General features: G+C 41.2%; 1 protein-coding gene across 1 annotated transcript; it reads left to right on the forward strand.

Annotated features, from left to right (window-relative positions):
• Nucleotides 1–1,458: 1,458 nt before the first annotated feature.
• QRFPR (pyroglutamylated RFamide peptide receptor) lies at nt 1,459–119,091 on the forward strand. The gene is made up of 6 exons (XM_063458250.1): nt 1,459–1,877; nt 62,011–62,169; nt 62,405–62,466; nt 114,434–114,669; nt 116,096–116,193; nt 118,654–119,091. The coding sequence occupies exons 1-6, from the start codon at nt 1,538–1,540 to the stop codon at nt 119,031–119,033; spliced, it is 1,275 nt and encodes a 424-aa protein (XP_063314320.1). The 5' UTR covers nt 1,459–1,537; the 3' UTR covers nt 119,034–119,091.
• The last annotated feature ends 25,088 nt before the right edge of the window (nt 119,092–144,179 follow it).

Below are 144,179 nucleotides of genomic sequence, written 5' to 3' on the forward strand. Positions count from 1 at the left end.
AAGTCAAGTAATAACATATAAAAGGCAAATGCAGCAGCATAGCTTTGGCTCAGTACCCAGACTATGTAATAATAATAAAAAATATTTATAAATAAATAAATATATCTATCAATCACACACTATTAACGCTAGCAAAAGGTAACGTTTTATAACATGGCAAAACTATTTTTCATTTTCTAAGAATTGTAGTTTGTTTAAATAACGTTTTGTTATAGATGGAATTGATATAGAGTAATTCCAGGTTAATACACACTACTACTGCTTTAAGCTTTGATATAATAATGAGAAGTAATACGTGTAGGTGATGAATAAGGGTCACGTAAAGTTGTCATTAATCATCTCAGTAGCTTGCATTGGTAAATCAGAAAGATTTAACGCATATTACTTCAACTGTTACTGGCTAAGGATTGCGGTGGTTGGGTTCCAACGTCAATTCCCATCTCCTTAATCGCCCTACTGATGCTGTTAGTTCAACTCTCATCATCCTAAGGAAGCCAAAGCGAATGGAATTTGGAGTCCAGTGATCTAATTAATTGCTACGTTAGAACTTGAGTTTTCGAAGTTTAATTATGCTGCTCCTATTTTTTTCATTAGTAGATACCGTGAGTATTTTATTGTCTCATACAAAGATTGACTATGAGAAGGAGGAGACGTGCTGATGATGCGGCAGGAAAGAATGGTCCAGCCAGCATACGGTATCCATGCAGTTAGTTTCACACCGAACGCTGCACAACGCCTGTGTTCTCAGAGGGATAGAGGCTGAATTCGTTCCTGCGTGGTGATTGGCTGATAGGATATACATCCAGGCAGTTGTCCTCTACATCAGCAGCATCCTCTGCTGACCGCCCTGTGCTGCATCAGACGCTTATTTAAGACTCCTCTGTTTACATCCACCAGCCAATTCACTTCTAACAAGATGGGACTCTGAACTAAAATGCTCCGCCTTGCTTTTAAACCGCACCAGAGTTAATATGTAACATTGAAGTTTTCTACAACTTACTTCTCCTATTTTTGTTACTTTTATTTATTTATTTATTTATTGTGTTTAGGTACTTTGCTGTAGTGGCAGTTATTGCATAGGAAATTACATCCCTATAGGAGATTAAGTAAAATACATTTTCTTTTCAATTGTGGATGGCGTGTGCTTACCCTGACAACTGACTTATTTTTGGCCACATTAAATAGCAATTCACACGTTTTGGGGGAAAAGGGAAACAGAAACTATGATTGTTCAGGATTTATTGACTTATTTGATGATATCCGCAATCATCTAATTCATCGGTTAATGCTTGGAAAGTTGGATAAGCATGATTTTGACACCCTTGGAGTGCATTAAAATGGCACCCAGATGGACTTGGCTGCTGCACCCCTTATGTTTGTGTCGGCATTATACGTGTGTCAATTAATGCCAGGTACCTTCTATTCCCTGATCAGTGGAATCCTCGGTTGAAGAGAAGCCATCACCAAGAGAGCTGTATTAAGTGGATCTGTTTGGTTCCTTTAACTTGTTTGGCCACCCATCCCGGACACAGAGCCAATGCATTCCCTTAACATCACCTCTGAGCAGTTTGCCAGGCTACTGCAGGAGAACAATGTAACCAGGGAGCAGTTTATTGAGCTTTACGAGCTGAAGCCTCTCATCTACATCCCAGAACTTCCTTTCCACACTAAAATCGCATTTGTGAGCATGAGTGTGCTGATCTTCGTGCTGGCTCTCTTTGGGAACTCTCTGGTCCTTTATGTCGTAACCAGGAGCAAAGCAATGAGAACAGTTACGAATATATTTATCTGCTCCTTGGCTCTGAGTGATCTGCTCATAGCTTTCTTCTGCATTCCCTTCACCATGCTGCAAAATATCTCATCTAACTGGCTGGGAGGTGAGTGTATGACATCAACGTGGAAAATGGGATTTGTATGTTGCCCTAGAAAGTGGACAGGTCGGGAAAGTCAAAACAGTTATAGTGTCAGTTCCAGCTGAGAAGGTTATGTTGGTTGGGGTACCTGGATTCTGTTTGATATTTTTTTTTTTTTTAACTGGTTAAAGGAGTGTTAAAGGGTTAAAGTGTGAGGTATTCAACTTCTTGAGAAAAAAAGTTACATTTAAAAACTAAACTGTAGCATCAAATTGATTTATATGTGAGTAGCAAATGCATTGGGTAGACTTATGTTCCAGTAGTTAAATGGTTTCATTTTGTTTCGTAAATTTAGTTAACATTTAAATAGCAGATAAGCTGTGACTAATAGTGATAACAGTTGCTATGAAAATCACATTTCCATCTGTATTTACTTAATGTGTCATTTTCCTGTATTCCTGATCAACTCTAAAAATAATTCTTCTTTTAACATGCTCTTTATAGCATAATAATTAGCATCTCCCAGTTTAACAGACTTAATATTTCACTGTATCAGTGTCTGTCAGAGCTATGATAGTGGTGGGTTCTTTTAACGTTTTCATTTCCTGAGCAAAATGCACATTTCTAGAGCTCTCAGACTGGCATGTTATTTTCTGGATCTATATGCTTTTATCCAGTGTCAAACTTGGAATCATGGATTTGTTGCTAAATTATTCTTGTAGAGGACACTAAAGGGTTTATTCATCAACACTTCAGCTGTTCTCAACTGTCAAGTGACTTCTGAAATGTTGGTCAAAATACCCAAACATGGGGAAAATCTTAAAAGCTGCAGATTCATATTCCATATCCAGTTGCCAAAACACTACAACCAACTAATTGGCAAATTAACTATTAAACTTGTTATTTGTGATTCATAACTTAATGTTTCATCAGTGTGTTTTCTGGTTGTGAAATTTGCATTTGTATCTATATATATATTAATTGCCATTCTGCCCTACAAGTGTTTTTATTCTTCAACTTTATTTACAATCTAAAATGTCTAATGGAAATTCATTTGGATAATTTCCACCTTCTACTTAGGCTTATAAACAAACTTCTTTTCCAGTTAATGCAGGTGGAAAGCAGCCTCTGCTGCCAGATTTTCTGCTCAGTAGGCTGCACATAAGACAACATTTCCATTACCATGCCTCCGGAGATAATAGGTTTGCAATGTTGCCTGTTTTATCTAATTGGTTGAAAGAATGCATTTGGCAGTACTTGTCCGCTATGATGAGGTGAAAGTTTTTGAATGATTTAACTGTAAGGCATTCATTAAAAGTAAATAATATATATTGACAGACAATACTAGCTTAATAACTTAATTTTGTCAAATATGTTGCATAATTCAGAGGATATGCAATGCACCCATTAACTCATTAGATTGTGTACACCACAATTCTCATTATTTTAAAACTTCTGCATGTGGTTATCTGTACCTAGATAACCCTCTGTTACTAAAGGTGTAACAAAGGTGTTTTCCTGGCACTATAGCTCCCTATATCCATCCCTGTCCCCCCCCCCCCCCGCCCCCGCCGCAGAAGGAGTTAAAAACCCATTCTGTCACTCACCTCACCTGATTCTAGTTCGGATGACCTTTCAGTATTGTTTCAGGCTCTGCCTCCTTTCCTCATTTGCCAATATCACCGGGGTGTGGGCCCTAACGTACATGCTTGGCTAGAGCTGTGGTCACATTAGGACTTCCCCTATAGGTTTGCCATGGCATTTTGAATGACACTGGATGCCCTCGTGCCTAGCATGAGGACGTCCAGTGTCAGTTAGGTGACCAAAAGTCACCTAACCACCCAAAAGTGGTACCTGGTAGACAGCCACTAGAGGTGAAGTTAACCTCTAGTTTTATCAAAAACTGCAATAATTACCATTGCAGAGTTAAAGGACCAGGGGCAGTGCACCTAGACAACTTCAATGCTATTCACAGCACAAATAGTCACATCATAACAATGCCAATAATGTGATATACATTTGCAAATGTATGACCAGCTTTCTGTTTCAGTGTCATTATGTGTGCACTCTTGCATAGCTAAAATTGAATATACCAACTGAACATTAATATAACCTCATAGGTCATAATTCAGTATCATCTATATCAGGCTGCCCAAAAGGTAGATCCCTAAATGTTGTAGAACTGCAGCTTCCATGATATTTTCTCATTCTAAAGGCATGCAAAGCATCATGGGGATCAACCTTTTGGGCACCCCTGTACCCTGCCTGGGAAATATGAATTGACCTGTCAGTTGCCAGACTCTTCCCACAGTCCTCAAATGTAAATTCTCAGTGAAAGTCAGCATATTCACATAGACTTAGCAATTACTAACATTTGCTTTACTTTTTAATTACATTACTCAACTATTTCCCTTGACTCTATTATTAATAGAGCCTTAAAGGAGCACTCTAATCACCATAACAGCAGTGGTTCTGTGTCCCTTTGGGCCCTGCTACTGTTAATGGTTAAAATGTTTTCAAATGGTTTCACACTTACATGTTTCCTTTGGGCACCAGCAGTTTGGCCCCTCTTCCCAGGTATAGGTAAAGCAGGAGTTCATCTTTCACATAAGTGATATAAGTTCCCTCCATCTTTGGACAAAGTTCATTGTGTGAGTGTCAGCTGGCACTCCTCAGCCAGTTAATTCTGTTCAAACTTACACAATTATTAAATTGTTCCAAAACAGTTTGACTCAATAGTATGACCTCAATGTACTATAGAAGTTACAGTGTATCCCTTTAACTATCGTAACTATCTTTAACTATCTTATTTCTCTAATGAATTGTACCTTACAAATACATTTTCATTTTCCTTGATGCCCTATACATGGGAACCTGCAGTAATGTTTCTGGAGAGGCATACTTGTAATGACATCCATTCGCATCCCCTTCCCCTTCACATTAGGCATACACCCATCATTAAGGCACTATAACTGAATTATAAAAATAAAAATGTAGAATCTGCATTTGGTGTTACATTTGACCACAGCAATAGGTGGCATGCACAGCACCAGATTGCACCCACTGTACTTTTCACTTCACAACACCAGATTGTACCCACAGTACCAGATTTTATTTGCCACAGCAACAGACAGCACACAAAGCTACTAACACAACACTAGGGAGCAGCCATAGCAGTTACCACAGTACTAGGAGACACTCAAAGCACCAGTTACAGCATCAGAAAATGCCCACAGCTCCTTATTGCATCCACAGTACCAGATTGCACCCACAACACTTCCCACACCTTTTAAATGCCATAAATAATAATAATAATAATAATAATAATAATAATAATAATAATAATAATAATAATAAAAAGGGCACTGGAGGGTGTCTCTGTAACAAAGGCAATCTCTGTTACAAAAAAATACATCTTCACCTGTGTGTCTGTTAACCCCCCTTTTGTGTTTCTTATCCCATCTTTTAAATGTCTTACTCCTCTTTGTGTATCTTAGTCCCCTTTCTTGTATTTTATCCCATATTTTCCCTTGTGTGTCATTGTCCCCAGCCCCAGTTCCTCTGTGTGTCATTATCCACTTATGCAGCCTTTCTATGTGTCATTGCCCAATTCTCAGCTCCTCAGTGTGTGTCATTGTCCCCTTCTCCAGCCCTTCTATGTGTCTCTGTCCCCATTCCCTTACCCCTTTCTGTGTAATGGTCCTCTTCTCCAGCCACTCTATATGTCCCTGTCCCCTTTCCAAGTAACTCTGTATATGACATTGTCCCTTTCCCCAGCTCCTCTGTGTGTTATTGTCCCCACCCCTAGCTCTTCTGTGTGTCTCTGTCCCCATCCCTAGCTCCTCTGTGTGTGATTGTCCCCTTCTCCAGACCCTCTGTGTGTCCCTGCCCCCTTCCAAGCCCATCAGTGCATTTCATTGCCCCCTTCCCCAGGCCCTCTGTGTCATTATCCCTGTCTCAGCCCCTCTCTGTGTTATTGTACTCTTCCTCATTCCCTCTGTATTTCTGCCCCCCATCCATTTGTGTTTCTCTTTTTCTCCTTCCCCAACCCTTCTGTGTGTCTCTTTCTTCACAACCCTCTATCTATCTATCTCATTCTCCCCTTCCTCATCCACTCTGTGGGTCTCTTTCTCTCCCCAGCCACTCTCTGTGTTTCTGCCCCTGTCCCTTGGTGTTTCTCTTTTTCCCCTTCCCCAGCCACTCTGTGTGTCTTTTTCCTTACAACTCCATGTGTGTCTCATTTGTATCTTTCTTAGCCCCTTTGTGTGTCTCTCTTCCCAAAAACCCTGTGTGTATCTTTCTCTCCCCAGCCCCTCTGTGTGCATCTTTCTCTCCTTATCCCCTCTGTGTCTGACATTGGCCCCTTCTCTCCTCAGCCGCTCTATGTGTATCTTTCACTCCCCAAGTCCCTTTTATGTCTCTTTCTCCTCCAGCCCATATATGTGTCTCTTTCCCCCAAGTACCTCTGTGCTTCTTCCCTCCAAAGCTATTCTGTTTGTTTCCCCCCCCCCCAAGTCCCTCCATGTGGCTTGTTCCACTCCTAGCCCCTGTGTGTGTCTCATTCCCTTTCCTGCATCTTTGTGTGTCTCATTCCCACCCATCCTGTCCATGTATTCTTTCCCCAAATCTTATGCTTTCTCCATATCTCCCCCACATAAAATCCTGCCCCTTTTCTTATATCCCCTCCACACACAACTTCAACTTTCTCCATATTCACGCTCAAACACCCTTTGTCTCCTTTCTCATAATCTACAAATATTCATCTTTTTCTATATTCTCCTCACTTTGTGTGCCCTTTATCATATCCCCCTACAACAGCATACAGCCAACATTTCCAATCGTATTACCAGACTTTTCACTAGACACACACCTTCCACTTTCTTTATAACCTCCCAACTTCTGCCCCTTTTCTCATATCCCCTCCACACACACCTTTAACTTTCTTTATATTCTCCTCCACTCCTTGTGTCCATTTTCTAACAACCTCCTACTCACATACCTTCAAATGTCTTCATATTCCCCCTCCCCCAATTCTGTTTCTCTCTCCATATATCCTCCCTGTCTGTCCATTCCCAATTATATTGTCATTCTTCCCCTACCTGCTCTGATGGTAGTGTGGCTGAGCAGCTTGGGGCTCGTGGTCCTTGCAGAGAGCTCTGCTTACTTTGGCCCCAACTGCTGCAAGTAGGGGAGAGCAGAGATAGAAATATATCCCTGCTCTCTATTGCAGCCCAGGCATGGGAGTGAAGACTAGGCTGCTTAATGTGGAGTGTGGCTGTGCACACACTATTTAGTACATTTAAAACAAGCCTGCACTTACTTGCACTTACAAACAAAGTGCCCACTTCAGGTTATCTTGCATTGGGGGGTGCAACTTGAAAAATCAAGGGGCCCCCCTTGACCACCCCCTGCGACTGCTTATGGTCCTACCTCTCCCATATAGACATCTGGGAGTCAATAATATAATCCCCAGCTTTTATTGAATTGCAGTTACAAAACTGAGCCACTCTTGATACAGATCTACAATGACTAACCTACTACTAAGTTTTGAGTTCTCTAAAAAGGAACATCACATCCATTTGTATCCATCTGAACAACCAAATCTTAGCTATGTTTCATTTCTCATTTCGGAGCAGCAGAATTGCAGTCATAGAAAATTGAATCAGGAAATTAATCAGATGATCCTAAAGGGTGTCAAAATGGGTCAGTCAGGGTACTGCAACATTATGTGAATATCTTGCAATACCCTGATAGAATCATTTTTCCACCATTTGTTTTACATATCAAGTGAGAAAAAGTAACCAACAGAGGAAAAAACAGGAAGGGCAGTAAAAAAAAAAAAAAAAGCACATTTATATATTATATATTTAGTCAATATATGAATAGAGACTTTTTACTGCTACTCCTTTTTTCCCATCAATTGTTCAATTCTTTTTTGATCTGTAAATTTGATTGTCCCACTGATATAATGAAGGTCCATTAGTCATCATCTTTTTTTACCATCAATCATACATTTATTTTAGGTGCCATACTTCAGAATTATAAATTAAAATGAGATGCTTGACCATTGTGCTTTTGGTTTGGTTTATGATTTTGCTTTAATTTGGCTCAGAGTTAGGGAATTTTAATGATCACCCAATCTGCCTAAATTTGGGTGAACTGCAAGTCATAATTAAACACATCTACGAGTCTAAGTGTGATGAAAGCCACGATTGTCAGCACAAATAATAAAACAAAATAAGAACAGTTATAGCCCAACACAGCATGTGTTTAAAAATACTGGACTTAAATGAGCTGCTTATGTTCAAAATGTAACTGAACAAGCCCGGAGTAGCAAGACATTAGATTGATTGCAATTCACATAGATGTTTAGTTATTCACGCAATGGTAGCCAAGAAGAAAAAAAAAAAAATAGACAGGGTACATGGTTCAATTTAATAATGAAAGAAATATTCATAAATAGAAAAAAAGCCTTTTTTTCTTTCTGAAAGCAATAGAAAAGCACGTGTCCCCTTATGTTAGCAGGTGACTGAGGACTTAGCGGTTCATCGACTTTTAAACTGATGCAGACAACAGCAGTGAAAGGTTACATGGGAAGCAGATCTATCTGTCAAGATTTACAGTGAAATTAACTATCTGAACAATTATCTGCAACACTGGATTGTTTGTCATTAATCCAAGAGTGCCTAGCTAAAGATTTGTTTGGAAATATATGACATCCTTGTCTGCATACATTTTATTTACTATATTATTTTTAGAAGCCTTGAGCTAAACAACAGTGGGTTTAATATCAATGTTTTATATAAAAATAAAAATGTAAAAATATGGAAAATCACGTATCAGTACACAAAGTATTCATAGAAAGTGAAATATGTATATCAATTTATCATTTACCCATATACTATACTTAGAGGGGTATCATATTTTCATAATAAGTTCAATAAACTTAGGGAGAGTTAATTTCAAACTTTCTCTCTGAAAATATTTGCAAAGATTATCATTTTTGACATGTTGGGAATTGTAAAAATGCTAATTGTTTGAATATATATTAATATTTAAATTACATAAATAAAACTAAGGCAGAGACTAGTTGTTGTTAACGCGTATGTTTTAATTTTCTGTCCCTATATACATCTTTTTTTCTTACTTCCCTATTTACTAATTACAGGATATGTCTTATTTGTCTATATTTCAAATAACAGAATAATCTAATTGTGTTGCTTTGCTTCGGCAAAGATGTTATTTGGTGTATTAAAAAATAGTTGTGGCACTCACAAAACAATGTGTCTTTATTGATACAGAAGAGCAAGGACATTGCTAGCTTACAGAAGTACCTGGAACTTGAGGCAGAACAAACCTCGAATGACCACTACTCAAGGAGTCATATCCCTGCCTCTCTATGTATACCTTGCCAACAATGCAAGCCAGAATATCAATAAAAACTAGAAAAGCTAAAATTTCTGGGGAAATTGTGTGAAGTGTTCTTGCCTCCACCAGTAGTCTACAACTGGAGTGGGCGGAGTAACTGCTATTATTTATATAGCACATTTAATTCCAACATTGTTGCCCAAAGTGCTTCACAGTTACATTAAAACATACATTTATAAAAACATTAGCAGGTGTACAAAAGGCCCTGTCTATGACATCACTTGCTGCTGCAGCCTGGCACAGGTCAGAGTATTTTGGCGGTTGCCATCTTCAAACGGTCGTATTTTAAAAACTATACATCCTACATCGAAGAGCTTTATATTGTGAGAATCACAAGACCCAGACCTACATTTGATGTATGTCTCTGAAGTATTAAAAATGAAGGCACAGTCGCAGTTTAGAAATTGCCCTTCAAATGTGAGCTTTGCAGAGTGTAGTTTCAATGAATGTCAATGGACAGCGTGAGTTGTAAACAAATGGTCATATTGTGAAAACAATCAGGACTATGGCTTAGCCGTGGACATTTCTAGTGGCAGCAGGGATAGCTGAACATTTTGATATAAGATTTGTGTAGGTGGGCTTGAAAATGAGGGAGTGGTGGCAGTTTAGAAATCATGTCCTGATTTTTCAGCTTTTGCCAGCTCCCACTCTAGCTTTGCCATTCATTCCTATGGGACCAATTTCGCCACAAGAACGACGATTATTCGAGAACCATTCGGCGAAACGTTCCACAAATTAATAGCACACCAATCGGGAACAATCCGCACGTTTTGGTATATTACTGTCTATGTAGTGTAAAAACTGAGGGAGGAGTTAGGGTGGTAGATTTGGCTATAATAAGAATAATAATATATATGTGAGATAACAGTAAGTGGTCTTGCTATGCAAGAACACTTAATTATAATAACTAGAAAAGCTACAATTTCTGGGGAAATTGTGTGAAGTATTCTTGCCTCCACCAGTAGTTTACAACTGGAGTGGGCGGGGTAACTGTTATTATTTATTTATATAGCACATTTAATTGCAACGTTGTTGCCCAAAGTGCTTCACAGTTACATTAAAACATACATTTATAAAAACATTAGCAGGTGTACAAAAGGCCCTGTCTATGACATCACTTGCTGCTCCAGCCTGACACAGGTCAGAGTATTTTGGTGGTTGCCATCTTCAAACGGTCGTATTTTAAAAACTATAAATCCTACAGCGAAGAGCTGTATATTGTGAGAATCACCAGACCTACATTTTGATGCATGGTATGTCTCTGAAATATTAACAATGAAGGCACAGTCGCAGTTTAGAAATTGCCCTTCAAATTTGAGCTGGCTAGAGTGGAGTTTCAATGAATGTCAATGGACGGCGTGAGTTGCAAACAAATGGTCATATTGTGAAAAGAATCAGGACTATGGCTTAGCCGTGGACATTTCTAGTGGCAGCAGGGATAGCTGAACATTTTGATATAAGATTTGTGTAGGTGGGCTTGAAAATGAGGTGGTGGCAGTTTAGAAATCATGTCCTGATTTTTCAGCTTTTGCCAGCTCCCACTCTAGCTTTGAACATTTTGCCATTCATTCCTATGGGACCAATTTTGCCTCGAGAACGACGATATTCCGTGAACCATTCGGCGAAACGTTCCACAAAGTAATAGTACACCAATCGGGAACAAGCCGCACGTTTTGGTAGATTACTGTCTATGTAGTGTAAAAACTGTGGGAGGAGTTAGGGTGGTAAATCTGGCTATAATAAGAATAATAATATATATGTGAGATAACATTAAGTGGTCTTGCTATGCAAGAACACTTAATAATAACTGGAAATAACAACATGCTACATTGCCAGATATTCAATCCAACCTCCCTCCTCCTTTGCCTTCCCCCACACAGAAAGATCAAACAAAAAAATGTAAAAAATTAAATATGTAGATGTAACCAATAGAATATATATAGTGATACGTTTCACCCCAGCTCTTCTGCTGACACTCTATAACACAGACATATATGTAAATAATATCTTATAATCAAGGCTGGTGCAAGGAATTCTGCCGCCCTAGGCAAAGATCAATTTTTTCCACCCCCTCATAAGATCGTTCCATCATGTCACAAGTTTATGCACTGAACTCCTTGAACAATTTAGTAGATGTACCCCAAAAGAAAATATGCTTTTTTTTCTGCAAGTCCTCCAATTAGAGGCTTCTGAATGATAAGCCTATGTTCTGGGGCCGCAGTTGTGCGTATGCACATTCAATCACAAATTTCCTCTGTTTCCTATTGAGCTCTAGTTCAGCTCATTGAGAAAGGGAGAAGTGTCCCATGCTCACTCTGCCCTTTGTTGGTGTCACATCGAGTCTCGGCGGCCATGAATCTAGAGCAGTGGACCCCAACCACCCCCTAACAGTCCAGGATTTAGGGACTACCCAGATGTGTTTAAGGTGTTTTTAAAAAAGAAAAAAACACACACTTGTCACAAAACCCTACCCTGTGCCTTAGAACATTTGCTATTACCGGCCCTTTAACAGCTAGCCGGGCACATACACAGGAACAGAGACCTAGGATTATAAAAAATATATTATGTATTCAGTAAAGGACATCAAGCTGGATATAAATTGAAGGTTCTTACCTGCTTTCGTGGGGATTCTTCTTTAAAGCAGTTTGGGACTTTTAAAGCATTCGCTTAATTGTGAGACCCAGACGGTATGGACCCAGCATTCATCATACGAATGCAAACTACCGAACACCGGACCACCCTGCTACCTAATTATGTGGTCAACAAATCCAGTCTTCATGGGAAACACACAAACACTTTGTTTAAGTCCCTGGGTGGCCGCCATTTCGGGACTTTTACACATGGCCGTGGCCATCTTAACTCCCGAACAGCGGTGTTTTGCCGTCGAGTGTCTGGAACTAAAATCGGACACTCGAGTAGGCGAACACCGCTAAGACCTGCATAGTACCGGAAATTCGTGTCAAAACTACCGAACGCCCTGCCGTTCAGTAGAAAGACTAAGTAGACTCAAGATACTCATGGATGGCAAGCCTTTCGGGACTTTTTAACGCACGAACAAGGACCGACCGCAAGGCCAAAACTTATGGAACTATTTTCGGATACTGTGCCTGTGCGGTCGGTCAAAACTTTAAAGCTCCATAACTCCAAACCCGTTACCCGAACGGGATGATTTTTAAATATGTTGCTCCCCCAGATTAGGGCTATCTGGGGATACTAGGGCTATCTGGGGATTTATGAATGTACCCCAGATATTTGGGGTACACCAAAAACTGGGGAAAAAATGTATCTTTGTTAATTATGTTAAAGGTTTATCTGAGGGGAGGAGATGTGTGGGTTGTACCTTATATTTTATTGGTTACTGTGTTAATTACGTAGATGTCTCCCTTGCATGGGCAGCATCACATAAAAGGATAGTGCATGCCATTCAAATTCTTCTTGACCCTTCAAAACGTAGCCTTGTCTCATTCTTGAAAGGGGATTTACAGCATAATCACCTGGCTCTTTTAATAGCTCTGCCTGACTCTTTACTTGGATCCAGTGAATGGGAATAAGCAACTCCACTACTACACAGGGACTTGCCGGGAAAAAGGATGTCTCCAACGGCTGATACCCTCTTACTAGCTGGGTAGCCGTTACAACACTTTAGACACAACAGGGTAATCCCTAAATCCTGGACTGGTAGGGGGTACTTGAGGAATGTGTTGGACACCACTGTGAGCAGTGGTTGAATGCTGCCGCTCTTCACACCTCCCTGTGAGCTGAAGCAAGGCCCAGTTACAGCATCCCGGTATGCCTGTCAGAGATACACTCCCTGCTTGGCACCAGCTTCCCTGATGCAGCCCTAAAAGAAAAAAGTTGGGTGATATAAATTCTACATCCCTTATACAAACTGCGTGCTTTATACATAATTGCAATATATTATGATTACATACATGTACTACATACATATACTGCTTAATACACACACACTGCCTGATACACACAGACACTGCCTATTAGATACACACACAGACACTGCCTAATACACACAGACACTTAATATTACATACATACACACTGTTTAATACATACAGACACTGCCTATTACAAACACACACACACACACACACACATACACTGCATATTACATACATACACACACACACACACACACACACACACACACACACACACACACATACACTGCCTGATACATACACACACACAGACACTGCCTATTACACACACAGTCTGATACAAACACACACATAGACACTGCCTAGCGCACACAGACAGATGCCAGATGGGGGCTGGGGGCACTGGAAGCAGCCCAGTCAGGCACTGTGGTACCTCCTCTGTTGTCATTCCAGTCTCTCCTCAGTCAGACACAGGGCATGGGGAGCAGCAAACTGCCCTCCTCTTCAAACCTTCTGGTCTTGAGAAGAGTGGGGAAGAGGCAGACTGGGGGCAGTAAGAATGTTTGGGGCAAGGAAAGGCGGAGTTCGTTGTGGGATGGGCGGGGTTAAGTGTTTGTGGGCGGGGAGAGGCGGAGTTACAATCGTAACTCCTATTATCAGCTGAAAGCATTTACTGTAATCTGAAATACAAGGAGGGCTGAAGCAGTGAGGGGAGGGCGCCTGCAGCTGTATCACAGGCGGTGGAGGGGTCTCTATGCTCTCAGTGAGTGAACATTGCCAGCATAGTCTCATGGGGGATTCAGACAGTATTACAGCCTCTGCGGGCACCCCCTCTCACACAGCGCCCTAGGTCACCGCCTAGTGTGCCTATAGGTATGCCAGCCCTGCTTATAATGTGGAGAGGCACCAGCTTCCAAGTGAAAAGTGCTCTCTTGCTTTCTTGCTTTTCTCTGTTTCCTAGAAGTATTGATGACTTTTAATGTTTGTAGATGCAGTAATATGCTGTGTAAATGAAGAACACAAGGGAGTCATCTTATTCTTAGTAAGACTAATGTGTGTTCATCACTTGATCAAATACTAAAGCTCACCTTGAAAGTATGTTACAGAGATGTGTTTGTGTTGTATGCAACCTATAGCAATAACATACAGTCAGGTCCATAAATATTGGGACATCAACACAATTCTAATATTTTTGGTTCTGTACACCACCACAATGGATTTGAAATGAAATGAACACGATGTGCTTTAACTGCATACTTTCAGCTTTAATGTAAGGGTATTTACATCCAAATCAGGTGAACGGTGTAGGAATTACAACAGTTTGTATATGTGCCTCCCACTTTTCAAGGGACCAAAAGTAATGGGACAATTGGATGATCAGCTGTTCCATGGCCAGGTGTGTGTTATTCCCTCATTATCCCATTTACAAGGAGCAGATAAAAGGTCCAGAGTTCATTTCAAGTGTGCTATTTGCATTTGGAATCTGTTGCTGTCAACTCTCAATATGAGATCCAAAGAGCTGTCACTATCAGTGAAGCAAGCCATCATTAGGCTGAAAAAACAAAACAAACCCATCAGAGAGATAGCAAAAACATTAGGTGTGGCCAAATCAACTGTTTGGAACATCCTTAAAAAGAAAGAACGCACCGGTGAGCTCAGCAACACCAAAAGACCCGGAAGACCACGGAAAACAACTGTGGTGGATGACCAAAGAATTCTTTCCCTGGTGAAGAAAATACCCTTCACAACAGTTGTCCAGATCAAGAACACTCTCCAGGAGGTAGGTGTATGTGTGGCAAAATCAACAATCAAGAGAAGACTTCACCAGAGTGAATACTGAGGGTTCACCACAAGATGTAAACCATTGGTGAGCTTCAAAAACAGGAAGGCCAGATTAGAGTTTGCCAAACAACATCTAAAAAAGCCTTCACAGTTCTGGAACAACATCCTATGGACAGATGAGACCAAGATCAACTTGTACCAGAGTGATGGGAAGAGAAAAGTATGGAGAAGGAAAGGAACTGCTCATGATTCAAAACATAACACCTCATCAGTGAAGCATGGTGCTGGTAGTGTCATGGCGTGGGCATGTATGGCTGCCAATGGAACTGGTTCTCTTGTATTTATTGATGATGTGACTGCTGACAAAATCAGCAGGATGAATTCTGAAGTGTTTCGGGCAATATTATCTGCTCATATTTAGCCAAATGCTTCAGAACTCATTGGACGGCGCTTCACAGTGCAGATGGACAATGACTCGAAGCATACTGCAAAAGCAACCAAAGAGTTTTTTAAGGGAAAGAAGTGGAATGTTATGCAATGGCCAAGTCAATCACCTGACCTGAATCCAATTGAGCATGCATTTCAATTGATGAAGTAAAACTGAAAATGCCCCAAGAACAAACAGGAACTGAAGACAGTTGCAGTAGAGGCCTGGCAGAGCATCACCCAGCATCTGGTTATGTCTATGCGTTCCAGACTTCAGGCTGTAATTGACTGCAAAGGATTTGCAACCATGTATTAAAAAGTGAAAGTTTGATTTATGACTGTTAATCTGTCCCATTACTTTTGGTCCCTTAAAAAGTGTGAGGCATACACACTGTTGTAATTCCTACACCGTACACCTGATTTGGATGTAAATACCCTCAAATTAAAGCTGAAAATCTGCAGTTTCAAACCCATTGTGGTGGTGTATGGAGCCAAAAAGATTAGAATTGTGTTGATGTCCCAATATTTATGTACCTGACTGTATTTGCAGTGTCTCTACTACCATAAATAGAAATAAAATTAAACACATCTGGTTATCTCTTCATGACAGACTATGTGCTAAGATTGCCATGACTAAAGCCTTCTAAAAATAACATAATCACATTCACCTAGCTCTTATCCTGAAGGTTTCTGGTATATTTTGGACAATTTGTCATGATATGACATTTAACCTTGATAGTAAGGAATTTAGACTTGTTCTGCAAGTCTAAAGCTTTCTCAAATGGTTATAGATGAAAACATGAAGAAATTAGATTAACTAATGTAAACTAACCTATCATCAACTATATAGTTCATTTTTTTTTTCTACTAAATGGTGACAGAGTTAGTTCTGAAACAGTGAATTGCCGTGAATTTATAAGAAAATTAACCATGACTAGTGATATACCGAACTGTCCGCCGGCGAACAGTTCCCGGCGAACTTAGCGTGTTCGCGTTCGCCGCGGCGGGCGGACACATGCGCAGGTAGATCCGCCCCCTATTCGTCATCATTGGGCAAACTTTGACCCTGTGCCTCTCGGTCAGCAGACACATTCCAGCCAATCAGCAGCACTCCCTCCCTTCCACACCCTCCAACCTCCCTCCCAGCATCCATTTTCGATTCATGCTGCATGCTTAGTGAGAGGAGGGAAAGTTTAGCTGCTGCTGATTAGATAGGGAAATTGATAGCTAGGCTAGGGTATTCAGTGTCCACTACAATCCTGAAGGACTCATCTGATCTCTGCATTAAAGACAGCACCCCAAAAAGCCCTTTTTAGGGCTATAACATCAGGCTGCTTTTTTTTTTTTTTCCTGTGTAATGTAATTGCAGGTGCCTGCCTGCCAGCTTCTGTGTGAGGTTCACATTGGATACTGTGCCTACTTGCCCAGTGCCACCACTCATATCTGTTTTAACAATTGGTTAAGCTTTAGATTTAAAATACATAATTTGTTTTCACTGTAATAGAAGAGCAGTTGCCTGCCTGCCAGCTTCTGTGTCAGGTTGGATGCCTTGCCCATTTGCACAGTCAGTGCCACCACTCATATCTGTTTTAACAATAGCTTAAGCTTTAGATTTTAAAGAAATAATTTTTTTTCACTGTAATAGAAGAGCAGTTGCCTGCCTGCCAGCTTCTGTGTCAGGTTGGATGCCTTGCCCATTTGCACAGTCAGTGAGGACAGTGATTTCTGCCCTTTATGGATTAAAAGCAGACTCTGCATCAACTGTGTAATTTTCCATGGGAGTTTTGCCATGGATCCCCCTCCGGCATGCCACAGTCCAGGTGGCAGTCCCCTTGAAACAACTTTTCCATCACTTTTGTGACCATAAAGAGTCCCTGTTGTTTTTAAAATTCGCCTGCCCATTGAAGTCAATGGCGGTTCGCGCGGTTCGCCGGTTCGCGAACATTTGAGGAAGTTCGCGTTCGCCGTTCGCGAACCGAAAATTTCGGGTTCGCGACAACACTAACCATGACACCAAAATAGCTGAACTAGAAACACAAATGCCTCAGAATTTTTCCAATTTTTCTTTAGCTCTTTATTTTTGGTTGAATAATTTAACATGTAAGTTACTTAAAGGGACACTTTAGGTATTAAAACAATGTTATCTAAATTAAGTTGTTTGGTACCAGGACACTTAACTCAAGGGGTTAAACCATTCTCAGATGGTTTAAAACTCCTAAGTTGCCTAAGGTCCTACGCTAACAACCTACAGTAATGTCTACTATTATGAGATTAATCCACCTTGTTGGGAAAAATCTTCCTTCTGGGGCTCTCTGCAGTACAAGGTTAAACAGGGCCCTGGAGTAAGACACCTGTGACAGGGAGGGTGCAAAACCAGGGAGTTGGCATAGACTTCCAAATATATCTATATAAAAAATCAGGGGGCTGCAATCACCTGAACATGCATCAAATGGTGCTGCTTGGGACAATTCATAGAATACACAAGATCCAGCACACTCACTTTTCCACTAAACAGGCCCTATTTAACCTTGTACAGCAGAAAGCTCCAAAAGGAAGTTTTTTTCTTAAGTAAGTGGATTAATCTCATAAGAGCAGACATTATACTGCTAGAGTAGAGCCTGCCAAAATGGGGTACATTGACTTTGTGGCAGGCTTGTGCAAGGGGTGCACTCAATATATCTTGTAGTACACATCATACTGTTTTATAAAAGTGCTTTTATTGCTATGATAATTATTAAGTACTGTATTTGTCAACATTGCATCAGGTGTATATATAAGATTTCTTAAGGGCACTCATTTCTGTATGGATATTTATTTGAAAATTGATTACTCTCCTACAATTCAGAGTTTCAAGAATAACTCTATAAATCAGAGTGATGAAAAACCAAAGGGTGCAGAAGCAGACACTCAAAATGCTATAAAACATACTCATACAGGTGCATAATAGAAAAAACAAACAAACAAAATTGCCAAAGTGGAAGATTATTATTATACATTATAGAATCTATCCTCCTCCACACTGTCAGTTTTGGTCAGCTCTGGTGACCATTCCTCCACCTCCACCTCCACCTCTTTGATTATTCCCATAGTTGGCTGGCACCTTGAGTATGTCTTTTGCAGAGATTGGCTCTTTGTGTGAGAAGAGGGCAGAAGTCAAGGTATATTCACAGGCAGAAGTAGATGCTTTACTATCTCGTTACTCTAGCAGTACTAATTTTTCTCAAAGTAACAGCACTGTTTTATACAAAAGATTTGAATACCTTCAGAGGAAGGAAATTAATTACCAGCTACATGTGGAGACCCTTGTAGAATACTTGAGAGTTAAACGGATCCCAAGGGGCATGAGATTGGGCTTTAAGCCCTCATTCTGTCAACATAAACCAAAATTTGAAGAAACCTGGCAAAAAATTCTGAATAAGTGCGGTCTTGATTTAATTGCACTTACCATTGAGGGTATAGAGGAAGATCTGATTGGATTAAAACATGAAATCAGTACTACTAAAAGCCGGATACTGAGTACCGATAATCAAGAATCCTTCACTAAACATTCAGAGGAAATTGATAGTATTCTATCAAAACATAAGACCGATACTCTTAATAGGAAATTATCGAAATTTAAACGTGATACCATTGATTATCTTGATAATAAAGTGTACAACTGGCAACCTTATCGCCAGAGACATAACGCACCTCAGGGCGCACGTAATTTTTCCAGTTTTTCACCCGTTAGTAGTGATAGTGAAAAATCGTCGGTTGGATCAGCCAACACCAGTACTTTTTTAGAATAATGCCCCAGAGGAGGAGGCATAAGACCAGGAGAGGCAAGAGACACCGCAGCAAACCATCCCCCTCAGAGGTATCCGGAGAGGGAGAGAAGAACATGGAGACATTAGTGGTGAATATTTATAGGAGGACTTTATCAGTAAGTGAGATCTCTGTACTGAATAAGGGTCTTGGCTTTGTCCCCTCTTTTGAGGGGGATAAATTGAATTTGGATATAGAATTGTACGAATTTTTTCGTTCTTTACGTTTAAAAGCTTTTTTCGCAGGGGACGATTCATCCATGGAGATTCAAATGGATGAAGTTGAACTTGAAGTTGGAATTGGGGTCAATGCTGTGGATTTATCCAAATGTAAAAATAAAAGTAAGTTTACTCCACCAGCTATCAATTCCACAGTAGAAACTTTCATCAAATTGTGTCAATTGGAGATTTCCAAAATAAATTGGTCGAGGTGATGCTCGTCCTATTTGACGTCAGACGAATGGAGGGCGGTTGGAGCCCTTGGCAGCGATGACTCCATCCTTGTCCGCGCGGCGGACAAGGGTGGGGCCATTGTTGTTATGGATACTGATAAGTACAATTCTGAGGCTATGACACAGTTATCCAACCTGATTCATTACAGGAGACTTGTGGGGGATCCAACGAAAGAGTTTCAGGACAGGATTGGGGTCATTACCCTTGAGGCTTTAAACCAGGGTGTCATTAATAAAAAGATCTTCGAGTTTTTAAACACACTTACCCCTTGGGTGCCTTATTTGTACCTGCTTCCCAAGATACACAAGGATCTTATGAATCCTCCGGGCAGACCGATTGTGTCTGGCTGTGGCTCTTTGCTACAGCCCTTGGCCCAATATGTTGATGCTTATCTCCAAGTGTTGGTGGTACAGATGAGATCCTATATACGGGATACCAGTGACTTTCTTAGCAAATTGGATAGTGTGGGATCCTCGTGCAGAGACACAATTCTGTGCACGATGGATGTATGCAGTTTGTATACATCCATTCCGCACAGTGGTGGTATGGATGCCACGGCTCAGGCTTTGGATAGATTGGGGTTGGATGCCCACTTGTATATATTCATATTGCAGCTACTTGATGTGGTACTGTCATGTAATTATTTTACCTTTGGAAATGATTTATTTCTACAGATACAGGGCACGGCGATGGGAGACAATATGGCTCCATCATACGCCAACCTGTACATGGCCAAATTTGAGGAGGATTTCGTTTATACACATCCTTTGTTTAAATTTGCTTCGGTGTGGTTTCGATACATCGATGATGTTTTCTTTCTTTGGAATGGCTCAGAAGCACAGCTTCTATCATTTAAAATGGATCTGGATCAATGTGTGCCAAGCATTAAATTCACTATGGAACACGACACCAACACTATACATTTTTTGGATGTTCGGGTGAGTAAAATCAATGATGGTTTATGCTTTGATTTATTTCGTAAGCCTACTGATAAAGTTGCATTTCTACAGGCAAACTCGTTTCATCCTACCAGTATGATCCGAAGCCTTCCTTTTAGTCAACTACGACGCGTGCGACGGATTGTTTCACAAGATGCTGATTTTGATACCCAGGCAAGGAGAATGTTGGAAGACTTTCGTTCACGTGGCTATGAGGAAACCTCCTTACAAGAAGCATTGGTCAAGGTGAAAGATAGGGAGAGGGCCTCGCTGTTGAGAACTCTGGGTAAGAACAAGAGAAAAAGGCCCAATCGCATTCCGTGTGTCACTACATATTCTACTAAGTCAAGACATGTTAAACATGTTATTAATAAACATTGGCATGTTTTACAGAGTGATCCAGCGGTTGCTGGCCTTTTTAGAGAGAGACCATTGATGGCCTATAAGAGATCTAGAAATATTAAAAACTTGCTTTCATCATCCAGAACCAAGATGGTTTCTAAACCATCTATGACTTGGTTGGCACCCATCAAGGGAATGCATTGATGTGGGCATTGTGCTAATTGCAACAATGTTACCACTGGCCCTGAGTTCACACACCCTAGAACAGGTAAAGGGTTTGCCATCAATGAGTTCTTCAATTGTCAAACTGACCGTGTAGTTTACTACATTAAATGCCCTTGTGGTCTAGGGTATGTGGGGCAAACCTCAAGACCCCTAACTGTGCGGATTGGTGAGCATAAAAGCACCATCCGCACCAAGAAACAACACATATCACTTGTGAAACATTTTATCGATTTGGACCACTCTGTAGCGCAATTATGGTTCCAGGCCATTGAACGTATTAAGACACCTTTGTCTGGCTATTCCCTTGCAGACTCACTTAAACGTGCAGAATTACATTGGATCTACCGCTTGAACACACTATTCCCCTACGGGCTAAACGAAGATTGTGATTTCAATCCATTTAGGTAAAACAGTTACTTGTTACTTTGGAATGGGTTATGTACCTTGGATTGCATTTGGTGCGATATTTCTCTTTGGAACACATTGGGATGATTGGTATTATTTTCTTTAGTCTATTGCTTCTGCCTGTGACTTGCCAGAGTTATGATTCATTACTAATGATTTTATTTTATTTCTGTCTCCAGCTCAATTTTGCGCTGGGTTTTTCATATCTGGGTGGCCCCTACTGATTGGATACCTCTTATGAAGATCTATGGACTTTGACTTCTTTGGTCTACTTCTCGCCTGAAGAATTCTTCCGACATTATTAGCATACATTTATATATATTTCCTATTGTGCCTGTTCCCAGGATCTGTATGTGTATTGAGTTTTGTCTGTAAATACATGTGGTGAATATGCTGTAATATCTTACATCTACTGCCTCTTATTCGATGTGATTACATAATCGTGAGTTCTCCATATTACTTGAGATGCATTGACTATATATGCATGCATCCCTGCTTCTTCAATAATTTTCAATAATTTTGGTCATCCACTATTATACGGATATTGACACTTATCATGCTTACTTGGGATCTCTGGATATATTATTAGATGACTTTATTAATATTATGACATTCAGATCGTTACCACATCAACCATTGACTAATAGCTTCTTTAAGTACTGACTTTCAGTATTTTGGGGTATATCTGGTTACTGTTGCTTTATTCTGTATGCATTATTTCAGGTATTTTTATTTATTCATTTATTCTTCGATTTATCATTATTTTTCTGCTTCATACAGCAGCCCTTATAGTCTCCTGAGACCTTTTTAGCTCTTTGTAGCTTTATTTGATTTTCCTAATTATTCGTATGTGATATAGCCTTTCCAGGGCTGTGATTTGCTCAACGCATGTGCTAGATAGCACGCGTTCCAGTTCACTCTACCTACTTCCGGGTTCGGCTTTTGGAATGCACGCTGCTGCTCGCGCCTCGGTTTCACTTTGGACGGACCAAGATTACACTCTGATCGGCTGGCAGTTGATCAGTGCGATGTCTCTTATGTGTATGTAGTACATGCCTTATTATTTCCCTATGCTAAGATCTCTTTGGTATGGCTAATGTCGCTGCTAGTTTTATGGGACTTATTCTTAACATTATTACTTACGATCTGATAAAGTTCTGTCATATACTGCATGTCTAAGATAGTAGTTCTTTATGCATACACATATTGATGTTTCTAAATTGATTTATATTATCATTTATAACCCATTTGGATGTCATTTATGTATGATTGCTGTGTATATATTACCTAAGCTTGTATCCTTGGCAACCATAAACAGGTGTTTGATGGTTGTGAGGATTTCAATCACTCAGGTGTTTTTAATCTTGGTATTTCTGGTGGGTATATAAGGGGAGAACTTAGTTTCTCAACATGCTCCCTTGACAAAGGCTCTGTAGCCGAAATGTTTTTTTTTTTTTTTATTGACTCTGTCCCTGCTTCTCACTTATCTTGGTATGGTTTTTTGCATTTTTTTACATGTTTGGGTTTTATTTATACTTTATACTATAGTGGTCTGTTTGTATGATATTTCTGTCATTTATATACCACACATTGCGTGTTCATATGTGTCTGTATACATATGTTGTTTTGGTAAATGCTTTATTATAGCATGACTTTGTATTTCTGTGGATACTATTTAAAGAGACAGACCCAGAGTATATACCCATGTAAATAAAGTTTATTCCTTTAATATATATAAAGATTTTTGGTGTGCTCCTTACTCTATTTACATTCCTCCACCTCCGACATCAGCTCCAGAGTGGAGCCGAATGCACATGCGTGGCCAGAGCCGCGCTCGCATTCAAGCCTTCCATAGGAAAGCATTACTCAATGCTTTCCTATGGACGTTCTGCGTGCTCAATGCGGATTTCACATTGAGCGTCGGGGAAGCACCTCTGGCGGCTGTCAGGAAGACAGCCACTAGAGGCTGGATTAACCCTGCAATTTAAACATAGTAGTTTCTTTGAAACTGCTATGTTTACAGCTGCAGCGTTAAAACCTGGTGGACCTGGCACCCAGACGACTTCATTGAGCTGAAGTGGTCTGGGTGACTATAGTGGTCCTTTAAAAAGTCCTGGACCTGATTATGACAAAACTCACTATTTTGCCTGTGTCTAAGATATTCCCCTGTTAAGTTCGGTCCGAACACCAACCACCCCCTGGCTCATTAAAAATCTAAGAAACCACAAACTCAAGTGCTCTCTCTGTGTGGTCGCCGTTTGTATAACCGAACAACACGTGCACTGGAAAGTGGCGGCCATCTCATTGCATGAATGCAGGCAACGAGACTTGGTCATCGAGTGTCTGGAACTATAAGTCAGACATTCAACCACGCGAACACCAGTCATTTCATACGAATGCCTGCTGCTTTTCCCGACAAGACAGGGAGTCTTTTCGATAGGATTGTTCCCACGAACTAGGCAAACAATTGCTACCTATGAGCCAGGGAACGGTTTGACGGTTTGTTCGTATAGAACTCCAGAAAGTGACCGACTGCTACCACAAATTCTATGGAACTAATTTGGACAGACGCCACGTGTACAGTCGGTCAAAACTTTACCCCAGCGGCGATTCAGCTGTGTTTGTGGGATCTGAGCGCTATTTGGATATGTTAGGCGCTCAGATCCAGGCTACTGGGGATACAATATTTGTGAGGTTTCCTATTTGTGTTATGTGTATTTTTAATATTTTTAATATTTTGTAACTAGTGCCTAGGAGATAATTAGTTTAAGCAAAGTACACTAAATTATCACCCAGACACAGAGACTCTGGGGCGTGTTGTGGAAGCGTTTGGGGCGTGTTTTGCTATATCCTTGCTGGAGACCCCATGCTGGGGGTCTGTGTATATAAGTGGGCCATCTGGCCATAATTAAAACAGCTCTTTTGTACCCTTCATCAAGTCTAGGCTGATGTTTGGGTATCTTGGAGTTATAATCACTATTTCAGTTGGGACTCGGGAGATCTACAACAGATATACTCAGTCAGAGTATTGGGGATCCATTACACTGATGATCTCACCATCAAATATTACAGAACCTATTGCAACATGCTGGACTTGCTCTTGCTCAGCATGTTTAACTCAGTAAAGGAGGGAGGACTCGTAGCACAAGTGGTAGGGTTGCTGAAGGTGGGTAAGGATCCAACCTCATGTCCCAGCTACAGGCCAATCTCTCAGTTAAACTATGATTTGAAACTTTTTGCAAAGATCCTAGCTCTCAACATCCACACTCTATTGCCGGAGTTGATAAACCCAGAACAGATGGGATTTGTTTGCGGCAGAGAAGCCTGTGTTTATATCACTAAGGTGTTTAACCTGATCCACGCAGCCTGCAAACAATCCTCTCCTTCAATCCTTCTCTAAAGATGCGGAGAAAGCATTTGACAGGCTAGATTGGTCCTTCTTTTTTGCGACTCTTAAACAGCGTGATTTTTGGCTGCACATTTTGGCTTCGATGGTTTCTTCAGTGTGTGTTAACAATGTTCTTTCAAAACCATTTGAAATCTGAAATGATGCTTGTGAAGGCTGCCCTTTATCTCCCTACTGTTTCTACTCAGCTAAACGCTATTCACAAACATCCTCAAATCACAGTCATGCATGGGGCCTAGGATGGAAGTAAGATCTTAGCTTATGAGGATTACCTCGTTTTCTCTGTGTACAATCCGCAAACCTCACTAGTCGCAATCAAGCATGCCTTTTCTCCAACTTAAGCAATTTCACAAAATCTAAATCTATTAGTGTCCGGTGCCTCCCTTAAAGACAAGTTTCCCTTTCAGTGGTGCAAAGAGGCAATACAATATCTTTGAGTCTTGCTCCCTGCAGATCTTACCACCTCAACTTCCCATCCCTTCTGGACCAGGTACAACAGGACTTACAAAGATGCTCGCTTCCCCATATCACGGGGCTTGGCAAAAAAAACTGTCCTCCTAATGAACGTGCTACTACACTTTTTGGATATACTACAGACTCACCCAGTCCATGTCCCCCAGACATTCTTCGTGCAGCTTTGTCCGACATTCACGGACTACATTTGGCATCACTGAAAAGCATGCCTAAAATGTGCTGTCTTGATGAAGCCTAAACAGGGTGGCCAATAGACAGCTATTCATTTATGAGTCAATAAGTGTGCAACCTAGGGGGCAGAGCCTGACCGTATAGTGGAGCAGATATGTGGTGCTTGAGTTCCTGCATGTTACGAATTGAGTGTTCTTACCCTGGCTTCTCAATGATTAATTTGCCTGAAAAGAGCACTAATTACATGCCAGCACCCCATCTGCCCACATCGAGACCTTGATTGAGTGGACCACGGCCTGGTGCTGACAGAGCTGGGGAGAGGCAGCCAATCTCCTCACCCTCGAGGCACTCTGGAATATTGTGGTACTCCTATCCCCCCCTTTGGACCAGTGGGGGGATATCCCTACCGCTTGACCCACTGCTACACCTACTACGCTGATCTTTACCCTCTAGCGCTACAAAGCTTGTGCTGACTGCTTAAGATGGTGGCTGCCTCATGGCCGGATGCACAAGGCCTGCGCTTACCTCACTGGCCTCAGCATAACACCGTGGAGCATATCTTGTTGGGGCTATATGCAATATTCCAGGATTTCTGGCTGAAACTACAACAACGCACACAAGCTACTACTATGATAAAGTGGAGGCCAAGATCTGAAAGAAGCAAGTTGCTGAAAGGGACTTGGCCCCCTCTGGGCAATCTTACTAAGATAGCACATGTATATCCTGCTACCTGCCTGCCTGGGCCTAGAGCTCCCCGAGGCACTGCCTCACTGCATCTGCCACACAAATGGAGGATCGCTCGCCGCAGGCGGCGTTCACTACCACGAGCCTCTTCTTACCCTGGAAGGGGGAAGGACTTGGTCCTCAGGAGCACCCAAAAAATATGTGTGCAACCGCTTTTGGCACAGGCCATATACTTATTTTATGATCTGTTGATTTTTAAACAGGAAGAACAGCAATTCTTTAACACTGTTAAATACTGGGAAAGACCTGGGACATCACTTAACATTTGATCAGTAGACCAATACTATCATACTTATGCACAAATTGTCTATTAGCACTAAATACCAGGAGTCCTGATACAAAATTATTTCATACTGGTACAAAACCCCAGAGAGATTAGCCATCGTGGGACCTGTCTGTGACCCAGAATGTTGGAGATGTGCAATAGAACTAAGAACACTTTTCAACATATGGTGGACATACCTCCTAATCCAATACTCCTGGAGGGAGGTGCACTGGATCCTTACAATGCTAACGGATGTCCCTATAGATTTCTCACAGATATTTACTTGCTGCACTCAACTTCTATATCTTTTGTGAAATACAAGAAATCGGTATTGCAACACCTGATTAACGCAGCATGCATCCTTATCCCATGCTTATGGAGTCATAAAGCGATCACAATCGTGAGCAACTGGGTGAGTAGGGTAGCAGAAATAAGAAAGATCGATTAATCGATTATCTCAGCAGTGGGCAGAGTCTAAGCATATCATGTGACATATTTCTACTTGCTTCAATGGCTCTCCACTGTAACCCGGACCCATGAATTGTAGGGGCAACACCAGCTAGAAATGGGTGGGCCTCCTTGGAAGGGGGGTGGGATGCATCAGCAATTCTAGAGAGCAGGACTGCAGTTCTTTTGGATGACTTGTGACTCCATGCCTAATGGAAGGAGATGGATACACCACATAAACTGTGGAGAACACACGCTTTGTGACTACTTGGAAGTCATCTTTAAAGCTGTACCAGGTCTTCTGGTGCTGAGGTGGCTTGCACAATGGTGGGAATTTGGCCAGAGGGGTGGGAGTGGAGGAGGGGGGGAGTGGGGGGGGAGCAAGACATGGCAGGTGGCCTTTCTGCTTGCTACTTTTCTTTCACTGATCACTTTTTTTCTTCTTCTCCTCCCTCCTCCTTCCTCTTTTACCTCTTCCTCTCATCCCCCTCTCTGGGGACCATATATAATTTGTCCTTCATATTGCACTCTATACTTTAGGTATTCTTACCTTCTGCTCACCTCAGCTTGCAAATTCCTTATTCATTCATGTAAAATTCCTGCACAAGAATGTTGTAGTATGCAGGCACCACAGAAATATCCAATATTATGTTTATTTATTTTTTTACATATATTTGGTTTTCCTTATGTTTCATATTATGTGTATGATACACAAGATAAGTTTGTTCTCCTGTATAATTACCTGCCTACATTGGCATTGCTTTATCATCCTGTACTGGGATTTTTCAATAAACTTTGAATTACAAAACAAACAAACAAACACAAACATACAGAAATGGGTGCACTGAATAAGTATTGTATTACATCTCATGCTGTGTTATAAAATTGAGTAACTCTATTGCAAAACTACTGCATTTTAACACTGCATGAGCTGTATATAAAATGCCTTTCTGTTTAGATTTTTTTAGTCGGAAATTGATTCCTCAAATTTTGACTAAGAATACCAGAGTTTGAGAGGTTTTTTGTTTTTTGTTTTCAAATCAGTTTTGATGGCCTAAATTTTGCATGTGTATTATCAAGTCACCAAAATGTTTTGTTAACTGAATACATTTAGCAACTCAATAATAGACAATGGAAAAAAATAAGGAAAAAAGTAATTGCAGTACCATAAGCATAAAACAATATTCTTTGCACCAATGTTATCATGTAAGAGCGTTGCTGTTCCTTTTCAACACTATGAACACATAGATTCTAGGATAATAAAACACCTGGTGAATGTGGTTTATATGGTTTAAAAGTGATATCTACATTTTATCTGCAGAGCCTGCATCAGCAATAAATATCTTGGATCAAAGATGAGGTTATAGCCTTAAGGGATACTATGAGTGCCAGGAATACAAAGCTTTTTTGTGTTAATTGTGCCATGGATGGGACACCAAATCACAAAGCAAGCAAACCTATGCATCAATTGTGCATTTTTTTCTTTATATGTCAATATGTCCATGCGTTGAAATTTTGACAACCTGCTGATCGGACAAAGTTGTAATGAATTGAAATTTGTTTGAAACTAAATGCACAAGTCTACAATATGTTTATGATAAAAATAAGCATTATCTACAGTGCTTCAAAGAGTGCTCTGATAGATTGAATTCCTTTCCTTTTTTGGGTTAAGAGAGCAATATTGTTAACAGAGCAATCCTCTTTTCAAGGAATTTTCTTTTATCTTTTTTCCTTTTTGTTTTTTTTTCTATACAGCATAGAATTCTTGCTTGCTACAGATAAGTCTCACTATTATTGTCTTCAAGACACAGTGTTTGCTGCTTCATTTGCTGATATGACAGGAAGGCAGTTTGACCACCAAATACTCTGATATCATGTTATCTTTTCGCTGAATGGAAGCCCTGAGAATGATTGATTGGAAAAACATGCCAATAATGTTATTAACATGGCAAATAGTAAATACTATAAATTGAATAATGATTTTTCTAAATTGCAAGTTACAAGGAGGATCATTCTATGCCTGACAGACTAATTAACCATAATTTTGGCAGTATTTAAGTAAATAATAATAACAAACTAGACAAATAAAATAAAAAACAATAAAACCGTGTCTTAAATTTTATTTTCAATCTGCAGTTAAGAAGAGTGTAATTAAAGATTTTTAAATAAAAGTAGATAAATAAATAACAACTACTAGTCACAATTACAATGACACATATTGTGATTCTATTATCCTAATGAAACAAAAGTAGTTATTCATTTAAAATGTAAAATTAGGTATTTTACGTCTATTACTGGATCTAAAAAGCCTCTATCAGGGTAGTAGGATTGGTATCGGGCTTGCCTCTCTGCAAATTATTTCCAGTCCTTCCTATCATTTCTATATTGGGTTATGCCCACAGTACCCTACAACTATTGCAAAAAGTTCTTCCTTTCTCTGACGTTGTACATTTCTACTATATTTTTAGGTTTCAATACCTAGATTGTTCACTATTTTGATCTCTATGGCATTAATCACAATGACCGTTTTTTGCCAGATAGCACCATATGGTGCAGGAATGACGAAAATGTGTATTCTAATGAACAACTCAACACTCTAGATACCCCTTCAGATATCAACCAGTCATTTAATATGCTAAACAAACTGTATAAACAACAAATTAGAGCTAGTTGGGAGATATCCTCCCTTGACAACTATTTGAAAAAAGATATGATACCTAGGGTCTCAGAGTACACAATATCCCCTGTTCTCATGATGAAAATTCTGATTTGGTGAAAGAATGGGAAACGGCGGCTGGTACATGTTCAAATACATTTATGCAGATAATCTGCAAATATGAAAAAATTAAACTTCAAGAAACTAACCAAAAATTAGAATCAGAGATAGATAAAACCAATCAGTTTCAGTCAGATCCTCTGTTTAACCAACTAGAATTTAATTAAAACAAAATTTGGACAAGTACCAACAACCAATAAAATTTAGGAAACACCACTAATTTATCTGTGATCTTAAAGATTATGAAACAGGGAATGTTTATGGCACATTCTTTTTGCAGAATTAGAACCAATTCTTATAATACTATGACATCAGACTCCTCTGACATGGAGAATGATAACAGACGGACAGGGGCACAATCTCAACCACCGACCCCCAACTCCAGTACATCAAGTCAGAATTCCCCTAAAGGAATCTTAAAGAAAGGGGTTAATTTTTTTAGAACTAGGTCACCAGGATGACCCACTACCCCGTCAAACAATGTACCACACCCGCAACAGAGGCAAGGGGGAAGAAGCACAAAGGGAAGGTGATTCTGAACAACACCACTCAAGTAGCCAATCTGTCAGACCGTAGTTAACTCACAATGAAATCAATGTCCTGAAAAAAAGGTTTATCTTTTGTGCCAGTTCCAGCCTTTAACAAATTTGTGTGGATCAGGATCTACATCTGTTTGTTAGAAAACTTTATAAAAAATATCACCAACTCCAGAATGAGAAGAAAGCAAGAGACCTGTGATTACCAAGACTATGACTGCCTAATGACTCTTGTATCCTTACTAGAGGAAAACAATACTTCCACCCACAGTAAGACAAATCTAAAACCTAAGAGCCACTTCTCACCAAATATAGGGAGCTTCAGAAATATCAAACTTTTTCTGGAGGCTGTAAAGTTTGAGATTGAGGACATTGGAAGTGTAGACCTCCACCTCTACCCTAACATGAATCTCACTAAGCAAGACAATAAAGCTCCCCTCTCCCTTAGGAAAGATATGGGAATCACCATCAAACCAGCAGATAAGGGGGGCAACATAGTCATTTTGAACTCCACCGACTATATAAAAATGGCCCTTAAGATTGTAGAGGATAAAGACACTTAACACAACTTAAAAGCGGATTTCACTAATGTATTCTTAAACAAATATAAACAAATCTTGGACATGGGCCGCAGTAGAGGTGTGCTGTCCAAGGATGAGTATGAATTCATTCTAACTAGAAACCTAAGGATGGCAACTTTCTACTGCTTGCCAAAGATCTACAAAGATCAACAAAAATCCCCCTGGATTCCCAATAAACTCTGTAATAGATAACCTCACACAAAATGGGAGCATTTATTTAGACAGAATCCTACGTCCACATGTGAAATCTCTACCATCCTTCATACAGGATACAAAGCAAACTCTAGCTTTGATGTAGAATTATTTAAAAATCTTTATTGCACCTGTATTGAATTATTGTACTAACTCCATTTTAATCTCACATAACCTCACATTATGACAGACCCTCCATTTTGTCTACATTACATGACAGAATTTCCTAACAGCATTTAGTATAATGAATAGAGACTGTATTTTCTATAAAAACATGACTAACCCCGGAATTGCTGAATCTCCTGTAATTTGTAACATAGTATAATCTGAAGGCCACGAGAACACTGTACTAATGAAATGTTCTATTCATAAAAAGAACCCTGAGCCTGATCACGAGTCTGACATCACTAACTACCCAAAATGGCTAGCCGCCAGATTCCCCCTCCCATCGAGTAAAGACGACATCCCATGATGGGAGGGTGCCCATTGACATAGCCACTTAACATTTAATCCAATTAATGATGTTTATTCGTTATTATCTGATATTCAATGATGATGTCATTCTGCTCTTATAAGGGCCTGCAAGCCTGTTTTTTGCCCAGATGCCATTACATTTTCTGAAGTTATTTTTAACCTGAACTGCATGTGTCAGTGTGAACTTACTTCTGCGTATACGCAATTTAATCATCTCAGATTTGGACAGGAACAGATAGACATTTAAACATATTTGTTTATTTCTAAATTAATCTACATCAATTTGGCGCTCAGAACGTGGGGCACCGGGCTATGGCCTCTGGCCGGTAAGCCGTCCTAAGGAAGATGCTGTTGGACGGGGGAATCCGGGGGGAAGGAAAGGAGATTGATCACCTCTGATTACACGGTAGAGACTTCTGCAGAGCCACCGGTATGTTCCAGCCCCTTTGATTGACCCGTCCACGTGTCTGTGACTGCTGCCGGGAGGACATCAAAGACAGGTAATATCTTGCCCGGTGTCTTGTTACTCACTTGTTTACCTGCATTTAGTCTATCTGTTGCCTGGGTGTGTTTGTATTGGCCTGTTTTAGTTTAAGTGCCCGGGTAGAGTGTTTATCTGTGTACCCCTTTTTGGGATAAAGGGGGGTGGACCTGTGGTAGTTTGCCTGGGGGTCCTATGTTTGTCTGTGTACCCCTTTTGGGATAAAGGGGGGTGGACCTGGGGGTGTTTGCCTGGGGTCCTCTGTTTGCCTGTTTACTCCTTTTAGGAACCACGTGGCTGTGGTTGTAAGGAAAAAGGGGGGTGGACCTGTGGAAGTTTTCCTGGGGGTCTTCTTTGCCTGTTTACCTCTTTTAGGTGCTGGGTAGCTGCAGCAGTAAGGAAAAAGAGGAGGGGGGAATCTGTGGAGGGGTGTAGACTCATTGCTTCCTGGGGATTCCCCATGGTGTCACTTTGATAGCCTAGCTAGCCTAATTGTGCACATAACTCTGCTTGCAGAGAGGTGGTACCCTCCAGCTTCAAGCGCTGAGGCTGGTGGAATTCCAATTTTATTTGTGGCAGGCGGATTCAAGCAGGTATTGCTTGTCTCCAGCACCACGTGGTAGTGAGACTTATGGGTGGGTCCGTAGGGGCGCTACGGGAGTGAGGATAGAGGTGGCCACACTTAGTGGACTGCTGTAACGAGGGAGGCTATACAGGATTCGGGTAGGAGATGGTTGCTGTTTCCTGTGGCCGCTGGTAGTGAAACTTACGAAAGTTGTTCTCCGAGCGGGGACACTACGAGTTTGAGGGAGGTGACTTTGGTCACACGAGTAAAGGAAAGGGATTACTGTTGATTTTATTTGAACTGTGATGCATGCACTGTATTTCAATTGAATTGTTGTTTTAATTAGGAGTCATTCAAACTCCTGTGTCTGTCTCTGCATTCACTTTACCTTTTTTTTTACCTTTTCTCTACTTCCTGTATTATTTACACTATCCACTCCTATTTCTCTAGTGAGAGAAGTGATTGGTCACACACTTCTCACCCCGCTCCAATCCATGGCTACCACCTCGGGTACACGGAATTAGTGACTAGTCTGCGTTTTGGGAAGACGCACTTGGGGGGACCCACCCTTCTGAGTGGCAGCCGACCATTGTAGACACTCTGTTTCATCTTCTTTCCCCTATATCTGGGACGCCTTTTATAGGGGGATATGAGACAGGGATTATAAAGCCCGGTAAGGGCTGACTAGCGTGTGATCTAGTTGAAGATTGCTAAAGTGTGTAAAATTGCTGTGCCTTCATGTGGTAGATTGCAGCCAGAAAGCTGGCGTAGATTGCTGACAGAGAAGAAAGCAAGCTTACAGATAATGCTGGTACAGAGTAGCAAGAGCTATTCAGCAGGAAGGTTGGGTTGAGGAAGAACTAGATCACAAAGGGTTAAGAATGTATGTATATTATAATAATTGTGTTACTGGGAAGCTCTCCCAGCCAGAGCCCTGTCATGGCGTCCAGGAGGTGACCACTCCCATCATCCCGTCAGTAATGACCGAAATGTAACTGACCACGGTCACCATCCCCATCCAATCTTAAATGCTGTGGGTTTTTTGTATTTTGTGTTAGCCATTACCCTGGTAGAGGGTGGGGGTTTTGTATTGAGTTTCACTGAGAGTATTATTAAATGTTGTGTTTTTGTGTCTCTTTGCTTGCAATAACTGTAACGTAACTGTCCTTCCAGTGACATGGTTAAATCTGGTGCCTGTCTCTCCTCTCTTGCTCTCCCCCCCCCTCCCTCCCTCCCTTTCCTGCTTCTGTTCTCTGTGTGCAGAGGTTCGGGAGGGGGGTTGCATGCTGGCAATTCAGATTTTTTTCTTCCGTAGAGTTATTCAGAAAATGCTGAGTTGGCAACGGAAGTTTTTGCTAGAAAATATTCTAATTGTGTATTTTGCTACTTACATAGGAGTGATGTGTCGTATAGGAGGTTTCTAGGGTTTGTGTGTTGTTGTTGTTGTTGCCATTTGTGTGACGCCAGCAGGTTCCGTGGCGTTGTATATGTATTTGGACGTGTTGGGTGATTAATGGCTGGTGAATGATGGGGGAGGTTAGTTGCATCCCGTGAGTTTATTTTTGCACCATGTTATTTCAAAGCTTCACGGGCTGTTAAATGTATAATGTTTTCATTTGTCTTATTTAATCCGTCAAGTCTGTCCACAGTTTGGTATTTCATTTTGCCGAACAGGATGTTGCTTCTCTGATTTATTTTATTAGGATATAACTATAACCGGGCTAAGTGTAAAGCTGAAATGCCCTAAAAGAAAATGGCCCCTAGAACAAAAGAAGGTTGTCCTTAAGTGCCCTCACTCTGCCCTTAGTGATGTCAATTCTGGCCATCCATGGCTGACGAGATCTACTCCTACCACGCTCATCCTATCCTAAGACATGCTGTCTTCCTTAATTCCCACATATTATGAACAAAAAAGTTACAATTACTAAAATAATCCTGCTATTAGTTTCCCTATATCAGGAAAGTGTCTGTGACAAGTGATGGTTAATATGTAGATAGAATATATATATGTATCAATTCACGTGTAAGTAACAAGTGTGTTTTAACTTTGTGTAAAAAAAAAATTGATAACATGCTGGAAGAGGGGTTATCTTAAAGAACATTTACTAAAAGAAGTTTCTAATAAACAAAGATTTCTTGAACAAATGGTGATACAATTAAGGATTGGTCTAAAAAATAAATAAAAATAAAATGTCTTGATCTAATTGAAAAGGAACCAGTTAACATTATAAGCATAACTATTAACAAATGGATAAGGTGGAAGTGTGTTCTAATCTGTCTTTATTGGATAGTATTTGCCTCCAAGTTTAAAGACTGACTAACATAATTTTTGTTGTAAGCCCAGATATTTTATTATTGCATATGCATAGGAATTGAGACTTTGGGCATTATAGTGTATTGATTCTAGATCTGTTACTAGCAGCAAGTGCTTAGCCTTATGCCTATCCCACGCATGCTTAAACACTTCTACTGAGTTAACCTCTACCACTACAGTTGGAAGGCTATTCCATGCATCCACTACCCTCTCAGTAATGTAATACTTCCTGATATTATTTTTAAACCTTTGTCCCTCTATTTTTGAGACTATGTCCTCTTGTTATGGTAGTTTTCCTTCTTTTAAATATAGTCTCCACTTTTACTGTGTTGTTTCCCTTTATGTATTTAAAATGCTTTTATCATATTTCCCCTGTCTCGCCTTTTCACCAAGCTATACCTGTTAAGATCCTTTAACCTTTCCTGGTGAATTTTATCCTGCAATCCATGAACCAGTTTAGTAGCCCTTCTTTGAACTCTCTCTAAGGTATCCATATCCTTCTGAAGATATGGTATCCAGTACTGTATCCAGTACTCTAAGTGAGGTCTCACCAGTGTTCTGTACAATGGCATGAGCATTTCCCTCTTCCTACTGCTAATACCTCTCCCTATGCAACCAAGCATTCTGCTAGCATTTCTTGCTGCTCTATCACATTGTACATTGTCATTAACAGCCAGAAACTGGAAAACAAGAAATATGAATTAATGTATAGCTATTTATAAGCTTAACACAATCTCCATTATCTTTTTCATTTATTTTGCAGAAGACAGTGTTATTTGTCTATTTTGTATGTTTTAAAAATACATTATCAGTGAAGAGTAGACTAAATTTTATCCCATTTGCGAGACATAAAATTGTGATAATGTATATTTGTGATATAGGTAAGAATTACATTTTGAGAAGTTAGATATAAATAAAATAAAGAACGAGAGTCAGGGATAGCGTCTGTCTCCACGGGCACAAGTCTGGTGTGGGAGAAGTGGTGGGCTAGCCACTGCGGGGCACCCACGGAGTGAAACGTTCGAGGCCTGTGCAGACAAGATGAGCATGTTAGCCTTTTATTATTTTTCTCTAGGGAAAGCATAGGGCCAGTTAATAGTTGTTGTACATGGGCTATTTGCAGCCTCCATTGCATTTCTACCTAGTCTTGATTTCTGATGTATCCTCCATTGCTACATCACCTGTCTGCTCCCTTACCTGCCCACCCCCGCTTACTCCTTCCACCGATCCCTCCCCTTCATCTACAGTCCCCCACTTTCTCCTCCTACTCCTCCCTCTACTCCACCTTCTCCTCTCTCCTCCTACTTCTCCTCTACTCCTCCTCCTACTCCTCCCTCTACTCCACCTTCTCCTCCTCCTACTCCTTCTTCCTGCTCTTACTCCTCCCTCCTCTTTCTACTCCTCCCTCTACTCCACTTTCTCCTCCTACTCCTCCCTCTACACCACCTTCTCCTCTCTCCTCCTACTACTCCTCTACTCCTCCTCCTACTCCACCTTCTCCTCCTCCTACTCCTTCTTCCTGCTCTTACTCCTCCCTCCTCTTTCTACTCCTCCCTCTACTCCACTTTCTCCTCCTACTCCTCCCTCTACTCCACCTTCTCCTCTCTCCTCCTACTTCTCCTCTTTTCTTCCTTCTCCTCCTCCCTCTACTCCACCTTCTCCTCCTCTTACTCCTTCTTCCTGCTCTTACTCCTCCCTCCTCTTTCTACTCCTCCCTCTACTCCACTTTCTCCTCCTACTCCTCCCTCTACTCCACCTTCTCCTCCTCTTACTCCTTCTTCCTGCTCTTACTTCTCCCTCCTCTTTCTACTCCTCCCTCTAATCCACTTTCTCCTCCTACTCCTCCCTCTACTCCACCTTCTCCTCCTACTCCTCCCTCTACTCCACCTTCTCCTCTCTCCTCCTACTTCTCCTCTATTCCTCCTTCTCCTCCTCCTACTCCTCCCTCTACTCCACCTTCTCCTCCTCCTACTCCACCTTCTCCTCTTCCTACTTCCCCTGTCCTTCCTACTCCACCTTCTTCCCCTCTCGCTCTATCCACTACTCATTCCTCCATCTCCCCACTACCATATCTATATCCTTTATATGCTTCCTCCCTTCTTATTCCTTACCAATTTCCTCCGCTCATAGACAACTCTGCCTCTACCTGACAATATTATATTTTGAAGAAAAGTTGCTCTGGCCACTCTTCCGCCACTTCCCAGGGGGGAATACCACACTAACGAAAAATTATTCAGACTGGTGGAGGTGCACTTCATCATGAAAGACCTGTTTTGGGGACTCTCAAGGAAATAGTGCGGTCCTGACCCAGATTCCCATGGAAGTAAGACACCTGTATCATCACTGGGAGGTGGCTGTCCTTCATGTTTTCTTCACTAAGTCCCCAGAAATCTCATGAAAGGAACCTGACTCATTAGAACAAAACATGAAACACTAACAATCAATTTACAACTCTCTACAGAGGGGGGTCAGCAAGAGAACTGTAAATAGAAAGATAAATACCCCCCAATCTGACACAGAAATAGGTGAGGAAACCTCTTCTACTGCTCCTCATGGTTGCTTTGAACAGATGAAAGAAGAAACAAGACACCTTTCAACAGAGCATGCAGTAACTTTACCAGATCCTGACTCCACTCTGTTTGCGGATAAAGAGGAAAGGTACCATACTGGATTTGCTGTTGCTACAGAAGATCAGGTACGTCAAGCATCTTCACTTTCCTCACCCACATCTGCTCAAGACGCTGAATTGACAGCCTTCTCAGTGGCATACAAAATGCCTGAAGGAAGACATGCCAATACCTACACTGACTCAAGATATGCCCTGGGTGCAGCACATTATTTTGGATCAATCTGGAAAGATAAGAAGCACCACTCAGCTGACCAAAAGCTGCCAACCAAGCCACAAGTGCACCAAGGGAAGTGGACAGAAGGGTGTCCGCTGAAGAAACTTCTATACTCACCATGTAGATCCTACCCACAGATCTCAAGCTTCTGAAAGAATGACAAGCAGCTGCTGACCCTGAAGAAATACAAAGTTGGAAAAACAGAAAGGGGCAACCCTTGAAGACGGGCTGTACTCCAACACTCTCAAGCTCTGTTTACCCAAAAACATGTACTGGGCAGTGGGCCCATGGAACTTTATACCTATCCAAGACCCTCATGAACTCTTTGATCTCTAAATACTCTAAAGCACCTAGAATTACTCCTCTAATCATCAGTTACTGCCGATCCTGTGTTATTTGTGCCAAGGACAGCTCAGGCAGAAGAGGAGAAGAATCCTAAGCACCTAGCTAACTCTCACTATTCCTTTCAAGAATCCAAGTGACTATATCCAGGTGCCAAAGAGCTGCCGGGTCAAATATGCACTAGTTATAATAGACATTTTGTCAGGATGGCCAGAAGCCTAGCCGGTCATCAATGTGACAACCAAAACCATATACCCAATAGTGCATTGTGAAAGTTGCAGATATCACTCAGTGGATTCACTGTTCCAGATTCAAGACTCTCTCTGCAACATGGGAAGTAACATTTGTTGATTTTGACAAACTTTTGACTTTAAAGGAAAAATGACTTGTTAGAAAACAAAAAGATATCAACAAGTAGGTGGTTGATGGCCATAATAATGCCTGACCACCTGCCATCGATGGAAAGCCGAGGACCCCAAAAGGAGACCTCGTGAAGCTAAAGAGATCCAAATGCCAAGCTTCCTCAGCATTATTTGCCCATCCTGAGTTTGTGGTGATATTAATATTGACTAAATGATCCGAGTCCACCTACACTGATGTAGTGTGGGACAGGTTTAATACTACGATGCATAAGCAAATGTGCCCTAGCCAAGGTTATTATGTCCATACACATAATACATGACAAGGTACTCTTGACACACCAAATTCATGCTTCAGAACATAAAGAGGAGCACCCCTCTAAAGGGAAAGTTTGACACATATATATATATATATATATATATATATATATATATATATTGATGCCATAGGTGTGCCAAGGGGGGGTACCAGATGATTTTGCAGTTATAGAAAAGTTTGAGTCCATTTTCCCAACCGTCACTGCTAATAATAATATTTTGATTTGCATTTATTATATCTATTGCAACCAACAACGTTTACCTGTCACCATGACTTGTTGTGCCTATACTCCAGATAACACAAGTCCATATGGTAATGTAAGCTTGTCTATTTTATGATGTCCCTCTGAAGAACTAAGAAGACTTTAAGAACCGTTACTTCATAGGGTTTTGTGCCTTTGGGCTAACCTGTCTTCTGGAACTAACCAATAAAGTTTATCTTTTTTTTAGAATCGAACATTTCATAGGGGGGACTGATGTAGAATTATTTAAAAATCTTTATTGCACCTGTATTGAATTATTGTACTAACTCCATTTTAATCTCACATAACCTCACATTATGACAGACCCTCCATTTTGTCTACATTACATGACAGAATTTCCTAACAGCATTTAGTATAATGAATAGAGACTGTATTTTCTATAAAGACATGACTAACCCCGGAATTGCTGAATCTCCTGTAATTTGTAACATAGTATAATCTGAAGGCCATGAGAACACTGTACTAATGAAATGTTCTATTCATAAAAAGAACCCTGAGCCTGATCACGAGTCTGACATCACTAACTACCCAAAATGGCTAGCCGCCAGATTCCCCCTCCCATCGAGTAAAGACGACATCCCATGATGGGAGGGTGCCCCACTAGTCACTCAAATCCCTGAGCCAATTAATAATATTGATGGGTGGACATTGACATAGCCACTTAACATTTAATCCAATTAATTATGTTTATTCGTTATTATCTGATATTCAATGATGATGTCATTCTGCTCTTATAAGGGCCTGCAAGCCTGTTTTTTGCCCAGATGCCATTAAATTTTCTGAAGTTATTTTTAACCTGAACTACATGTGTCAGTGTGAACTTACTTCTGCGTATACGCAATTTAATCATCTCAGATTTGGACAGGAACAGATAGACATTTAAACATATTTGTTTATTTCTAAATTAATCTACATCAGCTTTACTTTCCAATCTGATTTTGCCAGAACCAGCAGTGATCTGCAGTTTAGATGTGGAATCTCTGTATTCCTCTATACCCCACGAGGGAGGTATTAAACATGTCAAGCATTACCTTGAGAAAAGAGGAGAAAGCCACCAACCACATTCTGACTTCACCTTAGAACTGATTAAATTCATTCTCTCCCACGCAATGCGATGGGGACAGCTTGTGCCCCATCATATGCCAATGTACACCTGGGTTGGTGGGAGGAAGTCATAGTGAAGTTGGACAGTTTCACACCATATACCCCCATGATATATCTATGGGCTAGGTAAGTCAGGTCTATAAATATTGGGACATCGACACAATTCTAATCTTTTTGGCTCTTTACACCAACACAATGGATTTGAAATGAAACAAACAAGATGTGCTTTAACTGCAGACTTTCAGCTTTAATTTGATGGTATTTACATCCAAATCAGGTGAACGGTGTAGGAATTACAACAGTTTGTATATGTGCCTCCCACTTTTTAAGGGACCAAAAGAAATGGGACAGATTAACAGTCATAAATCAAACTTCCACTTTTTAATACATGGTTGCAAATCCTTTTCAGTCAATTACAGCCTGAAGTCTGGAACACATAGACATAACCAGACGCTGGGTTTCATGCCTGGTGATGCTCTTCCAGGCCTCTACTGCAACTGTCTTCAGTTCCTGCTTGTTCTTGGGGCATTTTCCCTTCAGATTTGTCTGCAGCAAGTGAAATGCATGCTCAATCGGATTCAGGTCAGGTGATTGACTTTGCCATTGCATAGCATTCCACTTCTTTCCCTTAAAAAACTCTTTGGTTGCTTTTGCAGTATGCTTCGGGTCATTGTCCATCTGCACTGTGAAGTGCCGTCCAATGAGTACTCAAGCATTTGGCTGAATATGAGCAGATAATATTGCCTGTAAAACTCTAGAATTCATCCTGCTGTTTTTGTCAGCAGTCACATCATCAATAAATACAAGAGAACCAGTTCCATTGGCAGCCATACATGCCCACACCATGACACTACCAGCACCATGCTTCACTGATGAGGTGGTATATTTTGAATCATGAGCAGTTCCTTTCCTTCTCCATACTTTTCTCTTCCCATCACTCTGGTACAAGTTGATCTTGGTCTCATCTGTCCATAGGATGTTGTTCCAGAACTGTGAAGGCTTTTTTAGATGTTGTTTGGCAAACTCTAATCTTGCCTTCCTGTTTTTGAGGCTCACCAATGGTCTACATCTTGTAGTGAACCCTCTGTATTCACTCTGGTGAAGTCTGCTCTTGATTGTTTACTTTGACACACATACACCTACCTCCTGGAGAGTGTTCTTGATCTGGCCAACTGTTGTGAAGGGTGTTTTCTTCACCAGGTAAAGAATTCTTCGGTCATCCACGACAGTTGTTTTCCGTGGTCTTCCGGGTCTTCTGGTGTTGCTGAGCTCACTGTTGCGTTCTATCTTTTTAAGGATGTTCCAAACAGTTAATTTGGCCACAGCTAATGTTTTTGCTTTCTCTCTGATGGGTTTGTTTTGTTTTTTCAGCCTAATGATGGCTTGCTTCACTGATAGTGACAGCTCTTTGGATCTCATATTGAGAGTTGACAGCAACAGATTCCAAATGCAAATAGCACACTTGAAATGAACTCTGGACCTTTTATCTGCTCCTTGTAAATGGGATAATGAGGGAATAACACACACCTGGCCATGGAACAGCTGAGCAGCCAATTGTCCCATTACTTTTGGTCCCTTGAAAAGTGGGAGGCACATATACAAACTGTTGTAATTCCTACACCGTTGACCTGATTTGGATATAAATACCCTCAAATTAAAGCTGAAAGTCTGCAGTTAAAGCACATCTTGTTCATTTCATTTCAAATCCATCGTGGTGGTGTATAGAGCCAAAAGATTAGAATTGTGTTGATGTCCCAATATTTATGGACCTGACTGTATATAGATGACATCCTGATTGTATGGAAAGGCATCTTTGAGGACTCCAACACATTTGTAACCCTTCTAAATGATAATTACCTGAACCTGAGATTTACTTCAGAATTTGGTAACAAAACCCTAAACTTTCTGGACCTAACAGTCTCAATTACCGACCAAAGAACTATCCAGACAACCCTTTTTTAAAAAAAAAAAAACCTACAGCCTCCAACAGCTTACTTTATTGGAATAGCTTTCACCCAAAGCCCCTGAGACAAGGTATACCTATTGGCCAATATCTTAGAGTCCGCAGAAACTGCAGTACCATTGAGGATTTTAAGATTAAAGCAAAAACACTAAGACAGCAGTTTAAAGTTAAAGGCTATCCCAACAAATGTTTAAAAAGAGCCTACAAGAGAGCTTTAGAGGCTGACAGAGACACCTTACTTGGCAATAATCCAACCAAAACATCTACCAACCCTCCATGTATGATTGCGACATACAATGCAGGGTGAGGCAGGCTGAGACAGAGTCAAAATGGGTATCCAAAAATTCTTGCCAATACTAACAGATGACATTTGAAAAAAGTACTTGGTCCAAAAGTAGAGATGACTGCACAGAGGGGAAGGAACCTGATGGACCTTTTAGTCTCTAGCCATTTTCAACCTCAGCGCCCTGACTTAACACTCACGTCATGGGTTCTTTTAAAGCGGCACTGTCATGCCGAATCCCGTTTTTTTTTTAACCCCCCTCCCGCCTCCACTACATCCAATCGACCCCCTAGTCACCCCCAAATGCCCCTAAGCCCCCCACATTACCTCTTTTTAATTCTTTATCTTCTGCCCCGATCTATATTCAGGGCGCCGCCATCTTTGTGTGGGTAGGTGAAGTCCCTGTGGGACACGTCATCTACCCACACTACACAGACTGTGAGATTCCCGCACATGCCCAGTGAAACACCTGGACATGCGAACGGGAATTTCATCTATTCATTCATTCATCAGACAGACGAATGAATGAATAGAAAAAAATCAGACGAACAAACTAACACTGTGTATCAGTGTTAGTTTGTTCGTTCAGTTTATTACAAGGAGGGAGCTACCGGCGTGCAGCTCCCTCCTTGTAATATGTAACTATAGAAGCGGCAGGGAGCAGTGCTCCTCGCCACTTCATAAGCCCCCCATGTCCCCCCTCACTCTATGGGGGTCAATATGACCCCCATAATAGGACAAGGGAGATTAAAATCTCCCCAATACCCCTACTCGCTATACCGCGAGTAGGGGCATGTCCACTAAACAGTGAGCAGCCTGTGGCTGCTCACTGTAAAAAAAAAAAAATGGTAATAAGGGGGGACCTACTGTCCCCCCCCCCGGCCCCCACCCCTGCGCGGTGGGTGGGGGCCCTAATAAAACAATAAGGGGGGGGGGACCTTCTGTCCTCCCCCCCGGCCCCCACCCATGAGCGGTGGGTGGGGGCCCTAATAAAAACAATAAGGGGGGGGACCTATTGTCCTCCCCCCCTGGCCCCCACCCATGCGCGGTGGGTGGGGGCCCTAATAAAACAATAAGGGGGGGGGACCTATTGTCCTCCCCCCCTGGCCCCCACCCCTGCGCGGTGGGTGGGGGCCCTAATAAAACAATAAGGGGGGGGACCTACTGTCCTCCCACCCGGCCCCCACCCCTGAGCGGTGGGTGGGGGCCCTAATAAAACAATAAGGGGGGGGACCTACTGTCCTCCCCCCCGGCCCCCACCCCTGAGCGGTGGGTGGGGGCCCTAATAAAACAATAAGGGGGGGGACCTACTGTCATCCCCCCCTGGCCCCCACCCCTGCGCGGTGGGTGGGGGCCCTAATAAAACAATAAGGGGGGGGGACCTACTGTCCTCCCCCCCTGGCCCCCACCCTTGCGCGGTGGGTGGGGGCCCTAAATGACCCCCCCCCCCATCAAGGTGACTAGGGGTCCCAAGCCCCTAGTCACCCCCCACCCAAAACATTCTATCCCCTACCTACCCCCCTCACCCTAAAAATAGTGAGGGGGGAATAAAATAACTAACCTGTAAAAAAAAAAAATTAAACTTACCATTTGACGTCTTCTTTTTTCTAAATTCTTCTTACTTCAGCCCCCCAAAAGGCCAAATAAAAATCCATAAACCCGTCGCACTTTAAAAAACAAACAAAAAAAAACCGAGCGCAAACAAAAATTAATCCATCTTCACCCATGGAGGGCACGCCGCGTACTGAGCTCCGCAGGGCGGGTCAAGGCTTATAAAGCCTTGCCCCGCCCTGCAATTAGGCTTAGAACACAATGATTGGTTGGTTTAAACCAATCAGAGTGCTCTGTGTCATTTTACACAGCGTGGGAAAATTCAAAAGAACTTTCCCACGCTGTGTAAAATGACAGATCACTGTGATTGGATGGTTTTCAAGCCATCCAATCACAGTGCTCTGTGTCATTTTACAAGCGTGGGAAAATTCCAAAGAACTTTCCCATCTTGTAAAATGACACAGAGCAGTGTGATTGGATGGATTTCAAGCCATCCAATCACAGTGCTCTGTGTCATTTTACACAGCGTGGGAAAATTGAACTTTCCCACGCTGTGTAAAATGACACAGAGCACTGTGATTGGATGGTTTGAAATCCATCCAATCACAGTGCTCTGTGTCATTTTACAAGCGTGGGAAAGTTCTTTGGAATTTTCCCACGCTTGTAAAATGACACAGAGCACTGTGATTGGATGGCTTGAAATCCATCCAATCACAGTGCTCTGTGTCATTTTACAAGCGTGGGAAAGTTCTTTGGAATTTTCCCACGCTTGTAAAATGACACAGAGCACTGTGATTGGATGGCTTGAAAACCAAGCCACAGGCTGCTCACTGCTTACTAGACATGCCCCTACTCGCGGTATAGCGAGTAGGGGCATATTATTTACTAATACTAAGTAATCTTTACTTAGTATTAGTACATTTGGCTGAAAGACCAATTCAGGTCTTTCAGCCTTTTAGTAGATAGCTCCCTGATACCGTGGGAATTAGGGAGTTATCTACTAAGTGGCTGCAAGATGCAGCCACAGCAATGAATAGGATCGGAGTTTCATTCATTAGAATGAAATTCCGATACAAACAAAGTACCGAATTGCATCCTAACACCAATGGAGAATTCTGTTAGGATGCAATTCGGCAGTTTTGCCGGCGTTCTGTCTAAGTGACAGGACTTTCGGCAATACTGACAGGAAGCATTGTGGGAACAGGGAGGAAAGCTAGGGATCATGGGAAAATTGCTCTGACCAGCGGAAATGAAGCACACTTTGCTCCTCCGCTGGTCAGAGCTGGTCAAGCGGAGGAATCCCATAAGACAAAGAGTCCCTACTTTGTCTTATGGTTTTAAAGAAAACTAAAGGAGACAGGAAGAAAAGAAGAACAGATCCTGAGAGAGGGGGAGAAGAGGAAGAGATTGAGGAAAGGTAAGTTCGGCATGACAGTGCCGCTTTAAATGCGGACGCTGTGTCGCTTGTAAATTCCTCTAAGAGACTCAAAAAAGTCCCTGACAGCGAAGGGAAACAGACCTTAAAAATCACCTAATTTTTCAACTGCAATACTGCTGGTCTGGTTTATCTCCTCACCGGCGAATGCAATTTAAAATATGTGGGCAAAACCTTTCAACCTTTTAAAGAAAGGATAAAAGAACATGTAAGGTCCCCCAAACTTACTATAGAGACCCCTATCGCCCGCCATTTGAAAGAATATCAATCAGGCGACCCAAAAACTCTCCGCTTCTGTGGGCTTGAACTATTTAGACATGACAAAAGTAGAGGGAACTATGATAGGTTTCTACGACAATGTGAGAGCTTTTGGATATACCGATTAAAGAGCCTTCAACTTAAGGGTCTAAACTAAGGCTTCTCTTTTTCACCATTCATTTAATTTATGATCTGATTTCATCCTCACATATAAAACTCAGGAAATATATGAAACAAACTGTCGGAATGTGACATGTGGACCTAGGATTTTGGTATTAACTGACAGATGGACACATGTATCATCTAACATATTGACTTATTATACTTAAAAAACTGGATCAATGTTGAACACAGTCTCATTAATTATTTAAAGTACTGGATACCAACTTTATTAACCCCACCCCCCACTTAGGGACTCATATTATTCCAGATACATCTGGGGTTTAAGCTTGAGACTCTAGATATTTTAACTAACACATATCTATTGGCTCCCCCGAAAACAAAAAATGTTTCTCCTAATTATATTCATAACACCCCATTTGGAAATCTAGTCCTACTATGTCCCATTTGGGACTTACAACCAAGATATTGCTTTATTTTATGGCTGCAATACCCGTTTCTCGCCTCTAGTGGCCTCCCTAGCCACTAATCAATCCTCAGTTGCTCTCACCTGCCGCATATGATTTTCCAAGTCTGCTATAAAAGGCCACACCTAACTCTTCACATGGCCTTTACATTGAAGTCAGTGTTCTGACATCGAAGTCAGTGTTCTGACATTGAACTTCTGATCCTGACTCCTGAAAACATCCTGTATCCTGACTCCTGAAAACATCCTGTAACCTGACTCCTGAAAACATCCTGTAACCTGACTCCTGAAAACATCATGTATCCTGGCTCCTGAAAACATCCTGATCCTCTATTGCGACTCCGTGTGTCCCGTCGCCGGAATCCTCCTGAAACTCTTATCTTCAACTACTGCAAACCTGCAAGATCCTGTAAGCAACCTGTATTTCATTATACTGGAATCTACTTACCTGTTTCAACTGCTGCAACACTGCATGATCCTGTAAGCGACCTGTATTACATTATACTGCAATCTACTTACCTGTCTCCACTGCTGCAAGTCTGCGTAATCCTGTAAGCAACCTGTACTATACTATACTGAAAGTACTTACCAGCTTTAACCATTTCAACCCTGTACCATCCTGAACCTGGCTGCAGACTTATTTGTCTTTTCTACTCATTATGCATCATTATTCCATTGATTCACTAAAAATTGTTAATAGATGCATTGCTGGTGAAATCTTTAATGCTCCCAAGGCATATGAAGATCCATACAGTTTACTATCATGGATTGCAGGCATCCAACTCAGCCAGCAGATCTATTAGCCTAGCCTAATTTCTTTACTTTTGCAAAGACATGTCTGCATCACCACTTTGGTGATTTACCAATTTTAGTGCTTTAGCAACTACTCATTAATTTGTACTTCCACACTTAGTAATGCTCGATCGGTTTCCTTGTTAGAGACACTTTCACTCTTGTTTTGAACATTTTTACTAGGCAGATCTCATTATTACAGAAATAAGGTATACAAATTATACCAAACAAGTGGAGCGCTCTAAACAGTAGAGGGGTTTACTCACCCCTTTGGTACAGTGACAGTCTTGAAAAACTTGAATGTACATATAAAAGGAAACAAGAGAAACAAAAATATAGTGCAGATGTTCCAAAATGGATAATTGGTAGTAAGTAATGACTGAAACCACTCACATGGACAGGAGCCTATATGGTATTGGCTCCGTAAAAGGATCCTTTATGCTTTTAGGGCAGCAACACACCCCTTTATCCCAGGTAGTGTCCCTCCAGGAGTATACAACGAGAAGAAAAGCAGAAAAACAACTGTGTAGAATTGCACATACTATAATGGTATTTTGAAATATAAATAGTTGTGCTCACCTTCTGCAGAGCCCTGAAATCCCGGCTCTGAGGTTGATAAACAATGTGCTACTTTAGAGGGGGAATAGCACTTTTTATTGGACTTTTATTGGATCTTTTTACTTTCTAAGTACCCATTTATTTGGTTTTTAATGTATTAACAATAAATGTTATTTACTATTTTATACTTTAGTCAAAAGTCCTTTATAGCCATCAGGAACTCCATTGGGGAGAGTGCTATTCCCCCTCTAAAGTAGCACATTGTTTATCAACCTCAGAGCCGGGATTTCAGGGCTCTGCAGAAGGTGAGCACAACTATTTATATTTCAAAATACCATTATAGTATGTGCAATTCTACACAGTTGTTTTTCTGCTTTTCTTCTCGTTGTATACTCCTGGAGGGACACTACCTGGGATAAAGGGGTGTGTTGCTGCCCTAAAAGCATAAAGGATCCTTTTACGGAGCCAATACCATATAGGCTCCTGTCCATGTGAGTGGTTTCAGTCATTACTTACTACCAATTATCCATTTTGGAACATCTGCACTATATTTTTGTTTCTCTTGTTTCCTTTTATATGTACATTCAAGTTTTTCAAGACTGTCACTGTACCAAAGGGGTGAGTAAACCCCTCTACTGTTTAGAGCGCTCCACTTGTTTGGTATAATTTGTATACCTTATTTATGTATATTTGTTTTTATTGTGGGTAAGGGGTATTCCACTTTTAGTGTTGAGCAGCTTTTACATTTTGGGCACTGTAAAGAAACACTTTCTATCTCTTTATTGAGGTAGTTTTCTCTATTTTGATTAAGATCTCATTATTAATATGCAACCGGTACACATTGTGCACAACCAAGTTCCTGCACCTTTGGTCTTGGTTATCCTTGTTTTGGGCTCCCTCCCTTCCCTTTCCCTCGGAACGGACATCATGCCCATGCCCAAATTGTCTTGATAGAAATTAACTATAGGCCTGAAACATTAAACGTGTTTCTGAGACACTGAATCTGGTTCCACAAAGGCAGTTTTATTCACTTAAAATTCATACTGTGAGTGCTCTCTTTATTTGTTTACTTATTTACAAATTTACAGATGTATTTATTTGCAGCACATAGGCAAGTACTTATTACCACGCGTTGTTGAGAAAATAGTTACAGGTTCCCTTTAAAGGAAAACTCCAGTGCCAGGAAAACAATCCGTTTTCCTGGCACTGCAGGTTCCCTCTCCCTCCCACCCCCCCAATCCCCAGTTGCTGAGGCAGCGGTGATGTCCCTCGTTGCTGCTTGCTCCTCTGCGCCGCTCCTCCTTCTGACTCCGTCGGCTGGTGGGCAAGACTGATCCTGCCAATCGGCAGGCGAGACCTAATGTGCATGCGCAGCAATGCCATGCGCATTAGCGCTCCACATAGAAAAGCATTAAAAAAGATTTTCAATGCTTTCCTATGGGGAATTGAGCGACGCTGGAGGTCCTCACACAGCGTGAGGACGTCCAGCGACGCTCTAGCAAAGAAAATCTTTGCTATGAGTCAGTAAGTTCCCTCTAGTGGCTGTCTAGTAGACAGCCACTAGAGGTGGAGTTAACCCTGCAAGGTAATTATTGCAGTTTATAAAAAAAACTGCAATAATTACACTTGCAGGGTTAAGAGTAGTGGGAGTTGGCACCCAGACCACTCCAATGGGCAGAAGTGGTCTGGGTGCCTGGGTGCCTGGAGTGTCCCTTTAATCTAGTAGCTAATTGGAATAACACATTTGGGCTCTTTATCCACACAGTTATATGCTATGTTGTTTTGCTCTTTGCTCTTTTAGCAGATATTCCACTACTTTTGTATATACTCCTTTAACCCCTTATGGACACATGACATGTGTGACATGTCATGATTCCCTTTTATTGCAGAAGTTTGGTCCTTAAGGGGTTAATCTCCATCAGGACTTTACTTTAGACGATTCCTGTGTAATACCTTTGCTTTGTGAACCCTTCTCCCATGAGTAAAACGGAAACAAGGAACTTAGTTACAATTGCATAGAAACGATCTAGGAAGTACCAACATTTTAAGAAAGGAATACCAACAACCCTAAGAATAAATTAGACTTTTAAACCTTAAAACTGTTTTTAATTGTATAGGAGAGGGGCCCCTTGGTTACTAAATCTATGATTCTGATATTTTTATTTTGATAATTCTCTGTTTCAATTACAGTATTCTAATAAATCTAGTTTTACTCTCAAACCATATTTAACGTTTAAAAGGTTAATCTAGTCTTTCATTATAGGATTATTAGTATTCCTGTCTTACATTTTTGGTACTTGCAGCTAAGTTTCTTTTACAGTGATTAAATAATTATCATCTAATAGACTTTTCCTATGTAATGCATGAAATAGTATAATTACATCCTTGATCATAAATCCCTTGCGTGGGAGTCTACAGTATTTTTTTCAATATTTGATCAGTGATATGAGAGATGTGTATATCCATTGAATTGTATAAATGTTTGATTAAGCAACATACACCTCACAAGTCCATTGTAGCGATTACAAGTGCATTAGTGTACACTGAAAAACAAAACAAGTTGCAGAACATGCACTGATGCTTTTTAAAGATTAGTCAACATAACATTGTGTGGCAAAACAAGTTACAAGGGTACAAGGGAACTGTACAATTTTAGAGTACAGAATGATAGTCAGGCTATGCAAGCACGTCTAACTGCAGAATGCATGGTGATAAACATTAATACTCAAGGTGACAAACATGTCTAAGCGATATACTCAAAGTAAGTGCATAAGTAGCAAGATAAATATAAAGACATGAGATTAGCATATGATGAATTGATGCGCTATAGTAAAACGAGATGTTGCACCTCAGAAAAATAAATGTATGCATATAGATAACAACTAAAAATAAACGTAGGTATCTGGGGGCTGAAACGAACATATAAGGATAAGAAAACTAGCATATATGGATTAGAAAACTAGCATATAAGAACTAGATGAGTTTAGAGAAATTGCAGTGGTGAAAACTAGTTGTGAGGAAGCCCCGTAATATGAGCAGTGAGACTGCCCAGGGTGGCAAGAGTATATTCAGCCTATTCCCATGTTCAGATAGTTTATGTGATATATGCTGTGGTTTGTTAAGGTAGCGATATGGTGGGCACGATGCAGGGCATCCGTTCAGCCCCAGGCCTGTGTATAGGCCAGCATTTGTGAGCCATGGGCACAAAAGCTCCCAAAGTCCAAGTCCTTCCCCAAAGGGGGTGAAACAGAAGGTCCTGATGGTTCTTTGCCTCTGGTAGGTGTTCATCCCCTGTCTGTGTGGACAATGCATTGGGGTGTTTTCCTATTGGCCCTTGGCCAGGCAGACAATTAGCAGAGGTGAATTGTGCTTGTGGAGGTTGAGTGCCCATGAAATGCTCATTCACTTCCCAAACCTCACACTCTAGATCTCTCTCCCGAGGCTGAACTGACAGAGCTGCCTGATGTTCCTCCAATGAGGCCCAAAAGCAGTCAAGTTGACTTATTCTTTGGGATACAAGGTTCCTTCACAGACTGCAGTGATAGAAGACCATAAGGTTGGAGCTCCATCGCCACCATGAGAGAATGACCTGTGGACTGAGTCTCAACAGGTACAGCAGTAGAAATCTATGTTGGTGCATGTTACAAGCCAGTGGAGCTGGGATAACCCCCACTGCTCCACTATGGGGGTAGGAGTGAGCTTGGTCCACGGCAAACTGGAGAGTGGGGAAATCGGCCACTTTTCCCCCACTCAGTAGCCTGGAGGCTGCAACAGTCTCCTAACAGCCAGGGAGCCTGAGTGAGGGAACTGCTGATTTCCCACAGCACCCCAGTAGAGGTAAGGTGTGAAAGCAGAGCATTAACCATGTGTATTCCCCGAAATTCAACAAGATGAGTGGAGCACACATCTGTTTAGGTAGAGGATCAGACTCTGCCCTCCAATATTATGAGTTTTTAATGAGCAATAATTTAAATAAAAGATTTATATTTTAATTGGTGATGGTTTAAAACTATTGCTCCCCCTTGTGAGATGTATTGTGTTTTTCTTTTGTATTGTATTGTGTGTAACTCATATACATACGCACAGACGTCAACTCCTATGCACATACATACAACTACAGCTCCTAGAAATACACACAATACAACCAAAATACACATACACTCACACACTGCAGCCCCAGATACAAGCGTACATACCCCACAGCTCCAAAGCACAAACGCCTAGATACACACGAACAATGCAACCCCGATACACATACCATCACACACCACATCCTATAGTTACAAAAGAACATACTCTACAGCTCCTATACACAAATACTACAGCCCCTGTCAACATGCACACAATCTCTACAACCCCTGCCAACATGCACACAAACTACAGCCCTAAGCTAACCGTAGTTCACCACAAACCGACCCTTTTACACACATACACAACACACACTACATGACAATCAGACTCTTACACACAAACACCAGGCCTGCTCCATTTTGTTTTTTGGTTTATCTTTGATGGGGAGACCAGAGACAAAACACCAGCAAACGCAATGCAAGTGTGCCATTGAATTAGCTTGCACAGCACAAAACAAACACAAGGAATTTTTCCCATCTGGGATTATTTTAGCAGGGCTCTGCATATGAAATGCCCTGAAGAAACATTAACCCCTTAAGGATCAAACATCTGGAATAAAAGGGAATCATGACATGTCACACGTCATGTGTCCTTAAGGGGTTAAACTAACATATTCATTTTGGGTGGCACGCTTTATCATTAGTGATGACATAAAATACCATTCCAACTATTTGTCCTTCACATAGTAGATTCGAGCAGTTCTAAAAATCTTTTGCATGGCAGCCAAGCTAGAATTAAGGGGTTTTATTGTTGATTTTAAGTATTTCCTACTTAAAACAACCCTGCATTCCTCTCAAATTGTATTGACCTCTTTCTTTAAGTTAGTATCCTCCACCTCCCCTGGAAAAATATAAAATCTACAAGGATATATCAGGCAACTTCAGCATGGAAAGCTGTTTCCTGATATTATTTCTGGTCATTAGTGATGTCCCGAACGGTTCGCTGGCGAATAGTTCCTGGCGAACATAGCGTGTTCGCGTTCGCCACGGACGGCGAACATATGCGATGTTCGGTCCGCCCCCTATTTTTTTTGTGGTCTTTCAGCCAAATTTACTAATACTAAGTAAAAATTACTTAGTATTAGTAAATTGTGCCCCTACTCGCAATACTGCGAGTAGGGGCATGTCTATTAAGGGGCGGGTGGGGGCCCTAAATACCAATGGGAGGACCTATTGTCCTCCCCCCGGCCCCCACACCTGAGCGGCGGGTGGGTGCCCTAAATACCAATAGGGGGGACCTATTGTCCTCCCCCCAGGCCCCCACCCCTGAGCGGTGGGTGGGGGCCCTAAAATGACAATAAGGGGGGGACCTACTGTCCCCCCCGGCTCCCACCCCTGAGTGGTGGGTGGGGGCCCTAAAAATAACAATAGGGGGGGACTTACTGTCCCCCTTCAGCCCCCTGAGCGGTGGGTGGGGGCCATAAATACAAAGGGGGGGAGATCCTAGTCACCCCCTCCCCCCCAAAACAAATAATTATCCCCCTACCCCCCTCACCCTAAAAAAAATGAAGGGGGGGACCGTTAACTAAAAACCTGTAAAAAAAAAATTTGATAAAAACAACTTACCATTCGATGTTTTCTTTCTTCAAAAATCTTCTTTTTTCAGCCCCAAAAAAGGCCAAATAAAGAACCATAATAACCTACGCAATAAAAAAAAAAAAAACAGCGCCAAAAAAAATTATCCATCTTCACCCATTGAGGGCTACGCGCAGACTGAGCTCTGCAGGGCGGGGGAAGGCTTATAAAGCCTTGCCACGCCCTGCAATTAGGCTAAGAACACTCTGATTGGCTAAGAACACTCTGATTGGCTGTGTCATTTTACACAGCGTGGGAAAATTCCAAAGAACTTTCCCACGCTGTGTAAAATGACACAGAGCACTGTGATTGGATGGCTTGAAATCCATCCAATCACAGTGCTCTGTGTAATTTTACACAGCGTGGGAAAGTTCTTTGGAATTTTCCCACGCTGTGTAAAATGACAAAGAGCACTGTGATTGGATGGATTTCAAGCCATCCAATCACAGTGCTCTGTGTCATTTTATACAGCGTGGGAAAGTTCTTTGGAATTTTCCCACGCTGTGTAAAATGACAAAGAGCACTCTAAATTGGCTTAAACCAGCCAATCAGAGTGTTCTTAGCCTAATTGCAGGGCGTGGCAAGGCTTTATAAGCCGTCCCCCGCCCCGCAGAGCTCAGTCTGCGCGGAGCACTCCATGGCTGAAGATTGATTATTTTTTTTATTTTTTTGCAGATTTTTTTTTTTTTTTTTAATTGCGTCGGTTATTATGGTTTTTTATTTGGCCTTTTTTGGGGCTGAAAAAATAAGATTTTAGAAGAAAGAAAACATTGAATGGTAAGTTGTTTTTATCTAATTTTTTTTACAGGTTTTTAGTTAAAGGTCCCCCTCTTATTATTTTTAGGGTGAGGGGGGTAGGTAGGGGGATTTTTTTTGGGGGGGAGGGGGTGACTAGGGTCCCCCCTTTGTATTTAGGGCCCCCACCCACAGCTCAGGGGTGGGGGCCAGGGGGCAGTAGGTCCCCCCTTATTGTTATTTTTAGGGGCCCCACCCACCGCTCAGGGGTGGGGGCCAGGGGGCAGTAGGTCCCCCCTTATTGTTATTTTTAGGGCCCCCACCCACCGCTCAGGGATGGGGGCCGGGGGGTGGACAATAGGTCCCCCTTATTGTTATTTTTAGGGCCCCCACCCACCGCTCAGGGGTGGGGGCTGGGGGGACAGTAGGTCCCCCCTTATTGTTATCTTTAGGGCCCCCACCCACCGCTCAGGGGTGGGGGCCGGGGTGGGACAATAGGTCCCCCCATATTGTTATTTTTAGGGCCCCCACCCACCGCTCAGTGAGGGGGGCCGGGGGGAACACAGTTGGTTCCCCCCTTATTGTTATTTTTAGGGCCCCCACCCACCGCTCAGGGGCGGGGGCCGGGGGGACAGTAGGTCCCCCTTATTGTATTTTTAGGGCCCCCACCCACCGCTCAGGGGTGGGGGCCGTGGGGGGGAGGACAGTAGGTCCCCCCCTCATTACCATTATGGCCCCCACCCACCGCCCAGGGGTGGGTGCCGGAGAGGAGGAGGACAGTAGGTCCCCCCTCATTATCTTTATGGCCCCCACCCGCTGCCCAGTGGTGGGGGCCGGGGGGGAGGACAGTAGGTCCCTCCCCCTCATTATCATTATGGCCCCCACCCGCCACCGAGGGGTCGGGGCCGGAGAGGGGGAGGACAGTAGGTCCCCCCTCATTATCTTTATGGCCCCCACCTGCCGCCCAGGGGTGGGGGCCGGGGGGGGGAAGGAGAGTAGGTCTCTCCCCCCCCCTTCAATCACTATTGTGGCCAGAAATAGTCCCTGTGGGTTTTAAAATTTGCCTGCCTAACGAAGTCTATGGTGGTTGGCCCAGTTCGAGAACATTTGCGGAAGTTCGTGTTCGCGGTTCGCGAACCGAAAATTTTATGTTCGCGACATCACTACTGGTCATATATTTCTCCAAATGTAGCTCATCTTTTCCTTATTTTGCTATCTACGTTATACCAAAAGTAACTTTTGTGTACCATAAAGTGTGTTCCAAACAGAATATAATAATTTAATATTTTTAAAAGGTTTTCTGTATAGTATCTCTTGATTCATACTGAAGATTCCTTCAAATATTGTAACTTTGATTACATTTTAAAGAACTCACAAATCATAATCACGAAAAGCTAAAGGTAACTCTGATTCTTAAACCTGTAGCAACTGAAGATTTGCAGGTCTGTGATATATGTTGCTCATGGTGATATATAGATATAGAAGGCAACAAAATCTATAATGATACCCACTTTAAATGTAAAAAAAAACAAAACATTATTTTTTAATTTGGAAAAAAGTAAATAAAGTAGTACTTTTCTATATTATTTTAGATAAAATAACAGCACAATGATCAAATACTAATTTCTCTTAGAAGCTATTTTTATAAGATGTAAGAGGACCTTTCATTATCTGAAAGTAAGCAAATGACTTTATAAATTTGATCTGTCAAGGCAAAGCCAGGACAAACATCACAAATGAGAAGAACTAATAGAGCAATTGCTTCATTTTTCCTCTTCTCTATATGTTTCTCTGCGTTGACAGCCAGCTGCAAAGGGCAGAGTTTCTAACAACGATTGATAGGGGGAAAATGTGGAGGAGACATTTTAAATGTTTACACCACACAAATTCATATTTCTTAAGTTAGAATAATAACAAATCTGGTTATAGTGATAGAACAACTTTAAACATCCTTTACTTGGATTTCTACTAAAATACATAACCAGTGCATTTTACAGAGAAGTTACTAGGAAACAGAAAATACACGAAAAACTGGCATTTCAAAGACAAATCTTACCAACAATCAGCAACATTGTAGAAAGTCTACAGAATATAAAAATGGATGTGGACTTTTTTTTAATTCACTCCCGCAACGAAACAAAAATAGTTTTTGGAATTTTTTCACTTCCATAAAAAGGAAAACATGCTTTTACTTCAACCTACTAGCTTCTGTATTGTAGCTCAACCAAGGGGGCCAAACTGAAGGCTTCTGACTTGGCCAAATCCTAATGCACAAGTCTATTGGAAAGTAGTTTGGAGGAAGAGAACTGAGCTTCTAATGCAAAGTTTGTGAGATTTATTTTTTCTGCTCATTCTGTACTCATCTGATTCAAAAGATTTTATTCCTTGCACAGTGTTTTTTTTTTTTTCCATTCTTTAGTTTTTCACAAGTGAAAAGATGTTCTAAAATGTATACAAAATACAGATTAAGGAACAGTGCACTTATAAAATACATTTCTAAATTATATAAGGTTACCTAAAAATTGCCTATCTCAGTAAACAAATATGGGGATTCAGTTCCACCATGTGGGCATATTGTGATAAGCCCACCACTACATCACAGTATACCAATGTCTGTGGCTCCTACATTCATTCCAACATGGGAGACAAATCAAATAGTGCTAGTGCTAAATAAGCTGAAGTGTATTTAAATAATCTGTTTGTAAGAGCAAAATGAATGTGATAAATGCAATAAAAAAAAAATATGTGTCAAAACTAAACAATTAACCCCTTAACCCCTTAAGGACCAAACTTCTGGAATAAAATGGAATCATGCCATGTCACACATGTCATGTGTCTTTAACGGGTTAAAGTGAGAGTGCTTTTATGTATATCCTCACAATGCAAATTACCGTATAAACTCGAGTATAAGCCGACCCGAATATAAGCCGAGGCCCCTAATTTTACCCCAAAAAACTGGGAAAACGTATTGACTCGAGTATAAGACTAGGGTGGGAAATGCAGCAGCTACTGGTAAATTTCTAAATAAAATCAGATCCTAAAAAAATTATATTAATTGAATATTTATTTACAGTGTGTGCATATAATTAATGCAGTGTGTGTATGAATGCAGAGTGTGTGTGTGTATGAGTGCAGTGTGTGTGTATGAGTGCAGTGTGTGTGTATGAGTGCAGTGTGTGTATATGAGTGCAGTGTGTGTATATGAGTGCAGTGTGTGTATGTATGAGTGCAGTGTGTGTGTGAATGCAGTGTGTGTGTGAGTGCAGTGTGTGTATGAGTGCAGTGTGTGTGTATGAGTGCAGTGTGTGTGTATGAATGCAGTCTGTGTATGAATGCAGTCTGTATATGACTGCAGTGTGTGTGTGTATGAATGCAGTGTGTGTATGAGTGCAGTGTGTGTATGAGTGCAGTGTGTGTGTATGAGTGCAGTGTGTGTGTATGAATGCAGTGTGTGTATGAGTGCAGTGTGTGTGTGTGTGTGTGTGTGTATGAATGCAGTGTGTGTATGAGTGCAGTGTGTGTATGAGTGCAGTGTGTGTGTATGAATGCAGTGTGAGTGTGTGTGTGATGCAGAGCCTTGGTGGGGGGTGGGCATTTTTATTATTTTTTTACAATTATTATTTTAATAATTTTTGTTATGTTATTATTTTTTATTTTATTATTTTAAAAATATTATTATTTTATTAATATATTTTTTTGTCCCCTCTCCCTGCTTGATACATGGCAGGGAGGGGGGCTCTCACTCCCTGGTGGTCCAGTGGCATTGGCAGTTCAGTAGAGGGGGGCTAGCAGCGAGCGTTTACTTACCTCTCCTGCAGCTCCTGTCAGCTCCCTTCTCCTCCGCGCCGGTCTGGTCAGCTCTCTCTGCAAGTCCCAGTGTAAGTCTCGCGAGAGCCGCACTATGACCCTGCGGCTCTCGCGAGACTTACACTGGGAGCTGACAGGGGAGCTGACCGGACCGGCGTGGAGGAGGAGGGAGCTGACAGGAGCTGCAGGAGAGGTAAGTAAGAGCTTCCTGCCAGCCCCCCTCCTACACAGCCCCCAGTCTGTATTATGGCAATGTAAATTGCCATAATACAGACATTGACTCGAGTATAAGTCGAGTTGGGGTTTTTCAGCACAAAAAATGTGCTGAAAAACTCGACTTATACTCGAGTATATGCGGTATATATCTGTTCAATTAAAATTATAATTGAAGTGACATTACTCTACAAAACCTCCTCAAATATATACCTGTGGTTGCCTCCATAAGGCCTCTAAAGCTGGGGTGGTTGGGCGGGGTGCTTAACCCCAAAAGGAATCTGTTCTGGATTCCAAACTTACTTTGTAAAAACAAAAGGGAATTAGGGGCACACTAGGAACATGCATCTTGCAGGAATTGTGATGCCCGCCATGTTGGTCCATGTAAAGCATATATCCACTGTATCTGAAATGACAGCTGGTATGTCAGATTATTTTCTTTAGTACCCTAAGGAAGCAAAATGGAAGTGGAAGGAATCAAATTATCATACTCGGCACATCTTGAACAATGTGCTCTATATTGGGTACATTTAAACATACTTTTCTTGAATAAACTTATTGAATGTTGATAGAAGTATTTCTTGATTATTTTTCATACTTTTATTAAATATTGATGCAAGTAATTCTTGGTTAGTTTGCATACTTGCTCACTTGTCATCAAGTAAGGTAGAAACTTTTATTGTATTTATTTTGTTTTCATTTTTGTGAAATCTATGTGTGTGCTGTGTGTTTGTGGACCATGTACTATGAGAATATATTGTTCTATGGATACCACAACAAATCATGTGATCAAAACATATGTATTATGAATGTCTCCAGGAAACCATATATTTTACACTTTTTGCTTCCTTGACAGTTATGTATTTTAATTTACATGATTTTATTGTGTAAAAGGAACAAACAGTCCACCGCCCAAATACAAAAAGAAATGATACATGCATGAATTCAATTATGTTAATATACTGACTTCCCAATGTAGTTCAATGACAAGTCTTTGCAGTCTTTGAATTTCAATTTTAAGGCCAGAGTAGCCAAAATGAAAACTCAGATAATTTAGAAACTTTTTCCAGTTTGGATATGTCTACCTTAAGTTGAAATTCACTTTGTTAAATTTAAATTCACCATGTCTACATGTTTCTGAACTGATTTGCTTCCTTATTATTGGTTGATCGGATATTTTCATTAACTGACAGTTGTACGTAATAAAGTTTATATTTTCCACTTTATATGCCAATCATACCTTTAAAGTCTGGTCCAATAATTATTTCTTATTCAGTCTGCTCCAGTAGTTAGTGATAAGTTAAATACATTTCTTATGGTATTTTGCATTTTTTTGCTTGAATGTGTGGAGACAGTCATTGTCTGTGTCAAAATTTGAATGTCAATTTTAAAGTGAGTTGCTTAAAATAGTCCTTAGCCTATGTGCAAATCATAATCATTTTGCTTTCATTGTAATAATGTGCAGAACAAGAGGTTGAAAGTGATAATCATCTATTTCAGTGTGCTTTGTGTATATGTATATGCAGTGTGTGTATATGAGTGCAGTGTGTGTATGAATGCAGAGTGTGTGTGTGAGTGCAGTGTGTGTGTCAGTGCAGTGTGTGTGTGAGTGCAGTGTGTGTATGAGTGCAGTGTGTGTATATGAGTGCAGTGTGTGTGTGTATGAATGCAGTGTGTGTGTATGAGTGCAGTGTGTGTGTATGAATGCAGTGTGTGTGTATGAGTGCAGTGTGTGTATGAATGCAGTCTGTGTATGAATGCAGTGTGTGTATGAGTGCAGCGTGTGTGTATGAGTGCAGTGTGTGTGTATGAATGCAGTGTGAGTGTGTGATGCAGAGCCTTGGTGGGGGGTGGGCATTTTTATTATTATTTTTTTTCAATTATTATTTTAATAATTTTTGTTATGTTATTATTTTTTATTTTATTATTATTTTAAAAATATTATTATTTTATTAATATATTTTTTTCGTCCCCTCTCCCTGCTTGATACATGGCAGGGAGGGGGGCTCTCACTCCCTGGTGGTCCAGTGGCTTTGGCAGTTCAGTGGAGGGGGGCTGGCAGCGAGCGTTTACTTACCTCTCCTGCAGCTCCTGTCAGCTCCCTTCTCCTCCGCGCCGGTCTGGTCAGCTCCCTCTGCAAGTCCCAGTGTAAGTCTCGCGAGAGCCGCACTATGACCCCGCGGCTCTCGCGAGACTTACACTGGGAGCTGACAGGTGAGCTGACCGGACCGGCGTGGAGGAGGAGTGAGCTGACAGGAGCTGCAGGAGAGGTAAGTAAGAGCTTCCTGCCAGCCCCCCTCCTACACAGCCCCCAGTCTGTATTATGGCAACGTAAATTGCCATAATACAGACATAAGTCGAGTTGGGGTTTTTCAGCACAAAAAATGTGCTGAAAAACTCGACTTATACTCGAGTATATACGGTATATATCTGTTCAATTAAAATTATAATTGAAGTGACATTACTCTACAAAACCTCCTCAAATATATACCTGTGGTCACCTACATAAGGCCTCTAAAGCTGGAGGGTTAGGGCGGGGTGCTTAACCCCAAAAGGAATCTGTTCTAGATTCCAAACTTACTTTGTAAAAACAAAAGGGAATTAGGGGCACACTAGGAACATGCATCTTGCAGGAATGGTGATGCCCGCCATGTTGGTCCATGTAAAGCATATATCCACTGTATCTGAAATGACAGCTGGTATGTCAGATTATTTTCTTTAGTACCCTAAGGAAGCAAAATGGAAGTGGAAGGAATCAAATTATCATACTCGGCACATCTTGAACAATGTGCTCTATATTGGGTACATTTAAACATAATTTTCTTGAATAAACTTATTGAATGTTGATAGAAGTGTTTCTTGATTATTTTTCATACTTTTATTAAATATTGATGCAAGTAATTCTTGGTTAGTTTGCATACTTGCTCACTTGTCATCAAGTAAGGTAGAAACTTTTATTGTATTTATTTTGTTTTCATTTTTGTGAAATCTATGTGTGTGCTGTGTGTTTGTGGACCATGTACTATGAGAATATATTGTTCTATGGATACCACAACAAACCATGTGATCAAAACATATGTATTATGAATGTCTCCAGGAAACCATATATTTTACACTTTTTGCTTCCTTGACAGTTATGTATTTTAATTTACATGATTTTATTGTGTAAAAGGAACAAACAATCCTCAGCCCAAATACAAAAAGAAATTATACATGCATGAATTCAATTATGTTAATATACTGACTTCCCAATGTAGGTCAATGACAAGTCTTTGCGGTCTTTGAATTTCAATTTTAAGGCCAGAGTAGCCAAAATGAAAACTCAGATAATTTAGAAACTTATTCCAGTTTGGATATGTCTACCTTAAGTTGAAATTCACTTTGTTAAATTGAAATTCACCATGTCTACATGTTTCTGAACTGATTTGCTTCCTTATTATTGGTTGATCGGATATTTTCATTAACTGACAGTTGTACGTAATAAAGTTTATATTTTCCACTTTATATGCCAATCATACCTTTAAAGTCTGGTCCAATAATTATTTCTTATTCAGTCTGCTCCAGTAGTTAGTGATAAGTTAAATACATTTCTTATGGTATTTTGCATTTTTTTGCTTGAATGTGTGGAGACAGTCATTGTCTGTGTCAAAATTTGAATGTCAATTTTGAAGTGAGTTGCTTAAAATAGTCCTTAGCCTATGTGCAAATCATAATCATTTTGTAATAATGTGCAGAACAAGAGGTTGGAAGTGATAATCATCTATTTCACTAGCATAATAAAAGTCTGTAGCTTACCATAAAGTGGCAAATAAGTGTCTCTTAATAAGCAATTCACTATTCAGAATGTTGTCTTTCAGAATCGTTTTTTTCATGTTGATCTTTTTGTGATAACTTTGCTCTTTCTTGAAATTCATGCAGGTGCTTTTGCATGCAAGATGGTTCCGTTCGTCCAATCTGCGGCCATTGTTACTGAAATCCTGACAATGACATGTATTGCTGTAGAAAGACACCAGGGAATTATACACCCATTAAGAATGAAATGGCAATACACAAATCAAAGAGCTTTTACTATGCTTGGTAAGGGGATTTATATTAAAAATTGCATTTATAAATGTTTCATATTGTGCTTTTTTTTTCCAGTCGTTGACTCACTTCATTCCTTCCCGTATGTTGTATTTTTCGAGTAAAATGAGACTTTGTGGAAACATGTTTTATGAGGAAGTTTATGTGCAAATAAACATTCTTCATTTATCAAATGTTGATATAGTGACTACCTGTAAAAGGAAAATAACGTTGTATATATTATATGCAGGTGTCGTGTGGCTAACAGCAGTCCTTGTTGGTATACCCATGTGGCATGTACAGAGACTGGAGGTAATTATTTATGCAATTATTTAAGCCATCTAGAGTGCTTCTGAACAAATGGCTACCCAAGCAGTCTTAGTTCCAAAGTAAATGTTTAAAATTGCAGACTTTAAGTAATTCTCAACAACTAGTTAAAACTAGTTTAAAACATTAACATAGAACATTTTCATACAACACAAAGTAAGTTTAAAAGGGAGGCTGGTAGTGTAAGAGTCAAAAAGTGAGTAGGTGTACTACCATCTCCTATCCAGTACTGAAGAAACTCAAGAAGGAGTTAAACATGTTTTGGCCGACTTTGGACTTTTAATTGCTACAAGTGTATTTGGTATTGATCCTATATGTTTTATTTGTTATATTACAATTAGTGCATATTTTAAGCAAATAATCTGGAGCCTCAGGATTTTTTTATTGTGGAGGTGCCTTCACCAGAAGTTTGGCACTATACCTGTTACTACCAGAGCCAGGATTTTAGGCTCTGGAAAAGGTGAGCTTGATTTCTACTCTACATTTTTAAGGTTTTAAGTTAATATATTACACATTGGATGGTTTTCTTTTTATATTCTTGGAGGAAATGCCAATAAGAAGTAGTGGTATGATGCTGTCCTATGAGCATAAAAGTTTATTAGGCTCCACTAAATGTGAGTGACCTGATTTTATATAAAACATTTGGTGTATATTTCAGTACCATATGCACTATATTTTGTCCTTTTTCTTTTATGTACTTGACGTTCACCTTTTGTATATCAAGAATACGTGGGGTAAGGTAAACCCCTTCACAAATTAAATGTATAATAGCGCTCCACTAAGATGTAAGCTTAACTTATACCATAAGTTTGTTTGTATACATTATCACACACATTACTACACACAAAAATACACACACTACCACACAGAAATACACACTAACACATACACACAGATCCACTCCACAATCCACACAGTTGCATACATGCACAGATCCACACAGTGACACACAAGCACAGATCCACAAATACACACACACACACACACACACACAGACTGACTTATATGCACAGATACACACATTAATCCTCAAACACTGACTCACAATCTCTCTCTGAGTTTAGCCCTCGCTTATGCGGTGTACATTTGTCTCCCTTGGGCCCTGGTGAGTCTGGCCCCAAACAAACCCTGCAAGCTGCAGCTCTGTATCCATATATTTTGTGTCGGGAACTACTGGTGGTATTAGCATGGGCGTTGGTGGCCCACTTAACTACTTGAACCCTTGTGCGTTTGCAGTGGCTGCACTGTTGGTAGTTCCACATACATTTTAGGACAAACAGACACAGGCCCATTTCCTCAGACAATTATATCATGTTTCAATTTTAAATAAGGATAAATCTATGTATTTAATAATTTTATTCTATTGTTATTTATTGTTAATCATTTATTTATGAAGGGTTTACTGAATAATTGATTTGATGAATTTCTATTTAATTATGCACTTACTTATTCAAATACTGAGATCTGATATAAAGCCAATATGGCTAAAAAAAGATTGCTGCTGATAACATAATCCCTGTGAAAATAGACTGACCTGCAGAGAAGTTAATGGAAAAGGAGGTCAGGCAAGATCAAAAGCTTATGTTTGCAATCATACGGTGACAAGTTCTATGACATTAATGTCAAATTATTTCACTAAATCACTAGTCTCTGTGCTGAGCAATACACTGGTTGTGCCAGCCAGAAGAAAATATATACAATTCCTGTTAAACTCAGAAACCTTCTCATTCTTAGGTCATTGTGATTCAGACACAAAGTTAACTGGGACTTATATATTTCAGACTGATAAACGCTCTTAAAAGGCAAAGCATATTAGTCAAACACGTCACTTACAGGAACAGTTTCGGCACCATAACAACTTAATTGAAATAAAGCCTTTGCAGTCTCACTGCTCAAGTCACTGATATTTAGGAATTAAATCCCTTCCAGTGTTATTCACTAAAGTGAGAATTGCAGAGAATTTAAAGTGAATGCAATGAATCAATTTCAAATTTAAAGGGATTCTATAGTGCCAGGAAGACAAAGCCATTTTCCTGGCACTATAGGTTCCTAAGATGCCTTCTTTGCACCCTCCTCCCATGGCACTGAAGGTGTTAAAACCCCTTCAGTCACTTACCTGAATCTAGCGCCAATGTCCCACGGCACTGGGTCAGGCTCCGCCCACGCTTCACCCGCGCCGATGTCAGCTGGCGGGGGAGACATAATGCACATTAGCATTTCCCCCTATGATGTTACTGCCAGGAGGAAATTGCATAAACCACCCCCTCTAAAGTATGAACATTATTATGCTTCATTCATGACATAAATCAGCTAGATAGTAAACTCGTGGGCTACATAGGAGATACCAGTATTGATTCTCTCAGGTAAAAAAACACCCAGTGGCATCTATTCGACACGCGTTTCGGCACTTAGACTGCTCCTTTGTCAAGAGCACTTGAAATCATAATTTTGGCGATAACCAAGTATTACAGTCTAATGTGATCTCGAACTCATTGAAAATTGCAGGTAGAAAATGTAAATAACCATTAAATTATACTTATACCCTGTGTTGGTGATACTTAAACCTATTTGAATTCGCAATATCGATATATCTAACTCTGAGACCTATTGATTCTCTTTTTTAAATCACTTTTTTGACACATCACATTTTTTTTATTTGAGGGGTGTCTATGTAGTGTTTTTTTTTCATTTGCGTGGCTTCCTCATATGTCATTAACCCCTTAAGGACACATGACATGTGTGACATGTCATGATTCCCTTTTATTCCAGAAGTTTGGTCCGTAAGGGGTTAAATAAAGACTTTTTATTTTTATTAACTTTGTTCTCTAATGTTAGTTGTGCAAGAATATATCATTTTTATACTGAGGTGGTAACATTTGGATTTTTGGTCTCTGTTTTTTCTGAGATTAATTTTCACTTTTTTCCTACCTGATTTTTAGAGTTATGCCCTGGTTACTCACTTGGCCCTGTCTTGACATTATTTATGTTTTATTTATTTTTGTATTCTTTTTTTTTATGTGCATCATAAAAACATGGATAATGTACACAGTTACAAGGTAAAGCCACATATAAGGGTATCCTGAAAATAGTACGAGATGACTGCACCTTATTTTTTTTTTACAGAAAAAATAAAAGTATTAACAAGCTAGGTAATCACATGAATGTTGACTGTGCCAGATGAAAGAAACCTAAGATTAGGCATATAAGAAACAGGCTAGTCTGTCAACATAGATACTACTGGTGCTGATCTGGAATTTAGGTTTACAGCTCCATATGGTCTGCATAAAATAATAAGAGTATTAAAAGGTTTGGTTGAGCAACTAAATAGAAAGGAACAATATAAAACATAAAAAATTGCCTTTGGGACTCCCACTGGATCACATGCACGGGTAGCAGGCCTGTGTTCTGTTGAGGTCGAGGTGTCAGCCTACTACCACTATCGGCAGACCTAGTGGGGAACACGGCAGTCCGTAGGGGGTTGCAGCTTGGCAATGTTGGATTAGGGTATACTCACTTCTCCAGACTTTGGCATAAGTTGATAGGTCTTCCTTGCGGGCTCGAGCACTGAAAGTCCAGGTCTGTAACTTCCACAGGTGCTTCTGCTGTTGCAGATGGCTTGCAGATCTCAGCTGGAACAGTAGCTGGAGTTCGACTCTCTGCCGCCGCCTATGTTGGAGCATGGTCTCCCGCCGACGTGGGTGATGAAGCGTGACTCTGTTCCATCAAAGCTGATGGAGTGCAACCCTCCTCCCTCTCGGCAGTTGGAAAGGGGTCAAGCCCCTGTCTGTCCATGACTTGGTTTGTGTGCTAGGAGAGAGATAGGATGCTGCTGGTGCCTGTCTCCCTGAGGTGGTCTGCTAGATAAAAGCTTTTGTCCTCGAACTTGATCTTAAACTTGAGACAGCAGCGAGTCAGTCACCAAGTGCCTTTCCAGTTGGGCCCAGAAGTCCGTGAATATTGCCTCCTGTCTCAGCAAGGCTCACACCGTGACACTGCTTACTTCAGCACAGGTTAGTGTCAGGCTTCGCGCCCTCAGGGAAGTCCTCCCCACCTTTTCGGTAAGCTTGGATATGTGCACTATAGTTGCAGAAGCTGTCCGTATTGGCATTAGAACTATGTGGATCAGCCCAGCAGGGATCGAGATAACCCCCGCCGGTCCAGAGGGGTGGCGTAAGAGCGAAGGTAGCCCACACGGAAAACTTGAGAGCGTGGAAGTCGGCTGTCCCTCCCCAGCCCAGTCACCTGTAGGCATCAGCAAGCTTCTGCTGTCTTCCCGAAACTGGCACCCCCAGTTTAGACTGTGTGGAATCACCCTGATTTAGTTTCATTTGTGGATGATTACCCCCAACAATCGGTGAGCCAAACGAGAGCTCACCCGATACACGTCTGATCAGCATGAGGCTTAGGCTCCAACCTGTTGCTTGACATTATATGTCTTGCATCTGCGTCTTCGCATTTTTATTTATTGCTACAATATTGCCTAGAATTTTTGCCATGCCATTTGTGAGTTGTCAAACTATATTTTGATATCAGCATAGAAAAAATAGTAAGTGAGAGAAGTAACTTGCCCAATAAAAAAAAAAACGAAAAAAAATAAAAAACAGCTTCTTCTCCAATGTGTTCCTTTGTTTAATTCTTTATTTCAGGACAGTTAAATCAGTAAGCATATAAGACAGCAGCACATCATTAAGAATGTAAGCGAGCAGCTCCCTGGACCTCCCTGAATATGAGGATGAGTAGAAAAGGATGGAGTTGATGGGGTTACATCCTTCCTGATCAGGGGAGGGCTGGCAGCCTTAGACCTGGGGGGCAAAACCAGTCAAGTGGCCCATTGCACCACCAAATCAGTTCACCATCCATGCCCACCTTTTCCTGGTTTTATAACGGATATTGATGTTATGCTAATCAGTAGCTCTTTGCCATACCCACTCCTTCACGGCTCTGACTTTCAATGTTGTCAGAGCACAGGCTGAGAATCTCTGAGCCTGTGCTCTGACTTATTAACTGAGCGTCAGAACCATGAGGGAGAGGATATGATCTGACTGCACCTACTACTGGTGCGCACCAGTGGACCACCAGCGAATCGTTTCAATTGAATATGCTGGTGTCCCCAACTTGTGAGCTGTGTTGGCTACCGGGCGCCTCTGTTGTCATGGCACCCTGCGTGACCGCACAGCTTGCCCACCCCAACGGCTGGCCCTGCTGACACACACTGACGTTACTACTTAGACATCCCTCAATATTAATACAGACATCAGAGTAAACACCAATAAACTGTGGAAACAGAGCTGATCCCTCCAAATTTATAAAGGTTTTTCTTAGAGGATTTATTGTAAGATTAAATCATGCCTCCTCCTCACTCTCTCCCATGCGCTGCTCTGTAGGCTGGGAGGAAGTGAAGAGTAATCACAGTCTCCCAGCACAACGTCACCTGTGGCTGTATGGGGAACAGCTGTTTAATGTAATGCTTGCAGGACGGCCAGCTGCCGCAGAACCTCTTTGTTCCCATCTCTGCAAAGGGCTCCAGGCACTGCTTGCTGTGAGTGTGAGCCACTGTAAATTAGGGGCAGAGGGCACTTGTACTGCGGTACAAACAGATCTGGGCAGGAGGAGAGTGCTATGCAATCAGTGCACTCCCCTCCTGTGGGTCACCAGTAGACTGATGCACCTGCCCAGGATTTTTGCCGCCCTAGGCAAAATAAAAATTTGCCGCCCCCCCATGTGACATCACAATGCCCCACCTATATGATCTGCCATATGAACTAATGCCAATGCTACACACAGTGTGTGTTTACATTAAAAAGCCTGCAGGGGCAGGCTATAGACACCAGAACCACTTCATTAAGCTGAAGTGGTTCTGGGGACTATAGTGTCCCTTTAATGTGAGGTAAATTATAGATTAGTGTCACTAATAATATCCTGGATTGCCTACTTACAATCAGATGAGGATGGTGATGGGCTTCAGTTTGGCTCCACTGGTCTGGTGTAGAACAGGATCTCTGGAGGCTGCTTGTAACTGTAGTCACAAAATTCAAAGTTCTAGTAGAATGGGAAGGAGCTCCATTTTTTTGGGGCCCCTTACACAGCTCAAGGTCTGGGCCCCAGGGCCTGACGGTGAGTATGCCCAGAAGGCCCACCTAAAAGTCCACCTACATGTCCCACCCATGAGTTCGCTCACAGGGAGTGGAGTGTGTAGGGGATGTGTTATGTGTTATTGTAGAGGATCTAATGTGTGTGCTTATGGTAGGTAGTGTATAGGGATACCAGTTTGTGTAGGTAATGCAGTGTATTTGTTTGTAGTGGAAGCAGTGTGTGTTTGTGTATAAGGGATGCATTGTGTGAATCTGTGTTTGTATGCATAAGGGATGCAAGGTGTGTGGGAACAGGTGTGCGCGGAACAGGAGTTTCTGTTTCCTGTAACCGGCCGGACTGACAGGAAGGTGCACACTGAGTGTGCACTTTCCTATGACTCCGGCCGGCCACCGCACCGGAGAGGAGCTCGGCCACGCTACAGGGGAGGGGAGAAGATGTGCTGCAGCCGCCTGAGCCTCTTAACAGAGCGCTCAGGCGGCTGCAGCATTTAAAGGGTCGCCCTGCAGCGGCCGGTCTTAAAATGGTTTGGGGCGGCCTGGGGGGCAATTGCCTCCCTGCCCCCCGGCCCAGCCCGCCCCTGTTCCTGATGGGCTGGAGTAAGTGGGGATCCGCCAGCTCTATGGTCCCCTGTCCATCGTGGTTGGTGCCGGGGCAGCTTCCGAAGTGAGATTTGTCCTGCTCAGGAAAATATAATATGGAAGAAATACTTATTTGTTTAACAATTTTCTTATCTAATTTACTTATTTTTATTATCTTTTCGCTCTCTTCTTCTCTTACTCGTCTTCCTGTGTCCTTCTACTTCCTGTCTTTTTTTCTGTTTCCAATTTTCCATGTCAGCCTACATTACTTATTTGGTATTGCAGAGTTCTTACCCCCAACAACTTAAATTAGAGTACAGCAAGAGGGGACTATTTGGTTCCAATAAGTAGCTTGTAGGAAAGTGGGTTGTGTTTATGGTATGGGGAACTATCACGGAGCTTGATATGCACTGTAGATTGCTTTTCTCTTTAGGAAATTAGTTATTTGTTTGATATTCACAATCTATTTCTTATCTTTCAATGCACAACGTATCATTGAAAACTTAAAAAAAGAAGATTAAAAAACCCATATGCAGATGATGCAGCAAAATTTATATATAAATACATATAGAAAAGAACATTAACAATTATGTTAGAAGTAGCAGTGATAATAATTACCAAACATTAAACGAAAAGAGAACAAATTAAATAAAAAAAACATTCAAATGCTCTGATGGGTACATTTTACCCTGTCACTTAGTAGCCGGCAGGGATAAACCAATTAAAATAAAATGAAATATCAATAAGAAAAAATAAAAGAATAAAAATAGAAAGCCCACTGTTAGAAAGAAAAAGGTGGAGAAAAAAATTCCCTAATTCCTCCCAGGGCTCCTTTTTTGTGCAAGTGTAGTTCTTACATTTATATGTGACCAACAAGGCTCAATCAGTCTTATTATATACACTTTCTAATGTATTCCCGGGTTTTGTTGTTGCTAAAATCATCTCAGTCCCAGCTCCAATTCCCTCTCAGCCTCTCTGCTCCATTTCACCCAGCTCCATCTCTTTCTCATCCTCCCAGCCCCATTTCCCTGTCTCCCACAGGTTCTTCACATTTAGTGAAGTCCAAAACACCCTATGGACATGAACTAATTTATAACCTGCTAGCATGTTACTGAAAGATAAACGTTACGATTCACAAATATAATGTTGAAATAACAAATAAAATGAAAGTTTAAAACTTAATTGGCTCAATTATTGTTTGCTAGTGTTGTCGCGAACCCGAAATTTTCGGTTCGCGAACGGCGAACGCGAACTTCCGCAAATGTTCGCGAACCGGCGAACCGCGCGAACCGCCATTGACTTCAATGGGCAGGCGAATTTTAAAAACAACAGGGACTCTTTCTGGCCACAATAGTGATGGAAAAGTTGTTTCAAGGGGACTAACACCTGGACTGTGGCATGCCAGAGGGGGATCCATGGCAAAACTCCCATGGAAAATTGTACAGTTGATGCAGAGTCTGCTTTTAATCCATAAAGGGCAGAAATCACCTAACATTGACACCTGTCCTCAAAGCCCAGCCCTGATACACACTGACACAGAGCAGAATAGAGACTGTTCCCCCTACATAGGGTCACTTGGCAGATATGGATTGACACCTGTCCTCAAAACCCCTGATACACACTGACACAGAGCAGAATAGGGACTGTTCCCCCTACATAGGGTCACTTGGCAGATATGGATTGACACCTATCCTAATGATCCCTGATACACACTGACACAGAGCAGAATAGAGACTGTTACATAGGGTCACTTGGCAGGTATGGATTGACACCTGTCCTCAAAACCCCTGATACACACTGACACAGAGCAGAATAGAGACTGTTCCCCCTACATAGGGTCACTTGGCAGATATGGATTGACACCTGTCCTCAAAACCCCTGATACACACTGACACAGAGCAGAATAGAGACTGTTCCCTGTCCACAGAGACCATGATACACACTGACACAGAGCAGAATAGAGACTGTTCACCGTCCACAGAGACCATGATACACACTGACACAGAGCAGAATAGGGACTGTTACCCCTACATAGGGTCACTTGGCAGATATGGATTGACACCTGTCCTCAAAACCCCTGATACACACTGACACAGAGCAGAATAGAGACTGTTCCCTGTCCACAGAGACCATGATACACACTGACACAGAGCAGAATAGAGACTGTTCACCGTCCACAGAGACCAAGATACACACTGACACAGAGCAGAATAGGGACTGTTCCCCCTACATAGGGTCACTTGGCAGATATGGATTGACACCTGTCCTCAAAACCCCTGATACACACTGACACAGAGCAGAATAGAGACTGTTCCCTGTCCACAGAGACCATGATACACACTGACACAGAGCAGAATAGAGACTGTTCACCGTCCACAGAGACCATGATACACACTGACACAGAGCAGAATAGGGACTGTTACCCCTACATAGGGTCACTTGGCAGATATGGATTGACAAATCCCTGACAAACAGCTACCACATGCAAGGAAGGCAGCAGGGGCGCAAATGACCCACTCCTGACGCGGGAAGGTAGTGACAACAAATAACAATACAGGACACTTTAGAGGCCCTGTAATTGTAATCAGTCCACTTGAAATCCTTTAACTTTGATCAATTGGAGGGAAGTCTGGTGCAGGGCCACTGACCCATGCGCAGGGCCAGCCTTAGGCCTTTGGGCGCCCTGTGCAAGAAATCTTCACCCTGTCACACCCATGTGCAAGAAATCTTCACCCTGTCATAGGGTCACTTGGCAGATATGGATTGACAAATCCTTGACAAACAGCTACCACATGCAAGGAAGGCAGCAGGGGCGCAAATGACCCACTCCCGACGCGGGAAGGTAGTGACGACAAATAACAATACAGGACTCTTTAGAGGCCCTGTAATTGTAATCAGTCCACTTGAAATCCTTTAACTTTGATCAATTGGAGGGAAGTCTGGTGCAGAGCCACTGACCCATGCGCAGGGCCAGCCTTAGGCCTTTGGGCGCCCTGTGCAAGAAATCTTCACCCTGTCACACCCATGTGCAAGAAATCTTCACCCTGTCACACACACACACACAGGCAGACAGCCATACACACGCACACACACAACTGCGACTGACTAGGTTTGTCACCTCCTCAAAAGGACGCATGAGCCTACAGGCATTGCGCATGAGCGTCCAGTAACGTGGCAAAAAAATTCCCAGCTCCCCAGAGGCTGTCCTAGCAGCCCGGTCATTCAAATATTCATTAACAGCTTTTTCTTGTTGGAGCAGGCGGTCGAACATTAGGAGTGTTGAATTCCAACCTGTAGGGCTGTCGCAAATCAAGGTCCTCACTGGCATGTTGTTTCGCCGCTGGATATCGGCAAAGTGAGCCATGGCCGTGTAGGAACGCCTGAAATGGCCACACACCTTCCTGGCCTGCTTCAGGACATCCTGTAAGCCTGTGTACTTATGCACAAAGCGTTGTACGATCAGATTACACACATGTGCCATGCACGGCACATGTGTCAACTTGCCCAACTTCAATGCCGCTATCAAATTTTTTCCGTTGTCACACACCACTTTGCCGATATCCAGTTGCTGCGGAGTCAGCCACTTTTCCACCTGTGCGTTCAGGGCGGACAGGAGTGCTTGTCCGGTGTGACTCTCTGCTTTCAAGCAAGTCAAACCCAAGACGGCGTGACACTGCCGTATCCGGGATGTGGAATAGTACCTGGGGAGCTGGGGGGGTGCCGTTGATGTGGAGCAAGAAGCAGCGGCACAAGAGGACTCAGCCGAGGAGGTTATGGAAGAGGATGGAGTAGGAGGAGTAGAGGAGGTGGCAGCAGGACTGCCTGCAATTTGTGGCGGTGTCACCAACTCCTCTGCAATGCCACGCATTCCTTGCTTGTCAGCCGTCAGCAGGTTTACCCAATGCGCAGTGTAGGTGATATACCTGCCCTGACCATGCTTTGCAGACCAGGTATCAGTGGTCAGATGGACCCTTGACCCAACACTGTGTGCCAGACATGCCATGACTTCCTTTTGCACAATCGAGTACAAGTTGGGGATTGCCTTTTGTGAAAAGAAATTCCGGCCGGGTACCTTCCACTGCGGTGTCCCAATAGCTACAAATTTTTTGAACGCCTCAGACTCAACCAGATTGTATGGTAAAAGCTGGCGGGCTAATAGTTCAGACAAGCCAGCTGTCAGACGCTGGGCAAGGGGGTGACTTGGTGACATTGGCTTCTTACGCTCAAACATGTCCTTGACAGAAACACATGACTGTGGGCAGATGAGCGGGAACTGCTCAAGGCGGGAGACAGAGTGGCGGATGGTTGAGAGGGGGCAAGAAGGACAGCAGTGGTTGACGTGGCTGAAGATGCTGGACCAGGAGGAGGATGGCGGCTTAGAGTAGGCGTGCTGCTTGTACTCATGTGTTGATCCCATAGGCGTTTGTGATGTGAGATCATGTGCCTACGCAAAGCAGTTGTACCTAGGTGGGTGTTGGACCTCCCACGACTCAGTTTCCTTTGGCACAGGTTGCAAATGGCATCGCTGTTGTCCGAGGCAGACACACAAAAAAAATGCCACACTGCTGAGCTCTGCAATGACGGCATTCTGGTGGTGGACACAGCATGCGTTGATTGGCGTGCTGTCGGGCTGACCCCGGGTGCCGATGCATGCTGTCTGACTGTGCCACTAGCTCCTTGCGACGACCCCCCCCTGCTTCCAACTCGTCTCCTCCTCCTCCTCTCTGTCTCCCCATCTGAACTTTCGCCCTGTTCTTCTTCTTGCCGAGCGGGCACCCACGTGACATCCATGGACGCATCGTCATCATCAACCGCTTCGCTTGTATCTGACAACTCAGAAAAGGAAGCAGCAGCGGGTACAACATCATCATCATCACACCGTACCTCCATGTGTTTAATGCTGCCTGCCTGAGACATATCCCTGTTATCTACATCCTCTAGCAATAATGGTTGCGCATCACTCATTTCTTCAAACGGGTGTGTGAATAACTCCTCTGACATACCAAGTAAAGCGGCTGTGGTGCTAGTTTTGGTGGTGGCGGCAGGCGGGTGAGTGCTATCTTGAGAGGTGCCTGAAGCTAAGCTGGAGGAGGATGGTGCGTCAAGGTTCCGAGCGGAGGCTGTACAAGATTGGGTGTCCTGTGTTAGCCAGTCAACTAAGTCCTCAGAACTTTTCAAGTTCAGGGTACGTGGCTTCTGAAAAATGGGCTTTATTCTAGGGCAAAAGGGCATCACAGCACCACGACCATGACGGCCCCTGCGGGGTGGCCTGCCTCTGCCTGTCATTTTTTGGGGGATTAGTGGTACTATGCGTGCAAGCTACTGTGAGACCAGATATGATTGGCAATGATTTGGTTTTAAAAGCATGCTATAGAGACACCAGATATGATTGGCAATGTGCACTGGAACAGTTCTGCAGAGCACACACTGTAGGCCTGAGACACCCGCTTGAAGACAAGTAACTGCTATTCAATCTATAACAGTGAAAAACTAATTTTGGTTTTAAAAGCACGCTATAGAGACACCAAATATGATTGGCAACTGTCAAAGCACGCTGGAACAGGTCTACAGAGCACACGCTGAAGTAGGCCTGACACCCAGACGCTTCTTGCAGACAACTAACTGATCTTCTATTACAGTGAAAAAAAAATGATTTCTTTAAAATCTAAAGCTTAAGCTATTGTTAAAACAGATATGAGTGGTGGCACTGACTGTGCAAATGGGCAAGGCATCCAACCTGACACAGAAGCTGGCAGGCAGGCAACTGCTCTTCTATTACAGTGAAAACAAATTATTTATTTTAAATGTAAAGCTTAACCAATTGTTAAAACAGATATGAGTGGTGGCACTGGGCTAGTGGGCACAGTATCCAATGTGATCTCACACAGAAGCTGGCAGGCAGGCAACTGCTCTTCTATTACAGTGGAAACTAAATTTTGGTTGTAAAAGCACGCTATAGAGAGACAAGATATGAGTGGCAACTGTCAAAGCACGCTGGCACAGGTCTGCAGAGCACACGCTGAAGTAGGCCTGAAACACAGACGCTTGCAGACAACTAACTGCTCTTCTATTACAGTGAAAAAAAAATATTTATTTTAAATCTAAAGCTTAACCAATTGTTAAAACAGATATGAGTGGTGGCACTGGGCTAGTGGGCACAGTATCCAATGTGATCTCACACAGAAGCTGGCAGGCAGGCAACTGCTCTTCTATTACAGTGGAAACAAAATTTTGGTTGTAAAAGCACGCTATAGAGACACAAGATATGAGTGGCAACTGTCAAAGCATGCTGGCAGGGTTGTGCAGGGCACAGGCTGAAGGAAGGCCTGACAGAGCCGCTTGAAGGACACTGACTGTCTGCTATTAGCTTACACTGGAAACCTTTTTTCTTTGTAAAAGCACGCTAAAGAGACACCAGATATGATTGGCAACTGTCAAAGCACGCTGGCACAGGTCTGCAGAGCACACGCTGAAGTAGGCCTGACACCCAGACGCTTGCAGACAACTAACTGATCTTCTATTACAGTGAAAAAAAATGATTTCTTTAAAATCTAAAGCTTAAGCTATTGTTAAAACAGATATGAGTGGTGGCACTGACTGTGCAAATGGGCAAGGCATCCAACCTGACACAGAAGCTGGCAGGCAGGCAACTGCTCTTCTATTACAGTGAAAAAAATACATTTCTTTTAAATCTAAAGCTTAACCAATTGTTAAAACAGATATGAGTGGTGGCACTGGGCTAGTGGGCACAGTATCCAATGTGAACCTCACACAGAAGCTGGCAGGCAGGCAACTGCTCTTCTATTACAGTGAAATAAATGATTTATTTAAAATCTAAAGCTTAACCAATTGTTAAAACAGATATGAGTGGTGGCACTGACTGTGCAAATGGGCAAGGCATCCAACCTGACACAGAAGCTGGCAGGCAGGCAACTGCTCTTCTATTACAGTGAAAAAAAAATATTTATTTTAAATCTAAAGCTTAACCAATTGTTAAAACAGATATGAGTGGTGGCACTGACTGTGCAAATGGGCAAGGCATCCAACCTCACACAGAAGCTGGCAGGCAACTGCTCTTCTATTACAGTGAAAAAAAAATATTTATTTTAAATCTAAAGCTTAACCAATTGTTAAAAAAGATATGAGTGGTGGCACTGACTGTGCAAATGGGAAAGGCATCCAACCTCACACAGAAGCTGGCAGGCAGGCAACTGCTCTTCTATTACAGTGAAAAAAAATTATTTATTTTAAATCTAAAGCTTAACCAATTGTTAAAACAGATATGAGTGGTGGCACTGACTGTGCAAATGGGCAAGGCATCCAACCTCCCACAGAAGCTGGCAGGCAGGCAACTGCTCTTCTATTACAGTGAAAAAAAAATATTTATTTTAAATGTAAAGCTTAACCTATTGTTAAAACAGATATGAGTGGTGGCACTGGGCAAATAGGCACAGTATCCAATGTGAACCTCACACAGAAGCTGGCAGGCAGGCACCTGCAATTACATTACACAGGAAAAAAAAAAAAAAAAGCAGCCTGATGTTATAGCCCTAAAAAGGGCTTTTTGGGGTGCTGTCCTTACAGCAGAGATCAGATGAGTCCTTCAGGATTGTAGTGGACACTGAATACCCTAGCCTAGCTATCAATTTCCCTATCTAATCAGCAGCAGCTAAACTTTCCCTCCTCTCACTAAGCATGCATCTTCCGAATGAATCGAAAATGGATGCTGGGAGGGAGGTTGGAGGGTGTGGAAGGGAGGGAGTGCTGCTGATTGGCTGGAATGTGTCTGCTGACCAAGAGGCACAGGGTCAAAGTTTGCCCAATGATGACGAATAGGGGGCGGATCGAACTGCGCACGTGTCCGCCCGCCGCGGCGAACGCGAACACGCTAATTTCGCCGGGAACTGTTCGCCGGCGGACAGTTCGGTACATCACTATTGTTTGCATTAAAATGGATATAATCCCCACAAAAATGTGGACACATTAGAAAAATGTAATCACTCAGTACGACTAGCTATTACAAAAACACAACCAAGACTAAAATACATACTATATATTAGGATTTAGTTTAGTTGTGCTTTATTCACTGCTTGTTGAAAATGGAATTGTGAAATGCAGGAAAAATTCTCCAACCTGGAAGTCAAACTACATTATGTTGCCATTCAGTTTTTAATTTACAAAATAAAAAAATAATAAAAAAATAAATAAATGAAAAAAATATTATTAAATAAAAATATGTTTTTAAGTTGTACACACTCTACTTAGCATATATTGCTCGGTCATGTAGTGGTTTGGACTGATTATTAGTTAGATATGTCCATAAAACCAAACACAAAACAAATAACAGTAATCTAGTTATTTACTGACTTTCCATGTAATTCAAAATTTAAGCATTTACAAAAAATAAGAGAGAAAATAAGAAATAAGCCCCAAATGTGTTAATGCACTTTAGTGAAAGTCTTAAAATGTTAGGATTCTATAGATAAGTATAAGAATACAAACATGAATAACATGCCAGTCTTCCAAATTGCCATTAAATGTGATCACTCAATGTTAAAATTAAGTAAAAAAAAATAAAAATACATGGGCATTGATCGATCTCATAAGGATTCCCTATTGTAAGGTGGATAAAAGAGGGCTTGTAGAAAAGGACCCGAAAGTAGCCGTGAGTAAAGAGGTGCTTAGTGTACAATTTTAGATAAATATTTTTAAAAAGCTGTTACGACAAATGTGTGAGTGTTTTCCAAAACTCCACACCTCCAATTAATTGTTACAAACAGTAAAGTAAATAGTGAAATCACTACAAACTCAATGGGAGCACTTAATAATAAAAAGGTAGTTATAAAACTCACTTAGAATTGAGCCTGTGGAGATAGGCTCAAATCATCATTTTGATCATAATCATAATTTTATTTGGCAGTGCACTATCTGCCTTCAATAATGATGTTCTCAGTCTGCCAAAAGACAAGGTAACAGGACCAATCACGAAGATTTCCAAAAAAATCAATAGGGCAGATTGCCTAAATGTTTACTGCTTACCTTTAACAGAGCCTATGAACTGGGCTCTTGGTGTAACCAATTTTCAGTGCCAATTAAGGATAGCACCAATTCATCTCTTTCCTCCGAATGCACAGATTAAAAATATGTAGGATCCACCATATGATAATGCCAATTTAATAAAAATAACACAAATTAATAAAAACAATAACAAACAAATATTGAATCATGATCTCCAAAAATGTGTATCCAAGACACATTTTTCCATTCTTCTGACTTCAAGAGTTGATATGCAGCTCTGTCTTTTGGTAGCCTTTTTAATTTAACTGCAATTAACAGTTCATTACATGCCCCCTCACTCTCTTCCAGTCCTTGGGTAGTGTGGGCAAACTCCTGGTAAATCCTTGCATTCAAATCCTTGGTTCGGCGTGCATTATATGTGATGTATCAGCAGATTGCATCTGTCACTTCTGACAGAGCCCTGTTTTCGTCGATTAACACAGGGCCAATCCCTCTCCACCTCATTGTCACGGTAAGATAGTTCCAAATAGACACATGACAAAGAAATCCATGGCAAAAATACACAAGTAAATTGGATTACAAACTGAATTATGGACATACACTGCCCACAAAGTAAGGGTAAAAGATTCGGACACCAAAAAAACAGCACCCCGAACGTCTTGGCCAAAATGCATTTTTCAAGGTTGGATAACCAGAGCAGACAGGAAATCCCTATATGTAGCTATAAAATAATATAATAATATGTCTCAACCTCATGATGGGGGGTGTTCGCTTTATAGACACTTGCACTGGATGTCAAACAGAGGCAATTTGTGATTACACTACTTGAACTTATTTTGCACCAGAATTATTTAAGTTTTGATTGTAAATTTTACCTGCAGACATAAGGCACAGCGATTATAGTAAATGTAGTGCCCTCATAGGCTAATTTGTATATGGTGTTTATTCTCATGGTACTTTTGTGGATCCATTTAATAGATGACATTTCCTTACTGTGGAAAAGCACTGTACAGTCACGACCTGATTTTTAGCATGGATTAGAAGATTCCAACTATTAAATTCACCATTGAATATGATATGAAGGTAATACATTTTCTGGATATGGAAGTAAGGATGGAAAAATCTAAATTTTATTTTTCATCTATGTCAAAAACCAATGAATACTGTGTTTTTTTACACTCTTTCCACCCACCGAACATGATCCTGGGACTCATACAGCCAGTTCCTTAGAGTCCTGGCAAATTGTATCCTAAGAAACTGATTTTGAGACACAAGCAACCAAAAGTTGGCTATGACTCTGTTGAACTTAATACAACTTTGGATTAAGTGAGAAAAATGGATCAGAAAAGACTCTGAATGCCGATGGGTGAGAAAAATAACAACAATCAAATCTAAAGGAGAAAATCTGGATCTGTTACACGTCATTAATAAATACTGTCAGAGTGGCCCAAGTATTTGTAAGGTATTGAAAGAAGGACCCATTATGTCCTATAGGAATATCTAGAGTTTGGTGTCTCCTTCGAGGAAGAAATCCAATAAGGAGCAAGTCATATCTAGAACATGGTTTATCCAGACTAAGGGGATGTAGAGGTTTGGTCATTCTGCCAAATGTAATAATGTGGGTGTTGGACCTAAGTACATCCATCCCAGAATTGAAGAGTCCTTTGACATTCCAGAATGTTTCAACTACCAAATAAATTATGCAATCTACTTTAATAAATGCCCCTGTAGCTTAGGGCAACAACAAAGCCCTTTATTATCAGAATTAAAGAACATAAAAGCACTATACGGACAAATAAAGGCCAATACCCTGTGGCCAGGCATTTTGCGCAACATGGACATGCTGTCACAACTCAGATTACAGCTATTCAGAGAATTGGGAAGCTACGACCTGGATGGTCTGTTAGTGGGCACCCTGAAACAAAAAGAACTAATTTGGACATATAAGTTGAATACACTGTTTCTATCTGGTCTTAATGAAGAATGTGACTTTAGTCCTTTCAGATAAGGCTCTATATCCACTTCCTGTTGAATATGTTTAACTGATTTTATTTGTTTCTATTTTAGATTGTGTATGCTCACTTTTTTTTGAGTACTGAACCATCATTGGTCTTCAGGTTTCCAAAATTGTTTAAACCACAAGTTCCAGTGGATTTGGACATGTCATGTTTTTTTGTTTCATTTCATGGTAATTATGTATTTCAGTGATTTTTTATTTTTTTTTGTAATATCTACTATACTCTTTTGATAAGTATATTATGTGTTGGTGATTCTCATATGGAGCTTATGAACTGGAATGATTTCTGGATGTGTTGGTATTGGCGTCTTTATAATATTGTGTAATAACAGAGTCCTATGTTGCAAAATAGGGTTGAATAACCATTCAATAGTGTTGTCGCGAACCCGGAATTTTCGTTTCGCGAACGGCGAACGCGAACTTCCGCAAATGTTCGCGAACCGGCGAACCGCGCGAACCGCCATTGACTTCAATGGGCAGGCGAATTTTAAAAACAACAGGGACTCTTTCTGGCCACAATAGTGATGGAAAAGTTGTTTCAAGGGGACTAACACCTGGACTGTGGCATGCCAGAGGGGGATACATGGCAAAACTCCCATGGAAAATTGCACAGTTGATGCAGAGTCTGCTTTTAATCCATAAAGGGCAGAAATCACCTAACATTGACACCTGTCCTCAAAGCCCAGCCCTGATACACACTGACACAGAGCAGAATAGAGACTGTTCCCCCTACATAGGGTCACTTGGCAGATATGGATTGACACCTGTCCTCAAAACCCCTGATACACACTGACACAGAGCAGAATAGGGACTGTTCCCCCTACATAGGGTCACTTGGCAGATATGGATTGACACCTGTCCTCAAAACCCCTGATACACACTGACACAGAGCAGAATAGAGACTGTTCCCTGTCCACAGAGACCATGATACACACTGACACAGAGCAGAATAGGGACTGTTACCCCTACATAGGGTCACTTGGCAGATATGGATTGACACCTGTCCTCAAAACCCCTGATACACACTGACACAGAGCAGAATAGAGACTGTTCCCTGTCCACAGAGACCATGATACACACTGACACAGAGCAGAATAGGGACTGTTCCCCCTACATAGGGTCACTTGGCAGATATGGATTGACACCTATCCTAATGATCCCTGATACACACTGACACAGAGCAGAATAGAGACTGTTCCCCCTACATAGGGTCACTTGGCAGATATGGATTGACACCTGTCCTCAAAACCCCTGATACACACTGACACAGAGCAGAATAGAGACTGTTCCCTGTCCACAGAGACCATGATACACACTGACACAGAGCAGAATAGAGACTGTTCACCGTCCACAGAGACCATGATACACACTGACACAGAGCAGAATAGAGACTGTTCCCCCTACATAGGGTCACTTGGCAGATATGGATTGACACCTGTCCTCAAAACCCCTGATACACACTGACACAGAGCAGAATAGGGACTGTTCCCCCTACATAGGGTCACTTGGCAGATATGGATTGACACCTATCCTAATGATCCCTGATACACACTGACACAGAGCAGAATAGAGACTGTTCCCCCTACATAGGGTCACTTGGCAGATATGGATTGACACCTGTCCTCAAAATCCCTGATACACACTGACACAGAGCAGAATAGGGACTGTTCCCCCTACATAGGGTCACTTGGCAGATATGGATTGACACCTATCCTAATGATCCCTGATACACAGTGACACAGAGCAGAATAGGGACTGTTCCTCCTACATAGGGTCACTTGGCAGATATGGATTGACACCTATCCTAATGATCCCTGATACACACTGACACAGAGCAGAATAGAGACTGTTCCCCCTACATAGGGTCACTTGGCAGATATGGATTGACACCTATCCTAATGATCCCTGATACACAGTGACACAGAGCAGAATAGGGACTGTTCCTCCTACATAGGGTCACTTGGCAGATATGGATTGACACCTATCCTAATGATCCCTGATACACACTGACACAGAGCAGAATAGAGACTGTTCCCCCTACATAGGGTCACTTGGCAGATATGGATTGACAAATCCCTGACAAACAGCTACCACATGCAAGGAAGGCAGCAGGGGCGCAAATGACCCACTCCCGACGCGGGAAGGTAGTGACGACAAATAACAATACAGGACTCTTTAGAGGCCCTGTAATTGTAATCAGTCCACTTGAAATCCTTTAACTTTGATCAATTGGAGGGAAGTCTGGTGCAGAGCCACTGACCCATGCGCAGGGCCAGCCTTAGGCCTTTGGGCGCCCTGTGCAAGAAATCTTCACCCTGTCACACCCATGTGCAAGAAATCTTCACCCTGTCACACACACACACACAGGCAGACAGCCATACAAACGCACACACACAACTGTGACTGACTAGGTTTGTCACCTCCTCAAAAGGACGCATGAGCCTACAGGCATTGCGCATGAGCGTCCAGTAACGTGGCAAAAAAATTCCCAGCTCCCCAGAGGCTGTCCTAGCAGCCCGGTCATACAAATATTCATTAACAGCTTTTTCTTGTTGGAGCAGGCGGTCGAACATTAGGAGTGTTGAATTCCAACGTGTAGGGCTGTTGCAAATCAAGCTCCTCACTGGCATGTTGTTTCGCCGCTGGATATCGGCAAAGTGAGCCATGGCCGTGTAGGAACGCCTGAAATGGCCACACACCTTCCTGGCCTGCTTCAGGACATCCTGTAAGCCTGTGTACTTATGCACAAAGCGTTGTACGATCAGATTACACACATGTGCCATGCACGGCACATGTGTCAACTTGCCCAACTTCAATGCCGCTATCAAATTTTTTCCGTTGTCACACACCACTTTGCCGATATCCAGTTGCTGCGGAGTCAGCCACTTTTCCACCTGTGCGTTCAGGGCGGACAGGAGTGCTTGTCCGGTGTGACTCTCTGCTTTCAAGCAAGTCAAACCCAAGACGGCGTGACACTGCCGTATCCGGGATGTGGAATAGTACCTGGGGAGCTGGGGGGTGCCGTTGATGTGGAGCAAGAAGCAGCGGCACAAGAGGACTCCGCCGAGGAGGATATGGAAGAGGATGGAGTAGGAGGAGTAGAGGAGGTGGCAGCAGGACTGCCTGCAATTCGTGGCGGTGTCACCAACTCCTCTGCAATGCCACGCATTCCTTGCTTGTCAGCCGTCAGCAGGTTTACCCAATGTGCAGTGTAGGTGATATACCTGCCCTGACCATGCTTTGCAGACCAGGTATCAGTGGTCAGATGGACCCTTGCCCCAACACTGTGTGCCAGACATGCCATGACTTCCTTTTGCACAATCGAGTACAAGTTGGGGATTGCCTTTTGTGAAAAGAAATTCCGGCCGGGTACCTTCCACTGCGGTGTCCCAATAGCTACAAATTTTTTGAACGCCTCAGACTCAACCAGTTTGTATGGTAAAAGCTGGTGGGCTAATAGTTCGGACAAGCCAGCTGTCAGACGCTGGGCAAGGGGGTGACTTGGTGACATTGGCTTCTTACGCTCAAACATGTCCTTGACAGAAACACATGACTGTGGGCAGATGAGCGGGAACTGCTCAAGGCGGGAGACGGAGTGGCGGATGGTTGAGAGGGGGCAAGAAGGACAGCAGTGGTTGACGTGGCTGAAGATGCTGGACCAGGAGGAGGATGGCGGCTTAGAGTAGGCGTGCTGCTTGTACTCATGTGTTGATCCCATAGGCGTTTGTGATGTGAGATCATGTGCCTACGCAAAGCAGTTGAACCTAGGTGGGTGTTGGACCTCCCACGACTCAGTTTCCTTTGGCACAGGTTGCAAATGGCATCGCTGTTGTCAGAGGCAGACACACAAAAAAAATGCCACACTGCTGAGCTCTGCAATGACGGCATTCTGGTGGTGGACACAGCATGCGTTGATTGGCGTGCTGTCGGGCTGACCCCGGGTGCCGATGCATGCTGTCTGACTGTGCCACTAGCTCCTTGCGACGACCCCCCCTGCTTCCAACTGGTCTCCTCCTCCTCCTCTCTGTCTCCCCATCTGAACTTTCGCCCTGTTCTTCTTCTCTTCTAGCGGGCACCCACGTGACATACATGGACGCATCGTCATCATCAACCGCTTCGCTTGTATCTGACAACTCAGAAAAGGAAGCAGCAGCGGGTACAACATCATCATCATCACACCGTACCTCCATGTGCTTAATGCTGCCTGCCTGAGACATATCCCTGTTATCTACATCCTCTAGCAATAATGGTTGCGCATCACTCATTTCTTCAAACGGGTGTGTGAATAACTCCTCTGACATACCAAGTAAAGCGGCTGTGGTGCTAGTTTTGGTGGTGGCGGCAGGCGGGTGAGTGCTATCTTGAGAGGTGCCTGAAGCTAAGCTGGAGGAGGATGGTGCGTCAAGGTTGCGAGCGGAGGCTGTACAAGATTGGGTGTCCTGTGTTAGCCAGTCAACTAAGTCCTCAGAACTTTTCAAGTTCAGGGTACGTGGCTTCTGAAAACTGGCATTATTCTAGGGCAAAAGGGAATCACAGCACCACGACCACGACGGCCCCTGCGGGGTGGCCTGCCTCTGCCTGTCATTTTTTGGGGGATTTGTGGTACTATGCGTGCAAGCTACTGTGAGACCAGATATGATTGGCAATGTGCACTGGAACAGTTCTGCAGAGCACACACTGTAGGCCTGAGACACCCGCTTGAAGACAAGTAACTGCTATTCAATCTATAACAGTGAAAAACAAATTTTGTTTTTAAAAGCATGCTATAGAGACACCAGATATGATTGGCAATGTGCACTGGAACAGTTCTGCAGAGCACACACTGTAGGCCTGAGACACCCGCTTGAAGACAAGTAACTGCTATTCAATCTATAACAGTGAAAAACAAATTTTGGTTGTAAAAGCACGCTATAGAGACACAAGATATGAGTGGCAACTGTCAAAGCACGCTGGCACAGGTCTGCAGAGCACACGCTGAAGTAGGCCTGAAACACAGACGCTTGCAGACAACTAACTGCTCTTCTATTACAGTGAAAAAAAATTATTTCTTTTAAATCGAAAGCTTAACCAATTGTTAAAACAGATATGAGTGGTGGCACTGGGCAAATAGGCACAGTATCCAATGTGAACCTCACACAGAAGCTGGCAGGCAGGCAACTGCTCTTCTATTACAGTGGAAACAAAATTTTGGTTGTAAAAGCACGCTATAGAGACACCAGATATGATTGGCAACTGTCAAAGCACGCTGGCACAGGTCTGCAGAGCACACGCTGAAGTAGGCCTGAAACACAGACGCTTGCAGACAACTAACTGCTCTTCTATTACAGTGAAAAAAAAATATTTCTTTTAAATCTAAAGCTTAACCAATTGTTAAAACAGATATGAGTGGTGGCACTGGGCAAATAGGCACAGTATCCACACAGATACTGAACCTCACACAGAAGCTGGCAGGCAGGCAACTGCTCTTCTATTACAGTGGAAACAAAATTTTGGTTGTAAAAGCACGCTAAAGAGACACCAGATATGATTGGCAACTGTCAAAGCACGCTGGCACAGGTCTGCAGAGCACACCCTGAAGTAGGCCTGAAACACAGACGCTTGCAGACAACTAACTGCTCTTTTATTACAGTGGAAAATAATTATTTCTTTTAAATCGAAAGCTTAACCAATTGTTAAAACAGATATGAGTGGTGGCACTGGGCAAATAGGCACAGTATTCAATGTGAACCTCACACAGAAGCTGGCAGGCAGGCAACTGCTCTTCTATTACAGTGGAAACAAAATTTTGGTTGTAAAAGCACGCTAAAGAGACACCAGGTATGATTGGCAACTGTCAAAGCACGCTGGCACAGGTCTGCAGAGCTGTCACGACTAGTAATGTGGTCCAGCACGCAGAATCTATGTAAACATATACATAAGTCAGAAAAGGAAAAATAACAGGACAGAGCGTAAACCGGACCTTAGAATGGCCCGACTAATACGCTAGAGACAGAGAATGGTCAAAGGGAAAGCCGAGGTCAAGGAAGCCAGAAAATACTCAATACCGATAAGACAAGCCAAGTCAGGGAAACCAGAGATCAGAATAACCAGGGAAACGCCAAGGATCAGGATACCAGGAAATCAGAAACACGAAACTAGCACTTTCAGGAAACCAGGAAACTGAAACCACGACATGGCAAAGTACTAGGGTGAATTAGGGGTTTAAATACCCCTCTCTAAGCTATGATTGGTCAGAGGGCGACCTCTGACCCCAGAACGTACGTGTGCGTTGACGTCGTGACGTCACGCACACGTTAGTATAATTCTCGGGGGCGGGGCTATCCATAGACGCGACCACGTGGTCGGCGCCATATTGGATTCGGGCGTGATGCCCGGAAGAACTACACGCGCGGTTCCCGGCTCGCCGACGAGCAGGTAAGCTCGTGTAGTCGGAGCGGTCGTGCCGGTCGGGCACGACCGTGAGGCTCGGCGGGCCGGTGACCGCAACAGTACCCCCCACTCGAAGACCGCGCACCGAGCGGGAAGGACCCGGCTTAAGAGGAAAGCGGTTGTGAAATGACCGGATAAGACGGGGCGCATGGACCCGGTCAGCAGGAACCCAACAACGTTCCTCGGGACCATAACCCTTCCAGTCAACGAGATAGGACAAGACACCTCTGGATAATTTGGAGTCCATGATAGAACGGACTTCGTATTCCTCTTGATCACCCACTACCAAGGGCGGAGGAGGAGTGGATACCCTTGTGTAGCGATTGCAAGTAAGGGGCTTGAGCAGAGACACATGGAAAGTATTCGCTATTCTCATATGAGCCGGTAGTGCCAAAGTATAGGTCACTGGATTAATACGTTGGGTAACTCGAAAGGGACCAATGTACCGAGGGGCAAATTTCATGGACGGGACCTTAAGCTTGATATGTCTTGTGGAGAGCCACACCCTGTCACCTGGAATATAGACAATATTAGCGCCCCGTTTCTTGTCAGCTTGGACCTTCGCTCGTAATGAGGCTTTTTGCAGAGCTGAATGGACGGAATCCCAAGTATCATGAATCGAATCCAAACGGGTGTTCAAAGCGGGGATTTCTGTGTCTGAGAATGCAGAAGGAAAAACAGTGGGGTGATAACCCTGATTAACAAAGAATGGACTGTGATTAGAAGATTCATGAGTGGAGTTGTTTCTGGCGAACTCAGCCATGGGTAAGAGCTCGTACCAGTTAGATTGATTGGCATTTATAAAGCAACGTAAATAGGCTTCTAAAGACTGATTCGCCCTCTCTGCTGCTCCATTTGTTTGAGGGTGATATGCTGACGAAAAGGAGAGTTCGATGCCCAATTGTTTGCAAAAGGAACGCCAAAACCTAGAAATAAACTGGGTACCTCTGTCAGATACTATGCTTTTGGGTACACCGTGCAACCGAAAGATCTCTCTCAAGAATATTTGAACTAGATCTTGAGCAGATGGTAATTTTTTAAGTGGGACGAAATGTGCCATCTTCGTGAATCTATCAATGACCATAAGGACTGTATTAAACCCGTTTGAACTGGGTAGATCCACAATGAAATCCATGGCCAAGTGGGTCCATGGAGCACTAGGTATGGGCAGTGGTTGTAATAGTCCAGGAGGTGACCTGGGAGGAACTTTAGAAACAGCACATATTTGACATGCCCCAACATAATCTTTGACATCGTTTCTAAGAGCAGGCCACCAAAATCTCCTGGAGATGGCAGAGAGAGTTTTATGGACTCCAGGATGGCCCGCTGTGAGGCTGTCATGGAACAAATCTAGTACCTTCTTTTGAAACTGAGGTGACACATACAGTTTGTCCGGAGGTTTTCCCACAGGTGCCTGAGTTTGATCTGCTATTATGGCACAGAAGAGTGGAGAAGACACTTCGGAAACTGTAGTGGCAATGAGGCATTCAGGAGGTACAATAGGATATATCACCTGTTCCGGAACTTCATCTGTCTCAAACTGCCGAGAAAGAGCATCTGCCTTGGTGTTTTTAGAACCAGGTCTGTATGTAATTACGAAATTGAATCGGGAGAGGAACAATGACCACCTAGCCTGACGAGAGGACAGTCTCTTAGCGTCCCCAATATAAGCCAAATTCTTATGATCAGTAAAGATCAAAAGTGGCTCTTTGGAACCTTCCAAGAGATGCCTCCATTCCTTAAGGGCAAGTACAATGGCCAAAAGTTCCCTATTCCCTATGTCGTAATTCCTCTCTGCAGGTGTGAGTTTGCGAGAGTAAAATCCACAGGGATGTAAAGGCGTATCAGGACTCTCTCTTTGAGACAGAATGGCTCCAACTCCTGTCTCTGATGCATCCACCTCTAGGATAAATGGTTTGGATGGATCAGGATGGGTCAGGACAGGTGCTGAGGAAAATAAAGATTTTAATCGTTCAAATGCCTCTCTTGCTTCTTTGGGCCAAGATATACAATTTGCTCCTTTTTTTGTTAAATTGGTTATAGGGGAAATCACGGAGGAAAATCCCCTTATGAATTTGCGGTAGTAATTCGCAAAACCTATAAAGCGTTGAGTAGCTTTAAGGCCCTTGGGTAATGGCCACTGTAAGACTGCCTCCAGTTTACGAGGATCCATTTGGAAACCAGACGGAGATATAACGTATCCAAGGAATTGTATCTCCGTTTGGTCAAACTGGCATTTCTCCAGTTTACAGTAAAGGCCGTTCTGTAACAGGGTTTTCAGTACAATTCTCACATGTTCGTGATGTGTCTCTAGGTCTGGGGAATAGATGAGAATGTCGTCCAAATACACTATAACGAACATGTGAAGGTACTCTCTTAGGACATCGTTGATAAAATCCTGGAATACCGCTGGAGCGTTACATAATCCAAACGGCATAACCAGGTATTCGTAATGTCCCATTCTGGTGTTAAATGCGGTCTTCCATTCGTGACCGTCCTTAATTCTGACTAGATTGTAGGCACTACGGAGATCGAGCTTGGTAAAGACTCGAGCTCCCTTTAATCTGTCGAATAGCTCTGATATAAGGGGAATAGGGTAGGCATTTTTTATGGTAATCCTATTCAAACCCCTATAATCAATACAAGGGCGTAGGTCTCCTTCTTTTTTAGAGACAAAGAAGAATCCAGCCCCGGCTGGTGAGGAGGACCTACGGATATGACCCTTTCTGAGAGCATCCTTAATATATTCCTCCAAACAAAGATTTTCCTGGGGGGACAAGGCATAGACTCCTCCCTTGGGAGGCATAGTCCCTGGTAATAAGTTTATAGTACAGTCATAAGGTCTATGAGGAGGTAACCCTTCTGACTGGACCTTGTTAAATACCTCTTTCAAATCCATATACTGCTGAGGAATTTGTGTGGTCAAGGGAGGTGTAACAGGAACATTAATGGTGCCAATAGGTTGTGGGATTTGCTTAAAGCAAACACCTTTGCATCTCTCACCCCAACTCACAATCTCTCCTTCAATCCAATCTAAACGTGGATTGTGTTTCAGGAGCCAAGGGAAACCGAGTATTATCGGAACTGTAGGTGAAGATATGATTTGAAAGGTAATTTCTTCAGAGTGGAGAATACCCACTGAAACAGTGATTGGCAGAGTTTCGTGTGTGATGAAAGGTTGGGTAAGAGGCCTTCCATCAATGGCCTCGACTGCTATAGGTTTCTCTTTATGTCTTAAGGCCAGGAGATGTTTAGCAGAGAACTCTTTGTCTAGGAAATTCTCCGCTGCCCCAGAGTCAATCATAGCCTCACACTGAACAGTAGTGTTCTCGAAAGATAAGGTTACTTTGACCAGGAAACGGTTCTTAGTCAATTTAGGGGACATATACATCACACCTAAGGTCGGTCCCCGTACGTGCCTTAGGTGTGCAAGTTTTCCGGCCGAACCGGGCATGACGATCTTAGATGTCCCTTCTTGCCACAATACATACATAACCCCTCGTTACGTCTGTGTTGTCTCTCTGCCTCAGTGAGTTTAGCACTACCCAATTGCATGGGTTCAGGTTCTGGAAGAGGCGTTTGGCTACTCACCACTGGGTTAGAGAAACGAGGAGCTATGGACAAGTTAGAACGTCTGTTACGTTGTTTGTTTTTCTCTCTCTCTCTGAGCCGGTTATCAATGTTTATCATGTAGGCAATAAACTCATTAAGACTAACCGGAAGGTCTCTAGCTGCAGTTTCATCTTGTATATTCTCAGCTAAACCTTCAGAGAAAGCAGCCACCAGACCGCTATTGGTCCAATCAACCTCAGACGCTAATGTCCTGAACTCTATTGCATAATCGGCTACAGAACGATTGCCTTGCCTGATTCTCATAAGGGCTTTGGCAGCGTTCTTCTCCCTGCCTTTAGGTTCAAATGTAGCCTTAAAGGCCGTAAGAAAGGTACTGTAATCACGGGCTATTGCGTCACCACTTTCCCATAAGGGGTTAGCCCAAGTCAAGGCTTTTCCAGTTAATTGGTTCATCAGATAGCCTATTTTAGATCTATCTGTTGGGAATGAACCTGGGGAGGCCTCAAAGTGGTATTCTATTTGGTTTAAAAAACCTCTAAATTCCTTAGAATCACCTCCATAACGAGGGGGCGGTGACAAAGTTATGGACGGTGGTTTATGTGGTACGGGAACCACTACAGGTGGCGGAACCACAGGTGGTACAGGAGGGACCTCTAAATAGGCAGTCCTCTGGAGCAAGGTCTGAAATGCCTGAGCAAATTGGTCTAACCTGTGGTCCATATCCTCCACCCTATTTTCACAGGCGATCATATGATTGCATAGTTCTGCAGGATCCATGGCCATGTCGTAATGTCACGACTAGTAATGTGGTCCAGCACGCAGAATCTATGTAAACATATACATAAGTCAGAAAAGGAAAAATAACAGGACAGAGCGTAAACCGGACCTTAGAATGGCCGGACTAATACGCTAGAGACAGAGAATGGTCAAAGGGAAAGCCGAGGTCAAGGAAGCCAGAAAATACTCAATACCGATAAGACAAGCCAAGTCAGGGAAACCAGAGATCAGAATAACCAGGGAAACGCCAAGGATCAGGATACCAGGAAATCAGAAACACGAAACTAGCACTTTCAGGAAACCAGGAAACTGAAACCACGACATGGCAAAGTACTAGGGTGAATTAGGGGTTTAAATACCCCTCTCTAAGCTATGATTGGTCAGAGGGCGACCTCTGACCCCAGAACGTACGTGTGCGTTGACGTCGTGACGTCACGCACACGTTAGTATAATTCTCGGGGGCGGGGCTATCCATAGACGCGACCACGTGGTCGGCGCCATATTGGATTCGGGCGTGATGCCCGGAAGAACTACACGCGCGGTTCCCGGCTCGCCGACGAGCAGGTAAGCTCGTGTAGTCGGAGCGGTCGTGCCGATCGGGCACGACCGTGAGGCTCGGCGGGCCGGTGACCGCAACAGTAGCACACGCTGAAGTAGGCCTGAAACACAGACGCTTGCAGACAACTAACTGCTCTTCTATTACAGTGAAAAAAAACTTATTTCTTTTAAATCTAAAGCTTAACCAATTGTTAAAAAAGATATGAGTGGTGGCACTGGGCTAGTGGGCACAGTATCCAATGTGAACCTCACACAGAAGCTGGCAGGCAGGCAACTGCTCTTCTATTACAGTGGAAACAAAATTTTGGTTGTAAAAGCACGCTAAAGAGACACCAGATATGATTGGCAATTGTCAAAGCACGCTGGCACAGGTCTGCAGAGCACACGCTGAAGTAGGCCTGAAACACAGACGCTTGCAGACAACTAACTGCTCTTCTATTACAGTGAAAAAAAATTATTTCTTTTAAATCTAAAGCTTAACCAATTGTTAAAACAGATATGAGTGGTGGCACTGGGCAAATAGGCACAGTATCCAATGTGAACCTCACACAGAAGCTGGCAGGCAGGCAACTGCTCTTCTATTACAGTGGAAACAAAATTTTGGTTGTAAAAGCACGCTAAAGAGACACCAGATATGATTGGCAACTGTCAAAGCACGCTGGCACAGGTCTGCAGAGCACACGCTGAAGTAGGCCTGAAACACAGACGCTTGCAGACAACTAACTGCTCTTCTATTACAGTGAAAAAAAATTATTTCTTTTAAATCGAAAGCTTAACCAATTGTTAAAACAGATATGAGTGGTGGCACTGGGCAAATAGGCACAGTATCCAATGTGAACCTCACACAGAAGCTGGCAGGCAGGCAACTGCTCTTCTATTACAGTGGAAACAAAATTTTGGTTGTAAAAGCACGCTAAAGAGACACCAGATATGATTGGCAACTGTCAAAGCACGCTGGCACAGGTCTGCAGAGCACACGCTGAAGTAGGCCTGAAACACAGACGCTTGCAGACAACTAACTGCTCTTCTATTACAGTGAAAAAAAATTATTTCTTTTAAATCGAAAGCTTAACCAATTGTTAAAACAGATATGAGTGGTGGCACTGGGCAAATAGGCACAGTATCCAATGTGAACCTCACACAGAAGCTGGCAGGCAGGCAACTGCTCTTCTATTACAGTGGAAACAAAATTTTGGTTGTAAAAGCACGCTAAAGAGACACCAGATATGATTGGCAACTGTCAAAGCACGCTGGCACAGGTCTGCAGAGCACACGCTGAAGTAGGCCTGAAACACAGACGCTTGCAGACAACTAACTGCTCTTCTATTACAGTGAAAAAAAATTATTTCTTTTAAATCTAAAGCTTAACCAATTGTTAAAACAGATATGAGTGGTGGCACTGGGCAAATAGGCACAGTATCCAATGTGAACCTCACACAGAAGCTGGCAGGCAGGCAACTGCTCTTCTATTACAGTGGAAACGAAATTTTGGTTGTAAAAGCACGCTAAAGAGACACCAGATATGATTGGCAACTGTCAAAGCACGCTGGCACAGGTCTGCAGAGCACACGCTGAAGTAGGCCTGAAACACAGACGCTTGCAGACAACTAACTGCTCTTCTATTACAGTGAAAAAAAATTATTTATTTTAAATCAAAAGCTTAACCAATTGTTAAAACAGATATGAGTGGTGGCACTGGGCAAATAGGCACAGTATCCAATGTGAACCTCACACAGAAGCTGGCAGGCAGGCAACTGCTCTTCTATTACAGTGAAAAAAAAATATTTATTTTAAATGTAAAGCTTAACCTATTGTTAAAACAGATATGAGTGGTGGCACTGGGCAAATAGGCACACTATCCAATGTGAACCTCACACAGACGCTTGCAGACAACTAACTGCTCTTCTATTACAGTGAAAAAAAATATTTCTTTTAAATCGAAAGCTTAACCTATTGTTAAAACAGATATGAGTGGTGGCACTGGGCAAATAGGCACAGTATCCAATGTGAACCTCACACAGAAGCTGGCAGGCAGGCAACTGCTCTTCTATTACAGTGGAAACAAAATTTTGGTTGTAAAAGCACGCTATAGAGACACCAGATATGATTGGCAACTGTCAAAGCACGCTGGCACAGGTCTGCAGAGCACACGCTGAAGTAGGCCTGAAACACAGACGCTTGCAGACAACTAACTGCTCTTCTATTACAGTGAAAAAAAATTATTTCTTTTAAATCGAAAGCTTAACCAATTGTTAAAACAGATATGAGTGGTGGCACTGGGCAAATAGGCACAGTATCCAATGTGAACCTCACACAGAAGCTGGCAGGCAGGCAACTGCTCTTCTATTACAGTGGAAACAAAATTTTGGTTGTAAAAGCACGCTAAAGAGACACCAGATATGATTGGCAACTGTCAAAGCACGCTGGCACAGGTCTGCAGAGCACACGCTGAAGTAGGCCTGAAACACAGACGCTTGCAGACAACTAACTGCTCTTCTATTACAGTGAAAAAAAATTATTTCTTTTAAATCTAAAGCTTAACCAATTGTTAAAACAGATATGAGTGGTGGCACTGGGCAAATAGGCCCAGTATCCAATGTGAACCTCACACAGAAGCTGGCAGGCAGGCAACTGCTCTTCTATTACAGTGAAAAAAAAATATTTATTTTAAATGTAAAGCTTAACCTATTGTTAAAACAGATATGAGTGGTGGCACTGGGCAAATAGGCACAGTATCCAATGTGAACCTCACACAGAAGCTGGCAGGCAGGCAACTGCTCTTCTATTACAGTGAAAAAAAAATATTTATTTTAAATGTAAAGCTTAACCTATTGTTAAAACAGATATGAGTGGTGGCACTGGGCAAATAGGCACAGTATCCAATGTGAACCTCACACAGAAGCTGGCAGGCAGGCACCTGCAATTACATTACACAGGAAAAAAAAAAAAAAAAGCAGCCTGATGTTATAGCCCTAAAAAGGGCTTTTTGGGGTGCTGTCCTTACAGCAGAGATCAGATGAGTCCTTCAGGATTGTAGTGGACACTGAATACCCTAGCCTAGCTATCAATTTGCCTATGTAATCAGCAGCAGCTAAACTTTCCCTCCTCTCACTAAGCATGCATCTTCCGAATGAATCGAAAATGGATGCTGGGAGGGAGGTTGGAGGGTGTGGAAGGGAGGGAGTGCTGCTGATTGGCTGTAATGTGTCTGCTGACCGAGAGGCACAGGGTCAAAGTTTGCCCAATGATGACGAATAGGGGGCGGATCGAACTGCGCATGTGTCCGCCCGCCGCGGCGAACGCGAACATGCTAATTTCGCCGGGAACTGTTCGCCGGCGGACAGTTCGGTACATCACTACCATTCAACCCTGGATTATTAACACTGGATTATTTATCTGACTTTGCAAGTTTTTTCTTATACATTGAATCTCATCGATGGACGTGTTAGTATGTATGAACTGCTATTTTATCATTGTGATACTTTTTGTTATACCTTTATAAATTACATATTTTATTAAAATACTCTTTTCCTGGATGGTTACTATCATTATATGATGGCATTTCTATTTTACTGTTTCTATCACATTAATCTGTTTTGGCTTATTCACTCACTAATTATATTACTTTTCTCCCATTATGGTATATATTATTTCACACAGTTGTTTTACTTTTTTGTGCCCTTTCTTGGGATCTTTTTGGTTTTCTTTTGGTTTTATCCTTTATTTTTTTATCTCTTATTTTTCATTTTTAATTTTATTATTTTCCATGGGTTTCTTTAAGTTATTCTTTACTTATGGGATTATGAAAGTTTTCTATTATTTATCACCATCGATTAACCATCGTTTCTGTTTTTTTTTCCCCTTTTTTTTCAAGGCACAGCATGGTTTTTAAATGCATATTGCACTCCAAGAGCCTTGTTTTGGTGTAGCCACACGTGCGCTATATCTTGTTTTCGCGCACCCTTCTTCATTTGTTTTTTGGCTTGGTCTGCATGCAGTGCTTCAGGTCTCATTTTTGCTCTATAACATCGACATGCAAGCTAGTTTTGCTTTATCACCAATGTGATCGTTCCTCAAGTGGAACCTCAAAAGGATTATTAAGTCTAATGTGCATTTGGTATTGGACCGCAGTCCAAAACTCATTTTTACTATATCACCAATGTTATTGTTCTCAAATGGGACTTATCATTGTATATATTTCTGATCACACACAATTTCATGCACAATATTATGTAGGTATGGACATCTTTAAGGTCTCATGCAACTTTTATAAATATGCAGCAGATACTGTTGGTTTTCTGGATTCACACCATACACAGCATTATGGTCTGAATTGGTGTGTCTCCTTTAAGTGTTTGGTGGCCTCCCATTCTTTCTGGAGACATATCATTATATTATTTTATAGTTCGAGATAGGCATCTTGGCCAAATCATTGAGGGTTCTGATTATTTTTTGGTATTAAGATTTGTACCCTTATTTTGTACCATTCTATGAATTCTATGTACCTTATATATGTATTGTGTGATTTTGCCATTGATTTCTTTGTTATATTTCTATTTGGAACAATGACAGGTATGTTAAATACCTGTTTATAAAAAAAATTCTAATATGAATATATTCTGTTTTTGAGTGAATCTATGGATTATTGTTAAAATGGATTTTCTAATAAAGATTATAGATTTTTTTTTATAGTGTGCTCCTGTATGGTATTATTTTTAGAGTATTGTTTTTGCCCTGAAGGAAAACAGGGTTTCTACAGTGAGCACCTGTTTAATTTACAATTCAAATATATTTAATTTTGAGTGTCCTCCACTGCATTAATTGTGATTAACAAGGTAAACAATAACATCTGGTTAGTGGGTAGCAAAGAATACATTTTCAAAGTGATTTTAAGTCTGAACATTCATTATCTTTACAATATTTGGAACTTAGAACCAACAACTAATTTAATAACCTGAAAAAAACCAATACAACAATAAAAAATAAATAAAAGTAAATACTGGCAACTGTGAATTGTATTTATATTTACCTAAGGGGATATGTGTGAAAATTGTAATTGTTCAAGCTTTACATAGTAAAGAAATCTCAAAGGCAGGCTCTATAATGATCCCACGGGATTTATAGAAACAAAGATTACAAATTATTTAAAGAAAACCCAACCTTGTTAAACTATAAAAAAACAATAAATAAACAATATTGCTTTACTACAAGTATATATATCAACATGGTCAGAGGATATTTCAGGAATATATACACACATATACAGTGAGGGAAAAAAGTATATGATCCCCTGCTGATTTTTAACGTTTGCCCAGTTGGCCACCAGGTTTGCAAACATCTCAGGAAGGATTTTGTCCCACTCCTCTTTGCAGATCCTCTCCAAGTCATTAAGGTTTCGAGGCTGACATTTGGCAACTCGAACCTTCAGCTCCCTCCACAGAATTTCTATGGGATTAAGGTCTGGAGACTGGCTAGGCCACTCTAGGATCTTAATGTGCTTCTTTCTGAGCCACTCCTTTGTTGCCTTGACTGTGTGTTTTGGGTCATTGTCATGCTGGAATACCCATCCATGACCAATTTTCAATGCCCTTGCTGAGGGAAGGTTGTTCTCACCCAAGATTTGATGGTACATGGCCCCTTCCATCGTCCCTTTGGTGCGGTGCGGTTGTCCTGTCTGTGACGGTTACCCCTACAGAGTGGGGGTATCTACCATCTGGACGTCCTTCTTCCCATAACTGAAGAGTGCTGCAGAGCTCCAACTCGATATCCTGAGGAGCTAGTGTAGCTGGATATAGCTGGATATAGAGTTGAGGGTAAGAAGGTCTGGTTTATTGAGTGCAAGGGCATTTCTTTTATACACATTTTCAGGCCAGAGGCACACTCCCTGGACCTGATGGTAAACTGGGACAAAAGGGACACAACCTAATAGGAACAATAATTATCACAGTAACACTCCAACATACAGTCAGCAAGCCCTCCCCTCTGCCTGTGATATAATTAAGCTTGCTAATGGAATGACCTAATTATCCACAGGCAGAAAATATAAATTTTTACCCAAAGTCCTGAAAAAACCCAGAACTCAAACATATCCCTGTTAATTCTCAAAACTCAAATATATCTCTGGATAACTCTGATCTGGGCAAACAACATATCCCAAAATCACCTAGATCAGAGCAGGGGTTCGAACGTTTTGTGGAAGTTATATTTGACTGACCGCACGCACATGTTCATGCCCAAAACAGTTCCAGAAAATTTGGCTGTGCAGCCGGTCTATTTCCAATAGTTCAAATACTAAGTTCCATTCGTATGCATGAATGGGGCCGTACGTGCAAATACTCAAAGTTCGAGTGGCGTTCGAATTTTCGAACGCACTTCGATTTCCGTCGAAGTGTTGAAGTCTGGAGAAGGTAAAGTTAGCAGTGTTCGTGCCGTCGCGTATCCGATTTGAGTTTCGTGAACTCAACGACCAAACACAGCTGAACGCGTTCGACTGAATTAAAATGGCCGCCTCCACGTGTTTCTATGTCGAATGGCGGCCACTTCGACTACTTCGGAACTTTGGCTGTATCCGAAGTGCCACTTCGAAAAAAGTGCAAATCCTTTCCAATAGTTCTTAAAGGGGCAGAAGTTAGAATCCAACATGCAGAAATTGAGTTTTTAAAAGGCAATACACCCCAGGGGCCATATAAAATCCAGCCAGAGCAGGGAGAACAAAGTCCAGGAGTGTGTACTTCGGTGCAATAAGCCTTAGGAAGGAGACCCACACCATAATCACTATAGGAAGGGACAAAACCACCATAACTACTGAAAATCAAAGAGGGGTTTTCTTACACTGTTTCCTTAGCAGAAAAACACCCCCAAAGCAGAATGTTTCTTCCAACATGTTTGACAGTGGGGATGGTGTTCTTGGGGTCATGGGCAGCATTCCTCCTCCTCCAAACATGGCAAGTAGAGTTGATGCCAAAGAGCTCGATTTTTGTCTCATCTGACAACAACACTGTCACCCAGCTCTGCTCTGAATCATGCAGATGTTTATTGGCAAACTTCAGACGGTCCTGTACATGTGCTTTCTTGAGCAGGGGGACCTTGCGGGCGTTGCAGGATTTCAGTCCTTCACAGTGTAGTGTGTTACCAATTGTTTTCTTGGTGACTCTGGTCCCAGCTGCCTTGAGATCATTAACAAGATCCTCCCGTGTAATTCTGTTCTCATTATTACTGAAACTCCATGAGGTGAGATCTTGCATGGAGCACCAGACCGAGAGAGACTGCCAGTTATTTTGTGTTTCTTCCATTTGCAAATAATCGCAGCAACTGTTTTCACCTTCTCACCAAGCTGCTTGTCGATGGTCTTGTAGCCCATTCCAGCCTTGTGTAGGTCTACAGTCTTGTCCCTGAAATCCTTGGACAGCTCTTGGGTCTTGGCCACGGTGGAGAGTTTGAAATCTGATTGATTGCTTCTGTGGACAGATGTCTTTTATACAGGTAATGAGCTGAGATTAGGAGCACTCCCTTTAAGAGAGTGCTCCTAATCTCATCTTGTTACCTGTATAAAAGACACCTGGGAGACAGAAATCTTGCTGATTGATAGGGGATCAAATACTTATTTCACTCATTGACATGTAAATCAATGTATAACTTTTTTGACATGCGTTTTTCTGGATTTTTTTTTTTTGTTAGTCTGTATCTCACTGTTAAAATACACCTACCATGAAAATTATAGACTGATAATTTCTTGTCAGTGGTCAAATGTTCAAAATCAGCAGGGGATCAAATACTTTTTCTTCTCACTGTATATCCATCTATCAATCAATCGATCTATATATATATATATATATATATATATATATATATATATATATATGCGTTTGTGTATATATTCCTGAATTATCCTCTGACCGTGTGGTTGCATAGTGTTAAGTTTAAAAATCCATTGCAACTATATTTGATTTAACTTCTTAAGTAAATCTTTTTCTCATATATATGACGAAGAAGCTTAAACTTTTGGGATTTCCATTATGTTTTAATTTAAAGTGCATTAGCAAGCTGTGTTTCTCAAAGTTGTTTTTAATATTCCTAATGTGTTCCTGGATACAGATTTGCAGTTGACGAGTTGTCCTTCCTATATAATACATGCCGCTTCCATCTCAAAAACATTGCGCGCATCTGCCCCTACTTAAGGCCAGATCTTTCTAAGGTGCTGGTCCATGCCACTGTCCTCTCTTGCCTTGACTACTGCAACCGGCTTCTCAGTTGTGCCCCATTGCGGTCTATAATGAATGATCTCCCTATGTCAGTCCCTGGGTTGGCTTCCCGTGAGATATAGGTTTCAATATAAAATTCTGGTTCTTGCGCTCAAATCTCTACATAATGTACTCCCACCTATGTAGCCTCACTAATACACAAGTGTCTAGGCCCTACGCTCTGCCGAAGACTTGCGTCTATCCTCTGTTCGTACTCCCACCTCTGATGCTCGCATTCAAGACTTCTCTAGGGCTGCACCGTTCCTGTGGAACTCCCTTCCCTTTTCCGTTTGACGCTCACCCATTCTCCACTCACTTTTTTACAAAAGCATATCAATTAAACTGTTAATGGCTCCAAAAAACCCACACTAAGTCTTCATTGAATACTATTCTACCAATCTACTTCCCTAATACCCTTACCCTTTTGTGTCACTTTACCCCACTCCCTCTAGCAGGTAAACTCATTTAGCAGGGCCCTCAACCTCTCTGTTTCTGTGCGTCAAAATGTTGTCTGATTACAATTACATGTTTGTTAGTTCACCCATTGTAAAGCGCTATGGAATTTGTTGGCACTATATAAATATACTACTACTACTACTAATAATAATAATAATAATAATAATGATATTTTACATTTCTAGAGTGGAATGAAAGTAATTCTAGAGTGCCATGTTTAATTTTATGGTCAGTTCTCTTGTGAATGCTTAAAAGACCACTATAGGCACCCAGACCACTTCAGCTCAATGAAGTGGTCTGGGTGCCAGGTCCATCTAGGGTTAACCCTGCAGCTGAAAACATAGCAGTTTCAGAGAAACTGCTATGTTTACAGTAGGGTTAATCCAGCCTCTAGTGGCTGTCTCATTGACAGACGCTAGGGGCGCTTCCGCGCTTCTCACTGTGATTTTCATTGAGAAATGCTTTCCTATGGACTGATTAAATGCGCCGGATAACGTCGGAAGACAATGCACCCCAAAAAAAACAATTTCCATTGTAAAAAATAATAGGCAGGTTTAGTTCTCAAATGGCTTTGTGCTAATTTTGATCTAAAGTTTAGGGGACTCCTCTATAGATAATTAATGGTTGTTCAGGGAGGAATCCTCTTATGGTCCTTAAATCTGGACTGTATTCAAACTCATTACAAGTAAAATCTCAAAATCTCTGTAAATCCTGGCCACTGTTAAATAGTGTGAACAATGTCTGGATTTTGCAGTCTGAATGATGTCGCACATCACCAAACAGTTTTGCTCCATCTGCTTAGGGGCCATACGGCCTCAATGAATAACCATAGTAATTATATTCCATATTTTGAACTCAACTACACTGTTTTAAACATATGTGCAATCCGCTTTCATTAGGCACAGTCCTTTCATGTTAAAGTAGCCTTTTCACAGTTTGTTATACTGTATTTATACTTTCCTTATAAGGAATTCAGTTATGTCAGGTTCAAGAAAGCAATAACATTAAATTGCATTAAACTTCATAACATTGCCTTGCTTTAATGAAAAAAAAAATACCAATGCACAAAGGTTAAAATAATAGGTTTATAGGAAAAAAATGTTGTTGCTACAATCTTCAACATGCTTCTCCAGAGTAGAAAGATTCCATTTTCTACTAACACTCAGATCATATTCCCAGTTATGTAAAGGCACTACATTAGCTTTATTTCTGGCAAAGAAATCTCGGTGCCAATATTGACAACATATATGAGAAGAATTAAGCTTATGAGCTGTTCTAGACTTATTCACATAAATAAATAAATAGAGAAAATGAATAAATATGTAAATGAATAAATATGTTTACATCATCATAATTTGTAAATAATATATGTGAACATACATATGGTCTATAAACTGTATTGATCTATAACTCAATTCATAGACTAAGTTCCCAGTTTAGCCGCTGATCTGTATGTCTTCACTGAATATTATCACTGAATTTAGACATCAATTTTCTAGAATGCAAACAAAGCAGCGTAAACCAAAACATGACTTACATATTTATTTCTACAGAAAGATCCATGTGGTTTACTAGTCTGAATTAACATAAAAAAATAGAAGCTCACATTTGTTGATATTTTAAATTACTGATTGATTAGTCACTTTGAAAACGTCCAATATTGTAATAGGGTGTTGATCTTACAAGTCACATGGTCACTTTGTGTATTAAAGAGAATGTATTCACCTGTGTAACTCTGGATTGACAAAGGCACTATGGAGAAATTCTAGGTTTTGGTTGAATACATGATTTCACTGAGAGCAGAAACCCTGTAAATATTCTTATAAGCATCACTGAACAAAAGCTAGAATGCTCAATATAACATGCGAGAATAGTGAGGTCGCGAACATAAAATTTTCAGTTCGCGAACGGCGAACGCGAACTTCCACAAATGTTCGCGAACGGACGAACCCGGCGAACCGCCATAGACTTCAATAGGCAGGCGAATTTTAAAACCCACAGGGACTCTTTCTGGCCACAATAGTGATGGAAAAGTTGTTTCAAGGGGATTAACACCTGGACTATGGCATGCCGGAGGGGGATCCATGGCAAAACTCCCATGGACAATTACATAGTTGATGCAGAGTCTGGTTTTAATCCATAAAGGGCATAAATCACCTAACATTCCTAAATTGTTTGGAATAACGTGCTTTAAAACATCAGGTATGATGTTGTATCGATCAGGTAGTGTAAGGGTTACGCCCGCTTCACAGTGACAGACCAAACTCCCCGTTTAACGCACCGCAAACAGTCCATTTGCACAACCGCAAACTCCCGATTTGCACAAGGTTGGATACCAAGCTAGCCATGTCCCGTCCCTTGTCCTCACTGATGTCATTGAAGGTCTCTTCCTCCACCCAGCCAAGACAACACCAAGGGTCCCCGAAAGGTGACAACAAGCCCCTGTATTTTTTTTTTAAATGTACATTACTGTTACACCAGATATGAGTTGCACTGGTGTGACACTGTGCCCTGGCAGGCCCTGAAACGCACACGTGTGAAGGAAACTGACTGCTATTATTTCACAGTAAAAATTTTTTTTTTTAAATGCAAGCTATTGTGCCCCTAAAACTTTGTGTGTGGGGGTGCTGGAATGATGTGGGCCAATGGAAGCCTGACTCAACTTCTGGCTCCCACTGCCCCTTTAAGAGCGAGCTCGTGTCTCGAGCCGTGCTCCTAGTGCCAGGCAGGCCACGTGACCGATCACTGCGGTCGGTGCACGCGGCTAAGTCAGAAGAGGAGATCAAGCCGCATGCGGCTCGTGTGGAGGCAGGAGTGATCCAGCCACGCGCGGCTCATGCTTAGGAGCCAGGTCGGTCCTAGGATAAGGTAAATACAGCCACAACCACTTATCCCAATCACACACCTTTCGTAACGTCCTATCCCATTAAAAGCATATTACCGCGTATTTAATAAAACAGACACCCTACTTCATCCCGGTTACCAATCGATGGTTCGATATTCTGTGCCCTCTCTGATTTACTGTACAGGACTATTCGATATTCCCACAAATTTTATATAGCATTTTTTGTTTGTTTGAGACCACCTTAAAAATATTGGATATCGCTAAAAATCATGATCACTATATACTTCACTAAATACTATATCTCTACAAACCTCTAAAACGAACCAAACTACTCATCCATCCGCTATACCACTTTATCCCACCTAGAACTAGTGCCCAGTTAAAATACTTGACTCTGACTTACCCACACTCAGTCATGCCACACACATTTCACCACTACTCTCACTGAATCCCTCTGACTACGGCTAAATTCATCTTCTACATCAGAACACTACTCCTAAGATTGGGTTGTATCCATGTCTCGGGTCTTTCATTTAGAATAGGGGCAGCTTCGGTCTCCTTCAACACTGACACTCCAGTGCATATTATTAAAAGATTGGGCAGATGGAAATCCTCAGTCTACAACCGATATATTCCTCATCTCGAGAAAGAAACGAGGAAAGCTTTTAAAAGTTTGGCTTTGTAAATTTGATGCAATAAGTGTGTTTTTCTTTAATACCTTTTCACCCACTTTGCATGAACCCGATTTACATATATTACTAATATGTTTCTGAACATATATATTATATTATTCACTCACTAACTCTCTGGGCCAGCCTAAGACATCATGCTGCCTAGGTCCAACGATAAATGACTATGGGGGATAATGTATAATAAACACAGGTTACTGGCTATGGGGAGGATAATATATAATAAACACAGGTTACTGGCTATGGGGGATAATGTATAATAAACACAGGTTACTGGTTGTGGGGGGATAATGTATAATAAACGCAGGTTAATGGTTGTGTGGGGATAATGTATAATAAACACAGGTTACTGGTTGTGTGGGGATAATGTATAATAAACACAGGTTACTGGATATGGGAGGATAATGTATAATAAGCACAGGTTACTGGCTATGGGAGGATAATGTATAATAAACACAGGTTACTGGCTATGGGAGGGATAATGTATAATAAACACAGGTTACTGGCTATGGGGAGGATAATGTATAATAAACACAGGTTACTGGCTATGGGAGGATAATGTATAATAAACACAGGTTACTGGCTATGGGGGGTAATATATAATAAACACAGGTTACTGGCTATGGGGGATAATGTATAATAAACACAGGTTACTGGCTATGGGGAGGATAATGTATAATAAACACAGGTTACTGGCTATGGGAGGATAATGTATAATAAACACAGGTTACTGGCTATGGTAGGATAATGTATAATAAACACAGGTTACTGGCTATGGGGAGGATAATGTATAATAAGCACAGGTTACTGGCTATGGGAGAATAATGTATAATAAACACAGGTTACTGGCTATGGGGGATAATGTATAATAAACACAGGTTACTGGCTATGGGGAGGATAATGTATAATAAGCACAGGTTACTGGCTATGGGAGAATAATGTATAATAAACACAGGTTACTGGCTATGGGGGATAATGTATAATAAACATAGGTTACTGGCTATGGGGGGATAATGTATAATAAACACAGGTTACGGGCTATGGGGGGATAATGTGTAATAAACACAGGTTACTGGCTATGGGGATGATAATATATTGTAAACACAGGTTACTGGCTATAAGGGGATAATGTATAATAAACACAGGTTACTGGTTGTGGGGGGATAATGTATAATACACACAGGTTACTGGCTATGGGAGGATAATGTATAGAAAGCACAGGTTACTGGCTATGGGAGGATAATGTATAATAAACACAGGTTACTGGCAATGGGGGGGTAATGTATAATAAATACAGGATTCTGGTCATGGGAGGGATAATGTATAATAAACACAGGTTACTGGCTATGGGAGGATAATGTATAATAAACACAGGTTACTAGCTATGGGGGGATAATGTATAATAAACACAGGTTACTGGCGATGGGGGGATAATGTAGAATAAACACAGGTTACTGATTGTGGGGGGATAATGTATAATAAACACAGGTTACTGGTTGTGGGAGGATAATGTATAATAAGCACAGGTTACTGGCTATGGGGGGGGTAATGTATAATAAACACAGGTTACTGGCTATGGGGGATAATGTATAATAAACACAGGTTACTGGCTATGGGGGGTATGTATAATAAACACAGGTTACTGGCTATGGGAGGATAATGTATAATAAACACAGGTTACTGGCTATGGTAGGATAATGTATAATAAACACAGGTTACTGGCTATGGGGAGGATAATGTATAATAAGCACAGGTTACTGGCTATGGGAGAATAATGTATAATAAACACAGGTTACTGGCTATGGGGGATAATGTATAATAAACACAGGTTACTGGCTATGGGGATGATAATATATTGTAAACACAGGTTACTGGCTATAAGGGGATAATGTATAATAAACACAGGTTACTGGTTGTGGGGGGATAATGTATAATACACACAGGTTACTGGCTATGGGAGGATAATGTATAGAAAGCACAGGTTACTGGCTATGGGAGGATAATGTATAATAAACAATGGCAATGGGGGGGGGGTAATGTATAATAAACACAGGATTCTGGCCATGGGAGGGATAATGTATAATAAACACAGGTTACTGGCTATGGGAGGATAATGTATAATAAACACAGGTTACTAGCTATGGGGGGGATAATGTATAATAAACACAGGTTACTGGCGATGGGGGGATAATGTAGAATAAACACAGGTTACTGATTGTGGGGGGATAATGTATAATAAACACAGGTTACTGGTTGTGGGAGGATAATGTATAATAAGCACAGGTTACTGGCTATGGGGGGGTAATGTATAATAAACACAGGTTACTGGCTATGGGGGATAATGTATAATAAACACAGGTTACTGGTTGTGGGGGGGTAATGTGTAAGAAACACAGGTTACTGGTTGTGGGGGGATAATGTATAATAAACACAGGTTACTGGCTATGGGGGAGATAATGTATAATAAGCACAGGTTACTGGCTATGGGGGGGTATGTATAATAAACACAGGTTACTGGCTATGGGAGGATAATGTATAATAAACACAGGTTACTGGCTATGGGGGGTAATATATAATAAACACAGGTTACTGGCTAGGGGGGATAATGTATAATAAACACAGGTTACTGGCTATGGGGAGGATAATGTATAATAAACACAGGTTACTGGCTATGGGGAGGATAATGTATAATAAACACAGGTTACTGGCTATGGGAGGATAATGTATAATAAACACAGGTTACTGGCTATGGTAGGATAATGTATAATAAACACAGGTTACTGGCTATGGGGAGGATAATGTATAATAAGCACAGGTTACTGGCTATGGGAGAATAATGTATAATAAACACAGGTTACTGGCTATGGGGGATAATGTATAATAAACACAGGTTACTGGCTATGGGCGGATAATGTATAATAAACACAGGTTACGGGCTATGGGGGGATAATGTGTAATAAACACAGGTTACTGGCTATGGGGATGATAATATATTGTAAACACAGGTTACTGGCTATAAGGGGATAATGTATTGTAAACACAGGTTACTGGCTATAAGGGGATAATGTATAATAAACACAGGTTACTGGTTGTGGGGGGATAATGTATAATAAACACAGGTTACTGGCTATGGGAGGATAATGTATAGAAAGCACAGGTTCTGGCTATGGGGGATAATGTATAGAAAGCACAGGTTCTGGCTATGGGGGGATAATGTATAATAAACACAGGTTACTGGCTATGGGAGGGGTAATGTAAAATAAACACAGATTACTGGCTATGGGAGGATAATGTATAATAAACACAGGTTACTGGCTATGGGGGAATAAGGTATAATAAACACAGGTTACTGGCTATGGGAGGGATAATGTATAATAAACACAGGTTACTGGCTATGGGAGGGATAATGTATAATGAACAAAGGTTACTGGCTATGGGGGGGTAATGTATAATAAACACAGGTTACTGGCTATGGGGGGGATAATGTATAATAAGCACAGGTTACTGGCTATAGGAGGATAATGTATAATAAACACAGGTTACTGGCTATGGGGGATAATGTATAATAAGCACAGGTTACTGGCTATGGGAGGGATAATGTATAATAAGCACAGGTTACTGGCTATGGGAGGGGTAATGTATAATAAACACAGGTTACTGGCTATGGGGGATAATGTATAATAAACACAGGTTACTGGTTGTGGGGGGATAATGTATAATAAACACAGGTTACTTACTGTTTGTGGGAGGATAATGTATAATATGCACAGGTTACTGGCTATGGGGGGGGGGGTTAATGTATAATAAACACAGGTTACTGGCTATGGGGGATTGTTACGGTTACCCTTAGGCTTGCTGAGAGCTGGACCGTTTGGACGTCTGGATTCCTAGTTGCTGAAGAGGGGGAGAGCCGATTTCCATAGTATTCCATATGAGTCCTGTAAGTGTAGAATCATCCCACTAGCTATAGCATAGCTAGGATACCTTTCTGCCCACAAAACGAGTCAAAGCAGCGATTTGAGGGTCAAGTAAGACTGAGGTCTAGAACACCCAGCCTGCTTTTTATTACAGTCAGGTACACACAGACCCCTCCCAGGGGGAGGTATAAAATAACCAATAACAGCATAGTACAGCCCCCTGATGCCCTCCCCTCTGCTTGGGAGATAATTGAGTTTCCTACTGTATCTACTCAATTATCTCCAAGCAAAAACTTATACATTTTTATACATTTTTATAACTTTCTTATTTTACCTAGCACATTAATAAAACTTGTATTTTTTGTGAACAACATACAGTGGGGAACAACATACTCAAATTTCGTGTGAATCCGTCCAGTAGTTCAAAAGATATTAAAAAGTCCTTTTTGGACCGACCGCACGCCTGTTTGCAAGTCCAGAACCAGTTCCACAGAGTCAGGCTGTGTGGTCGGTTGATGTTCGGCCGGAAAATCGGTAAAGTTCCATCCGAAGCCGGGGTTTGAATATTCGAACGTACTTCGGCTCGTGTCGAAGTGTCGGAGGAGACACTGGTTACCGATGACCGCATTCGACTGCATTAAAATGGCCGCCGCCACGTGTTCGACTGTAATGGCGGCCGCTTCGACTACCTCCGGGATTTCGACGGTTCTGGCACTTCGGCGTTATTTGAAGTGCCGGATCAACTATTGCAATGCTGTTCCCAAGTAATTGAAAGGCACATAATTCGAACTAGTGTTCCTGTAACAGGGATAATGTATAATAAACACAGGTTACTGGTTGTGGGGGGGGGGGGGTAATGTGTAAGAAACACAGGTTACTGGTTGTGGGGGGATAATGTATAATAAACACAGGTTACTGGCTATGGGGGAGATACTGTATAATAAGCACAGGTTACTGGCTATGGGGGGGTATGTATAATAAACACAGGTTACTGGCTATGGGAGGATAATGTATAATAAACACAGGTTACTGGCTATGGGGGGTAATAAATAATAAACACAGGTTACTGGCTATGGGGGATAATGTATAATAAACATAGGTTACTGGCTATGGGGAGGATAATGTATAATAAACACAGGTTACTGGCTATGGGAGGATAATGTATAATAAACACAGGTTACTGGCTATGGTAGGATAATGTATAATAAACACAGGTTACTGGCTATGGGGAGGATAATGTATAATAAGCACAGGTTACTGGCTATGGGAGAATAATGTATAATAAACACAGGTTACTGGCTATGGGGGATAATGTATAATAAACACAGGTTACTGGCTATGGGGGGATAATGTATAATAAACACAGGTTACGGGCTATGGGGGGATAATGTGTAATAAACACAGGTTACTGGCTATGGGGATGATAATATATTGTAAACACAGGTTACTGGCTATAAGGGGATAATGTATAATAAACACAGGTTACTGGTTGTGGGGGGATAATGTATAATAAACACAGGTTACTGGCTATGGGAGGATAATGTATAGAAAGCATAGGTTCTGGCTATGGGGGGATAATGTATAGAAAGCACAGGTTACTGGCTATGGGAGGATAATGTATAATAAACACAGGTTACTGGCTATGGGAGGGATAATGTATAATAAACACAGATTACTGGCTATGGGAGGATAATGTATAATAAACACAGGTTACTGGCTATGGGGGAATAATGTATAATAAACACAGGTTACTGGCTATGGGAGGGATAATGTATAATAAACACAGGTTACTGGCTATGGGGGAATAATGTATAATAAACACAGGTTACTGGCTATGGGAGGGATAATGTATAATAAGCACAGGTTACTGGCTATAGGAGGATAATGTATAATAAACACAGGTTACTGGCTATGGGGGATAATGTATAATAAGCACAGGTTACTGGCTATGGGAGGGATAATGTATAATAAGCACAGGTTACTGGCTATGGGAGGGATAATGTATAATAAACACAGGTTACTGGTTATGGGGGAATAATGTATAATAAACACAGGTTACTGGATATGGTAGGGATAATGTATAATAAACACAAGTTACTGGCTATGGGGGGATACTGTATAAAAAACACAGGTTACTGGCTATGGGAGGGATAATGTATAATGAACACAGGTTACTGGCTATGGGAGGGATAATGTATAATAAACACAGGTTACTGGCTATGGGGGAATAATGTATAATAAACACAGGTTACTGGCTATGGGGGGATAATGTATAATAAACATAGGTTACTGGTTGTGGGGGGATAATGTATAATAAACACAGGTTACTGGTTGTGGGGGGATAATGTATAATAAACACAGGTTACTGGCTATGGGGGAGATAATGTATAATAAGGCACAGGTTACTGGCTATGGGGGGGATAATGTATAATAAACACAGGTTACTGGCTATGGGAGGATAATGTATAATAAACACAGGTTACTGGCTATGGGGGGATAATGTATAATAAACACAGGTTACTGGCTATGGAGGATAATGTATAATAAACACAAACACAAAAAAAAAAGAATGCAGCTTCAGAATTAATCTAAATTGTATGCTGTGCAGGAGGTGGGAAGGTCTGGGAGGGAGGGTCTGCTGCTGATTGGCTAGAATGTGTCTGCTGACTGTGAGGTACAGGGTCAAAGTTTACTCAATGATGACGAATAGGGGGCGGACTGAACATTGCATATGTTCGCCATCCGTGGCGAACGCAAACAAGCTATGTTCTCCGGGAACTGTTCGCCGGCGAACCGTTCAGGACATCACTATGCGAGAATAATTCAATGTGCAAAAAAAATAGCACATGCTTTAAATACGGAGCATTAACAGTATCTTAGATAAATTGCTAGACAAGTGGTAGACTCCCTAGAGTTTATTGGGGTTGCCCAAACAACAAAGGGGTATGAACCCATACATTTGATAACTCAAAAAAGAAAACAAATAAAAGAGTGCATACATATTGATACAAAATTACAATACCTCAATTTCTACAATCAGGGAAGAGATCTCTCATCTCTCTCCATCCACTACAAACTTTTCCCCTAAGGACACTCCCTCACCTGTCCTACTCTCATTTGCACCCACTTGAGAAGAAGAGGTTTCTGCTCTGATCCGTTCCTCCCGTCCCACCACCTGTTCCCTCGATCCTATTCCCTCACATCTTATCCACACTTTGTCTCCTTCTCTTGTCTCTCATTAAAATTTTCAATCTCTCCCTCTCCTCTGGCACATTTCCTTTACCCTTTAAACATGCAACTGTAACCTTGATTCTGAAAAAGCCCAACCTTAAACCCTAATTCCCTGTCCAACTACCGCCCCATCCCGCTACTGCCGTTTGTCTCCAAGATCCTTGAGTGAGTTGTGTATGCGAGATTGACAAACTTCCTCAAATACAACTCTCTGCTTGACCTGCTTCAATCTGGATTCTGCACTCGTCACTCTGTTGAAACAGCTGTGACCAAAGTATACAATGATCTTATCACTGCTAAATCCCATGGCCACTACTCTATCCTAATTCTCCTCGACCTTTCTGCTGCTTTTGACACTGTTGATCATCAACAGCTTCTTCTCATCCTCTGTAATCTTGGTCTACGAGATACCGCTCTCTCCTCGTGCTCTACCAACCTTTCGGAGCGCTCATTCAGTGTTTCTTTCTCTGGCTCTGCCTCTTCTTCCCAATCCCTCTCTGTTGGTGTTCCCCAAGGGTCTTTCCTTGGTCCCCTATTGTTCTCAATCTACACTGCCTTCCTTGGTAAACTCATCAGCTCCTTCAGCTTCTAGTATAATTTCTATGCAGATGACACGCAAATTGATCTGTCCTTCCCTGATTTCTCACAACCCCTCTTGACTCGTGTCTCTGACTGCCTCTCTGCTATTTCCAACTGGATGGCTGCTAATTTCCTTAAGCTGAACCTGTCCAAAACAGAGCTTCTAGCCTTCCCTCCCTCAAGTGTTGCTACTCTCTTGTCTGTGTCCCTCCAAGTCAATGGCACTACCATCCGCTCTACCTCTAAGGCTCGCTGCCTAGGTGTTCTCTTTGACTCCGACCTCTCTCGCCTTGACTACTGTAATCTGCTTCTCAGTGGTCTATGTGTTCCCAACTGGCCCTGTTACAGTCTATAATGAATGCAGCGGCGAGGTTCATCTTCCTGTCCGCCCGCACCTCTCATGACTCCCCCCTTTGTCAGTCCCTCCATTGGCTTCCTGTAAGATATAGGGCTCAATTTAGGATCCTGGCATTTGCTTACACATCTCTACACAATGCTGCTCCCACCTACTTATCCTCACTAATACACAAATGCGTTCCATCTAGGCCCCTACGCTCTGCCGGAGACCTACGTCTAACCTCTGTTCATACTCCTACCTCTGATGCTATGGAACACCCTTCCTTTCTCTGTTAGACTCTCACCCAATCTCCACTCCTTCAAAAATCTTTGAACACTTACTTCTTTAGGAAAGCGTATCAATTAAACTGTGAACAGCTTTCCTCCCCGCACCCTGATGTCTCTCCTGAAACTGTCATCAAAACAAAACACTAAGCCCTCAAGGAAAACTATCCTAGCAACCTACTTTTCTACCTTACCCTTACCTTTTGTGTCACTATACCCCACTCCCTCTAGCAAGTAAATTCATTGAGCAGGGCTCTCAATCCCTCTGTTCCTGTGCGTCCAACTTGTCTGGTTACAAGTACATGTCTGTTAGTCCACCCATTGTACTGTGCTACGAAACCTGTTGGAGCTTTATAAATAATAATAATAATAATAATAATAATAATTTGCAATCCTTAAAAGTGGCATAATGTGCCACTCAAATGTCTTTAATAGTTAAGAGATATATCTGTCAACTTAAGTGACAATAGGCAGTAAATAAAAAATAAAGTCTAAACTAGAAATAAATAAAAAAAGATTATTACTGATCACTATATGTATTGCCCCATAAAATTCACTTTTAGAAAAGATACCAAATATACCACAAAATACACTCCTCCCAACATTTCAAATGGACAAACTGAAACACTTTCATTTGCAAATAGTGTGGCCATGTTATGAGAACTTTTAGGTGAATTACTAATAACAATTTATGCAACTAATTGTGATTTACAACAAGAACAATATATTTACACAGACTTATTTCTTAGCACTTTCATATTTTATCTATAGTTTAAAGACACATTATTGGGAGATTTATTTATTTGGAACTCTGTTATACACTCAGACACATCAACAATATGGAGCTCCTAGAAAAGAGGATTGAAAATAGGGACAGATGAGTTTGGGACCAAATTCACACACGAAAACACGCATACACACAACTCATATTTTTTTGTAAAAAAAAAAGAAGAGTGCGCTCACAGGTCTTTGAAGTTCAACTCAAGTTTAATGTGATTTTTTTTCACATTTGTGGGAAGGAGATTTTTTTCTGGCTGTTGTGCCTTTATATTTTGCCATTGCCCTTTTACCTTTTTCCTGGCATACACAACCCCTTGGTGATATAAATGTACCAACTCAGCCATTGCAAACTATAATAACATTATTTTTGCATATTAAGCACTGTGTTTGACTGCCGATGTTGATGTGCACTAAGACTTATGATTTTATTATGGAACATAATTGTTTTATCCTTCTCTCTTCATCTTTTCATATTTCCTCTCTTAACTTAACTCATGAGATCATGAGCATGTTGGGTAAACTAACACGGTTATTCAGTGAATTCTAGATGAATACCTCAATCTCACTCATTTGTCTATGTACATTCTCCAATGCTAACCTTACACTGCAGTTCCTCTTGAATACTCCCCTGAAAAGTTTCCCACAAATCTAAAACTCAAAACTGGATTAGATATAAGACATATTCACCAACAGTTGGAAGAAATTGTATCCTAGACATTACCATTGCTTTAGTAGCTTTGCTGGTATACAAAGAAAGTAGCCAAAATGGCACAACAGAAAACTCAGAATATTGAGGATTTGTTAACCAGGCAAAAGATCTAGTATGAAGAAAATGGCACCAAAACAGTCTACTTGGACATTGGATGTGATAGATAAAACATAAGTAGTCGAGGTCTGCACCAGGGATAAGATAGTCCAATCTGCTAAAAGGGAAATTAAAGACTCTATTTTGCAGAACATATTCTATATATATCGCAAATAGAGTTCTGTAGTGAAGGAACACATATCGACATTGAATGGATGGCTTAAGACTGTTGGTTGGATAGTTTACCTGACTATAATTGCTGCTGAATCTGACACACCATACTCCCTGAAGATGCAATATACCTAGAATACTGTGCAGCTTGTAGAGAATAAAGTATGATCTTTATCCTCATGCCATGTCATATCCACCAAGAAAGAAACATTTTATGCATGAGCTATATTAGCACCTATTTCCTGATGGTAACTTAAAAAGACTGATTCACTTTGTATCTTCATGGTTATATGCATGAACAAACTTAAATTGCCCAATACATCAATAAATACAATATGCATAAGTTGTGTTTTCTCCCAACTCTGTGATAGTTGCAGGTTAGCTTGGAATATCAAAAAGGGGTCATCACTAGCAGGCTATATAGATATAATATGTATAGATAAATATGTAATATTCATATATAACTCATTAGGTGCACCTTCCTTTGGGAGTAGAATGTTTGCTTTTATTGCCTGTATAATTAATGATTTTGCTCACCAGATTTCTAATATGTTTCAAACCCAATTGTTTTTCAGATTAAATATGACTTTCTATTTGAAAAGCAATATGTTTGCTGTTTGGAAAAATGGGCTAGTCAAGTTCATCAGAAAATCTACACGACATTTATTTTAGTGATTCTTTTCCTCCTACCGCTCACATTGATGCTTCTTCTCTATAGTAAAATTGGCTATGAACTTTGGATTAAAAAAAGAGTTGGAGATGCTTCAGTACTTCAAACCATTCATGGAAATGAGATGTCTAAAATATCTAGGTTTGTTTCGAAATTTGTATTTACATTTTTTGCAGTACTGTGCTTTTAACCACTTTTACTCTGTGCACATTTATCATGGATATGCAATTTAATAACAGCCTTTGATGTGCAGAGCTTATTACATCCATAAACTCCTGTGCAAAGCAGCCCAGGAGTCAAGCTGACACACTATTCCAGATATATGATAAAATTATAGTATCGCAAACACACTATGCCTTGATAGTCTGAGAAGTTGAGTAAATATAGATGTCCAAGAGTAATAAGAGGCAGTATAGCAGGTGCATAGAAAATACTGAACCAATTAAATTAATATTTTTGATCTTAGAAGATTCCAGTGACAAAAATGTTAAAGTCTGAGTAGCTCAGGGAGCATTTGCTATTCTGCCCCATGCAAACCCACTACCGGACCAAGGACTAATGGTTCACAAGCTAAGAAATAAAATAAGTTAGGTTAGGGTCTTTTATAATCTAGAGTGGCCAAATCATTATAAGTTAAGTGTAATTTCCAAGATTGGTGTTTGCATGTACATGTTTACAAGCAATCATCGTAGAAATTGGCTGTCTTCCTAAGAGGCACTAGAGTTGCTTCCTTTACAACGACATAATGAAACTCGGTCATGTGACAAACTGCAGCTCCTAGGAAAGCATCAAATTCATTAGTTGCGTAGGAGAAGCTGTTGGATGCACATACGGCACTCTGCACACGTGCATTTGTACCCAATGTTCCTCTTCAAGGAGCATTTGATTGGCCCATCTGTGAGAGAGTTGGATGATGTCATGGAAGGAGGTGTGGGCAGCACCACCGAGGGAGTATCGACGCTGGAGGAAAGACAAGCAAAACATTTTTTTTTAGCTTTTTACAGTGTTGTATTCCTAACCCTATGCTGTTCATTTAAACAAGCACATTGCAGTTTTCTTTCATTTTAATCCACATTCAGGGTTATTCTCTAATTTGGGAGTTGTAGAGAATCGACAATGGAATTGTAAATTACAAACAATAATAGGCCATTTAAAAAAAAAAAATCTAATATTCTGAAATCTCTCTCTCCCAATTAGCTTAGTTTATTATTATTATTATTAAAACCTTCATTTAAATTGCACAGAGTAGCATTGTAATTAACCATGTATGTCTTTCTTTGCTGAAAAATAATACTTTCAAATATTAAAGGTTCTATGTGCCTTGACATTTCAGTATGAATCAGGAATAGGTTAAAATCTCCTGGACAACTAGAGTAACTAAAATTATGTAAGCAGGTCACATAATTTCCTGTGTTATGTAAAACTATATTTATGCGTCCACTGAACATTCTATTCAGGACCCTGGCCTAATTGAGCTTGTGATAGCAAGATTGTATAATAAAGAAACTGTATGAAGTCTGCACTACATGTTTAATGAGTTTTCTAAACAGCTGCTGTATTCACTTAGGAAGAAGAAGCGCGCAATCATAATGATGGTAACAGTGGTAGTTCTTTTTGCAGTCTGCTGGGCCCCATTTCATGTTGTTCACATGATGATAGAATACAGTAAGTAACTGCTGTGTTATCATTTGATTTCAATAAGCAATTCAATGTGATATATTAGTTTATAGAGTTTCAAAATGCAAATGCTTCCAAAAACAGCAAAAACCACGGTTGTCTTATTATTATTATTGTCATATGTAGTGTTTAATTTTTGTATTTTTATTTTAGACATTACTGACAGTATTATTTAGTAGAGTAAGTACCGAATAGGTTTTATGGAGAAAACACCAAAGATAAGAAATAATGTATCATTGCAATTTGTAATAGGTCTTATAATGTAATTTTTGTAATAGATTTTGTTCCATCCATAGCCTCTATTTTGCATTGCTGTTTCTCACCTGATCAAGAATTGTTACCATAGAATCCGTGTTTTACATTTTAAAGTGAATGAAAGCACATATTCAACTGAAACAGCTATTCCAGTCTTCAGATACTGTTTTTAGAAGATGTTTTCTATGCTACTGCATTAGAAGATATTATCGTAGTTATGGTCTCATAAATTAACTTTTATTAAAACAAGCATATTTTTTTTTTCTTTAACTCCTTAAGGGCCATGGACGTACTAAGTATGTCCTCCAAAAATGGTCCTTTAGGATCGCGGACGTACCTAGTATGTCCGCGGCAAATATATTACTTACCCGATCGCCATTGTTTCCCTGCCGGTGATCGGTGTTCCTCCCGGTCATACAGTCAGCCCGCAGCAAATTAGGCCCCTGCGGGCCATGTGATCGCTCTGAACTAAACTGACAGGAAGTCTCCCTGCATCTGTAACATTTTTTTTAACTATATATTTTTTGTGTATATGTATATATTTATATATATTATAAAAAAAATAATTCATTATAAATAAATAAAATTTTTAAAAAAATAATAAAACAATTTAAAAATATATATATATGTTATTTTATTCTAACTGCATTTTGATATTAATATATATATATATATTTATATCAAAATACACTTAGAAATTATATGTATATATAAATAAATGAATAAAAATAATAGGAAATATATATATCCATATACATAATTACATAATTCCAATTATTGCCAATTTACTTTCTCCCAGTTTAGCACTCCAAGCACTATAATTACTACAGTTGGTTGTAAAAATTACTTTTTCATGCATGCATCCAACATATTTGAAACAAATAAAAATATGAGCAGGATTTAGGTGCCCTCAAAGCACTATTAACCATTCTGACAATGCTATACTGGCATAACCTAATACCACTTATAGTACAAATATTATGAGCACATAATGAGGAACATGGCAATATTGTTTTAACCCCTTAAGGACCAAACTTCTGGAATAAAAGGGAATATTGACATGTCACACATGTCATGTGTCCTTAAGGGGTAATGTCCCAGCTGAGGAGGTTGGCTTTGAATGCCGGGAAATCATCCAGTTTTGTCAAACCTACCAAAATAGACAGAAACCAGACAGATGGAAGAAACTAGAGGGAGTGTACATGTACAGTTTGTGTACTATAACCACTACCATATTGCGTAAACCTAAAAAAAAACATGCAACTCTTGCCTTATTAGTATTTGGACCAGGAAACTAGGTATCCCATAGTTCACTTATCTGTGAATTAGGGAGTCTTGAGGAACAATCTGGAGTTTTTTCCAGTTATCCATTGAACAATTTTGCTATCCATGGAAGAATATTTATTTGATAGAAATAATAGTGCAATTGAGTGACATTTGTAACATTATTTACAGTTGTATACTTTTTACATAAATAATTTGCATATATTGTGTACAAGAACACTATAGCATTAGGAATACAAAATTGTGTTCCCAACGCTGTAGTGTCCCTGTCCATATCTAGTTTAGTGCCATCCTCCATTTGTTGCTGCTGTCCTCCCCTGTTAGTGCTGCTGTCCTGCAAATATATATTCAGTATGCATGGTTTCCTCCAGCTATGGTACAATCCAATGCTTTTTATAGAGGGGCATTGGGGACCTGATGCACATGCATGGCTTGACCCTCCCATGTATCTAATACTTCTGATAGAAAAAACATTGAATCAAATGCTTTTCTATGAGTTGCTTTGTCACGTGACCAAGTTTTACTCAGTCGGTTTAGAGGAAGCGCCTCTGTTAGCTGTCAGTATGACAACCACTAGAGGCGTGTTAAAACATTCAAGATAAACACTGACCTTTCTGCAAAACAGCATTGTTTTACCTTGAATGGTTAAACATACAGGGCCACTACACCCAGGCCACTTCATTCAGATGAAGCAGTCTGGGTGAATTCAGTGATCCTTTAAATTATGTTAAATGCAATTATTTTCTTTTAGCATAAATATATAGATATGTTCTTAGATTTTCTGTATGCCTCTACGTTTGTAGAAATTAAGTGCTTCATAAGCATTAAGAAGAAGGAGATTGACAGACAGAGAGAAGAATCTTGCATATTGCAATGTAATCGTTCTTTTCCCACTTTTCACCATTCTAGGTAATTTTGAAAATGAACATGATGAAGTTACAATCAAGATGATATTTGCCATAGTACAATTAGTTGGCTTTTTCAACTCTATCTGCAATCCCATTGTATATGCTTTTATGAATGAGAATTTCAAGAAGAATTTCTTGTCTGCAATATGCTTTTGTTGTGTCAAAGACACTTCACCCTTAAGGAGGGCTGGAAACTCCGGTATCACATTAATTCAACAAAAAGCAAGTTTTGCTCGGAGAGAAACTACGAGTGAAGACACCAGGAGGGAGGCATTCAGCGATGGTAATATCGAGGTCAAGTTTTTTGATCAGCCCGTTTCTAAAAAGACTACAAAACGACAACTTCACTTGTTTGTGTCAGAACTCACTGTCCACTCATGAGAAGAAAAACACAAAAAGACCATGAATATATATTTTTAATGTAGTTACAATTGATGTATTGGGGCATTTACTGGATGTTTGCATTACTTTGTTACATTTTTAATAAATCAATAAATAAAATGAACTAGTGTATGTACAGTTAATGTTATAATCGGCTGCTATACATTAAAAGGTTTTGAAAAACAAAGTGTTGCATGCACTGCATCTGAAATTAAATTAACTCTGAAAAACCTATAGCAAATGTGCTGCAAATGGCATTCAAATAAATAATCACAGGGGAAGAAGCAGCATAAGGGAGAATTCCTTCAAATTGGCCCTTTTAGGTATTTTGTTCATTTAAAACCTAGCATACTTTTCAGTTTGAAGACACCGCTAGAACTCATAATATAAAAACAGTTATTACAGTTCAATTACTGCTTTATTTGGATCTGGTTACAAGCTCATACACTTTCCTACATCTGCCATATGAAACAATGTGTTGCCTTACTCTCTTATGAAAACCAATTAAATACCAGCATCAAATACATAACAGTAATAAAGACCAATTCAAATCACGTTTATGAAGCAGTTTAATTAAATAATATGTAAAAAGTGCTTTTAATGCTTTGCTGAAAAAGGTCCAGGTGCATCATATGTAGTTCTAATTTTTTTTAAACATTTTAAGTACTATTAAACTGAATGATCTATTTGCCAATTGAAGAACCAGATACTTCTTATCTTTTAAAGCATGGATATGTTCTCCAGATGTTGTGTACTACATCTCCCATGATGCTTCCTAGGCATTATGGCTGTGAGAACATTTTGGGAGATGTAGTCTATAACATCTGGAGTGCTGTAGGTTGCCATCCACTGCTATAAAGGAACCCTCTAGATAAGCAAAATAAAGCTATTTACTCATCTTATGCTCCCTCCCCTCCTTGACGTGCCTGCCCCTCCTCCTAATACTAATGATTCCAGAGGCTAATGCACTAATCAACATCTTCTCATGGAAATGCAGTGAATCTCTATGGGTAGTGTTCAGTGTCTCCATGCAGATCCATATAGATGATGTTAGCAAGCAATGTAAACACTACCTATTCTCATAAAAGGATTGTTAACATTAACTGTTAACTGAGAAACGTGGTTTTGCCACAGAACCACTGCATTCATTTGTTGTTGTTCTGGTGCCTATAATGTCTCTTTAAAGGACCACTATAGGCACCCAGACCACTTCAGCTTAATAAAGTGGTCTGGGTGCCAGGTCCAGCTAGGGTTAACCCTTTTTTCTATAAACATAGCAGTTTCAGAGAAACTGCTATGTTTATATTAGGGTTAATCCAGCCTCTAGTGGCTCTCTCATTGACAGCCGCTAGAGGCGCTTGCGTGCTTCTCACTGTGAAAATCACAGTGAGAAGACGCCAGCATCCATAGGAAAGCATTGTAAATGCTTTTAAATGCTTTCCTATGAGACTGGCTGAATGCGCGCGCGGCTCTTGCCGTGCATGCACATTCAGCCGAGGAGGAGGAGAGCTCCCCGCCTGGCGCTGGAGAAGGAAGTAAGTTTAACCCCTTACTCTCCATCCAGCCCGGCGGGAGGGGGACCCTGAGGGTGGGGGCACCCTCAGGGCACTATAGTACCAGGAAAACAAGTATGTTTTCCTGGTACTATAGTAGTCCTTTAAATTACACTCAGTGGAATTTCATTAGAGGTTTCTCAAACAAGTCTGCCCCGTAACCTTCAACTTTTCAAATGACTTTGAAAGGAAAATGCCTCCTTAAAGGGTTACTAACTAAAGAGTGAATAGTGAGGCATTTAAAGTGAATTTCGCATTTAATTCTAAAATAGCTGACCTGGAAGCTGACATAGAATTTTCCCAGTTTGACTATTTTGTTGTTTTAGCTTTTATACAACAATGCAGAAAGGGTACAAAGACTTCCAGTTGGCTTAGTTAGATCTGGTATTTTTGTTTGTTTGAAAGATTTAAAATAATCTTTGATATCTGGCTACTCATATGTATTAGTCAAGTAGGAGACTATCAGCATCAGCCTGAATTATTAGAAAAATAAAACATGCTGACACAATTTGGTTGACAATGAGCAATGAGTACAAACGAATAGTAAAGAAAATGCAAAGAATCCCAAGGACATCGCTAAACCGAGAACATATCCTTATACATATATTAATACAATTGGAGGGAAAATTCCCACTCATGTTCAATAATGGGACAGGAATCTCAAAAGTATTGGTCCTTATATATTTCACCTACTAATAGACACAAATTGCCAAATTGTGACAGCCTTAACAATAATAGTGCCCAATTAACCATGCTAAATGCATTTCTTTATGGATGTCTAGTTTCACCCCTAATAATGCCATGTACCCTCCAATTTTAAATTCCAGGGGGATACACCCCATTGGAGTTATGTGCCTATTCTAATGTTACATCAGGAGCCAGTGACATGCCAACTGTAACTGAATTTGGTGTGTGAATCAGTTACAATAACAAAATTGGACATTTTTCACGAAGACATTTTTCACTATTATTTTGCCACATTTGTGTACAATGTTTTTAAAACATATATTTTACCATTAGTGGATAGATAAGCGAAGTGAAAACCATGCAACGTCTATTCAAACTCTGACCAAGATACATTGAGACCAATCTTTACCCAGTAAACAAGTTAAAACAAACAGACTGTTTCATATTCATATCGTTCTTTTTGTATTTATACATCTATAATATTTCTTCATGATAAACATCAGCAAAGTGTATCAATGTATGTAGATGAACATCACAGGGTTGCAAAATATATAACACATTCATTTTTTGAACTTTTTATATACAAAAGGAAGATTGAGAATCCTGAATTTTATCTTTGTAGCTCCATCCTGTACAGTCAAGCTAGTTAAGATTCATATCCTCACACCGTCAAACTCAATAACATACTCAAAAGTAACACTGCAATAAAATACAAATCATATGCACAAATCTTTTATGAAAGGCCACCATTTGCCATTTAACCTCCTCTTGCTGAGTGAGTATATAAAACAAGCATACAGCTAAGAATGTGGCAGTGGCTTAGGATAGCAATGATACGTCTGAATATAATATGTTTAACTAAGTACATATTATACATCCCCTATAAAGTAATGTCAGTTGTAAAACCTATTAGAAGTACAGCAAACACTGTATTAAAAATTGTTACATTTACTTTGAATTATAAAATATCTTTGCAATATTGAATTATATGATTTATTTAGAACAACTGAATCAATCAAATTTAAGCAAAAAAACATTGTACAAGGAACTTCAGTAAAATATGACTCCAACAGGCATGCCGGTGTTTATAAGAATCTAATTTAACTAAAGAAATATAAATTCATGAAGATATTGTGGCTGTACAGAAATGGTAAAACCCCTGCTGTGTTTTACAGTTATGTTGCAATACAAGCAAATTCAAGAACCCTTTCATGTTAAATGTCTATGGGTAATGTTAGTAATATTATACAGATTGATCAAATTTATCAAAGTTAACAAATGCATAGAATATTACATTACATAGGATCTACAGGCAAATATACAAATATAAATAAATCAGATTTGTATTAAAGGAACAATCTAGGATTCTAGGATTAGTGTTGAGTTCCACCCATTTGCTAAAGAATTATAGTTAATGCTTGAAAAAAAAAAAGATAAAAGAAAGAAAAATGGAAAAAAATACTAACCTCTGAATAGTCTTTGTTTGAAGCAAATTCCAGAGACCACTCAGATCATCTTGATTTTTCCAAAGGGAGTTCCAAAGCATTCATAATTTATCCCACGAAGCACTTACTATACACTCCCGTCGAGTATATGTGATTTAAATGTGCATTTCCAATAAGCCTACCTCAGTAAGGGTTTATGGGATGCATGCAGCTTTACTTTCAGCTGCCTCTCTCTCTCCGCAACATGTGGAGCTATTATCCTGACTTCATACAATGAAATCAGGATGACATTTACATGCTCGTCTATTAGACGTCTTCTTGTACCTTAGGTGCCAGCTGTCTCCCTAAATAAACATTTTTTTCTAATAAGCCATTCACAAGTAGAACACTTCCACTATAATTACAGTTTAAAAATATCACTAAATTCAGAGTGAAACATCTATAGATCTAATCAAAATAAGCGGAAGCTGCAATCACATACTAAGAGAGAATGACACTTATGGTGCAGTTAAGGCCAGAATCATTTTCATCAGGTATAATGGTATGTTATTTTTCTTGCAGTGTTTGATTGTCTGATTACATTTTACCTCTGCCCTATATGGAAAATGTGAGTATAATCATCTTGTTTTGAGGAAAAGATTATATGACTATACAAATACAGATTAAGGAAAGTGAAAAACACAAAAAATATACAGTTTTAAATTTTACAAAGATACTTAAAATCACATATCTTAGCAAACACATATGGGGATTCGTACACCATATGGCCATAGTGTGCTAAGACCACTACTAGCCTGCACTAATTTTAACATGGGAAATTAGATTAACATGCTAACTGTAATACTTCCTGATTAAACTGCTTCCAGAGACTCTCTTAAGTGAATGCTTACCAGTGGTCACCTCCAAATGGAGGCCAATAGTGAACGTGTGGGGTGCTCAGCCCAAGAAGAATCTGATCTTGATTCCAAATCTACACAGAAAACCTAGGTATACCATACTAGTAATTTCTCCAGTGTATCCATACGTTAACCTGGGAAAATACTCTCTAGAATTCTCTACTGGTTTCTCCTGAACTTGGTGTTCTTTTCAAGACAGCAATAGTGATAATGGTGGGCACTTCATGTGATTTGACCAAATGATTATATTATTTATTAAGCTGGATTTTTTTTTAAAAAAAAATCTTTTTTAATTATATGGCATAAACATACAATAGAGGTTCAATACTACAAGTTACGGTGTTAACGTTTTACATTTGTCAAGAAACCCATTTGCTGTATCACGTGACATAAGGACGGGATTCAGAGAAGGACTGTGGCTACTGTGCAAACTCCAATATCCTAGATAAATGGCTGGCCTTTAGGTTTCCTGTGTGAAAAATCTTCACAACGTTCCTCTAGGCTCACAGTTTCCTTATGTATAGTTTGTGTGTATAAGGCTGTAGGGTTTGTATAGGGACTTTATTAACCCCTTAAGGACCAAACTTCTGGAATAAAAGGGAATCTCGACATGTCACACATGTCATGTGTCCTTAAGGGGTTAAATGAATAATAATGAATATATATATATATATATATATATATATATATAATTCAATTAATAAAGTCCCTATGCAAACATTAATATCCATTCACTCTTCCCTGTTGTTACCTTGAGGGAGGAGGGCATGCTGATCAATCTTGCTCCAGTGTGCTGGGAATCTGGTCTGTGACTCTGCTAAGTCAGATGCACACAGTTACACATAAAATGCAAGCACTTTCAAATACAGCCAAAAGCACACATTCCCAGACACATATTTACACATACAATCACACACAGTTATATGCAGACAGTCACATACACATACATACAGTTATAGGCAACTACACACAATCACATACACACTTACAGGCAGTCATACACACAGTTACAGGCAGACAGTCATATACACACATTCACATGCAGGTAGAAGCAATCACACACAGACAGAGTCAGACAGTCACACACACACTGTCACTGGGAGACAGTCACTCAGTTACTGTCAGACAGTCAAACTCACAGTCACAGGAAGACAGGAATACATGTACAGGCAGACAGTCACACAGTTATAGACAAACACACACACAAAGTCACAGGCAAACAGTCCTGCACACAGTTACAGCCAGTCATACATACAGTTGCAGACAGTCTAACAAGCAGCCATAGGCTGACAGTCACACAAAACGTTATTGGCAGACAGTAACACACAAAGTTACAGGCAGTTACACACATGGTTACAGACAGTCACAAACATAGTCAAAGGCCATAATTTGTGGCACGATTTAAGTTCCCAATTGTGGATATTTATCAAACACAAAGACATGTCCATAAGCAGCTATAAACTGGAAGTATAACCCAATGTATACAGTGTAAAGAAAAAAAAATGGTTCCCTTCAAGTAAACTTGGTATTACAAGACACAGTACAGAAAGTTGTAATGAATGGCAAATTTTAAAGATGGAAAAAAATGGTAAGTGGTGTCTCTGTTCTTAGACTGCTTTGATTGAATAATTTGAGCAGGATATTACTTCACTACAGAGGGATTTAGATAGATTGAGGAACTGGGCACTCAAATGGAAGATGACATTTCATGTAGATAAATGCAAAGTTATGCACTTTTGGGGTAGAGTATGCACAAGCAACTTACTTACATAGCTTACTTAGCTTCCCATAAATATATTAGCATAACTGGGAGCTCATACCCAACTGTTGTACAGAGTACTTACCTTCAAACCAGAAGTAGTTGTGGGTCAGGATGAAGCCAATAGAGTCGAGAATACATTGTGCTTTATTTGGATCCATGCCTGCATCCTTTTCAAGAACCTTCTGTATAGCTGCCATACCTAAAGAGTGACCAATAGCTGCATAGAGAGAATTAACATCCATCATGACCCACACATACATAATATTGTATTAACTACTACACTATATGTTTTTTTCTCCCTGTGCTTTCTTCATATTCCTTCATATACAAATCATCCAAGATTACTTTTTGATTTAAATTTTATTAAACCTTTTTAAGGTAATAATTTATTATACATTTTGCTCTTTATTATGTGCAAACACTTTGCTTTTCATTATTTGCGCCAAAGAGATTTATCACACACACAACCTTACTGGCTATTACACACTCACTCACTGGCTCATATATACACACACTTACTTTTTCTTATCATTGTTCAACATGAGTCCTGACAGGTTTTGCTGTGCAATTGAAGCTGCTCTTCTCTCTCCACAGCACTTGGCCGCTGGGATATGATGTCATGTATCCCAGCGGCCTTCAGCTCATAATGCGATGCTGCTACTGCTTCTTGCTGCTCCCATCTGCTCTGGGGCTGCATACTTTATTTGCCTCTATTTTGTGCTCCCGCCTCCTGCTTGTCCCCTGGACAATATACAGAGAAAGACAAATAGGTCAATAGGAACATAAAAGTCTAGAATAGAGTTCCCTCTCAAAAATATATAGAAAATAAATAAACATATTGCTCTAGTAATCAAAATAATGAGAGACTACAAAACACATATTTAAAAAGCCTATTGGCTATACTGCAAGATTGGGGCAGGTAAAAAAAAGTCTAAAGTAATACGGTACTATAACGATAGACTAGCAATTATACAAAAATAATCCATAAATAATCTGAATGCCATTTCACAGACTCTTGCTTTGCTGCAGAGGGATTTAGATAGATTGGGGAACTGAGCACTAAAATGGCAGATTAAATTTAATGTAGAGAATTTCAAAGTTAAACACTTCGGGATCAAGAATGCACAAGCAACTTACACCCTAAATGGTAGTTTGGGAATTGTTATAGACAACAAATTAGGCAGCAATATGCAAGGTCAATCTGCAGTTGCTAAGGCCAGTAAGGTGTTGTCATGTATAAATAGGGACATAAATACTCGGGATGAACAAACCTGCTTGCACCAGCTGTTGTGGCAGTGCAAATCCACATGTTTAACCTCTGCACGAACATAATAAAGAATTTAAAAAAAATAAAAAATATTCTGGATGAAAATATAATGTTAACTCTTTATAAATCGCTGGTAAAACCACACCTTGAATATGCGGTACAATTTTAGGTAACTGTTCTAAAGACGGATATCATAACACTAGAAAAATTGCAGAGACGAGCTACAAAATTGATAAAGGGAATGGAGCATTTTAGTTATGAAGAAAGGTTAAAAAATGTAAATCTCTTCAGTTTGGAAAAACGGGGCCTCTGAGGGGATATGATAACATTATACAAATATATTCGGGGCCAGTACAAACCATTATCTGGAAATCTATTCATAAACAGTGCCATACATAGGGCACAAGGTCATGCATTTAGGCTGAAAGAAAGTAGATTTAACCCCTGAAGGACACATGACATGTGTGACATGTCATGATTCCCTTTTATTCCAGAAGTCTGGTCCTTAAGGGGTTAATCTAAGGCAAAGAAAAGTTTTTTTTTTTACTGTAAGAACTATAAGGATGTGGAATTACCTGCTTGAAGAGGTGGTTTTATCAGAGTCCATACAGATGTTTAAACAGCAATTGGATAAATACTTCCAAAAACATAACATACAGGGATATCATTTCTAATTAGTGGGGTAATAGCTGCTTGGTCCAAGGATCTGTCATTCACTGCAAGTTATAAAAAGAATCTTGCCTTTACACCGCTGTTCAACTATAAACAACTGTTAAACAACAGTGCTGCACTCTCCTCCAGCTGTCGTGCTATGCTCAAAGACATTGGCTGATGTATTCTCCTCATTTAAATCATCTTCATACTACTTTCTGTGCTTGATTGATTAGGACATGGGCCGCCAAGTACTTCCAATGTGTCATTTGCAGAAATTTGCTAGTCTTTTGTCATTTCTGCTATCCTCATATCCACTTGGTTGCAGTGGTATCAACAAATAAAACAGGGGTGCAACCATCAATACACAAGTACTCTATCTCCAGCGACCAATCCTACCACCATGGAGTGACTTGATTGATCCACCAATGGTTAGGTCAGGCGAGCCTTTGGCAGACTCATCACAAGTCATTTTGGAGATCTTTTTACTTCAGCAAAGTTTCTCCAGTACACCTGATACTAAACATGGTTCCAATAATTCAGATATTTTGACATCACGCAATTTGCTGGACTACTTACCATTCCACCCTAACAGTGCTAAAGCGTTCCTATTGTAGGTTGAAGGGGTTACAATACTAATACAGTATTTAGACTAATAAATAAATACACAGCTATCGGCATATGATAGCTGCACACAATAAATACAGAAAGATGATATCTGGTAATGTAGGTCAAATAAAGGCACCTTTAAAATACTCCACCAATAATCCACCTATAACAACCCATTTAATGTAGCGTGATGTCCCAAGTGTGTTGAGGCATTGTACAGCTGCCATCAATATGTCTTAGGCTGATTCACTCATAAAATATGCAAAGTTACCTTTGAGGGTAATGTGGATGTTATTTAGTACTACAGAGATGCTCTACTCACCTGATCGGGGAATACAGAAATGCCTAAATTTCAGATATATTTACAGCATGCCACCCGTTATGTGCCTCTCAGATACATTTTTTATTTACCTCTACAACCCAAATTAATGAGGATAGATTTCCAAACCCCGTTTTAGCTTTTTCCATTTTATACCGCATTTCTTGAGTTACCGCTTTGCTTTGTGTGAGCATTATGTGAAAAAGTCTACTAGCCTGATAGCTATGCAAAACGTTTGGTCACCCAAGGCCTCCGTCCTGTCTTGATCTGGCCAACACTTTCATGTTGACTCTTGGTTTTCTACCCCCCCCCCCCCCCCCCATACGAATTTTAAAAAGGAGGAGTGTAGTAAGGACAGACAGTTTTCTGGGAAGTTATTAGGAATCCTTCTCCACAAGTGCAGCCATTTTGGCAAAATATTTCATGGTCGGGCAGGATTAACATCCTAAAAACGTTTCTAACTTTTATCTAACCTCTAGTTATGTTTCTTGTGTTATTTTTCAAAGTGATATGGTATTTCATGAAATGATGTTGCACAAGTTTTGGCAAGCACATGTAACAAACATACATATTCAATATACTAGTAAACCAGATAGTATCTCAAGCCTCATTCAAATCATATCCTGTATGTTAACTGGTAGAGTGATGGAGTAAATGAGACTCTTTACTAAAGAGCTGTATTGTACTATAGCAAATATATTACTTAACAAACAATTGGAAAGATTATACAGTTTAACCCTCTTTACTGAAAACAAAATGAGGAAGAAAAAAAAGTATTATTACTTTTTTTTTCTTATAGTGTACAGCGGGAACTCTTACTTTGCAGTTTAGTCTTGATTGGCATTTTGGTGAGCCTGGTGATATTGTAGTGGTTGACTTTGGTGTAAACTACTGTTTACTAGTGTTATAATGCGGTTAAATGGTTAAATAACTGACCAACCAATTTTAATTTCAGATATTTCATTTTTACTGTAACTAATCATTCATACTGATTGCAAGAATATGTTGCATCATTGTAAACATGGTGTTGAGCTAATCAATGATGTCTGTTCTTATTCTATTTGCAATTTGTTATTTTTTTTGTGATAAATCCTTTGTTCCATTTCAATATTTCCTTGACAATCTACCTTTGGATTTACAGTTACTTGGAGTGTACTAGGCATACCATACTATAATGATACAGCATGTGAAGTTCCAATTAGAGAGGTAGCAGAAAATGTAATGGGCATGTTGCTGCAGTCAGTGTTGTCATCAGCTTCTCCTACTTTGTATATTCTTTCTGTACTCTGTGCCACTGGTTAAAGTACTGGAGAAGTATTTATTTACAGGTTATACGAAGGAAGAAAAGGTTTGGTTTGACATATGCGATATTTCCTATCCTCACGTCCTTAAGCTACTCAGTAATAAATCTGTACTAATTTATTTTCACCATCATAACTCTACAGAACTGAATAAACTATGAACACACAAATAATATACAGTACATACCAAGAATGGGAACTCTAGGTAGAATAAAAAAACACAAATAATCGTGTATAAAGTGTAAAATAAAACCTGAAAATAATATACAATCTCTGAAACCTAATAAATCTAAATCTGGGAGAAAAAGAAAAATACAATAGTGCAATATGTATGAATGAAGGTACACAGAATGGGGGAAGAGACACATTCACAAAATGGAAATGGAATGTCTCCCCAGTAGGGATATTTCCAGAAAAAAGAATATGATGTATTCAGGCCATCCAGATTTTGCCAGCCCCTAGAGGCAGTCTTAGCACTACAATTTGAACATTGCAGTTTGTCTAAATGTTTTACATTGCAGGGCTAAGGAGGGCAGGTACACTGCACCCACACCATATTGATACCGGAGAAACTGACGGAAGCGAAGCACAGAGAGATGGACACAGGTTTCTTCAGGAAGGAAGAGATTCTTTATTGGATCACCGATCGGGACTCAGAGGGACTAGCGTCACCAAAATACCACAAGTTCTGAGCCCCGGACAATAGTGCAGGCTCCTTATATAGGCACATAACTCCTCCCATATTAAGCTCCACCCGCACATTCTCTTGACCAATCAATACAAGTAAGAATTAACTTCCTGCTTGACCGCATGGCTTGTCCAGTACAGTGGAGGAGGGGGAATACTACATCCTGTATTCTTGCACATGCTCCGTACACTACTGATCGTATCTTGCCTCGTGCAACCAACTGATCGATACGTCAGCATATGCACGTACACATGCCACGTGGTAATCTCGGCCTACTAAATTTATTTTTACCGAGATTCCACCACATTCCCCCCTTTGATGCCTCTTGATATTTCACAATTACTTGAGGCATCACTTAACCTTAGTTTGCATACACCGCAAGTTACCCTGAACCAGACCAGACTTAACTTATGATGTGAATCTTCAACACTCATCTTCTTGCATTGGTTCTCCCTGATCTAGAGCCTCATATTTATAAATTGCCATTATCTGTGCAGCAGCCTTCCTCTCTGCTATATTTTCTATCAGGCTTTGCACAGACCTAACTACTAAGGGTATAAGACACGGCAGGAGTAGACACAACATTAAAATCAGTAGAACTCCACCTACCACTGCCTTAAGCCCTCCAAACCACTCATACCAGCTACCAAACCAACTACTTGGATTATACCCTTTCCATACCTGAGTAGGCACATGTGCTAGTTTAAACATATGGCTAGTAAGCTCAGCTATTGCTTGCCCTTCGTCATCTATTTGAAGACAGCAATTGCTCAGGTTAAACTTCCCACATACACCTCCCTCTACTGCCAAAAGGTAATCCAAGGCTAATCTATTTTGGTAGACTGCTGTCCTCATCCTGGTATTATGCTTCGCTAGAAGATTGAGCGCTTGTGATGTTTCGTTAGTAATAATCTCAACCACCGCCTGTAATCTTATAATACGGTTGAGCATATAAATAGGGGTTCTATAACCAAAGGTACCATCTTCTGCCCACGTGGCTGGCCCATAATAATCTATGATACGCTGGGGAGGCCATTCATCATCTTCCCAGGCGCCTATCTCTATGGGTCCCCTTTTCTTCCTATGATTCACATCATACACTTTAACACCTAAAGTCTCACCTGTTTCAATCGGTAACAAGAAGAAGGATGGTTTGAGCATACCCAACACACATGCCCCTTCCCAGTCCTGTGGCAACTCCGAATAGGCTTTCTTACCACAGATCCAGTACAAATTTGCTGGGGCTCTCCAGGTAGATGTGATGGATAAATCAAACCACACATCCTTTAAATTGGCGTATCTAGCAAACGGGTTAGGTGGTTCTGAGACATTTGAAGCCGACCACCAAGTTGTATTCTTTGTATCATCATCATAAGCTTTTTGCCCTAGACAAGTTAATTCTCCTACAGAAGTATTATACATTATTCCTTTCCTTGCTATGCAAACATAACCTATGATGGAGGTGTTTAATCTCCACTCAGATTTACCTCTAACGCTCATATGATAATCGGCTTGTGTAGATATTAGTTGGTCAACTGCCTCAGAACCGGACATTACCTCCTTTGCTTCCCAAGGCCATTGGTCTCCCATGTTAGTACCTCCACACACATAGCAGTTGGTAACATTAAGACTACCGGCAATACTTTCAGCTAAGTCAATGAACAGGTTTTTAGCATTATGGGGGATCTTATTATCTATACTCATCTCTTCATAAAAGGAATGGTATACTTGATGAGTTTGGGAGGATACCGTATCAGTCTCTATCCCTATAAACAATACTGTCCCAGGATCTAAACCCGTCCCGTATATTTGAAACCCAAATAAATTGCCATATTTGTCTAAGAACTTATCGGGGTTATTTATAAGTATATGGACTGGGTTGCATTCCATAGACTTACAATATGGGCTGGTAGGCAACTTAGTCACTATCATGTCTTTGTCTACTGTCTGTCCCCAAGTTGCCCACCCCACACAAGACCAATATGGGCAAAAGTTATAGTCTTTATTTGGGCATCTAGGACTCACATATTTATTTTTACTACTGGGACAAATATATTTATCATTAGACCCATACGTCCTCTCCCATCTAAGATCCCCACATACATTCCACGGCTTCCTACCACTTGATATCGCTTTACACGCATCAAATAGCAGAACACCCGAAGAATGTACGGATTCTAACACCGTCTTATTAATTAGGGTCCCCTAAGGATCTCCATTCCTGAGAGTCAACCAAATTGTACGAGGTTGATACTCCGGACTGAAGCACTTAGGTTCTCCTATTCCTAAATGGCACACACTATAGTCTATATTTAGGTATCTACATCTCGATACATCTCCTTTACACTCGTATTGTGAATGCCAAATTAGGGTTTGGGAAATATGGTTACCTGTTCTTGTAGTCCTAATGCATACCTCACAGCTAGGAGTGTCGGTACCTCTACCTTCCTGAATATAAAAATACACCTAAATAAACATTATCATCAACACATCTTTCGCCGTCATCCTCAGTCTTCGTCCGTGCGAAGGCACCTCAGCTTCCAGGATGTAAGGGCTGCAGGGAATGGAGTTCTGCTCGTCTTCACAGGAGTCCCTTCGAGACTTTCCCTGGCTTATACACTATACGTCGGTGGGCGGACAGGCTTTATTATGGCCTTCTCACTCACGCACCAAATCCCAAAAATAATAAAATTTGTAATCCACAATAGTTCCTCGTTACTCCGACTGAGTCGTGCGTTTTAACCGGATCTTGCAGGGATTCTCTGGATCTGCTGTAACTTGCCAAGAATCGACTGCTGCTGGTTTAACCCTGGAGTGATGTATCCACGGAGTCACTTCGGCTACTTTTATCGCTGTAGGGGTAGACAAAAGAACAACATAAGGACCTCTCCACTTGGGCCCTAACGGTACATTATTCCACTCTTTAATCCACACTTGTCTCCTGGATGGTAACTATGAACTGGGGGATAAATATTCACAGGTAATCTATCTTGTACCCATTTCTGTACCTCCTCCATAGTCTTACCCAACTCTACAACCTGCTGCCGGGTAATTCCTTCTCCCAACTGACTCAAGTCCCCCCTTAAGTTACCAAGTACGGGAGGTGGTCGCCCATACATGATTTCAAAAGGAGAGAGGCCCATCCTTCTGGTAGGGGTACTGCGGATTCGCAATAAAGCTATGGGTAAGAGAACGTTCCACTTAAGTTGGGTTTCCTGACACATTTTAGCCAACTGATTCTTAATAGTTCTTTTCATTCTCTCTACCTTACCAGAACTCTGGGGTCTATATGCTGTATGAAGCCTCCACTTTATACCAAGCATATGAGTCAGTTGTTGTAGGCACTGATGAACAAAAGCTGGACCATTGTCCGATCCTATAGAACAGGGTAGTCCATATCGGGGTATTATTTCTCGTAGCAGGAATCTCACAACTTCTCCTGCTTTCTCTGTACGAGTAGGACATGCTTCTACCCAGCCTGAATAGGTGCACACAATTACCAGCAGGTAACGATGTCCACCCGATTTAGGCATCACTGTAAAGTCAATTTGTAAATCGGACATGGGGAGTCCCCCCATAAACTGGACTCCTGGTGGCTTTACTGGTCCTTGTCTTGCATTATTTTTAGCACATGTTACACATCTTCGTACAATGGCCTGAGTCAAGTTGGACAATCTTGGTATGTAGAAATGTTTTCTGAGAGATTCTTCTGTGCTGTCTCTCCCAGAATGTGTCCCGTTGTGATAATTTTGGACAATTTCTACCGCTAGTGATGCTGGTATGACTATTCTTCCATCTTCTAGCTGATACCACTTGTTCTCCAAATACTTTCCTGGTTCAGTCTTTAACCACTCCTCTTCTTGAGCTGTATAAACTGGAGTCCATTGAGACAGTGGAGTTGGTATAAGAGCAGCTATATGCCCCACATATTCCTGTCTTCCTGATTCAGCAGCACGCTTAGCTGCACTATCTGCCATCCGATTTCCTTTGGTTACATCACCATCTCCTCTCAGATGCGCTCGACAATGTATGATACCGACTTCTTTCGGCTCCCACACTGCTTCCAATAGTTGTAGGATTTCAGCTGCGTACTTGATTTCTTTGCCTTCTGAATTCAGTAGTCCTCTTTCTTTATACAAAGCTCCGTGGGCATGAGTGGTTAAAAACGCATATTTGGAGTCCGTGTAGATGTTCACTCTTAAACCTTCAGCCAATTGTAACGCTCGTGTCAGTGCTATCAATTCTGCCTTTTGTGCTGATGTCCCTTTCGCCAGTGGCCGAGCTTCTATCACCTTGTCTATTGTTGTTACTGCATATCCTGCATAGCGGATCCCTTCTTTCACATAACTACTGCCGTCGGTATAATATTGAACATCGGGGTTCTGGATGGGAAAATCACGAAGATCTGGTCTACTTGAGAATACTTCATCCATTACTTCCAAACAATCATGTTGACTTTCAGTAGGTTGTGGCAAAAGGGTAGCTGGATTTAAGGTGTTTACAGTCTCTAAATGCACTCTTGGGTTTTCACACAACATTGCTTGATACTTAGTCATACGGCTGTTACTAAACCAATGATTTCCTTTGTAATCCAACAACGTCTGTACTGCATGTGGGACTCGTACATAAAGTTCTTGACCCAGAGTGAGTTTATCAGCTTCAGCTACTAGCAGGGCGGCTGCAGCTACAGCTCTTAGACAAGGTGGAAGTCCGCTGGCCACTGCATCCAATTGCTTAGACATGTAGGCAACAGGTCTTTGCCATGATCCCAAGTACTGTGTCAATACTCCCACAGCCATTCTTCTTTGCTCATGTACATACAGGTAGAATGGTCGTGTGTGATCAGGTAGACCTAATGCTGGGGCACTCATCAAAGCCTTCTTCACATCTTCAAATGCCGTTTGCTGTTCTTGGGTCCATAAGAAGGGGTCGTGCTCTGTACCTTTGATAGCTGCATACAGAGGTTTTGCCAGTATCGCGTAGCTGGGAATCCATATCCTACAGAAGCCTGCTGCCCCCAAGAATTCTCGCACTTGTCTTCTATTCTTGGGTATCGGTATTTGGCACACAGCTTCTTTTCTCTCTGGCCCCATAATTCTTTGACCTTCAGAGATATGGAATCCCAGATATTTGACAGTTGGCAAACACAACTGAGCCTTCTTTCTAGACACCTTGTATCCTGCCTTCCAGAGAATGTGTAGTAGATCGTGCGTTGCTTGCTGACAGATTTCTTTTGTAACTGCTGCTATCAACAAGTCATCTACATACTGTAACAATACACACTCTCCTAGGATGGACTCGAAATCCAGTAGATCTTGACTTAGAGCTGAACCAAATAGGGTAGGTGAATTTTTAAACCCTTGGGGCAGTCTTGTCCAAGTCATTTGGCGTTTTGAGCCCGTTACAGCGTTCTCCCATTGGAAAGCGAAAATACATTGACTTTCTGCGGCAATTCGGAGGCAAAAGAAGGCATCTTTGAGGTCTAAGACTGTAAAGTAAGTAGCCCCGCCCGGAATTAAAGCAAGCAGGTTATATGGATTGGGTACAACTGGATGTATACTAACAACTGCATCATTGACTGCTCTCAAGTCCTGCACAGGTCGATACTCATCTGTACCGGGCTTTTGAACAGGCAGCAATGGGGTGTTCCAGGGGGAAGTACAGAATTTTAGGATACCATACCGTATGAACTTATCCAGATAAGATTGGATGTTCTTCTTAGCCTTCTGCGGGATGTGGTATTGTCTTAGGCTTACTGGATAAACCCCAAGTTTTAGTTCAATTTTAATAGGTGGAATATTGCGGGCCAGTCCTGGTGGGTTGTTCTCTGCCCAAACTCCTGGTATGTTGAATAAGGACTCATCACTCCTAGGGTTTTGGCTAGTCAATGCTGTATAAAGTCGCCACTCTTCTTCCTTTGGTACGGATAATGTCATAATACCTGAAGGTCCATTAAACTTTAAGGATGTTGTTCCATTTGGTAGGAACGTAATCTGCGCTTGTAATTTTGATAGCATATCACGTCCCAGCAATTGGACTGGACATTCAGGCATATAAAGGAATTGATGTTTTACTACGTGGCCTCCCAATGTACAGAGTCGACTTTTAAGAACCGTTTTTTCAGCACTTCTTCCAGTTGCTCCTATTACAGTAATAGTCCTTCCAGATGGAGGAGCAACTAGATTAGTCACCACTGAATGTTCAGCACCAGTGTCGATCATGAACGCACTCCTTTTTCCCCCTATTGATACATCGACCATAGGGTCCGCTCGACCAAGGGGGATGGAGCCCGGTCGGTATCAATAGTCCTCCATGACCGTGTCAGCCAATCCTACAAAGTCCCTGCCTTCTCTATCGCGGGACCTTTGTGCTGCTGGGAAATACCTATCTTCCCTAACACTTCCTCTGTTCCCATTACTCCCTCCGGGGCCTCCTCTACCTCTCGCTCTGCCTCTAAAGTTTCCGTAACCTGCCCTGGGTTGGTCTCTCTCGTACTGCTCTCTTTGTGGACATTCGTTCCTCCAATGCCCTTCTTCATTGCAATACGCGCACTGATTCCTACTCAAAGGCTCCCTACTCCATCTACTATCGCCTCTATCTGGGCCCCGTCTATCTACGCCTGCGATCGCTACCGCTAGCATGTCTGCCTTTCTACGCATCTTACGCTCTTACTCTTTCTTACTTTCTGTTTCCCTATTCATATATACCTTATTCGCTACCTCCATTAGTTGGGTGATGGACATACCTGCAAACCCTTCTAACTTCTGTAGCTTGCGCTTAATATCTCCGTAAGCTTGGCTGACAAAGGCGGAGTTCACCATTCGGGAATTATCTGCGTCTTCCGGATTAAAGGGGGTATACAAGCGGTATGCCTCCAATAATCGGTCATAAAAGACACTGGGCGCTTCATCACTTTTCTGAATCACCTCAACTGTCTTCGACATATTAATGGCTTTCTTTCCTCCGGATTTCATGCCAGCAATTATAGCGTCTCTATAGGCTCTGAGTTGAACCATATCAGCACCATTTACATTCCAATCGGGATCGGTGTTGGGATAATGTGTTGCGGCCCATGCTGATGGATTGGCTTGGTTTAAAGTACGGGCTTTATCCTCTAGCGCTTTAATGGCCTCTTGATTAATTCTTGTTCTTTCCTCATTGTTGAACAAAGTCATTAATAACTGCTGGCAATCAGCCCATGTCGGGTTATGTGTCTGAACTATTGAGGTGAACAGATCAGTCATAGCTTGTGGTTTCTCAGTATACGAGGAATTGTGGGTCTTCCAATTTAAGAGATCGGTTGTCGTGAACGGGACATATACGAAGACTGGGTCAGCATGTGCCATTTGGCCTGCGGCATCGATATAGGCTGGCCCAGGATTCAGACGAAGAGGCATCTGATAGTGTTTTAATTGTTGGGTACCGGTCAGTTGTCGGGTCTGTATAGGGCTACGTGGAGGGGCGTCAGTTATAGGTTCCAGTCGGGGAGAAATAGGGTATGGGGATGTGGGAGCTTGGTTTTGGGAAATGGTTGTAAATAAAACACTTCGAGTCGAGCTAGAAGAAGCTTGACCGGAAGTTTGAAGTGGCGCCAAATCAGGATATTCGGATCTAATGGGGGTTGGCTCTGATTCCGGAAGGGGAGATTTAGTACGAGAGGGGGTGGATTCTGTACTGGAGGAGGAAGCGGAAGTGGATGAGGGCAATGAGGGAAGGGTTGCAGGACTTCCTGCATTTGCGTCACTTCCTCTTAACGGAAAGTAAGGGGGCGGCAAAGGGATCTCGGACTCAGGGGGCGTGTCCAAAATGGGCCTAACACCAGTCCTAGTGGACAAACAAGTCCTAGCTACCATGAGGCGACATTGCTCCTCGTGGCATGTCTGAAGCCATTTTGGCGAGTCATTTACGGCCTGTCTCCAACAATCAATATAAGGAAACTGGCCGTAAAGTTCAGGCCTACCCGATACAGCCACGTGTAAGCGCTGTACCAGAGTTGGATCCAAACTGCCACGTGGCGGCCATGTCGCAACCAAAGTAGGCCACTCCCTAGTACACAAAGTGACCAAACGTACAGGAGACATTTTAACCCCAAAATCACAGGTTTTGAATCCCTTTTTAAAATTCTTCACCATACAACCTAAGGGATCCGGAATCGTTGACTGCGACGCGCCCATACTTATCAATGGAACGTCGTTGACAACGAATACTATGCACGCGTACTATTCAACAGTCACACCCGTTTCCTCTGGCAACAGCACCACGTGGTACAGTTACCAAGTGAAACGTATACAATAACACAATAAACACTCAGGGAATTCCCGTACACACACAGCTGTTACACCAGTCACTAGATAATCAATATTATGCCCTTTGGCGAAACTATACAGTCACCCACGCTATAATTCTCTATATACGAATTACCCGTCTATAACACACCCCAGTAACATCGTCTTTTACAAATAGCGGTTACAGTACGGTTAGCATAGGTCAAAGCACAAGTTAAGGTCACAATACAATTATTAGTGGTTATGGTGTTAAACATGCAATGGACGACAATGATTAGTACTTATATACAGTGTCAGTAAATATACAGGGTTATGGTACCGTGCACTATAATACAGCAACACACTATTAACACTCTCGCTAGACGGCTGAGCTCGCGCTATCTAACAAGATATACACTTTACTAAACAATCTTTATCACATTTACAATTCCCAACTAAACTATTGGCCAGTACCTTGATGGACTACCTAAAACTATATACACCCGTTTTGGTTAGCCACACTGCCCAAGCACCACATATAGCGAGCTAGAGGACCGAATTTACACAGGCGCCTCTTAGTCGATTACTATCAAAAATCTTGTGGGTTCCAAATTTACACGCCTTCCCACTTAGCCAAGATAGGTTGAGAGCTAGCGAACCGAATTTACACAGGCGCCGCTTAGTCTCCCGGTCCCTCCGACCTAGCGAACGTAATATACACCCTAGAACGCTAGTCTAGACAAGACACCGGTGTCCGGCTAGGGCTATTTACACAGGACCCCGCCTGACTAACCAAATCAAACGGTCTGACTAAAGAGCGTTCGATTGAGCGGTGCGCCTTCGCTCCTTCCCTCCGACAGAGGGGGCAGATTCCATACACAAATAACCCCTTATGGGCCTACCGCACAATCGGTATACCCCTAGTGGGTCTGCCGTCTAAAACAGCAGTTGTCTTACCTCCTCGTTCCTGAACCTGAGTTCACACTCATCGACGGGGACACCCCAGCACTTCTCACGTAGAGGCCGATGATCTCCTGGACAACAGACCAGTGGCGCCGAGACGAAGGGAGGTCCACGCAGAAGTTCAGGGGTGCAGCCGTAGAGAACGTGGGCAAAGATAGACCGTCTCACGCCTCTGCCTCTCAGCTACCGTTGAACGATGAGCTTCCTGGCCAATGCACCAAATGATACCGGAGAAACTGACGGAAGCGAAGCACAGAGAGATGGACACAGGTTTCTTCAGGAAGGAAGAGATTCTTTATTGGATCACCGATCGGGACTCAGAGGGACTAGCGTCACCAAAATACCACAAGTTCTGAGCCCCGGACAATAGTGCAGGCTCCTTATATAGGCACATAACTCCTCCCATATTAAGCTCCACCCGCACATTCTCTTGACCAATCAATACAAGTAAGAATTAACTTCCTGCTTGACCGCATGGCTTGTCCAGTACAGTGGAGGAGGGGGAATACTACATCCTGTATTCTTGCACATGCTCCGTACACTACTGATCGTATCTTGCCTCATGCAACCAACTGATCGATACGTCAGCATATGCACGTACACATGCCACGTGGTAATCTTGGCCTACTAAATTTATTTTTACCGAGATTACACCACAATATGAGATGAGATGAAGTGATATGGGTGCCTATAGCTTCCTTTTATGCTTCACAAATAAAACATATGTTGTGAATATGTATGTGTATAAATGCTTGTGTATGGAAAAAGTGTGCCGCATGTAACTCCATTACTATACCTTATAATATTCACTCCTGTTTCTGACACCTTTTTTCACCAAAGCTCTGTGATCTAGCTAGATTGACATATGAAAAGGACAGTATATAACTGCCATGTTAAGATTTTATTTTTTCCTTTAATTTACAGCTAGTGACATATTTTATTTGAATAGGAGCAATCAAAGCGCAATTACAATTTATGGTTCTTCATTAACTTTGATCCCACTGCCTCGTGAGCAGTGGCACAACTCTGTTCAATGTGAGTTTTCTTGACTTTTGACAGAGCTTTACTTATGGTACAAATGTGTAGCTAGTAAATTGCACAAAGAGTATTTCTCTTTCATGAGCAATACAAGTGTTATGCTGGTTTTATTAAGAACTATGAATTCAACCTCTTTATTTATGAAGGAGCTGAGCTACAATACATTTGAACATTGAACAAATCTCTCCTATGACCTTTATATACTAAGTTATTTAAAAAAAACATGGTAAATATAAGAAAAATTACTACAGAGTAGAAACTGACCCTGAAGTCAAAAAAGGACTAAATGGGCGACAGATACGGGCGTTAAACCCAGAGCGATAAACAATAGAGAAAGAATCCCAAACGTTAGGATTCTTGGAAGGGAGAGCAAGAGTCCAGCTTCCAACAAACGCTAACAGAGGGTGCGCCCATATATAGGGATAAATAACTCAAGTCCCATGGTATGTAGAAATGTTATTAAAATCATAAATCTTTATTAGAAAAATTAAACATCTGACCACTCTGTATGGATACAGGGATCTCATGGTAACCACTAGATGTACCTATGCTCTCAAAGAGTATTTGCGGTTACCTGATTTTCATTTTGGTAATTTCTAACTTATATAAATTTCTCATGGTTCTTAATATCTATCACTCAGTAAACTTTGAACTTCTGTTACAGCCTATATATGGTAATGATGGATTTCTACATTAAAATAGAAACTTTTCTTTACTTAATTATTGTCATCCTTAACCAATAGGCTGATAAAGACATAACAGTGATATATTTTTTATGAATGAACTACTCCTTTAGCCATATACTGCTTTGGCTTTATGCAGAGACCGAAGGAGTACATGGGACATGCTGACATAGCGATCCCATTCTTTGGCACCTTATGAAACTATACACGTTTCTCCCCAGACGGCTTTTTTCTCTTATCGAGTAACGTTTGGCCCCTCCCCTTTCGTGACGTGGCGGTATACGATTGGCCAAATTATGTGTTGTGATGGGCGGGCCGCTACCCTTTAAAAGTCACGGCGGGCTCGGAGTAATTCACTGCTCTTGATAAAGGTGCCACATAGTGCCGAAACGCGCGTTGAGTAAGTAGCTAGACTTATTTAAACCACTATGGGTCTTTCTTTCATGGGAGTCTTGTGATATAATTTCTTGGAGATGACTACTAGTTAGCAAGAGATTTAGGGACCGGCTTGCCTGGGTACTATACGGATCAGAATTAGGCAGGAGATATCCTGCTTTTTTGTATTTCGTTTTGAATCAATCTCAATAGTGATTAGTGACTGTTTCGTTTTCCCTTTGCAACTAAGGATCTTAATTATATTTATTTAGCACTCAGATACTGTTATTTATCTAGGAGGTTAGAGAGTTACTTTTCTACTTTCCTCTTTATCTATGTACCGGAGCTGTTGATTATTATTCTGTGTAAGTGGAGATACTTGGCAGCTTAGACCTACAGTGGGGAGCTATCTACTCAAGATACTTATATTTCTTATATCTTTATTTACCCCACTGCCAGTCATTTACAGAGCAATCTTAAATAGGAAGGCCTTACTTTATATTTGAGTAGCCTGTGATTGCTTCTAGTCCTAGACCACAAGGAGGAGACTTTGCACTATTTATATATATATATATATATATATTTTTCTTTTACAATTATAATATATGCAGGTCCTTTTCCTAAACAAGTATCTTTGACTTTTGATTTTTTCTATACCATTATTTACGCTCCCAGGCAGATATATGGTCCATTTGTCCCAATTATTCACTATACTTGAGATTCACAAATAACAGACCTCATCCTAGATTTAGACAAAGTGTGTGTAGCACTATTTTATTAACATTTCTACAAACCATGGGACTTGAGTTATTTATCCCTATATATGGGCGCACCCTCTGTTAGCGTTTGTTGGAAGCTGGACTCTTGCTCTCCCTTCCAAGAATCCTAACGTTTGGGATTTATTCTCTATTATTTAAAAAAAACATACATTTTAGGAATGTTTGATATAAATCACTTAATATTTATTTTTCTCTTTGGCTTAAAATTGTAGAGTCAGTTACTCCTATTGAAGTGACAACAAATACATTGATTCAAGTTTTTGTGTTTAATAGTCCCTGTACTAGGGATGCGCATGGGCAAAAAATTCGGTTAGATTCGGAAATTTGGGTAAGTAAAAAAATTTGTCTGCATCGGCAATTCAGACCAATGGCATCCAGTTTGGTTCGGCAATTCTGAACTTCGGTAATTCTAACCCTAACCCTAACCCACTTCGGAACTTCGCCAATTTGGAAATATTGCAATTCGAACTTCGGACATTTGTAAGCACCCGAATGTCCGAAATGCACTAAATTTGTCCGAATATACATTCGGAACGAAAATGATTGCATATGTCTACCCTGTACATGTATTTTCTGAAACACATTTTATATTTGATATTCAGTATACTGCATGAGTAACAGTTATTACAGTTCGTTATTTTAAAAATTCTATTTGTGCTATATTTGTATTGGAGAGCCAATAGCGGGAAAGGTTACAATATACAACATTGCTATTTTTGTACTTGGCAGAGAACCTCGTTACTCTCCCCTTTATGTAATTAAATTTAGTATAGCTCAATTATTTACTGTGAGGAAATAAATACTGCAAACACAGAGCTCACACACATTTTTGCCTTTTAATATAAATTAATCTGACTTTAACTGCTTTATTATAAATAGGCTGAACTATTTATTTCAGATATGCTATTATTAAATATAATAGAAGATTTCCATTTTTTTTATAATCAGAGAATCAGACCACATGCCGTCTGTTTTCACAAATGTCAAAAAGGTTTTGCACCTAAATATTAAGGATTAACGAGATTAAGGATATAAGTAATAATATAATCCAATTTATTGTTTTTAATAAAAGAAGCATTAAGATAGAATGCACACAACACTGTTGTGTGGAGTTTATAGGAGTTTAGCATACACACTCTGGATTATATGTAATGCTATGGAAGAATCTCTGCTGAGTTATGATATGAGTGATGCACATGGTGCAGCTCAGTGTTCTCTTGGAGCATGATAACTTGCTACCAGTGGATTCTGGTCCACAGTGATAGGTGGGGCAGCACCCCTGAGTACCTATGATCCAGCATTTTTTGTTAAAAAAATAATAATCTAATATCTAACCACATCATTTAGATATAGACATGTTTGCTAAGTTTTATCCAACATGATTTCTCACCCATTGGATGTGCGCTGTCAGATCCTAGGCATTCTAAAAGGCAGTCCTGTTATAACTGGATACTAGTATAAATGGCTATCATAGGTTGGAGACCTCTTTAAAGTGACTGTTTCCCAAATATATATTTTTATAGGTTTATGTTGGTAAACAGGGCATGACCTCTCATTGGGTCAGGGATTGAGCACATGTAGTTAAAGGGAAACTCCAGTGCCAGGAAAACGATCCGTTTTCCTGGCACTGGAGGGTCCCTCTCCCTCCCACCCCCCAATCCCCAGTTGCTGAAGGGGTGAAAACCCCTTCAGTGACTTACCAGGGGCAGCGACAGGTCCCACGTCGCTGCTTCCTCCTCCCCCGCCGCTCCTCCTTCTACTTACGTCGGCCGGTGGGCGAGACTGATCTCGCCCGCCGGCCGAGGAGACCTAATGCGCATGCGCGGCAATGCCGCGCATGCGCATTAGCGCACCCCATAGGAAAGC

The sequence above is a fragment of the Pelobates fuscus genome, chromosome 6 (assembly GCF_036172605.1).
Source record: "Pelobates fuscus isolate aPelFus1 chromosome 6, aPelFus1.pri, whole genome shotgun sequence".
Lineage (NCBI taxonomy): Eukaryota > Metazoa > Chordata > Amphibia > Anura > Pelobatidae > Pelobates > Pelobates fuscus.

Coding starts and splice junctions, on each gene's coding strand:
- QRFPR (XM_063458250.1), top strand. CDS start 1,538: ATGCATTCCCTTAACATCACCTCTGAGCAGTTTGCCAGGCTACTGCAG. Junction 1,878..62,010: donor CTCATCTAACTGGCTGGGAG/GTGAGTGTATGA, acceptor AAATTCATGCAG/GTGCTTTTGCATGCAAGATG. Junction 62,170..62,404: donor AAGAGCTTTTACTATGCTTG/GTAAGGGGATTT, acceptor TATTATATGCAG/GTGTCGTGTGGCTAACAGCA.